The 101022-nt window shown below is 43.3% G+C and overlaps 1 protein-coding gene across 1 annotated transcript; it reads left to right on the forward strand.

The window, feature by feature from the left end:
• Nucleotides 1-5591: 5591 nt before the first annotated feature.
• Nucleotides 5592-96786, forward strand: WIPF3 (WAS/WASL interacting protein family member 3). Its single transcript, XM_087429147.1, has 9 exons — nt 5592-5813; nt 30776-30931; nt 69248-69380; nt 71611-71742; nt 76970-77731; nt 80910-81059; nt 82078-82179; nt 94435-94511; nt 96533-96786. Exons 2-9 carry the CDS (start codon nt 30833-30835, stop codon nt 96554-96556), a joined length of 1479 nt encoding a protein of 492 aa, XP_087285273.1. The 5' UTR covers nt 5592-5813; nt 30776-30832; the 3' UTR covers nt 96557-96786.
• The last annotated feature ends 4236 nt before the right edge of the window (nt 96787-101022 follow it).

The raw sequence follows: 101022 nt of genomic DNA on the forward strand, positions 1-101022 counted from the left end.
GCTGTTTAGATAGAACTGCCTGCTCTCTTTTATGCACTGTGCTCACAAAGTCGTTTCTTAACCACCCCAGGAACCTGCAGGAATCAGCCCCAGCCTGATGTTAAGTGATAGAACACCCTGCCTCTTAACACTTACTCTCAGCAAGATGGAGCCTCCTCTCTGTGCAGAAACTTGCACAGAAGGTTTGTGTCTGAACTCTACCTGACAAGCAGCACCACCCTCAGCCCACTGTGAGCTTGTGGTGCATGGGGTGGTGAGACAGCCTTTACAGAGGGTGGGAACGACTGCCCTAGACCCTCACACTCCTCGAAGGTTGTTTCTTCTCATTCTCCTTCTCCTTCCCCTTCCCCTTCACCTTCCCCACCCTCTTCCCCTTCCCCACCCTCTTCCCCTTCCCCTTCTCAGTCTTGTCGTCTCTGTCTTCGTTTTCTCTGTCTTCTCCTTCTCCTTCTTCTTTTCCCCCTCCTCCTCCTCCTCCTCCTCCCCTTCTGCCTCCCCCTACTCCTCCTCCTCCTTCTTCTTCTTGTAAATATATATAGCATAAAATTTGCTCTTTTAACCATGTTAAAATGTACAATTCAGTGGCATTAAGTGCATTCACAATGTTGTGCAATCATTACAACTACTTGATTCCAGAAAATCTTTATCCCCCAAATGGAAACCCTGTACTCATTAAGCAGTTACTCCCCATTCACCTCTCCTCAGCCCCTGGCAACCACTAATCTGCTTTCTGTCTCTATGGATTTGCCTATTCTGGAGATTTCATATAAATGGAATTACGTAATACGTAGTCTTTTGTATCTGGCTTCTTTCACTTAGCATAATGTTTTCAAGGTTCATCCATGTTGTAACATGTATCAGTATTACATTCCTTTTTATTGTCAAATAATATTCCATTATATGGATATACTACATTTTGTTTACCCATGCATCTGTTGGTGGACATTTGGGTGGTTTCTACATTTTGGCTGTGGTAAATAGTGCTGCTATGAACATTTGGGTACAAGTTTTTGTTTGAACGCCTGTGTTCAGTTCCTTTGGGTGTATACCTAGGACTGGAATTTCTTGGTCAATTTCTTAACTTTTTGAAGAAGTGCCGAACTGTTTTCAACAGCAGCTGTGCCATTTTACATTTCTACCAGCAATGTATGCGGGTTCCAACTTCTCCATATCTTCACCAACACTTGTTGTTTACCTTTTTTTTTAATTATGGTCATCCTAGTGGGTGTGAAGTGGTATTTCATTGTGGTTCCAAGGTTTTCTCTTTAAATGCTAATGATTCTTAAAACTATACTCCTAAGTATTTACCCAAAAGAAATAAAAACATTTATCTACAAAAAGACTTATACATAAATATTCAAAGCAGCTTTTTTTTAACATCTAAAAACTGGAAACAACCCAAACATCCACCAATGGGTGAATGGATAAACAAATATTGGCATATCCATACAATGAAATACTAACCAGCCACAAAAAGGAACCAACTACACATAACACACGGATGAAACTCAAATACGTTATGCCAAGGGAAAAAGCCAGACAGAAAAGAGTATATCATGTATGTTCTAGTATACAGAGCTGTAGAAAAGACAAAACTAATCAACAGTAACAGATTTGTGGCTTCCTGGGGGTAGGGACTGGCTGCAAAGGGGCACAAGGAACTTTTCTGGGTGATTGAAACAGTCTATGTGTTGGTAAAGGTGGTGATTACATCAGAGTATACACTTGTTGGCATTCAATAAGCTGTGCAATTAGAATAAGTACATTTTATCATATATAAATTACTTCTCAATGAAGTTGATATTAAAAGTTAAAAAAATATATAGACTTTCAAATATACAGCTCAGAACTCCAACCCTGATTTGTTCATTTCTTTCATAACTCAACAAATATGTATCAAATACCTACTATGTGCCAGTCGCTGTGCTGTAAGATAAGGGTATAATGGTGACAGAGATGGTTCCTGAGGTCAAGAATACCACGGTCTGGGGGATGGATGTTAATCAAATCATCAAACGGATAAGTGGCATCACTACAACTGTAATAAATGCTGCAATAGAAAGTTACATGGGATTATGAGAGTTTGTAATAGGAGAAGTTGACCTAGTCAAGATCCAGGTAAGTGATGACTGAGTTTAGTTAAGATCTGAAAAATGAAAAGAATTCATTATTGAGATGTTCTCTACAAAGATGGAAGATCACATGAAAACGGCCTATGACAAGAAAGAATATTACCTGTTCAAGGATTTGAAAGCAAGCCAACATGGCTGGAGTACAGATATTGAGGGGGAGACTCAGCAAGTTGTGCTGGAGACTGTGAGGGCCTTCAGACAAAGCTCATCAGAGCCAAGGGAAATCACTAAACTACAGATAATGGCAGTTTTAAGATCAGCTTTAGGTTTCAAGACAATCTCCCTGGCCACATTGTGGAGAATGGTTTGGAAGAGAGAAGCAGCATGTTGCAGAGCGACCAGCTAAGAGGCTACTGTGGAAGTGCTGAGAGAGGTGACGGGCTCTGGTGTCAAGTGGCATTGGTGCAGATGAGTAAACCAGATAGATCAAGAGGCAAAATCCACTGTTGGGAGGAGTGATGAGGGAAAGGGAGCTGAGGAGGTTGCTGAGTGGTCCGACTGGATGAATGGGGAGATGGGCAACTCCAAGAATGGGTCAGGTTTGGGAGAAAGACCATCAGTGTGGTTTCAGACGTGTGGAGTTTGAGGCTTCTGGACCACCAAGCTCTTTCAGACTTTCTTTTCCCTGAAATGGCCTCCCTTCCCCAGTTTCTCACAGAGGAAACTCCAGTTCATCCATGGAAGCCCAGCTCAGGTATTACTGCCTCCCTCCTTCCCCACACCAGACAGAGCTCATCATTTCTTTTCCTGTATTACCTCTCTAACCAAGACAAACTCCTTTCTTACATGGAACTGTGATACTCTGTTTACAAGTTTGTGTCCTCTACTAAGTTGTTAGCTCTCTGGAGGCAGGGCTGTGAATTCATTTTTGCACCCCCAGAACCAGTACATTATCACCAACTAATAGCTGCTCTATAAATATTTGAGGAATTGATGTGGATACACGTATAAAACATTTAAGAGTTCTATAGTGCCTTTCCCTGAAGAGCTCAATAAGCCACAGCAGATATAAATACTTGTTTACAAGTAGGTGTGAAAGGTGAGCTATTGCAGGCATTTTGTGGGCAGTGGGAGGAGAAGAGATGTTAGCCCTTTACCAGGTCACTGTATCAGTTAGGAGTATATTTGGCTGCAAGGAATAGAAAACCCAGTCTCAGTGGCTTAAACAAACAAGGGCTATTTTTCCTACATAACGAAAAGTTCAGAGGTAGGCTGTTGCTGGCTTTGGTGGAATGCCCAGGAGTACCACTTTGACTCTATCTCCCACTCTGTCATTCTGATTATATTGGCTTTTTGGCCTCATGTTCATTGTCTCTTGGTTGCAATCTGGTTGCAGCCTCACTGGGCATCTCATTCGCGTTCAAGGCATAAAGAAAGTGGGAAATAGAAGGGCAGAGCCAGGAAAAGATTTCTCAGAAGCTCTCGAGCCAGCTCCCTCTTTCAACTCATTAGCCAGAACTGGCTCAACGACTTCCTTAGCTGCAAGAAAGCCTGGGAAATCAGGAATGGGATTGTCATGGTAGTCTCACATCAATTCTGATCCTCGGTTCTATTAATAGGGAAGAAAAGGAGAATGGTTTGGCTATTGGGGAAGGCAACTCACACTATCTGCCACCAAACAAATATTGTCCAACTGTGCTGTCCTACAGTTATATATATAGGTGGGAATGAATCCTTTCTAATGTCCCTAGAAACAAGACACCAATGGCAGAGTTACTTCATATGAATGTGAGACATTGGGCCCCCGAGGCTTCCAGCCCCCAATGTCCCCAGTTTCCAAATAGTTGCCTCACTCATCATTTTCCCCATCCCTTTCAACCAGAAGCATTTTTTCACAAATTATTTGATCCAAGCCAGCACATATCTATCCCTTAAGATAAATAACAGCATTTCCATCAACTAGCTCCTGCTCTGGCCACTCAGCAGAAGACCTGATGGGATCTCTCTGGGCTCATGGAAATGTCTTCTCTACTAATTTATCTTTTCTTCCTTTTTGTATTAGAATACTAGCAGTCATATGTTTAATGAAAACAAGCATTAGGAGTCCAGAGAAGGAGAATGTCTGGGTAATGTTTCAGATTTTTTATTTTTTAGTAGCGATCAAATGCAAAATGTTTTGTGAGTTTTGGTTTGAGCACAGTTTTTCAGATTTCACGCCCATGATCATTTATTACAGTTCCAAAGGAGGAAAGGTCAGGAGGAACACAGGACAAACAGGTGGGAAGCAAGTACCTTGTTGGCTTCCACTGGCTACATGTATACCTTTCTTTGCCTAAACAAAACAGAGACACAGGAGTGGAAGACATCAGGAGTGAATTCTTTATCCTTGCTATAAATACAAGCCTACACATTGTCAGGCTATAAACATGAGTAATTAAGAAACCAGCTAAGGGCTGCTTGAGGAACATATTTTGATAGCAGCTGCTACAAAATTTGAACCTGGAGACAGGTTGCAATCCGTGTGTGAGAGCCTCCCTGCTGGCATTAACTGCTCCCTCGCCCGTGTTCCCGTGCAATTCATACAAGCGTTGGCATAGCCCTGAGCACAGGTCCCTCCTCCACTCCAGACCAGTAGCTCCTTTAGCGTTAGAGACACTGCCTCCCTCACCAGCATACGCTAAGGGCCCTGCAGAGTGCCTGGCTCATAGCAGATGCTCAAACTCGGCAGGGCTGAGTGAATGGTCCATGAGTATCCTCTTAGCTCCTCCACTAGCAGGAACACCCAGGTCATGGGAGATACGGAATCCTCACCAAACGATTACTGCGCTTAGAGGAATAAATCCGGCCTCAGACATAAACTTTCTGCATCCTCCAAGGGGCCTGAACAGGAAGTGTGACGGGGATTTGTTGGCTAAGCCAGGTTCTTCCAGCTCCTCAAACTTATTTCAGTTTTCAAACACAGTCTGCTTCCTCTCAGCTTCGCCTGCACCTGAAACAATCTACTTCCCCAAGCCATCTGGATAATTCACGCTCATCCTTCAGTTCTCCTAGACATCAGCGCCTCGAGAAGCCTTCCCTGACCTCCCCCAAGTCTGGATCAGGTGCCCCCTCTATGACCACTCCCTCTTGGTTCTGGATTGTAATTGCCCATTAGTTGGTTTCCCTTTCTAGACCGTGAACTCTGCGAGGGCAAGAGACGATCTTGTTTTCTCTTCTGTTCCCACCATTTATAACGCCGCCCAGAGCATAGGAAGGATTCAAAATATTTTGGAATAAACTGATGAAGGAGTGGAGTGTCCCCAGAGTGGCAGTGCTGGGCCCTGTGTCATCCGCACCACAGCCCCTCCTATCTGGGGAACTGCAGCCTTAGGCCCCACTCTCCCGGCAGCTCAGACTTGGGACTCTGGCCCGGAGAGGCGCGCCCCGCGGCGAGGACCCGCCTCCCGGGTGCCAGAGCGACCCCGCCCGCCCGGGCCGCGTCCCTGGGCGCCGGGCTGCGGCGGCTCCGGGGCAGGAGCCGGCGGAGCAGGTGGGGGCGGCAGCCCCGCCTCCGCGTCCCGGCAGCACCAGAGCTGGCGGCCGGGGAGCGAGCCGGGCGCACCGAGCGCAGCACAGAACAGAGCGCAGCGCGGCGCCGCTGGGACACGGGTGCTGCGGGACGGAGCCCGGAGCCGGGAGGCGGCGGCGGGGACGTCGGCCGGAGCCCCAGTCCTGTCCGCCCCCCAACACGGCCAGCGGCAGGTAGCGGCTCCGCGCGCGGGTCCGGGTCCGTGCCCGAGGGTGGGGGACGGGCTGTTGCGGCGGCCGCTCGGGCTGTCCCGGGGCGGAGTGGCCCCCGGCGGGGACGGGGGTGCTGTGCGCGTGCCCTTGTCCCGGACCCCCGCCTGGGACAGGCGTCGAGGCGCTGCGCTGCCCTAGCGCCCGCCAGCCGCTCCCCGCCGCGCCGCGCCTCCCAGGCCCGGCCTTAACGGGACCGCGGAGGGACCGAGGTCACTGCGGGGTTGCCTGGACCCGACTCTCCAGTGAGCGGCCCCGGGCGCCAAGGCCGCCCGGGCCTGTCCTTGGCGAAGCAATCCCTTCCTCCCTTCCCCGCTTCACCCCCAGAACAAAAGGCTGGGGTCTCCCTGAGGAGGGGGCTGTCGCGGGAAGGGCTGGGGCGGAGTAAAGAAGGGCTAGGAAATTGCTGAGCTGGAGGTGGCTTTGGGGATACAGAAGCAGCCTCCAAAGACGAAGCCAATTCCGGAGATGTGAAGTGACTTGCCCAAGGTCACACAGCTCGTGGTGACCGAGCAGGGGCCAGAGCGCAGGTCTCCGGACTCCCTCCCAGTGCTCATCTCCAAGCCCCTGAGGTCAGTGGTCTGACTGTGCTCCAGCGACTTAGATCTGGTCACAAACGGGCTCTGAAGTCCTTTGGAGGAGTGGAGGAGAAGATGGCAGTGTCTGTCCTCCCCCTCCCCCAATACACCCCGGCGGCGGCGTTGTCTGGGGCGGGCAGGGGGCGGAGGGAGAGCAGGGTCGGGGGAGCGAGCGCCCGAGATCTCGCCCCGTGGGCGGGCAGGCACTGGCTCGCAGGAACAGTGCCTTCTGAGCGGAGAGTGCCAGCCGCTGGGTGTGCGGCGGCGGGAGCGGGGGCGGCTTGGGGACCCAGTGTGCGCCGCTCCCTGGAAAGAAGTTCTGCAGGGAGAGGCCGGGGAGAGCTGTTCCCCGCGCGCCAGACGCACCGGCAGCATCCCTGACACTGGGGATGTTTTGGGACAGACTGCATTTGGAAGGAAAATTACTCTAAAGCAGAAGTGAGCTGTCACTTCGCCTCTCTGAGACTTGGGTCATTGGCTGCAAAATGAGGGCCTTGTTCGGCATGACCCGTGTGATTTACAAAGTTCGTACCCCTCTCCTCCTTTCCAGAATCTTTTATCTCTTCCGAGGGAGGATTGGAAGTACATTTCTTGTCAGTAGTAGTAATCACTAGGACTCCAGTTTTCCCTGAAAATTTTTTTTAACTTTAGGCAGAGCTAATCATGGCAACAGAGGTTAGAAGAGGAGTTGCCTTTGGGCCTCATAATGACCTGAACAGGGCCTGAGGGAGGCTTCGGGGGTGCTGGAAATGCTCCCCACCTTGACCTAAGTAGTGGTTACAGAGGTGTACACATTTAGAAATTTATGAAGTTATTCCCTTGAGATTTGTGCACTTGATCTATGTAAGTTGTACCTCAATAAAAAAGTAAATAAAACTTGAATGCTAAAAATCCACTTCACTGGGGTAACACGCAGATTAGTCCAGTTTTCCAGCCGGTGCATTTTAGAGATACATTCAAAAACCAAATGAGGGGGAGAAAAAGGATATGGGAGCAAAAGAAAATTGAGAAATAACTGAAAATGAAATAAATATATACTGCAGAGGGCTTTACCAAATGCTTTTATGTGCATCACCTCATGTGATTCACAATGGTTCTTTAAGGGAGATATTGTTATTGGGCCTTTTTTACAGATGAGAAAATAAAAGGTCACAGAGGTTAAATGCCTTACTCAGGGGAGCCAGAGTTAAAAACCTGGGTACACAGACTTCAAATTCTGTACACGCAACTATAAACAGGTGGTTTTTGGCTGCCTGAGTGAAGGTAGAGCCGTCAGGGTGACAGAGAATGGAGGGCTGGCTTCCTGCCGTGCCACCTTTTTGTTCCTTTCCAGGAGTCTCTGTTGTTTTCATATAATTGTGAGTGTGAGATTATGTCACAGACTGAAGTTAGCCAGCAGCAGAAGGGATGGAGGAAGTGTGTGTGTCTAAGAACACACAGTTTTAGGAACAGGAGAAAGCCAGCTGGCCCAGCCTGGTAACACTCTTTGTAGGAGGTTTATTGTTCAGAAACCATATAGTACAGGTTGTGATTTTGCAGTCACTTAAAACACACACACAAAGAATAAATCATATAACCTAGAAAAGATATGAGAAACCCAAATGTAATTAACTCTGGAGGAGAATATGTAAAATTTCCACCAGGGAGGAACAGTCAACTTTCCTCCATTCTAGAATTTATAAATATATGTTCATTAACACCTAAGTAAAAAATAAATAAATAAGTAAATAAATAAAACCTACAAAAATAACTTGGCGGAAGGAAACAAATTTGTTTTCTAGCAAATGTGTTATAAATATACGTTAAATTTGGTGCAGAAATATTTGAAACTTTAGGGTACAGTCACGTTATCTTTAGAGAGAAATCTTGAGAAGTTTGTCCTAATGTGTGATCTTCTGGTGATTTTATACTTCTGCCTCAAATTCAGAACTTAGAGAAGTAGAAACATGTTCGTTTTACCTGCCAGTTTCACATTTGCAGAGTTGAATGTTTGTCTTATTCTTGGAATGATAAAGATTTGGTTTAAAGAATGTGGGTTAAGTGGGGCAACAAAAGAGGTGTCTCCCGGTGAACCCGCTCAGCCGAGTGCCATCAAGCATGATGAAGCATCACGAAGTTATCTTTAGGCGAGTTTTGCCTTGTCACAGTAGTGTTCCTGCCATCTGGCTGCTGGAATAGTTAGAAAGGAATCGTAATGTTTGACTGACTTTGCTGATAGCATGACAAAACAAACTTTGAGAGGGAGCTGTTAAATATGAGTTAGGGTTGGTGAGAAAATGATTAATTAGTTCTTATTCAGCCACTGCGCAAAACTGAAGAGACGTTCTTTTCCCAGCTGATGCTGAGCAGGTGCAGGTGTGGCGCACGGTTTTCTCACCGGCTTCAAGCCGTGATGCACTTGAAACTACCCCTTTGCGATTCCAGTTGGCTCTTTCCTTAGACTGTTGAAGCGGGAACCCGACCTGTTGTGCAGCAGGGGAATTGTGTAGTGAACCGTGGTGTTGAAGAGCCAAAGAGATAAAGTGAAGCAGAACAAATGTGGCAGAAATGCAGGGTGGGCGTTATGGGGGCCAGGCACTGTGGAGGAATATTTTCAAGTGCATCTTGAAGGAGTATTCATCCTGAGTGGGCGATGTATTCCCGCGAGACACTGAGTCTGAGATGCTGGCATCCAGAAAAGAGTGCCAGGCCTGCCTGTGGATGGTAAGTTAGTCAGCTCTTGGGAGTAGCTGGGAGGAGGCAGCAACCTGCCTCAGTTCTTGAGCTTCTGAAGACGTGTCCATGTGAGTGCACGTGTGTGGCAGAGCAAGGTGCCCAGGCTGCCATCGACTGGCCGTTGAGAGCTAAACGCTAACACATACTGGGGTAGGCTAAGAGCTTGTGTGAAATTATCACAGTAGCCCTAGAAGGAAGCTGATTCTACTTACTCCCCTCATCAGATGAGACACAGAGGCCGAGAGCTGAACTGCTCTCAGAAGGATCATGTCATGCCCTGCTGTGGTCTGCTGTTAGCCCACTCGTAACCCAGAGTGCCCTTTACCTGTCTGACTTTCCCTCGCTGCTCCTGAGCTCCTGGAGGGCAGGTACTGTGTCCGCTTCATCTCTGTTCCTAGCACCTGCACCATGCATGCATATGACCAGTACTGAATGAGTGAGAGAGTGAATGCATGAATACCTTATGTTCCAAGGTCAAAAGTCAGTTATTTTTGGATAATCCGTCCTTTTGACTCTTACTGTCTCATTCCTCTCTGTTGATGTGGATCATCAGGCATGACTGTATGAACAAGACGTATAATGGGTATCTCCTTTAAATCCAAAGGATGCTAAGCTCAGCCTATGAAATCAGAAGACCTCTGCTTCTTTTAGAAATTAAATATTATTATTATTTCTTCTTTTGTATAACTTTTGTAATTCCGAATACTTGGGTTTGAATCTTGCATCCATTACTTATTTGTTGTATGATCTCGGACAAATTACTTAACCTCTCTGTGCCTCAGTTTTCTCATCTGTAAAATGGGCATAATAGCACTGGTCTCGTGTTTAGGGTAAATAAAGGTAGGTTCAGTGCTTAGGGCAGTGCCTCATTCATAGCAATGCTCAATAAATTAGCTTTTATTATTTCTATTATTATCTAATGCTTTTAAAAATTGTTTGCCTTAAATGTTCCCTGTTCTGTAAAGCATTTGAGGTGTTTACAAAAATAGTAAAAACATAAAATTAATAGTTAATGAAACTGGGGTAAAGAGAACACACAGATTAGAAAGCAAGGCAAAACCAGAGAACAATTTTGAGAACAAGACTGTATCATAAGGTGCAGGTAGAGTCTAGAGATGAGTTTACTATAAGATCTAGTGTAGTTTCTGGGGATGGGATTAGAAATTTGTCAGAGCTTCCCAGTAGCCAAAAGAAAGAGGAAAACACAGATAGTTATCCGATCCACAGTGACCTTGAGATAAAAACAGATCAGTTAACACAGCTTTTCCTGGTCCTGAAACCTGGAATAACTTTCTCCTGGCGGGTCTTCAGAAGAGCAGTCTCTGTTACCATAGAGATCTAAGTCTTCGACATGGTCCCTGCCATGAAGACAATGGAAGGTTTATGGTAGAAGGCAATTATAAGTGTTTCCTAGAACTTGATTGACTGCAGTTCTGGAGACATATTCCCAGAGTGCAGCCCAGTAAAACCTGTTCTGTGAAGGACCAGGACACTGGTTCAAGGACGTGCTGTTTCCTTAGCTATGTTTACTGAGTACCTGGGAGAGTAGAAAGAGTCTTTCTTCCAGAGGTGATAATTCTTGTGAGAGTGAGTTGAACAATCCCATCTTTAAGAACATTTGTTCTGGCTGAAGCCATTGAAATGAGCCAGATCAGTTCACCTGATCCAGAAAAAGTTTGAAGGGTATCATCATGCACATATACTCATTAATACATGAGTTGTGTGTTCAAGAATTTTCTTAATGCTGGTAGTCCCATAATCTCCTTTTAACTGCGAATTTTAAAGATTTTTATTTATTTATTTTTCCCCCCAAAGCCCCAGTAGATAGTTGTATGTCATAGCTGCACATCCTTCTTTAACTGCGAATTTTAGCACACTGTTTGGAAAAGGAAAAATCCAGTGCTCTCTACTACCTCATAAGCCCCTTAATGCTTTCAGTACTTCTTGGTAGTAAGAATAACTGATATTTTATTTTTAAACTTTTTTTTAGCAATTAAAATAAAGGTCATGTCTTTTTAGTCTCTCTCTCTCTCTTAGTCCAAATATGACTTGTGTCAGTTAGGATTATATTCAGCTGCCAAAACAAACAAACAAACAAAAACAACTCACACATCAGAATCTGGCTTAAACAGATACAAGTTTATTTGTCTTGTGGAACTGGACTCCCAAGAAAGGCAGTCCAGGGCTGATACAGGAGCTCAAACAGTGCTGTCAAAGAATCAGCCTCTTTCCATCTTCCTGCTTCATTGTCCTTAGCCTGTAGCACCTCATCCTAAATCTGGTTGCCTCATGGTCACAAGATGGCTGCTGTATCTCTAGTCTTACATCTATAGTACATGCAGGAAGAAAAGGAAGGTATAAGCAGCTAAAGAGTGAAGGCCTTTCTGTTAGGGAGGTTTTGCATTTTTATTCAGAAAGTGGTGCCCTCCCCAGCTGTTTCCACTTGCATCTCGTTGGCCAGGATGGTGTCACAGGGTTGCTCAAAATATAAGAGAGTCTGAGAAATCAAATATTTTTAGCTGAGTAAATTACAACTGCCACCACTCTCCCTTAAATTAGGAGTTCTGCCTTGAGGAAGAGGGAATGGTTATTGAGTAGGCAACTAGCGGTATCAGCCGCCTGACTTACTTCCATTATTAGCCATGTCCCTTACTTAATTAGAAATTACAGAAGGTGACTCAGTAATTTAAAATGTTATACTTTTCTAGTTCTTCATACAATTAGCATTAGAGAATGAAACACACCCAACGGCCTTATGTAAAGCTTCCTAAATCGCTATCACCAGCCCTGCTTCTTTTCTAAATATCAGATCTAAATTTCCATTTGCCAAAAGCACCTCATATGCTTCAAATTAAACTTGCTTATCCCTGCACATTATGTGGATCCCCAAATTGGTCTACCTATTTGCTGCTGCTTCTTGCTGTAATTCATTTCCACACATGGCCTCCGGGGTGCTGTTTTTAAAGCGTGAGAGTCTAACATCGTTCCTCTCTTTAAAAGCCTACAGGGCCGGCCCCATGGATTAGCGGTTGAGTGGGCGCGCTCTGCTGCTGGCGGCCCGGGTTCGGATCCGGCGCGCACCGACGCACCGCTTCTCCGGCCATGCTGAGGCTGCGTCCCACATACAGCAACTAGAAGGACGTGCAGCTATGACAAACGACTATCTACTGGGGCTTTGGGGGAAAAATAAATAAACAAATAAAATTATAAAAGCCTACAAAATAAAGCTCAAACTCCTTGACAGCCTGGCTCTGTGAGCGCCATGCTGGTTGCCACACACCCTGTACACGCGCACACGGCAGAGCATTCTCGCACCCTCCCCACTCCCTTCAATCGCGGAAGGCCTGCCTCAGAGGTCTCTTATGCTTTTGACTCGTGCATAACCCGTGGAAGCAATTAATTACCTTTTCATTCATGTTTCTAAAGCACTTTATATATCTATTAATATTTTTTGTCCTGATTTTTATTTGGCTTGATATTAATCATGCTGCACCAGTTTTGTTAAAATAACCACCTTATTGAAATATAATTCACATACCATAGAGTTCACTGTTTTAAAGTATACAATTCAGTGGTTTTTAGAATATTTCAGAGTCACACAACCATCACTATCATCTAATTCCAGAACATGTTTGTCACCCCAAAAAGAAACCCATTAGCAGTCACTTCCCATCCCCCCTCTCCTCAGCCCTGATAACCACTAACCTACTTTTTATTTCTATGGACTTACCTATTCTGGACATTTCATATAAATGGAATCATGCAGAATGTGGCCTTTTGTGACTGGCTTCTTTCACTTAGCATGATGGTTTTTGGGTTTATCCATGCTATGGTGTGTATCAATACTTCATTCCTTTTTATTGCTGAATAATATTTCACTGCGTGGCCATACTTTATTTTGTTTATCCACTCATAAGTTGATTGACATTTGGGTTTTTCTATATTTTGGCTATTATGAACAATGCTACTATAAACATTCACATACAATTTTTTGTGTGGGCATATGTTTTCATTTCTCTTGGCTAGATGCCTCAGAGTGGAATTGCTGGGTCTTGTGATAACTCTGTTTAACATTTTGAGGAACTTCCAAACTTTTCCGAAGTGGCTGCACTGTTTTACATTCCCACCAGCGATGTATGAGGGTTCCACACCCGTTTTTAGGGTCTACCTTGGGTATTGTTTTGATTCTTTTGTTTTCAAAGTTTTAGACATCATTTTGTTTTAGCTGTGTTTCTTTTAAAGAAGATACAGCTGATTTTTTAAAGCAATTTGAATATCTCTGTCTTTTGGTAAGGGGATTTAATAATCTGTTTACAATTATTGTAATTACTGATAAATTGGAACTTATTTGGGGCTTTTTATATACCATATGTTTTATTGTTACTTCTTTTTTTCCTCCTTTTCTGGCTTTTCCTAGAGAAGTGCCTGGCACATGGTAACTTTCAATACTTAAATATTTGAAGCTATCATTTGTGGATAGGAGCCATGTATCTATAGATTTATTTATTCATTGAATATTTATTGATTACCTGCTACTCATGTTTATAGTTTTGCTCAGTGACTAGCACAGTGCCTAACATATAGAAGCAGCCCAGGAAATATTTGCTCCCTTGCATTGACTATGCAGAGACTGATGTGCTTGTCGTAGGCCGGGTGGGGTAGTGGTAAGTGCAGGCCTGGGGTCAGCTCACTAGGGTTGGATATAGTTTTGTCACATCCCAGCTGTTTGATCTTGGGCTGATTACTTTACCTCTGAGCCTTTGTTTCCTCATCTGTGAGATGGGGATAATAACATCTGTCATGCAGAGTTGTTTTGGAGGGTAAAAGATAATTATGTAAATAACCATCAGAATGCTAGCACAGGGAAGGCACTTAGTACATGAGAACTATTGTTTCTGTTAGTGAACTGTTTAACAAAGCACTCTCCCAACAACATACATCAGTATTAAAACATCAACCAGGGAATAAACTTATAGTAAAAAATGACACTGGCCCCTTTGCTTTGTGTCTGACATAAATTATTACTGCCCTAATAGAACATGAGACATTTTTTCTCCTCATATGGTAGAACCAAGAAAAAGGACAAAAGGTGTAGTTTGTACTTTGCACAGAAATAGATTTTAGGTCTCCAGCACCCTTAAAGCTGTTGTTTATTCTAACACTTTTAAACTTTTTTTTTTTTGCTGAGGAAGATTCGCCCTGAGCTAACATCTGTTGCCAATCTTCCTCTTTTTTTTTGGTTTTTTGCTTAAGGAAGATTTGCCCTGAGCTAACATCTTTGCCAGTCTTTCTCTATTTTGTATGTGGGTCACCGCCACAGCATGGCTGATGAGTGGTGTAGGTCCGCGCCTGGGATCCAAACTCACGAACCTGAGCCGTCAAATGGAGAATGCCCAATTAACCCCTAGGCCACGGGGAAACGTTTTTGTTCAATCATTGCTGCTCTCCAGCAAATCAGAGGAAAAATAAAGTAGCTTCCAGAAATAGATAAGATAACCGCCTAACACAAGACAAGCAAGCGAACATATTTCCCAAATTTAAAATTAACTTTCCCCATATTTTAACAGCTTTTACATGACTTTTTTTTTTTCTGGTGTTCACCCAAGTGTGTAGTCCTAAGGTTTTAGAAATTCACCTGCAGACTTATAGAAGGAAGGCTAAAGAGGATCGGGGTTTATGATTGGTATTGTGCCTTCCTGGTGTTCATGGATGCTAAGTGAGTTTTAAGTGATGGTGTTTGACCTGTAGTCATTTTGACACTATCCACATAAATTACATATGCCTAAGAATGATGGGCCAGGATACCTGTCTGTGAGATCTAGGGGTGATTATTTTGTGGCTGGAGAAAGACAGCCACCAGTTATCTCAGACCTGTGCACCCCCACCCAGTGCTCTTTTGTGTTCTTGCATTTAGTGAATGACAAGGATCAGTTACAGCTGGAACCAGCTCACAAATGATTGATGCCTAATGGACAGTCATGTCTTAAAACTGTTCCTCGTTGTGTGTTAAGCATGTGTTAACAGAAGAATTAAACCTTAGGGGTTATGGATTGGTCTGAGGAGAATTATTTTATTCTACTCTTGGCTATTTTCCAAGCACACTTGGTCAGTCACCTTTGACACTTGTGGTTGGCTGTAGGGTATTTCAGCTGTCGTGGAAGTCTGCGTGCAGGGCCGGCCCAGGAAGCCCATGATTGGCTCTCAGTTCTGTTCTTTATGGATCCAGGAGTTGCTCTCTGGGACCAAATTGTCAAGACAAACTTATGTTTTTCTTTATTCATTCGTATTTGCCTTTTAGATGTAGAGAGATCTCTTAATTCAGATAGTGCAAAGTTTCTTAAAAAATGCTTCTTCACAATTGTCCCAAGAAGGCAATCCAGACCTTTTATTTTTTAAATTAGTTTTTTGAATAGGTAATAATGTACATGATACATACTTCAAAAAGGGTAAAAATGATGTACAGTGTAAAGTAAGTCTTTCTCACACCCCATTCTCAGACCACCTATTTGTTATACATTCTTCCAGAGATATTTCATTCATATACACACATAAGCATGTATGTGTATACCTATATTTGTATATATTATAGGTATATTTATAGATATGCACGTATAACACAAAGGCATACTCATTCTATATACATGTTCTGCTGCCCGCCTTTTTCATTTAGTATAACCTAGAGATCATCCCATATTGGTCCATATAGGGCTGCCACATTCTTTCTAACAGCCACCTGGTATGCTATTATAAGGTATGAGCTGCAATTTAATAACCAATTCCCAGTCCATGGGTATATGGGTTATTTCTAGTATTTTGCTATTAAAAGCAAGACGGCCGTGGGGCCGGCTGGGTGGCAAAGCGGTTGAAGCGCGCGAGCTCCGCTGCGGTGGCCCGGGGTTCGCGAGTTCGGATCCCGGGCGTGCACCGAGGCACCGCTTGTCAAACCATGCTGTGGCGGCGTTGCATATAAAGTGGAGGAAGATGGGCACGGATGTTAGCCCAGGGCCAGTCTTCCTCAGCAAAAAGAGGAGGATTGGCAACAGATGTTAGGTCAGGGCTGATCTCCTCACAAAAAAAATAAATAAATAAAAAAGCAAGGCGGCAATGAATGTCACTCTACACATCATTTCTCACAAGTGTGAGTGTATCTATAAAATAAATTCCTGGAATTGGAAAGTATTTTAAATTTTTGATACATGTGCGCATTGCCCTTTACAGAAAGTTGTACTGATTTATATTTCCACCAATAATTAAGAGAGTCTGATTGCCTACACTCTCTGCAACACACATTTATCAAACTTTTGATCTTTGCCAATCTAAGTGAAAAATGGTATCTTAGTGTGGTTCTGACTTGCACTGTCTCATTATGAGTAAGGTTGAGCATCTTCAAATGTGTTTAAATGCCATTTATATTTCTTATCTGTAAACTATCTGGCCTGTTGTCCATTTTTCTGTTGAGTTATTGATCTTTATTATGGGTTTGTAGGAACACCTTATCTAGGAAATAAAGGAAAACAGCTACTTTACTGTAATTTTTATTTTACTGTAATTTTACCCCAATTTATAGTATGACTTTTTTGTTTTAATGTCATTTTTCTCCCATTTGTAATATGACTTTTGGCTTTGTTTATTGTGGTTTTATGCATGTATGTACTTATTTTTGCAGAAACTTTTCCTTTTATAGCTTTTAGAAAGGCTTTTCAGACTTTGAGAATTTTTTTTTTAAATTCTCCTATATTTTGTTCTAGTATGATTCTGATTTCTTTTTTCAAAAATTAAAATTTTTGTCCCTTTGGAATGTATTTTAATATAAGGCATGAGATCCTTACATGGTTATCTAACCTTTTCTTTCCAGATTGCTACCCAATTTTCTCAATAATTTTTATTTAATAACTCATCTTTTCCCAACTGATATGAAGCATCTTTCTTTTTTTTTTTAATCATAGCCAAATTTTCCAAAAATTCTTGGGTCTATTTCCAGACTCTCTGTTCCATTTACCTCACTGATTCTCCGTAGACCAATACAAAATTGTTTTAATGAATGTGGCTTTATAATTTGTTATCTAATGATTTTGATTTCCTTGAGAATTACCTTGCCTCGTTCTAGAAAACAAACAACTTGGTATTTTCATTGTGATCACCTTAAATTTATAAATATACAGAAAATTAGCATTTGCATAATATTTAGTTTTCCTCCCCAAGAATAGAACATAAAAACATGTCTTCCCTGTTTCTCAGTAGTGTTTTAAAGTTTTTTTCATGTCTGTCTTTTCATATTTTATTAAATTTATGCTTAGATATCTTTTTTAAGAGTTGCTATTGCAAACACAATTGTTTCTTCATAATATTTTCTAACAGTTGTTGTTTATGTACAGGAATACTTCTGGATTTTGTTTATTGGTTTTGAAGAGCCACCTGTTTAAATTCTCTTATTGTTTTGAAATAACTTTTCTATTGATTCTCTTAGGTTTTCCAGGTATATTGATATATCATCTTGAAAAAAATGATAATTGAACCTCCTCCTTTCCAGTTATGATATATTTTATTTCTTTCTCTTATCTTATTGAATTGACTCCTACCTCTAGGATAATGATAAATAGTAGTGGCAATAGTGGACATTCTTCTCTTGTTCCTAATTGGAATTTATTTAGTCTTTCCTCATTTACCATGATGCATTTTGAGTGATGTTATAAATATTTTGGGGCAGCTTGTGGAGATGATCTTATGATTTTCTTATTTTTATGCTCCCAATATGGTGAATTAGATCAGTAGATTTTCTAGCATTGAAACATCCTTGCATTTAAACCCTACTCAGTTGATATGTATTATTGTTAGTGTGTTGCTGAATTCTGTTATATATACTTATTTTTTCCTCCATGTTCATAAATGTGATTGGTCAGTAGTTTTCTTTTTTATTGTCCTGTCTTTCTCAGGTTTGGGTCTGACTGTTGCATGGTAATTAACTGCTCCTTAGAGGTTGGATAGAATTCAGCCTGGAATCTGTCTGGGCTTCATGTTCTTGGTGGTGGATCTCTGACATCTTTGCTATTTCTTCTGTTTAGATTTCTCTCTTGTCTTGGCCAGTTTAATGATTCATATTTTCCTAGAAGATTGTCCGTTTTAATCCAGGCTTTCAGATTTCTTTGCCTAGATTTCAGCAAAATCTTTTAAGGTCTTCTATATCTGTCATTATTTTCTCATTCTCCTACCTTATTTTGTATATGTATGCTTTCTTTTTCTTCCTCACTTTTTGATTAGGTTAGATAATTACTTATTTTATTGTTTTCTGTTTTACAAAGAATAAGCTTTTGGATGTATCAGTTTTATCAATGATCTGTTTTCTAATTTCCAAATATCTGTTTTTTAATTCATAAACAAATATTAATTCCTTCCTTTCTTCTGTTTCCTATAGTTTTATGATACTGTTATTCATTCTTCTTGAGAGTTTTTAATTCTTTGTTTTATAAATGTAATTACTTACAGCTATGACTTTTGCTCTGAACTATGCTTTAGCCGTATTGCATAGGTTCTGATATGTAATAATTTTATTATCTTTATTTTCTAGATATTCTTTAATTTTGGTTTTTATATCCTCTTTGTTCCAGGAGTTGTTTAACAAAGTTTCAAACAAGTCTCTGGGTGATAGCATTTTTTAAGTTTTCTTTTTTATTTTTTTCATTTAATAGGATTGTGAACAGAGAATATTATCTGTTGTGTTGCTACTTTTTAGAATTTATTTAGATTTTCTTTGCACTATTTCCAGCTATTATATAGTCCTCTTTGTTACTATTTTATTTTACTATTTAAAAGAATGTGAATCCTCTATTTTCAGGATATATAGTCATATATATTTCTTCCTACCTTTCAATTTTTTCGTTTATGTCTTTTACAATCTTATTTTTTTTTGTTATCTGATAAATCTGACGTGGGCAGAGATAATGCAGTAAAAACTTGCGCTTAATGTGGTTTTTTGTCTGCCTTTCTTTGAATATCCTGTAGTTTTACTTTATCAATTTTGCTAGTGCTATTTCATGCATAGATATTCATGGCTGCTAACTCAAACTTTATATATTATACCCTTTACCATTATAAAGAATCTTTCTTTGTCTTGTTTAATGTACTGTTTTTGTACTGATTTCAGTTATTTCTGATTGAAATTAAGTGTATATCTTTTACACAGCATATAGTTGAATTTTTATTCAATCTGAGGTCTTTTTTTTATATGTAAGCTTAGTCTATGACAGATATATTTGTTATTATTTTAATTATGTGTTCTGTTTTCTATTTTTTTATTGCTTAATTATATTTCACTTAGTGATCTGTGTTTTTTCTTTGTTTTGCATGCAAGTGTTCCATTTGGGAGATGTGTTTTTAGTTCTTCTAGTAGTTACCTTTTTAATGATAACTTCTAGAATCCTCTAGCTTTTTTAAAGTGTTATTATTTATAGAGTATGTACTGATTTCCCACCATAAACAATATTGAACATCCACTTCCTCCCAACTCCTCTGTGTCCCTTTCCAAACCTCCTTTCCACCATCCAATTTTAGTTGATAGGATCATTTTCCTTAGTTTTTCCAATTTTTACATTTACACCTTATAATATACTTGATTTATACTTTTATACTCTTAAATATACATGATTTATTAGTCTTAACAATATTTAAAGATGTTAACTAATCTTATTGTGGTGATCATTTTGCAATATATACATATATGAAATCATTATGTTGTATACCTAAAATTCATACACCGTTGTATGTCAATTATGTCTCAATTTTAAAAAAGATTAAAAAAATGAAGATAATTTTTGACCATCCGTGTATGCAAGCTAAGGAAATCAATACACATATATTATCTCCCACTTTTTCTTCCCTTTTACTTGACAGCTTTGTTAGTTATAACTTCTTATTTTCCCACAATTAATAGTAGTTACATTCATTTCTGTTACCCTAATTCCATAGGTGCTTCAGCCTTGGTTCTGTAGTTAATTCAATACTCACTGCCTTTGGTTTTGTCCTAATTTCTCTCCTCACCTCCTGAATGTCTGAAATTTTTCCTGTAGTAGTATCTTCAATAAAAATTCAGGAAACATAAATCTTACATATTTAAAAACATTTTTCACTTGCTTTTTGACCACAGTGACAGTTGGGCCGGGTGTAAACTTTTGGGTCATGCATTAATTCTCTGGGATATTGTGGCATGGCTAATAGTCTCCAAAACTTTATCATTTTTCTTCAGATATCATGTGCCTCTTTAATCTATAGAATTAAATCTTATTTTTGAAAAGTATTTGAAATTATATATTTGAATATTTGTTCTCTCTTGTTTATTTATGTCTCTTATCAGGGAAACCAAGTATCTATTTTTGTCTGTCTTCCATATCTATCAGTTTCTCGCTAATCATTTTAAATTCTTTGTCCATTTCCATTTCATTTTGGTGGTTTTTCTCAATTCTCCATTGTACTCAGTGTGTTTTCAACAAAACCTGTTTTCTTTGTGCTCCTTCTATTGGGGTCTTCATTTTTCTCTTTCACTTCTGCCCCATTATATTTCATCTTCTGTTGCCCTGCTATATCTTCTTGGAGTCCTTATCTCTTTTCTTTGAGTCTTTATTTTAAAGGGATAATAGTTTCACTAAATTCTTTCAGTTAATAATTATATGCCTCGTCACAGTTTTCATCTGCTTCATAGCGGTATTTTTCTGCTAAGCGTTCTTCATCTATCATCTGTTCTTTGTCCTGTTTCTTTCCCCACTTTTTTCTAGTTTTTTTTGTGTGTAGCTCTTGTACTGGTTCCCTTTATTCTTCTTCTTCTTAGAGTGAGTTGAACCAACTCACTTGGACCAACTATTTGCAGAAGATTTACTTGAGGAAAAGACCAAGGCAGGTTCTAGAGGAGCAAGAATTCTCTTTGGCTCACGGAAGTGCTTGTTATGATGGAGAGAGAGAGAAAGACAGATCGGTGGTTTTAAGGCTGCTCATGATTCACTCTCTCCTTCTCCCGACCTCATTTCTAGAGTGCATCCACTGAAATGGCTTATTGTTGCCGCCTTCCCTGCACCCTGGTGAGTCTTGGGTTCAGGCCACTCCTGCACCATCCTACACACCCTTTTTCCATTATTCTAAACAAGTGTTGGTGGATCTTCCTCACTGAGGAGCCAGCACTTCCTACTTTGGAGAATGATGCTGTGTGGGCTTTGTCTGAGGTCTGCAGCCACAGCCATACTCTCGACAACATCTTACCTGTGCCTGGTATTTGATCATCCTGGGCCTTGGGTAGCGTGTCTCATTTATTAAAGTGCAGGGTTACAGAAATCTAGTTTTTACTTCCAAAAGTGAGTTTATATTTCTGTTTTGTTTTGTTTTTTACTCACTAGATCACTGGTTTATTATAAAAGGATATAACTCAGGAAGAGATTCATAGAGCAAGGTATGGGGAAAGGATGCAGAGCTTCCATGCCCTCTCCAGGTGTGCCACTCTCCCCAAATCTCCATGTGTTTACCAACCCAGAAGATCCGAGTTTATATTTTGGAGTTCCCCTTTCCTTGTTATTTTGAAATGATTTCCAAGAAAAGGAGGGAACAGAGATATTTTCACTCCACCATCTGAAAACCAGAAGACCTTTTTGAACTCAACTTTATTTTGAAAAATGTCTTCTAATTTAAAAGACTCAAGCCTCCCCTCTGCTGCCCTTTAGGATGAGCATTTCCATTTTCAGAAGCCACCCTATCCTTAATTAAGAAAACGACATTTGAAAGAACTTTGCTTTCTGGAGAGGATCATATACTATTTTTAATTTAATACTTATCTCAAAGCAGTACTCATTTGGTCCTCACATTTGTGCAAATTGGGAAAGAAGAAACTCTATCTTTTTATACATGGAGAAATAGGTGAGCATTAAAGCCAGAACTAGAGACCAGTTCTCCCAACTATCAAACTGTTCCTGTTTGATTAAGTCATTTCTAACATGCCAGGTGAAGCTTTTCTAGTGAGCACTGTAAGCTTTGAGAACCCAACAGCCAGAATATAGTTTATTCCACACTGATGATAAGGTCTGCAGTTGAACAGGAATTTCTCCTCCACGTCTCTTCCCTTCTTATTTTAGTTTGTAATATTTCTCTTTAATAATCATTAAAATTATTATTTCATCTGTGGACTCACATGGAACTTACATAATGTGCTGCTGCCAAGCTATGTCTCCATCTTTGGCTTGAGTCGTTGGCACGACCCTTGATATATATGTTTTCTGTTTCTTCCCCAAGCAATACCAAGGCAATGGTATTTGGCATGACCTTTGGCCTCGGCAATACCAAGATACCTAAGACAGTCCCTATCTTTGAACGTTTGAGCAACCCGTGATCCAGTGAAGGGAGACACACAGACATGTGAAAAGAAAATTAACAGAGTGCCTAGTACCACAATAAAATTGTGAACAAAGTACTATAGGAGCAGTAGCTCTGCCAGAGGGAGAAGAAAATCTGGGCAGAGAAGCTGGCACCTGAGTGGGTTTTAAAGGATTAGTAGGAATTTTCCAGTTGATGAAGGCTATCACATGTAGCCCGAATAGCATGGACAAAGACAGACAGATATAAAGAAAATGTTTGTAAGACAATGTCACAAGTGTGATGTGGCTACAGGATAGGATGCATAGAACAGAGTGGAGGGTGAGATGTAGAACTTGACTCCATAGTCATGAGCAGTGTATGTTAAATCGAGGAGTGATGCCCTGTGGTCCCAGCGGGGAGACCTCCAGTCAGTTTGTCAGACCTGGCCGTCAGTGAACTGTGCTTGCTGCCGTAGGAAGGAATCTGCCTGGTGACACAGAGGAGGGGGACACCCTGCAGCAGGGTGAACTTCAAACTGGACGAGAGACTGGAGGTGTCAGAATCTGCCCTGGGCCCTCTGGCCCAGGCTGGAGGAGCAGTCAGGTGAAAGTACTCAAACTAATCTAAAATCTCAGAAGGAAAACTTGAAAGGATTTGTCTTGTAGACTTGTACCCTGTGCCACCTCCAGTCTGCACATTATTTCCTCAATGATTCTCGAAACAGCATTTTTTTTTTTTTTAGGACCACTTGCAATCCTAAGAGAAAAGTTACCACCTTAGGCTTAGAAAGTAAGAAATACCCTCCTTATAAAATCTAACATCAAAAAATAAATTAAAGAGGTGGTAACTTATTTTGTAAAATAACTCTATTTTATAACATTGATTACAGGTTTCCATTGAATAATAAACTCCTTTTGTATACTTAAAGCATACCTCAATTTTCCAAAATCAGAGATGCTATTTTACAGAAGCATAGGTGTTATATAAAATGAGGCTGACTTTTAAATGTGTGATTAATATCATGTATTTTTAATAAGCCGAGTTCTTCTTTTAGCTAATTCAAAGGCAGGAAAAAAAAAACGACAGGAAATGAATATTTTCTCCTTTCTCCCTTGGGAACCACACACAGCGATTTTTATGGCATTTAGCCATAATATAAATACCTGAGTCAATGATAAATATTATCAATATCTCCATTTTTCCTTGCTAAATACTGTTCAAATATTCTTATGAATTCGATGAATGATCTGGGAACAAATTTGCGTTTCAATAAGAGTCTTATAAAAGGAAACCAATTTGTGAGCTCATTGTAGATGTGACTTACTAGGTTTCATATTAGATTGTGGACAAGTCTCCCATAGACAAGTCTGCATTCATTCTTTAGGCATTTTAGCAGATAATTCACTATAATATCTGGTTGGTGCTGAGCAGATTCAGCTTCGAGAGCTATTATCAGGGCTGGAGTTTCTCAGGTGTCAGAAATCCTTCATGTCACCTCTGTGAGTGGCGAATGGGCGCTCAGCTTGGTTTCCTTTTCACTTTCATGTGTCAATTCCAGCTCTAAGTTCAGTATGCCATTTTCATGGATCCAGCTTGCTGAAATTACAGGAGTCTACAGCAAAAGAGCCTTTTCAGTAAAGGACACAACTTCTGACTGTATGGGGCAGAGAGTTTTGTCATCCTCTAGAAGAGACCTCTTCAAACTTTAGCAGGTACAAAAATCACTTGTTGATAAGATACTCCCAAGATTCTGACTCAGTTGGTCTGGAGTGGAGACTGTGCCTTGCTTACATGCTTCCACATTCTAGAGCTACTCAAAGTGTGGTCCCCAGACCAGCAGTGTTGGCCTCACCTGGGAGCTTGTTAGAAATGCGGAATCTCAGGCCCCGCTCAGACCAACTGAATCAGAATCTACATTTTGACCAGACACCGAGTGCTTCATCCTCCATGAAAGTTTGGAAAGCATTGCTCTAGATCACTGTTCCCCAAAGCAAAAAGGCTTAGGTATCACTAAGGAAACCTGAAATGAGTTTAGATGGTACACCAATGAACATTTTTATTTTAAAAATTATTGCATTTATTTTTGTTGTTACCTTCTATTTATGGCAGATGATATTGGTTTTCCATTTACAGTAACAATTTAAAGTTTCTTTTGCAAAATAAACTTATACAACTAAAAGTAAGTTCAGGTGGTATGTGGATGTGATAAAAACTATAAAAGTCATATGTATACAAGTCACTTAAGTTAACATGGTGCTTAAGAGTGTGGACTCTGGAGCCAGACACGCCAGGTTTGAATGCCAGCTCCTCCGCTGATTCACTGTGTGACTTTGGGTCAGTTTCTTAACCTCTCTGTTCCTCAATTTCCTCATCTGAAGACAGGAGATAATAATGGTAACTATCTGATGGGGGTATTGTGGGGCTTAAATGGGTTAACATATGAAAAGCTCTAAGAACAGTGCCTGACACATAGTAAGGGCTGTGTCAAAGCTAACTTGTTTTTCTATCGTCTAGAACACAAATGTTCAAGGATTTTTTATCCTGTCCTTTTTATTTCCTCCTACCCTGTGCCCGGCTTCCCTGCTTACTCAGGCCGACATGCCCCACCTCCGCAAAAAGGCTACATATTTCCAGGACTTTTATACCATTGAGGGGAGTGAGAATAGCAACTTCTATTGGCCTGTCAGAGGATAGTCGTAACTGGGAGAGGTGACGTGTGGGGTGTGAGATCTTACAGGCGGGAAGTCCCAGGAGACGACTGTGCCCAAAGAATTCACTCATGAAACGATGAGGAAGTGACCACAGAGGGTGACCACTCATAAATCATTTTCACCATCACCTAGAGAGAAGGTTTTTTAAAAAATCCCTTTATTATTTTACTTGTAGCTTTGGCAACTTTACCACATGTTTTTTGAGAACCTTTTTATGTGTGCCTTGAATGCTCATGGGCTTCTGGGTTGCGATTTCCTGGCCGCAGGGCACCTTTGATAAATAAATGTGACTGATCTGTCAAGTGGCAGGACCCTGCCGAGACCATGCTGTGAGAAATGGGTAGCCTCCTGGGGCTCATTCACCTTTATCAGTTCAGAGGTGAGAAATCTCTGTTCTCCTCCCCAGCCCCATTTCAGAGCCAAAGAAACAAGAGACTCAGTAGGACAGCATCAAAACATAAAAAGTTCTGAGTGCACAGAGAACCTTATTTTCCAATTCCTATTGAAATGTATTTTTAGAATCAGCCAAAGACGCTTTTGTCAAATAGTAGCATTAATCCTTCTTGCTTATATTTTGTTAAATAGGCACGTTTTCTGTTTGTGAACAGCTGTAATCTGACAAACTCTTGAAAAAAAAGTGAGTTAGAGTTTTGACACGAGCAACTAGTGTGTAAAAGTGTTTACCACAAGTTATTTCTCTTTGAAATAACTCACAAAGCCCAGTTGGTATATATACATATATAACTTTTTCTATTAACGAGATAGGCAAGCCCAGTGCACATCTATTTCTGAATGGATACAGACAGACTGATCAAGTGGGGAAGGGGTGGGAGTAGGGCGGGAGGGAGAGTCCATCACCTACACCGAGGGGGCATCCGTGCTCCTCCCCACCACCCAGCGCCACTAACTCCCCGTGAAGAGGTTGCACTATGGCAGTCTCTGGGTCCTGTGTGACCTGCAGACATGTTCTCTTGGCCCACTGGTTTTTAAAAATGCCTTTTGAATCAGTTACCCACATTTCAAAACTGGATTTCACACAAAAATCTGGATTTGGGGCCTTTGGGGAAAAAATGAGAAGATCTGGCCAAAACTGGATTTGCATTCCCACTGAATATCCATCAGCCAGAGCTGAGAGGAGGCCTCCCTATCCAGACCCAGGCGGTCACTCTTGTTAGCCAGGCCCCTCCATTACTTCCTCACCTCTGAGTAGATGGTCACAAGTCGGCTCCCTGTCTGCAAGAGATGCTGGGAAAAGGAGTTCTTGGCTTCTGGCTGGGGGAGGCAGGACTCATCACGTGAGAAACTCCTCAGGCATAGGAGAAGTGTTCAAAAGATGGTGGATGGCCACAACAAGACAGATATCCCCCCCTACCCCAGGAAGGAGACACTTGCAGAACAGTGTAGCGTGTTTTAAGCCCCTTGTGCTTCCAGCCTTCTCCTCTTGTCTCCCGTGCATGCAGAGCCTCCCGGGCTGCTTACGTTCTCCCACTTCTGTATCTCTGCTCACATGCTGCTCGTTCCGATGGAGGTGGTGATGGCGTGATGATGATAAATATAGCTTTCAATTAAATGTCCGCTGTGTGTCAGGACCTATGTGATGTTCTTCAGTTACAGGATTTGATTTAATCCTGGTAACCAACTAAGAATTAAGCATTATAGCTATTTTACAAATAAAGAAAATAAGACCCACTGAGGTTAAGTGACTTGACCAAGGTCACACAGAGGGAGAAGAGGGAGAAGTAGAACCCAGGTCTGCCTGACTCTTAAGACCAGTTCTGTCCCCTGCGCTCGAGGTCTCGTGTGGAAGCACCTGTTAGTTCTGTCCCCCTCGCCACCCTCTAAGGGTGCTTGAATATCTAACCTGCATTTCCATGCTGTTTTTCAGAGTTATTTCATGAGTTGGGAGAAAATATAAAAGCCTTTGAGCATCTGGCTTTTTTTATCCTAAACAATTTTTAATAGATTCCAGAGCAAAATAACATTTTTAAATGTGTCGGGAGAGCACAAAGCATCAAAGAGCTCATGGGTACAGCCTGTGACTTCCTGGAGCTGTGCATTCTTAACTGTCAGATTTTAACAAATACTTCTCTAGATAATTGCTTAATTATTATATCTGTCAAGAAGAAGCCTTCACTGCCATCAAGTACTGCATATAAAAATATCCTTTAATCCTAGAGTTTGAAAAAGCATTCCTGTGATTTCAGCAAGACAGAAGCCCAGTGGCACCTAATCGTTCCTGGATTTATAAGGATAAAACTAGATGGAGAGCTTAGGTTAGGGAGGAGCAGGTGGAAGAATTATACTTACCTGTATGAGGTCCCTCTCACTTGAGGGTCTCAGAAATATTTTTTAAATCTTTGCAAAATGGAAGCAGAGAAGTAATACTACCTGCATTATGCCAAGTTAGTAAAACAAAGAAATCAGGTTTCGAATCAGAGAGGTCAGGGCTTTAACTCAGCTCTGATACTCTTTCTGAAATTTAATAGAAACTACATAACCTCTCTGAGACGAAATTTAGCTATTTTATGGAAATGTCAGTCTCTACCATAAAAGTTGTTGAGAGGAATAAATGAAACAATGTATTAAAAGTGCCTAATGCAGTGCTAAGCACATATGGGGGTTCAAAAAGTTATACAGTGGGGGCTGGTCCTGTGGTGTAGTGGTTGACTTTGGCATGCTTTGCTTCAGCGGCCCGGGTTCATGGGTTTGGATCCTGGGCACGGACCTACACCACTTGTCAGCCATACTGTGGCGGTGAGCCACATACAAAATAGAGGAAGATTGGCAACAGATGTTAGCTCAGGGTGAATCTTTCTCAGCAAAAAAAAAAAGTTATACATCAGTCCTCATTATTCACTGATTCCATAGTTTGTGAATCATCTACTCGCTAAACTTAGTTTGTAACCCCAAGGTCAATACTTGCAGGTGCTTTTGTGGTCATTTGCCGATATTGGCAGAGTGGCAGAAATCTTGAATGGCCTAATGCACACGTTCCCAGCTGAGGTTGAATAAGGCAACACTCTGCCTTCTCGCTTCAGCTCTTGTGCCGTAAACTAGTGTCCTTTTCCCATTCTATCTAGTGCCATGTTTTTCAAATTTTTATGCTTATCGTTGGTGATTTCGCTGTTCTAAATGGCCCCCAGGTGTAATGTTGAAGTGCTGTCTGGTATTCTTGAGCACAAGAAGGCTGCGATGTGTCTTATGGAAAAGATGTGTGTGTTAGATAAGCTTCATTCAGGCATGAGTTATAGAGCTGTTGGCCATGAGTTCAATGTTGATGAATCAATAATATATATTAAATAAATTGTCTTTAAACAGAAACACACATAAAACAAGATTAGATTTTAATGAGTTGACAAAAATCTTGTGACCAGATGTTCATAGGAACCTAACCCTGTATTTCTCCTAGGAGCAAAGGTTCAGTATTTGCTAACTCAGTATTCAGGGCAATGTTATAGAACATAACTGCTACCAATAATGGGAATTTGCTGTATTCGATTTAGTTCCTATTTTAGATAGGTTAAATATTAGTAGCTATAACAAATTAACCCATACTCTCCATGGCTTGATGGTCTTCTACAATGATGAGCTCGTGTACCTCTTGGGAACTCTTATGAAAACTATCATGAACTCTTTTCCCCCAAAATTGAACTCACAAATATATTTTATACCATTTAAATTTTTTATACAATTTTAGGGGATTCTTAACCCTGATGAAAACAGGCTAGTACCATAGATCCAGCAATTCCACTCCTAGGTACATGCCCAAAAGAATTGAAAGCAGAATCTTGAAGAGATATTTGTACACCAGTGTTCACAGTAGTAGTATTCACAATAGCTAAAAGGTAGAAGCAAGCCAAGTATCCATCAACAGGTGAATGGATAAACAAAATATGGTATATACATAGAATGGAATAATAAGGAATGAAATTCTGACACATGCTACAACATGAACGAACCTTGAAGACATTATGTTAAGTGAAATAAGCCAGATACAAAAGGACAAATAGTGTATGGTTCTACTTATTTGAGGTACCTAGAATAGGCAAATTCACAGTAACAGAAAGTAGAATAGAGGTTACCAGGGGCTGGGGGAGGGGGAATGGGAAATTATTGTTTAATGGGTACAGAGTTTTTGTTTGGGATGAAGAAAAAATTCTGGAAATGGGTAGTGGTGACGATTGCACATTATGAATGTACTTAATGCCACCAAATTGTATACTTTAAAGATGTTAAAATGATAAATTTTATGTTATGTATATTTCACCACAGTAAAAACAAAAATTACATTGAAAAGAGGCTGGACTGTAGAACCTGATAAGCCTGGGTTTCAATCCCAGGTCTACCAGTTACTAGCTGGGTGTCACTTTGAGCAAACTACTTAATGTCTCTGAATGTCATTTTCCTTAATAAAATTGGGAATAAACTACTGACCTTAGAGGTTTGTTAGGGAAATTAAGGTGATTAGCCCGTTATATAGTAGCCGCTATATAAAAATGTAAAGACAACTAACATATATTAAGTAAGCAAAATCCAGTGGACTATATTAAGAATAGAGTACCATGTTACATACTTGCTTTTTGCCACTAGGAGATAAGAATATTAACATGGAATAATACAAATTTCATAGGATTTTAAAGTTGAAGAAACAAAGACACAGACCTTATTCTGGCCTTCCAGTGACTAAAGAGACAGAAGGAACACAAAATCATCCCTAAGTCTGAGGTTAATTTCTGTTTCTGCTTAAATTGTTTTTAGATTCTCATATGGGTTTTCCTCGTTCTTGTAAACTGTGGGATGTTTTATAAGTACGGGTTTTAAGCCTTTGTAGTGTGTCTTGATATGGGTTCTAAGACAAATGTCCACATAGACACACACACACACACAAACACACACATTTATCTGGAGATTAAACATCCTACAGTAGTAACTGAAACAACTGTATTTGCAGAATTGTTCCAAAAAGCCCTCTGTGTAGCAAAAACTAGATATAAAGTCTATGCAGAGGAGAGGTGGCAGGCTCCCTGGCCAGATGATTGTATAGAACCAACAATACAGGAAGAGCGAGAAAAGTAAGAGTTGACAGTAGAGGAGGAAGCAGGAAAATGACTAATGCCCTTTGTAAGCCTCGCTCAAGGCTGGCATCATCAGTACCATTGAGCCTGTGACATTTAGAAAAGGTTAAATGTCATTCTGTTTGCTCTGCTTAGGAAAATGGGAGTATGTGCAGAATATTTTTAAATTGCATCAGAAATGATAAAACTAAAAGTTTAATGCTCAAGAGGTAGAATTCATTTTTTTTTTTTTTAAATCGTTACGGAATGAGGTGTCGCTATTTATTGAGACATAAATAGCTAAATTTTGTGAGTTTTATCACCTAATTCTCTCTAAAATCTGGGTCCTTCTCTCAGTCTCCAGCACTTGACACAACGCCTGCCTCACAGTGGGCACTCAGTATTGATTGAAAGAATAACTGGTTGAATGGAGAAGTGAAAGAAGGAAACTCTCTCTAACATGGGTATGTCTGCACGACATATATTACCTGTGCACGAATAAAGACATCCACGTTTAAAACTATCCCTTTTCTCTTTTTCAGAGCAGAAACCATTCTCTGGGGACCATTCATAAGCAAGAGACACCCACACGGTGACATATGCCAGTGCCACCTCCACCACCACCACCTCCTCCTCCTCTGCCTCCGCCTCCTCCGCCTCTGGGGGCTCCTCCCCCTCCCCCACCATCAGCGCCCCCGGTAAGACCTGTTTTTCAGTCTGGTTTACTGTCGAGCATAAGCTGCTTTGAATACACTTGAGCAGAAGGTTTTAAGTGTTCAGAACCAGCCACCACCTAGCACCTATGGCAGGTGGCATCTTAGGGAGCTGGCTCTGGTGGCTCCAAGGTCTGATTCCAAACCAGCCTGGCTAGGTATTTCTTTCTTCATTTCTTGGCAGCTCCCACCCTCTACCTTAGCGTCATTTGCAGACGTCTACATAATTTCTCTTTAAATTCCTGCTGCTCGATATAGGCTTCCCAAGTCTCTCTAATCGACTCCTCCACCTCCCTGGAAACCTCAGATGAGAGGCCATGCCCACGTGCACAGCCAGTGAGGAGTGCTGCAGAGTGAAGTTCCAGTGTGTAATCTGGATGGTAATATGGTAGCTTGGGCTTCAGTTGCCTGGTTCTGAGCCCAAGGAAGAGAAGTGTCATAGGAAACGCCACCACAAAATACAAATCTCTAAGTGAAATTTCCCTGTCTACACAAGACTGAATTCAGTCTATTTCAGTTTGTGTTACCGGATACTCTCTCTTAGTTTAATAGTTTGGTTTGGGTTTAGGAGAGGCACAGAGGGTGGTTCTTTTGCTTTAGAGCAGGAGTGCTCAACCTTTGCACCATTGACATTTGAGGCCAGAGAATTTTTGTCATGGAGGGCTGTCTTGTGCATTGTAGGATGTTTAGCAACATCCCTGGCCTCTACCCACAGATGCCAGTAGCATCCCTAATTGTGACAATCAAAAATGTCCCCAGCCATTGCCAAATGTCCCCTGGGGGACAAAATCACCCCCCACACACACACTGTTTTAGAATGTCAGTGCTTAATGCTTACAGCAAACCTTTCCTCTGAGGAAAACCTGGAGCATTTCTCACACCCGCATTCTGCACACATCACTTCAGAGAGTGAGGTCTAACACGTAACCGCAGCTCCTGTTTTCAGGGGAAGATGAAAGGTACAGATGCCATGGTGATATGGCACGCAGACGCAGGGCTGCCTAGGGATGATATGAGCCAAGTCAGCAGAAGCCAGGATTAGAGCCTCACCTGCCATCTTCCCCCGGGGCACACTCCTCTCCTCAGATGCATGGATGACATGACCATGGAGAGTATTGGTTGTGAAGGGAGGGCCTGAGGTCCTGCTACCTGGCCACAGGCCACAGTGAACGCCTGGGATGTCACTCTGTGACATTAGCTTTGTACACCAGCCATATCTGAAGTGCCAGGGACATAGACCTTTCTGAAATTTGGTCCTTGCTCTTGAAGAGAATGGAAAGAAAGCACATAATGCGAATTATATCTGAAAGCTCTCTAACAGATGTATAGAAAGAATAGGAATAAGTGTTGAAGTTCTGCTGCTGAATTTGACCCCACAAGGGATAAAGGAGATGAATAAAAGAGATCAACAGTTTATAAGTGAAGGAAACATACATGAAACTCTCATATGGCTCTTACACAGACTTGTTAGCACTGAAGAAGTACAACTTATAATAACTTCAAGTACCACAATACACCCATAAACTAAGCCGGAATAAATAAACTTATCAAAACCCATATCATTGGGAATTTGGGGAAATAAGCGCTTTTAAACATTGCTGGTGACACACAAATACCTCATTCAAAATGTTGAATGAGCCCTTCTGGAATGTTCTCTGGTAGAAGACAATAAACCTGAATGTATCCTATTTTTTCCCCTGGTAATTGAGTAGTTTTATTTTTGAGACTGACTTAAGAATTTAACCCTAAAGGAACCCAAAAGAGTTTATACAAGAATGTGCACAGAAATGCTATTCATTCTAGTGAAAAATTAGATCTTAAGTGTTTTATGAGAACTAAATGAAGTGTATTATGTCATGCTGTTAATTAAAAATTGCATTATGCCATAGTGTTAATTAAAAATTACATTTATAGGTGTGCTGATTATGGAAAGTAGATATGGAATGATGGATTAAAAACAATGCACATTTTGTGCATAATTAAATAACTATATAATACATGTAATAACTAACAAAAATCAAAAGAGAATTTTGAATGCTGATAATAAAATTTTAAATTTCATTAGGGAATTCTTTTTCTTTAAAGATGCTTGAGTTCATAACAAACAAAAATAATTCTACGTTTGGTTAATTTTTTGCATTACTTCCCCCATTCCTAATTTTTTTTTTGCATTTATCTCATGGAGGAATAGATCAATTTAGGAGGAAAATAACCATATAAATTTTAATATTTTTTAGAACACATTTCTCTACAATCTGGCAAAAATATTTACAATGCATATTAAAGGCAAAGAATTAATGTCCTTAGTGTATAAAGAGCTCTTACAGATCAATATGGAAATGATGAATAGAAAAATGGGCATGAGATATGACCAGGTAGAAGAAATATAAGTGTTTCAACCTCAATACAATTGAATAAACACAAATTAAAATAACGAGAAAACATTTTCATCTATCAATTTGGTGATGGTACTTTTTAAATGTTGGCTGGAGTGTTAGGAACCAGGCACTTATAACTCTTAATGGGAGCAAAAATTGGTATAATTCTCTAAAACAATTTGTTAATATTGATCAAAATCCTTTAAAAAATGGATATACTCTATGACCCAGTTTCACTTCAAGTAATTTACTTCAAGTAACTAATCATAGATGTACAGAAATGTTTAGCTATAAGATATTAATGAAAGCATTACTTGTAATAGCAACCAAAAAGGAAAGAAAAGAAACAATCTAAATTTTTAATACCAGGAGAGTCAATAAATAAATAATTATATAATCCACAAAATGGTATATGAGGCAGCCATTAAAAATCATATCAAGGGGCCAGCCCCGTGGCGCAGCGGTTAAGTGCGCGTGCTCCACTGCTGGTGGCCAGGGTTCGGACCCCGGGCACACACCAATGCACCGCTTGTCAGGCCATGCTGTGGTGGTGTCCCACATAAAGTGGAGGTAGATAGGCACCAATGTTCGCTCAGGGCCAGTCTTCCTCAGCAAAAAGAGTAGGATTGACACAGATGTTAGCTCAGGGCTGATCTTCCTCACAAAAAAAATCATATCAAAATTATTTTGTAACTTCCAGTGTAATGATTGACTCAGGCAAGGATCATCCATGAAAGCTAAAACCACTTAGTGAAAGGTTTTTGAGGGACAGGATGTTCACAGGATCCCGTATCACCCACAGATTACTTCTAATTACAAGGGAGAAAATGTGTCTTTAAAATGGATCAAACTTAGTGTCACCTGTAATGGAATGACGTTATATCACAAAACTTTTGCTGTGATGCAACAAGAAATACACAGCATCACCGAGCCAAAAATGGATGTACTCTGAGCAAGCACTTCGACACATCCAGCACATGAGACCGTCTACAACAGAGGCTGGCGAACTAGAGCGGAGCCCACAGTTCAGTTTTTGTACAGCCCATGAGCTCAGAATGGTTTTTACATTTTGAAATGGTTGAAAAAAATCAAAAGAAAAATAATATTTTGTGACACAATAAGTTATATGACACTGAAATTTCAGTCTGTGAATCAAGTTTTATTGAACCGCAGCCATGCTCGTTCATTTACATATTGTCTGTGGCTGCTTTTATGCTGCAGTGGCAGAACATCAATTAAACAACTTGTTATTCCCCCCAAAATCAATTCCATTCTTCTCACTGGTTAACCTGTATTTTTAAAGTTATACTCAATTATTAGTATTGTATTTTGAATTTCAGCAATAAAAATTTTGTGGAAATTTGTTTTCTTTTTTGTTATATAGTACTTACATAACATCCATGATTTTGCCTCTTGGCCCACAGTGCCTAAAATATTTACTATCTGGCCCTTTACAGAAAATGTTTGCCAACCCCTCTCCTACAAGATAGCTGGCTTCATTCAGACTTCCTTTCATTAGCAGCGGCCAATGATCTTGGTATTGTCAGGGAGAGGGGAATTTCCCCCTCCCCTTCTTGAGTTCTTTTGGCTGGTCTAATAATTAAATTGACACAAGATAGATTAACAGGAGAAAAAAAATTTAGTTTGTAGCTACAGAGGTCTCATAGAAATGGGACCTGAAGAAATGACCAAAGCAAGCAGCTTTTATACTTTTTAGACAGAAAAACAATAAATTTGTGAGAAATTGACAAGACAAAGGAACGTGGGCTTTGGGCACTTAATTAGTGAAGAATCTAAGCAGAATTTGCTTACACGGCCTTCTTGGCCCTGAATTCCCTGTCTCTAGCGATAAGGATGTCTCTCTACCTTTTGGTACAGGAAAGGTACCTTTCAGACCGGAGATTTATTTCCTGCTTTTAGGGGGACAAAGAGAGGAAGGTCAGAGTGCCCTTTTGGCACTGGCTGTTTCTCAAGTAACTTTAGTTCAAAATAGTCAATATGCCAGAGTGGCATATTTTGGGGAAGCCTTCCCTGAGCCCCAGCAGTACACTTGCATCAGATCATGTCCCTCCCCTGCATCACCTTTCAAGGACTCCCCATGCCCTCTTAACTGTAGCCCACCCCACCTGCATGATCTGGCCCCTGCCTACCTCGCAGACCTTATACTGTGCCTCTCCCCCCAGGCTTCCCACTTTAGGACTTAAGCATAACTGTTCCTTCTGCCTGGACAGCTCTTTCTGCTCATCGTAGTTCAGATGCCACTTTCTTGAGGCATCATGTCCTCACATCCCACACTGGCTTTTATAACATGCTTTTAAACCCCTCCTTCATAGCAGTTGTCAGCTTTTAATTTTGTTTTTATTTGACTGGGGTCCATATTTTATGTTTTGTGGCCTTTTGTGTCCCTAGTGCCTGGCTCAAAATAGGCACTATGCTCATTGAGTGAATGGATGGATGGATGGATGGATGGATGGATGGATGGATGGATGGATAAATGAATATCTAGGGATTCTAGATAGGGATTAAGAAATGGAGTTAAATCTCTTCATAACCAGTGTTCAGGACTTTAAATGTCTGTGCTCATGGACCAGCATGTCAGGTTTTATTATGTGTAATCTGTGCACGGAGGGGGCATTTTATGTGATATATCTGATCCTGTGTAATGAAAAGCATCCTATCAGACTTCACCTTAGCTCTGGAAGATCTTCAGATTAGACCAGGGCTAAAAGTTGTTTTTCTCCCTCCCACCTCTCACCTCTCTCCTTCCTGCTCCTCCCATCCTCGTCTCCTCTTCTTCTCTGATGTGCATCTTTTCTTTTTCTAAGAACATGAGAGTGGAACAGGGAGAAGGACCACCGGCGCCTGCCAGTGTTTTGGAGCAGGCTCTAACTGAGAGCAGACAGCTCTTGCCATCTTGTTTCCCTTCTGTTCTGGTCCCCATCCCTCTGTCTTTTGAGCTTTACTCCTTTGTTGCATCCCTTACCAGTATTAAAACTGCATACACAGTACATCGGTCCACTTAGAATCAAGTTATTATTGTTGCTCCGGTTACAGAATGTAACTTTAAAAAAAAACTAAAGAAAATACAATGAATTTGATTTTCGAAATGCAGCAGAATTTTACTGAACTTTTCTTTTCACATCTACTCTGACCCCTTGGTAATGTCCAAGATGAGAGAATAAATTCCTTGAGGGCCTGTGATTTCTGTTTTCTTGCCACAATCCCAGAATGTTGTCTACACAAGAGGAAGCAGATATGTGTGTCTCTGACCAGCTGATAAAGTCTTTGGAGTTGGGTTGCCCAGGCAAAGCCTGACAGTAGGGTCATGGCCACAGCACGTGTGTTTATTTAAAAAGTAGATTGGTAAATTTTTGTAGCATTATTTTCTAATGTGCTGTTCAAGCTTAAACATCCAAAGGGGGAAACAGTTCTCCTAGGGGAGGCCATATCCTATTATCTAAAAAGAAAGGGGAAACTGGCTTGATAATCATTTATTTACCATGAAAAGCAAACTCACAGTGCCATATATTTCTGCCTGCCTGTTCGGGGTGGGGGTGGAAGGGGGGTATGGGGAATGGGTGGGAGGGTAATGTGTAATAAAATGCTGAAGGGAAATTACAATGAGAAGCATATTGTGGCCCCTCGTCGTTCTGTCCCCTCATTACTGTTTGCCAGAGTCTTTGTTTGCAGTCAAGAGACAGTGAGATAATTTTTCTCCTTGTAGTCTAAGGATTGCATGATTCATGGGCAAGATAGACTTTCAGTGGCAGGAAATACCAGCTGTGGCTTACATTGGGAAGTTTTCCCACCATCTCTAGGATACAGGAGCTCATGTGGTATAGAAAAACATGTCAATCTGTGAAAGAAAACAGAGTGGTATCTGAAATCCCATGAGAGCCTTTTTTGGAGTTTTATGTTTGCTGTGGTAAAGAAAAAATGCAGGAGTTGGAGGCGCTAGGTGGATGGGGGCTTAGCAGAATTGCATATTACCCTATATTCTGGAAGAGTTAATTTGCATGTTTACTGGTGCATTTGGAATAATGAGAGGCTTAAAAAATCTTAAACACTGTCACTCAGATTCTCCTGACACTCTGGTGCTTTGATTAGTGTCACTAATGAAGGATTGGGGACATTTACCCAGGGTTGACAGCGGCCACTGGGACGAGGGGAAGGCTTTTGTATTAGGCCAAGCTATTAGGATAGTTTTAAATTGACACTTGGTCTCTGCTTAACAGTTCGCAAAACTACACCTTTGTCTTCAAGTAATTTAAAAAACTTGCTTCTCCCTCTCTCCTTTGCCGGTTTGCAGCTGCGAGCAGTAACACTGCTTCAGGGAAAAGACGAGGCCAGCTTTGCAGGTCTGTAGGAGAGAGAGGTGAGGCAGCACCTGCCACTCATACTTCCAAAGGGCCATTCGGGATGGTATTTAAATGTGTTTCTTTTTTCACAGCTGTGAGGTGGGAGGGGCGGCAGGAACAAAAAGGAAAAGGCTTGCAGTGGTGCCTGAGGCAGCGATTACGCACTAATAATGCCTGGGATTTGGCAAGAAAAGCCTGCGAGCGCTTGTTAAAGGCGTTTATCAAATTTCATAGGAGCCCAGGAGCGGAGCCTCAGCTACTCACAGAGTCTGAGCCCAGGGCTGTGGCAGGAAGGTGCCCTGGGGTAGGAGGCCAAAGGACAATCCTCAAAAGCTGCAGCCACCTGTGTAGCGATGATCACCAACCAGAGCTTTGTTTTACACCGAATCTGCTGGCTCTTGGCCTCTGAAATCTCTTAATTACAGTGTAACTAATTATTCCTAGGAAACTGCCAGGGAACGGTTCCCCCCACCCCAGGGCTATCTTTTCATGTATACGCTGTTGTACTTAGGAGGGCCACCAAGGTTTGGAGCCTGGGATCTTTGGGGCCATGTCACCTGTCTCCTTAAATTCTCTTTCCTTTCTTGCCATAAAAGGAAAAGAACTACCAATGTCAGGTTGCTGCTGGCAATCAGACATCCAGCCCTGACCGAGCAGAGAACGCTGCAAGCAAGTGGGGAGGGGTGCCAGCACCCTCGGAGCATGAGCGCATCTCTGCAGTGGGTGTTGGCAGCCATAAAAGTTGTTTCCTAGAATGTTTAATGAAAAGGTAACATGAAGTGAAAAAAGCAGGCTACACGTAGGTAGTGTGGTCCCACCTCTATGAAACAGAACAAAACTGTGTGTGCGTGTCGCTCCTGCGCCCTCAGATACTAAGACTGTAAGGAGATAGAACACATTAGCATCACTGGTTATCTGGGGGCCCAATGGGTGATTTCTGTTTCTTTTTTGTGTGCTTCTGTGTTTTCTCAAATATCTGCACAGAGCGTTTATTACTTTTATAATGAGAAGAAAAGGTTTTGAAAAAGAAAATGGAATGAATGATGGTTTACCAACTGGCTGAGTTGGATCGTATAACAATAATGTACAATAATAATAGCAGGCATCTACCGATGTACCAGGTACTGCGCTAAGCACTTAAGGTGGATTATCTAAATTCATATTTACAACAATCCAGTGAGGTGGGCACTGATAGTGCCATTTTACAGATGAGGAAACTGAGGCCCAGAGAGATTACTAAGGCCCAGTGTCACACAGCCAGTAAGTGGTGGAGGCTGGATTCCTCCCTAGGCTCTCTGAGAGCCTGACTGCTCTGTGATCTACTACTTCCAAATGTGTGTAGAGGGGGAATAAGCTGATGACTATAGCATGAAAAGCTTATGTAGTGCTTACTATATGCTTTGTGTTGTTCTAAGTGCTTAGCACATTATTGAGTTACTCTTCATAGTAACCCTTTGAGGCAGGTACTGTTGTTATTCTTGTTTTGTGGATAGTTAACTGAGGCACAGAGGGGGAAGTGACTTACCCTGGATCACATAGCTAGCAAGCGGCAGAGCCATGGTTTGAATGTTGGCAGAATGGTGCCAGAGTCCCTGCTCTGAACCACTAAACCAACTGCCCTCTGATATAGACCACCTCAGAGATTGCCCCTACTGCTTGAAACTACAAGCCAAGAGTCCATGGTTTCCTCTGCCCACACCTAGGACACAGCTCCCAGATTTCTTCCTGTATCCCCAAGCCTCCTCCTTAGATTGCTCTGTTCTTTTTTTCTTTATGGTTCCATCATTTCCTCCCACTTGTTTGTTGGTTTTTTCTCCTTTTTAATAGGAAAACCTTTGCAAGTTACCCTCTGAATAAAACCCATGGTTTAACAGCAGAGAATCGGCATTAAGGAAGCAGATACAATGCAAAGGAACTCAGTTTTGCCTTGTCTTTTGTTTACAGCTGGGCTGTTGATGGGCTCGGAAAAGACAGGGTCTCTGCTGCTAGCGATGCTGGGTACACAGTGGGGACAGTAAAGCCACCATGCAGATTTACTGAGCTTTTGCTGCACAGAATTACCCAGTCTCTGCCTCTGAAGAGTTTAGAACCTGAGTCCAGAGAAGGCTGGGCTTGTCATCGATCACTGCTCTGTCGTAGAAGTGCTGAGACAACAACTGGTTATTCCCAGACCGGAACTTTGTACCTTGTGTTGCTTCTTCATTACATGTTTCCCACATGTGGGATCCTTGGAGTCTCATCTTTAAAGAGCCCTCATGTCCTCTGCATTAGTCCCCTTTCATCTTCCTAAGCTTGCTTCTCTGAGCATCAGGCACTGGATGTGTCTTGCTAATGCTTTGAGCTCTCTCCTGAACAGACGAGTCAAGGGATGAAAGGACCTTGGGGCCAGCAAGCAGTTAGTGAGTGACTCCGAGACGGAGTCTGTGCCTAGGTCAGTACTAGGCACACAGTGGGCACTCAGTACCTAGCATTACTTCCTGAACTAGTGAGTTGAGCGAAGATGTAATTCACAAGGCAAACCCACTGTGAGCTAACCAGCCACGACTTTACATCTTCCACCTGCTTAAGCTTGGAAAGCCAGACACATTCTATGTTGTGTCCTGTCAGAACACCATCAACACATTCACATTTTACTAAGAATGCTTTATAAAGCAAATGCAGTTATATCAGAAGTAACAAATTTAGGGATAGCAGAAGTTAACACCCAGGTATTATTTTAAAAGCCATTAAATGTCCTTTGGCACAACCCTCCCCATTCCAGTTTGTTATTGTTTCCAACGAGAACAGATCATGTACTTTTGCTTTACATAAAGACATTTAAAAACCGAGGGAAAGCAACAGTGTACCCATTTTGTACACGGTAGCAATTGATTTCCATTTTAATAAGGTCTGTTCACAATAGAGGAGTCTGAATGTGTTTTCAAGCTGGTGGAAGCAGGATTCCACCTGTACCACATTCAGGATTTAAATCACAAGAGTGTAAAAGCATGTTTGTGTCCAATATCATCCGCTCAGCCATGCCAAGCTGTCAGTTTCAGCAGGGAGCACGTAATGATGCAATGTGGTGTGTTAAAAGACAAAAACAAAAACATGTGGGCTTTAGAGTCATACACATTGGAAACTGCATCCCTGCTGTGCCGTTTACTTCCTATGTGATGTCAAGCAAATCAGTAGTAACTCTGAGTCTCAGTGTTCTCGTCTATAAGTGGCAATAATAATGGCTGCTTCCTGGGGCACACTGCCTGTAGCATGGAAGCTCCATGAAGGGAGGGGGTTTTGTCTGTTTTGCTCACAGTGCATCCTCAACACCTGAGCAGGGCCTAGCATGTAGTAGTCGTTGGGCAAATATGCATTGAATGCACGAATCACAGATTGTTGTGAGGATCTAATAAGATAGCGATAGAAGCTGCATCCTCAACACCTGAGCAGGGCCTGGCATGTAGTAGTCGTTTGGCAAATATGCATTGAATGCACGAATCACAGGTTGTTGTGAGGATCTAATAAGATAGCGACAGAAGCTGTATTTACGCAGTGCCTGCTCAGTCAGTGGTGGCTGCTGTTATTCCAGGGACTAGGAAACAATGGGGCGAGTACCAGATCCAGGACTGATAAATTGAGGGCAAAGGCCCCTGTGGTCAGTGCAGGGCAGGAGGTCAGACCCCAGAGGTCAAGATCAAGGTTAAGAGCCTGAGTATTCAAAGAGGGGTGTCAGGCCAGCAGTCTGAAAATAGTCCAAAAACAGGTGGGCAGCAGTTATGACCTGTAGGTTGTCAGGGCTTCCAAATCCACTGTGCCGGTCCCTGATCCCATAGCATGATGCTGAGGAGCCGCGTGGTTTGCCTTCTCTCCTCTTTCATGCCTTGTACTGAGTTGAGTGGCCTAAGTCCACGGGTGTAGCGCTAGGTACCCGGAATCAGCCACAGATTGGAGCGAGGAGCCCTCAGCTGTGGGACCAAGACTGTGAGCAAGGAGGGACGGGAGATCTGGGGGTGACCTTTAGGATCCACTCCAGTGGAATGGCAGCCAGGTTCAAATATTTAAAACATTTAAAGGAGGCTTTGTTTTCTCAGCTGCTGTTTGGTCATTTTACAGGCAGCTTCGGCAGTAGCAGACCAAGAGGCTGCAGAGGGGAGGGGCACACGTTCCCTGAAAGGTTTAATGGTGATGCTTGTGAAAGAATTCTAGATTGCCCGGCTCTGAGCTCCTATCTAAAGCAAAGAAAGATGTTCTTTGAGCCTTGTGGCAACTCCAGGATGCTGAGATTCAAATACTATGGCTTGGTCTTTCTCTGCCTGGCTGAAACTTTCGTTTAAACATCTACTGACCAAGAGAATTTGAACACTGATAGGATATTGGTTTAATAAAAAGAAATTATAGTTAATTTTATATAATCATACTGCTGTTACATTTTAAAGAGCTCTTTCCTTTTATACCATACAATGTTGGATGTATATATATATTTCTCTTGTGTGTGTGTGTGTGAGGAAGATTTGCCCTTAGCTAACGTCTGTTGCCAATCCTCCTCTTTTTACTGAGGAAGATTGGCCCTGGGCTAATATCCGTGCCCATCTTCCTTGCTTTATATGTGGGACGCCTGCCACAGCATGGCTTGATAAGCGGTGTGTAGGTCCACACCCGGGATCCGAACCTGCAAACCCTGGGCCACCGAAGCAGAGTGCATGAAACCAACCACTATTCCACCGGGCTGGCCCCATGGATATATATTTTTAATAAGCAGGGATTTGGAGAGGAAAAGCAGGTCCGGGTAAAGATGGAACAAGATTGGCTGTGAGTTGATAATTGTTGAAGCTGGATGATGGTACATGGGGGCTCATTATACTACCCAGCTTTTGTGTATGTTAATTTTCCATAATAAAAAATTTTTAATGGACATCAACAACCTCAAAATATGCAAAATAGAAATAATTTAGCATAACCAAGGAGGGAGTTATGTAGCATGCTTTCATTAATTCAGATGGATGTTTGAGAGCAAATATTACATGTATTTTAATTTTAAAAAATAAGACCCATGTAGGCACAGAACGTCTGCTTGAAATTCTCTGTTACCTCCTCCGCCCATGTAATCTGCCTCCTGTTTTTCTAGGGATTAATGTTAAGATTTTTAGCACCACTTCCCTACAACAGAGGTGTCATCTCTGAGCATTGAGCTGATTTATGGAATGGTTTGGGTTTTTTCACAAAAAATCTGAGAATTGATACAAGTGACTTTGAATGAGAATGTCAGAGAAGCTGTGAGGCCGGCCATCACAGTCTCCCTCGCTACTTTTTATTTAAATAAACCTTGAGACCTAGTGCCAACACCAGATAACAGTGGTTTGTGAAACTGTTGCATTTACTGTTCTCTTCCCCCGGTACAAGGACACCTAGCACGAGCTGGTGTTTTCTCTTCTGACAAAGCACAGAGGACTGTGGGAATTATTAAAGCAAAACTTTCCCAGCTGGCAATGCATGTCAACACCAAGGTCACCCAGACATGGAAGAATTGTCACCTTCGACATTCTCTCCTCTCTGATTAAATGCCTCTTGTGATTATATTGCTGAAGGATTTCAGAGAGTGGTGAGGGGAAAGGAGCTTTAAAACCAACTCTGAAGCAAAATCTTTGGACGTGGAGATAGCTTGGAAGCATTATGGCTTTGAAAAAACCTTATGGGTTCATGAGCAGGTGAACAGTGATTCTCAAGAAGCCAGATCACAGGACTTCTTTAAACCTCACAACTGTGAAATAGACTTTTACCCTTTTGGCATCGCAGACTGTCAGATTTTTCTGGAAACTATTATTGGTTTGACTAGAAGAAAAAATAGTACAACCATGCTGGGGGTCAGACCTATGAAAGGAGGGGAGCACAGCTGCCCCTCTAGGCTCTGTACACAGGGCACTGGCCCAGCAAAACCCATTCCTTTAGCTCCAGGGCCCCTTGTGCAAACACAGCTGAGGGCTGGTCCTTGAGTTACTTTTTTTGCCATTAATTCACAACTATTGCTAAAAAGTATGCCCCAAAAGCACATTGTTGTATCCAACAGAAAGGATTTTTAAAAAAAAAAGCCAGTTGCTAAGGGAAAGAGACTTACTGGAAATGTGGCGTGCCTTGGCTCACTTCTCCAAAGGCCACGTGGAGATCTGGACCCACCCAGGGGAGCATGCCACCCTTTTTTCCCCCTTAAGAATCGCTGCAGAAAGCTAGGATTGGGATGGGGAAAAGTAGAGAGTCACCACCAATAATAACAGCGATTCGAGGGGGGAGGAGCACTGTGCCTACTGGGCATACCTGTATGGCCTCGGTGTGTGGGAGCACACCTGAGCTGGGAAGGGAAGGCTCCAGGCTTCCATGTCAGATAGAACCTGACTACTAGAACTTGGCAAATCACTTTAGAACTCGTTTCCTCACCTGTGAAATGGAAATAATAGTACTCTATGGGATGGTAAAGGAATTAATTGAAGTGATGCTTTGAAAACATCGGCCCAGTGCCCGACACAGACTAGTGCGCCATTCTGTTAGCAGCAGCCCCTCCACCCCATCCCCCACGCCTGGCTCAGAGCGCAGCCTCACTGGGTGTCACACTGTTCTCTCCAGGAGTACGGTAAACCCTTCTGCGTCACATTCAACTATTGCCAAGCCCTCCCTAGCTGTCAGTTCCACTCATCTTAGTGGGGTTTGATAAGGAGCCTTCTGTTTCTGTGCCAGGAAAGGCTGCCCTCGGGAGGACACTGAGACTAGGGTGGGGAAACAGAGGTCGGCGATTTCCCTTTTCCCTGGGGCTCTCCAGGGCAAGAGGTGAGGGTCATTTCCTGGTGTCCAAGATTTTCTCCTTGGCGCACTGGTTTTCCAATTTCCATTCCAGTAATTTCTCAGCAGGCTGCAAACTCATACATCAGCTCCTCTTTGCCTTCTTGGGGCCATCACTTTAGTCCAACCTCCTCTTCCTTTTTTGACCAAATATTTCATTGAATCATCAATTCCTGACCCTCATCTGGGAAAAACCGTGGCTGCTGCTTCTACCGGGGCCATTCAAAACCACTCGCTCCCTCCATTAACTTATGTTAACATGAATAATACAGTTTTCTGGTTGAGGCAGATATGTTTTCCATTAGTAACGGGGCCAGACTTGGTCTCTTTGGCTTGGATAAGAGCAGTAATCAAGTGATTGGCCTGGAACGCTCAGTGAACTTCATGAAGTTCAGTGGCGTTCCTTCCTGCTGCACTCTGGCACATGGAGGTGAAGTCTGTTGGCGAGACCAGCCACATGCCTGTGCCTCACCTGTGCCCTCTGTGTGACCTTGGACTTCTCTGTCCTTCACTTCTCAGGCTGCATCGTGGGGGACAGTCCTATAGGGAGAGAGATGGAGCTGCTGTTGATTTCCTTTTTATTTCATTTTGCTTTTGTTCTGTTTCAATTTAATTGTTGTTAGAAAAGCTGTTCTAAAGCTTTAAACATGTTCTTCAAAGTCTGGATTCTAGGGTGCAAGATGGGTGGGGGGGGCAGGGTAAGGGGAGAAGAGAGGACGTGACCACACCACACCAGCTTCCTTGGGCAGGTATGAGGAACCAGCGAGATTCTTTATGCAAACTCTCCACTCACACACAACACACGCATCCTTGGTTTAGCTCTGAGGTGAAATGAATGGATATATGGCAGCTGTAACAGGACACGTTATTCTGGAACGTGTTACTTGAAGGCCCAGACCCCAGGAGAACCAAGACCAGCAAGAATCACCCAAGTGCCAAGTTTTCTTGTTCTCTGCTTTGACGTCCAGAGCACTAACCCTCAGGGCCCCCTGACCCACCGTAACTTCTCGAATGTTGTCCCCTTCAGGTGACAGCCCCTTACCCTCTCTACTTGAGGAGTCAGTGCATTTCACCAAACCTCTGGTTCTATGCTGCTAAATATAGCTGCTCCCTACCCTGAACTCGGGGTTTCTGCCATAGACCCGAGACTAAGGCTGAGTTTCACGTTGGGAGGACAACGCTGGAAAAAGGAGAGGTGCATCCAAAGTCGCTTGTTGGCATGGAAACGTCTCCATGGCAATTATAATAGTACCTTTGTATTATTACTCAAAATAGTGATCCTTTAACATACTACTGTAGACAGTTTAACACACACCTTCCCATAGAGTCTCATTGGATCTTTCCTCACTTCTGTGAGATAGATAAAATCATTGTCTAACTTGGGGTTCCCCGAAAAGTAGACTTTGAGACAGGTGTTCGGGTGCAAGTAGTTTATTCGGGAGGTGATTCCCAGAAGCCCTGGCAAGGGAGTGAGGAAGTGAGATAGAGGAGGAAGGAAAACAAGTGAAAGGTGTGTGGGAACTGGAGCTCCATCCTGCAGGGGGCCCCGAGAGACTGTAGAGCCTGCGTGGAGTTGTGCCATTGCAGAGCGCGGGGCTGGGGTTCTTATCCACCAGCTCCTGTCACTGTCCCGCACTGGCACAGTCCTGCAGGCGCTGCATTCACCTCTAGGGAATTCCCTCTGCAGAGACCAACCAGCGGTTAGCACACGGGAACTGTCTGGTCAGCCTCTGGGATGATGGGCTGAGCAGATAATGCATGGGGCACCAGCAGCATCTGCTGTGGTCATCGCAGATTCATAGAGGAAGAAGCCGAGGCCCAGTGAGGTTAAGTACGTGCTCAGAGTCACACAGCTGGTAGAGTCTTTGTACTCCTTCGCCTGCATTCTGTCCCTTGCACCACATCACCTCCAGGGCTGTGGTTATGGCAGAGATGCCTGGGACATCCCCTAAAACCCCAAGGCAGCCAGTGTTAGGAGGCCTGAGAGCAGGACTGGCAGAATGGCCTTCTCTGATAGTACTGCTCACATTTTGATTTCCACAGGGCCCTTTGCATGACTGATGGGGCCCCTTTTTTTAGAGGTAATGTAGCGTGGTGGTTAAGACTTCTGAGCGAGACTCCCTGTGTTCCTATCCTGCAAATGTGTGGCTTTGGGCAAATTACTTAAAACTTTCTGTGCCTTAGTTTTGTTCTCTATTAAAACACTATCTACTTCATTACGGTTGATGTAAAGACTAAATGAATTAATACATGCAAATTGCTTAGCAGGAGATAACCGTAAAAGTGTTAGTCGGTGTTGTTATTGTGCATATGGATGCTCTTTTTCCTTTTACTAACACTGTCCTGGCTTTAGAATTCATATGAACTCGTTATAAAACAAAAGCTCACATTTCATTGCTGCATTCATGTCTGGGAAGCATCTCGCCAAGTTTAAACACCATTACACTTCACGTGATTTGTTTATCACCTGTCTTCACTGCATGTGGATGAACTCCCTAAGGATGGAGATTGGAGATCCATCATGCCAGCCTCGCCCTTCACGGAATGAGCACTGCCAAGTGTCGTGCCTGGCCTTGGGAGCTGCTCAGGAAATTCGTGTTCAGTGAATGAGACTGCACCCTCCCTGGGCTTCACTGGTGACGCCAAAGCTCATGTTACACAGCCAAGCCACCTGCTGATGGTGACATCAGCATAAAAAGAACTTAAAAGGTTGCACCAGATATGCACTCCTCCCAGAATTTTCTCTATATTTATAGAACACTATTCTGAGGCCCTCAAAAGAATTTTCAGCTGTGGCTCAGTTTTTTAATCCTCAGTGAGATGAAATTGGAAGCTAAAATATGGAGTGTGGCATTTTGATATGCGATATTAACATCTACCAGTAATTATTGGTATTATTGTTTTATTACGGATAACACTATGTGGCAACATGTAGACTAACTTTAACATCCGTTTGACCTTGAGACACTGTTAAAATGGGTCAGGGTAAAATTGGATGTCCTGTTTTACATATGAGGAACTCAGACCCTCTGAGGTGTGCGGAGGACCCTGAGGCAGAACTGACCTGAGCCAGGTGGCTTGTTCACAATTACCAAGTTCCATTTGGTAAATGTTGGAGGTACCCAGTAATGGGAGGAGGGTTATGGCTATACAGCCTTGACACCAAGTCGCAGACCCAACATGTTATGGGCTGAATTGTATCTCCACCCGCCCCAAATTCATATGTTGAAGTCCTAACCCCCAGTACCTCAGAATGTGACTGACAGGATCTTTAAAGAGGAAAGTAAGGTTAAATGAGGTCGTTAGGGTGGGCCCTAATTGAACATGACTGGTGTCTGTATAAGAGGAGGTTAGGACACAGACACACACACAGGGAAGACCACGTGGAGACAGGGAGCTTGATCTTGAACTTCTAGCCTCTAGGACTGTGAGAAAATAAATTTCTGTTGTTTAAACCACCCAGGCTGTGGTACTTTGTTATGGCCACCCTAGCAAATGAATACATAATGCCTTTATTAGTAGGCCAGTGTAGAAACCACTAACCAGCTCCATCAGCTCAGTGACGTCCCAGCTTCTGTTCTCTCGGCTACTCCTTTACGTCTTGAGGAAAGAGCACTCGGGGCAAATCTAGTTCCGGCGTTAGGCATCCCCCGACAGAATCTGCACCTTGTATCTTCACTCTCCTGCTGCATATGCACATCCTTCCCTCCAAGTTTTTGTGCTTTTTTTGGTCTTATTCTTACTTCTTCTGTTTTGTCTTATTTTGTTTGCTGTTTAGAAAAACACAAGATCTCTGATTAGAAAGGGCCTTCTGTCTGTAGGACCTTGTTTAAAGGCCTTTGAGGCCTTTGCTTCTAATGACATAAACTGCTGAGTGTGCTGCAGGAATAATGCATTTCAGAATCAATGGACAGATGACTTCTATTTCTAGAAGCTTATATGGAGAGTTGTGTCTATTCCTTGCAATCTTAGATCATTAGCGTCTGTTATAGGATGATCTTTCAGCCATCACAAAGCAAATTGCTCTGCTCCCATGCCACACTGCAGCTCTTGACGCCCTTCTCGGGGCCTCCCTGTTACTAAACGATGCTTGCTGGAATGATGGGGCTCAGTTCTGCCTCAAGGGGATGCATAGACCCAGGCTAAGCCTCCGGAGGTCCCAGTGTAGACCTGTACTTACAAAAGTACACAGGCTTTAAAGCCTTTAATGGTACCAGGGAAACCACAAGAAGGGAATGTTAATCCATTTTTTAACAAATCATCTTACTCCTTCCCTTTTTTTATCTCTTTCACTTTTTCTCACTCTACTTTCCCTTTATTATTTCTCTCTGTTGCCAGTTAGGGAATAAAAATATAAGATGCCCAGTTAAACTTGAATTTCCGTTAAACTACTAAACAAACTAAATTATTTAAACAACTAAAACAAATAAATGTTTTAGTGTAAGTAGGTAGCAAATATGGATATACTTATACTAAAAAATTATTTCTTGTTTATGTGAAAATCAAATTTAACTGGGCATCCTGTATTTTATCTAGCGACTCTGTCTCTCAATATGCCTTCTTTTGTGTGTTTCTCATATGTATGTAAAAATGGATGTAGATATAGATATAGATCTCTCCCTCACAGACTTTACTTATCTGTCTCCCCCTGTAAACACACACTCCCCCCTTCACTCATATGTATAGTGGTGGTTAGACATGTTTCTCCTTCCTTTGTTCGTTCTTCCGCTTCCCTCTCCCTATTGTCTGGCTCCCTTATCTATCCTTAAAAACTGTTGTCCCCCTCCAAATATTGGTCATACTTAATAAATAACTTTAAGTTTCCTTCTTACTTTAAAATTCTGAGAAATAAAACACTTGATGATTCTCTCTTTAAAAACCAGTAAAATAGGGCCGGCCCTGTGGCTTGGTGGTTAAGTGCGCACGCTGCGATGCTGGCGGCCCGGGTTCGGATCCCGGGTGCGCATTGAGGCACCACTTCTCCGTTCATCCTGAGGCCGAGTCCCACATGCAGCAACTAGAAGGATGTGCAGCTACGACACACAACTATCCACTGGGGCTTTGGGGGGAAAAAATAAAATAAATAAAATCTTTAAAAACCAGTAAAATAAAGTCATTATCAGTTTAGATATTCTATTTGCTTTTTTGTGATTCTTATTTACTTTGCCTTGTCGGATCACTGGTTCTTAATAGAAAATGGGATCATTCCTTTTGGCAGAAGGTTGATGGGATAGGATACATATCATGTAAGAACCTCATGGGCAGCAGCAGAAGTTTGAGGAGTAATTCTTTTTTTTTACTTTCATCACATTTCGTTAATTAATCTTAAAATCTACTGGTCAGTAGACATAAATTACTCTAATGGCTGATTTTTTTGCAAATCATTATGCTAGCTGTGGGATTCCCAAATCAGTGAAGAACATTGGTCTCAACCCTCAGATATGACAATGAAAAGATAAGAATACAAAGTAATATGCATGCATTGCAGCAAAGAATAAAGAGTATAGTTTGAGCCAGAACTAAGTGATAACAGACCTTAGTCATTAAGGGATCAGGCTAAAACGGCTGCCTGCATCACCTGAGTGGAGACAGAGCAGGAGGCGCCGAGGGCATTCACTCTGGGCACTTACACATTTCCTCATTCTGCACCCTAGGTGCCTCTCTCACCTTACCCTTGTCCTGGCTCTGTAATAGTGCAATTAAACTTTGCTCCCTCATAAGCCAGCATTTCAGAAACTAAACCAAGTTGTTTCTCTTTCAAAAAGAATTGTGGTACCATTTTTTCCAATTATTTGAGAAAAATATAAATACATGAATTTATTTTTCTTCATTTTTATTTCATTATGCTCCACAACATTCTACAAAAAGCTGACACAGCCATTGCTTAAAATTCTGCTTCCACAAACTTTTCCTAAATCCTTTCCACAGTACTTGGCTTCTACAGATGTTTTTTCTGGGTTACCAGCTGTCTAATTCATTTGCTAACAAATCAAAAAGCGCTATGCAGGCATCCACCGATTCAATGATAAAACACGCTTTCCAGATCGCCAGCTCCTGGGGACCAGCTGTTTGCCATTGGTGTTATCTGGGGCTTCCATCCTCCCTTCACCCCCTACCCCGTGACTTCGATGACTGGAGTGTTTTAATATTATGATTTTCTTTAAAATATTTCCACATAAACACTGGAATATATCTGTGTATGTGTATGTGATTTGATTTTTTAAAATGGACTTTATTTTTTAAAGCAGTTTTAGGTTCACAGCAAAACTGAGTGGAAAGTACAGCGAATTCCCTTATACCTCCTGCCCCCGCACATGTACAGCCTCTCCCACTATCAACATCAGATTTTTCATCAAGACTTAAACTCTGTGTTTTGTTAAAGATTCATCATCTTTAAAACCATTCCTTTGATGGCATTGTTAGTCAAAATGAACAGAATAAGTACAAGATTAGTGGAATTTTTAAAATGTGATTTAAAAAAATGTTTATTAATTTTTTACAGTGTCTTACATTCATATAATGTAGTCATATTTTCTGCCAGTACAAGTATTATTGGTTCTTAAGATGAAATTAAATATACTAGAAGCAGATTAGTAGCTGGAGCATCAAAGGCCGTTGATGTTTGTTGCCTATATTGATATTCTATTCCTTAAAGAGTACTGTGACTTCCAGATGCTTCATCATCTGAACAGTCTTCAGCCTCAGAGAAGAACAGTTGCCAGTAGCCTGATGGTCTTTAAATGTCCTTTCTCTGAGCAGGGCTGGAGCCCCTTCCTTAGCGTGTGGGATTGGCTTAACCGAGATGCCAAGGAGGCAGAGATCCATCAGTGCAAAGGACGAACAGTGGATGGGGATATATATCACTTTGCAGAAGCAGTGGTTGCCTACACCACTCTGATTACGTATAGCCTCCGTCAGCAGGCCTAATTTTGGGAGGTGTAATACAAAAATACAGTTGAGAGGAGTGAACTAAAAATAGCCCCTTTATTCTGTTACAGTTCACTTCCTCAGATGATCGATCTGTTCCATTTAAGCAAAATTCTTTCCCTGTCATGACTGTCATAAAGACATTTGGATGGTTATTAAGAACAATGAAAGCCTACGTTTCATTTTGATTCGTTGCAGCTGTCATGACCTTCAATTTATTTCTGCTCTCCTCTAGAATTGCTAACATTCAGTTAAACAGATGCTACTGTATTTTAAGGGAGGGTTTGAGGTGGCCCCATTTTATTAAAAATATACAAGGAGTGTCATTAGTAAGAGTATGTTGAATGAGTCACACTTCGGGTATTCCAGTGGGCCCCTTCTGTGATTCTTAAGACAGAAATACTGGTTTTTATTTTTAATTCACACTGTACTTTCACATTGAAGAGGTAATTTTATTTTAGTGCACTTTTTGGAGTGTTTATTATATATAAGACATTGTGCTGAGCACTGGAAGGGTTGATTGAGACAATTTCTACCTCAAGGAACTTACTTGGGGAAGACAGAGGCACACCAAGATGTGAAACTTGTGGCCTCAGCAGCTGGCACCAGAATTCTTCTTAAGGAGGGACTTGTCTTTGCGAACATGTCTTGGTAAACCAGGGAGGCGGGGAGTGGAGGGTGGGAACTTGAGGGCAGGAATGAGGCCACAATAAAAATGGCTAAACTGCGCCACACGAAGCAAGGGGCAGAATTTGCTTCATTCGTAAGAGGTTGGGCAGAGGGAAAGGATAGTTAAGAAGGGAGATGAGAGAAAGGAGCCAGAACACTGGTTTGAGGAGGTGACTAAGGGGATGCTGAGCCAGATGAAGTCCTCCTGTGTTGTGATGATCAAAAGCCATTTGAGGGCCAAGGACGCCCAGTGCTCAATGTGAGGCTGTTGATGATGCTTGGAATGGAAAGCCCTCCTGTTCTCCACCTGCCTTTCAGTAAAGTCTGCTGTGCTCATGAATGCTTTATGTGAATGTTTTGAATTTTGGGGGTTCTTTTTTGAGGGGGTGGGGGAAGAAGGGGAAGGATCACAGAAGGCTTTGAGCTGTGTTGCTGAGACCATAAGGAGTAGAGCAGAGACAGGATGTCTGAAGGTAGGAAGCTGGAAGCAAATGTGCCCCTGAGACATAAACACCCCTGAAACTGCAGAAATCTTTGGGAGGCTTTGGGCTTCCCAAGGGCACCGAGTAGAGCTCTGAGCCGGTCTCCTCTAGATCTCAAGGGTGCAGGAAACCCCAGCTAGTATCTGCTTATCTGGGTTAAACTTCTAAAATGTGAGACTATTATATAAAGGTGGATAGGAGTTGAAATGCAAAGAATGCAAAGAATTAATTCTGACTCCTGAATTAATTTAGGTTCCTCTGAGAGAGGCCTCATATCTAGGCCTTGGAAGATGAGTATGATTTTAATTAGCATAGTTGGAGGAGAAGGGCATATCACACAGAGGGAATGCATGAGTATTGGCTTTGAGATACTAAGTGTGTGACCAATACAGGGAATGGAGAACTAGGCAAGCGTGGGTGGTATATAAAATGTGAGGGGTGGGAGATGGAAACATGGGCTGTGGTCAGATTCTGGAAGGTCTTAAACAGTATGCCAAGTGAGTTTTGTCCCAATTCTGTGAATGTATCATCTAGATATAAAGAAGAAAACTAGAGAAACAACATGAAAGTTTATCTGGAGAGTGAAGATTTGGAGAGCAAGAGTCCTGTTAGGAGACCATTTAAATTCGTGACTCGCAGACTTCCCACCTCCACCTACACACCTGAAGGTTGACCTACTCCCATTGCTAAGAATGGAGCTGTGGTTTAGGTGGTGTGGGTGGGAAGTGAAGAGTGAACACAGAAAGTGGTGGCGAAACTAGAAAGGGCGGTAGGAATGAGAGAGACATTTTGGAAGTAAAGTTGATAGTAGGTAGATTTGACAAATTATAGAATGTCAAGTGTGTGATATAGGGAGTTCTTGGTTTTGAGCCTGGTTGGCTCGAAAGGTATTCCTGAGATCCATATCGCAAAAGGAGTCACAGACATGCAGGTGTGTGTGTATGTGTGTGTGTATGTTTAGGGGGTGATGTGGGAGAGAGAATGAATTTGTTTTGAATGTGTTGAGTTTTAAGGTGTTAGTGGGACACTTACTTGCAGATGCTCATCAGCCAATTGGAAACATAAGCCTGCAAACTCTGCTCATAAGTGACCTGTCTATGTTGCATACATACCAGCAAGGCCCAAAGGTAGAGTGAGTAGATCCCAGGTGTTTCTGCTCTGCTGGTACATTCCTGAGTCTTACCCAGCAAGAAATATGTGGAAGGGTCTGGCTTCCTCCCTGCTCTGTCCCTGCCCATAGAGATGCTCAACCAATATTTGTTGTTGAATGAGGGAGAGCAATAGCCTCGGTTTGGCAATGCTAGAAGGACTAGGAGAAGAGTTTGTACTTTTCTTGCAAATTATGGCATGGGAGTAATTTTCTATATTTACTTATAATTGACCTTTTGTTCATATGCATATAGATGTAACAAATATTTTCCTAATAAAGGAAATATAACTTTACAAAAGAGGTTTAAAAAACACATAAGGAAGAAGGTGGAGGGTGGAGACCGAATAGGCTTAATTCTGCCTTCCCGCCTTATTTCCTTTTTTTTCTTTGTTTTGATCTGTTAGCATAATATTTTATACAGCTTTCTGTTTGTCCCTTATTTATTTTAGATATTGCTTGTTTATTGTTTATGCATTTTAGATATTGCCCCCTTAAAGAGCAGCAACCTGAGGCTGTCTTTGTAGAGAACTTTAGACCAAAATGGTGTGCTTTATAGATCAAGAAACTCAAACAAATACGAATTGAATTCCTGGTGTACAGCAGTTACTGGGAACTAAATTTACACCCCGCGGTTGCTGTGAGACCCACATGTCGTAATGTATATGGAAAGACTTGTAAGCTGTAACTGTTTGCAATCGTAAGACTGTATTGTTGTTGTTGTTATCATTTGGCAGAGATTAGGTAGATGAGAGAAAGACCCACTAGAGTTTTCAGAAAGTGCTTCCTGGAGAAGGTGTATTTATGCCAGCAGAGCCATTGTACATTCTTAACCAGAGGAGGGACTGGTGAAAATGGTGTTTGGGGAAGTTATGTCTGGTTGCGGGGGGGACAGTGCGGGGGGAGTGGAGAGAGAATGCCTGAAGGTATTTTGCAGCGATGCAGCCAGGCAGTGGTGGGCAGAGCCCGGCGTGGCTGCTGAAGTGGAAGGGGATGTCATTCTGGCACTCCATGGTATCCACAGGTGCCCTGGAGGTTGTAATTCAGAGTGGTTTATTCTTCCCAAAACATGTTAATATTAGCTTCTTTGCCAGCAGTACCTCCTGGCCCACTAACCTTGTTCCATGACGGCCTCACACACAGGCAAACTAGCCATTTCAGCAGCTAAACTCGAGTTCAGGATGAGGCCGGGGGAAGTGTCAGCCTTTCTTCTTAGGGAAAATGTCAGACCTGGTTGCTTCTGAGTGTTCAAATTTTTTCATATTGTAAAAGACTCTCTCTAGGGCCACGAAGTGATAAAGGGTCAGAGAGACCGTGAGGCGTTAGACGAGGACGGTTACTTGAGCTGGAAAGGACCTGGTCACTTCTTGCCCTCAGGGTATGTTATCATCTCTGTTCTGCAAATGAACAGTGATCAGAACTTAGTGAGCAGCCCAGTGGGCATACCAGATAAACGCACGCCCATGGTTGAAAAATGAACTGGTGCCGGAAGTCTGTCTGAAAGAGGAGCAACAGCGTGAGTCCCAGTGTAGTTTGAGCATTTTGATGGTGTTCACTTTTTTGGTGGGGGGAGTAGGAGAGATGGTAAGTTTATTGGGACGTGTTTGAGTTGCAGTCTCTAAATAATATGCCAACAATTCTTTCTTTCTTTATTACCTAGAGAAATCATCGATTGACTTACTGCTGTGAGAGATGAGAATTGAGCTCCCTTGTAACACCTCTCACCTCCTCCTTCCCACTCTTTATTTTTGATGCTTATGGTATTATTTTGACTTCCTTTTGGTTACCTTTGTGTATTGGTCAGGGTTCTCCGGAGAAACAGAACTCATAGCGTATATTTTTGAGGAGATTTATTATAGAAATTGGCTCACATAATTATGGAGGCTGCAAGTCACAATTTGCCATCTGCAAGCTGGAAAACCAAGGAAGCTGGTGGTATAATTTATCTGAGTCCAAAGGCCTGAGAACCAGGAGCGCTGATGTCCAAGGGCAGGAGAAGATGGATATTTCAGGTCAAGCAGAGAGCAAATGCCCCCTTCCTCTTCCTTTTTGTTTTATTCAGGCCCTCAACAGATTGGACAATGTCCACCTCCATTAGTAAGGGCAATCTTCTTTACTCAGTCTACCGATTCAAATGCTAATCTCTCCCGGAAACACCCTCACAAACATATCCAGAAATAATGTTTTACCAGCTACTTGGGCATCCCTTAGCCCAGTCAAGTAGACATGTAAAGTTAACCACCACACTTTATAACTTTGAAGAGTACACTTAAACTCCTGTTGTTTTTGGTCAGCATTTGACATTGTCCTTGGACCCTGTATTTTGTGAAATGAGGTCATTGGCGCCCATAACCTTTGCTCCATTTCTTTTCTATCTTCCACTTCCCAAATTTTCTTAGCTATATTTTTTTTTTTTGGTATTTTTTAAATTAACATATAGTATAAAATTGACTTTTCCAGGGGAGGGTAACAGCTCTATAAATTACAACACATATAGAGATTTGTGTAACCACCACCACAATCAGGATACAATATGGTTCCATCACCCAAAAAACTCCGTTTGTAGTCACACCTTCCCCATCCCTAACTCCTGGCAGCCACTGATCTATTCTCTGTCACTATAGTTTTGCCTTTTCCAGAATGTCTTATAAATGTAATCCTACAGTAGTATGCAATTTTATGAGCCTCGCTTCTTCACTTAGCGTATGGCATTTGAGATTCATCCATGATGTGTCCGGCAAGGGTTCTTTCTTTTTCTTTTCTTATTATTCCATTGCTGGATAGTATTTTATAGTTTGCTAACCCATTCACCCACTGAAGGACATTTGGGTTGTTTCCAGTTCTTGGTGACTATGAATAAAGCTGATATAAACATTGGTGTACAAGTTTTTGTGTGATCATAAGTCTTTATTTCTCTAGGGTAAATACCCAGGAGTAAGATTACTAGGTCATATGTTAAGTGTTATGTTCAACTTTATATGAAACTGCCAAACTCTTTGCTAGAGTGGCTGTACCATTGCACAATCCCATCAACAATGTATGAGAGTTCCATTTGCTTCTTGTTCTCACTAGCACATAGTACTGTCAGGTTTTTGTTTTGTTTTGTTCGGTTTAGCCATTCTAATAGGTGTGAGGTAATATCTCATCATAGTGTTAATTTGCATTTCCCTAATGGCTAATAATATTGAACATCTTTTCATGTTTTTATTTGCCTTCTATATATCCCCTTTCATGAAAAAATCTGTTGAAGTCTTTTCCCTTTTTTTTAACTAGAGTTTTTGTTTTCTTACTGTTGAATTTTGAAAGTTCTTTATATATTCTGGATATAAGTCCTTTGTTACAATTTGAAAATATTTTCTCCCAGTCTGTAGCTTGTCTTTTCATCCTCTTAACAGTGTTTTTCCTAAAACAAAAGTTTTAAATTTTTGATAAAGTCCAATTTAGTAATTTTTCATTTTATGAGTTGTACTTACGGTGTCTTGCCTAAAAACTCATTGTCTAACTCCAGGTCTCAAAGATTTCTCCTATGTTTTCTTCTAAAAATGTTATAGTTTTACATTTTACATTTAGATCTAATTTTGAACTAATTTATATATAAGGCTTAGGTTTATTTTAATTTTTTTGCATAAGATATCCAATCGTTCCAACACCATTTGTTAAAAGACTATCCTTTCTCCATTAAATTGCCTTTGCACCTTTGTCAAAAATCAATTGACCATATTTGTGTGGATCTATTTCTGAATTCTCTATTCCATTTCATTGATCTGTGTACTGTCCCTTTGCCTGTTCCATGCCATCTTTGAACGTGGAAGCTTATGCTAAGTCTTAAAATCAGATGGTATCAGTCCTCCAACGTTTCTTTTGCAAAACTGTTTTGGCTATTCTAGTTCTTTTGCTTTTCCATATAAATTTTAAAATCAGCATGTCTATGTCTATTTAAAAATCTTATTGGGATTTTGATTGGCATGGCATTAAATTGATGGGTCAACTTGAGGAGAATTGACATCTTTACTATGTGGAGGCCTCTGATTCATGAGCACAGTGTCTCTCTTCGCTTACTGAGATCTTCTTTATATCATCAGTATTTTGTGGTTTTTAGAATCCATATCCTGTGACTATTTTGTTTGATTTATGCATAAGTATTTCATTTGTACTTGGAGCTATTTTAAGGTATTATGGGTTTTTGAAAAATTCTGGTTTCCAGTTATTTATTGCTAGTGTATAGAAATGTGATTGATTTTTGTGTCTTGACTTTGTATCCTATGACCTTGCTAAACTCACTTATTAGCTCTAGGAGTTTTTGTATATTGAGATTTTCTACGTAGAAAATCATGTCATCTGCGAATAGGGACAATCTTATTTCTTCTTTACAATCTGCATTTATGTCTTTATCTTACCTTATTGCACTTGGTAGGACTTTCATTTATGATGTTGAATAAGAATGAGAGGGAACATCTCTGCTTTGTTCCTGATCTTAGGGGGAAAATATTTTGTCATTAAGTACAATGTTAGCTATAGTTTTTTTGTTGATGCCCTTTATCAAGTTGATAAAGTTCCCTTTCATTCCTACTTTGATGAGAGTTTTTATGAATGGATAAATTTCAGATTTTTTTTCTGCTTCACTTGATGTGATCATGTGATTTTTCTTCTTCAGACTGTTAATGTGTTGGACTTTATTGATTAATTTTCCTATATTGAGCCTTGCATTCTCAGAATAAACCACACTTAGTTGTAGCTTATTATTCTTTTTATATATTGTTTGATTGTTCAACTTCTTCATAGTTAAGGATAATAACATTTGTCTTCTGTTATGTAACCATAGTTAAGTGTTTCCTATTTTGTCTCTGAAAGAAGTCTCTAAAAGTTGAGGCCTATAGGGGTAAGGTAACTTGCCTAAGTTATGCCACTAGTAAATGGCGGATCCAGGATCCCATTCAAGGTGAGGGGACTCTGGAACCCTCATTTTTAACTGCAAAGACGAGCTGTCTCCCACTGATGGAGGGCGGATGGGCCCCTCCATGGATGACTCACTCTCCCAAGACCACTTAGCCACTGGCAAGCTGGACCCAGATGCTTCCTTAAATGGTAACTCAGCAAGAACAGAATAGTAAATTGTAGAACTGACCCTGGAGCCCAGCTCTTTCCACTATAGTATACTGCCTTCTTAACAACTGGCCAGTGAAGATGCTTTTGGCAGCCCAACAGCACCAAAAGAAGTGGCCCAGAACAAAGGATGTCAGGAGCACGGACCACAGAACATCAGGCAGGGTATGGAAGATCATCTACAGGCCAAAGAAGGACTCTTTGGGTGCCAGACAGGGAAGGAAGGGCCTGCCACTCTTCATCGATGGGGTGCAGAACTAGAGTGAGGTCCAAGGATGATGATGGAGTTACAGAGCACATAGGCTGAGCCCAGGTCTGGTGACTTAGGGTCCCAACCCAGAGAGGTTTGGAATCAGGTTCTGAAATGGATGAGAATACCATTAGATCCAGCAGGGAGACCCTTCAGTGCTATCTTTGAGCTCAGCTGTGAGTCGTTGTTTCTCTAGGATCCAATCCAAGTCAGGACCCTGAAGCTTCTGTTGGACTCTCCATACAAAGGACCTAGAACAGTGACTGTGAGAAAAGAAAGTCTAGATCCTTTTATATTATCATCTTTAATAGATACAATACTTTGGAAACATCTTGAACTTTCTAGAAATTTTGGAATTTCCCCCCTCCATTGTTTTTGTTACCTTTGTCTCCTTTCCTATTTGAGCAACGTTCATAATCCTTATCTATTTCAGAGTCGTCAAAGGGAGGCCATGTGTTGAAAACTCCCCATTTTGCTGTGCAGCCAACAAGGAGATGTGAAAGGAGAGTGGGGGGCCGGGACTCAGAAAGAAAGAGGTGGACCAGCAGGATTGGGCCAAGGAGGTTCTGTGTTACCTGACGAGGGAGTTTCAGGTAGAGGCTATTTACAATTGAGGGTATCAGCCTCAGAGCGTAGGGTTACTCTGCGCAGTTTCCATTTTAAGTGCGCTCAGTTCTCCCCCTGCCAAGGCGGCTGCTGGCTCACGTTTAATGCACTAATCAGACAGTTCTCAGAGGCCATCACTCAGCCTTGGCGGTCGTTTCTGGCCCTGGCAAAGGCCTAGCACTTAGCTCCTCGCGCCCAGCCTTCGTAGAAGCAACCCCCGCTCTCTCTCTCTCTCCCCACCCTTCCTTTTCCTTCTGATACCCTTCCCTGCCCCCTCCTTCCTGCTCTGGCTGTCCCACTCCTTGTGAAGCAGCATCTATCTTGGTCCGGGGCCAGAGGGCAACTGGACCACTCCCCACCGAGCTGCAGGCTTGCTGTATATTTCCTGAGTGTTTCACCTTCACTGTTTTCTGGGGTAATGTTGTTACTGAGAAGCTATACAGCATGGTGGTTTAGAGACCCTGACTTGCCTGGGCACCTCTCAGCTCTCTGCTTACTAGCAGTAGATAGCCTGCTTCCTCTCTGTTCCTCATCAGTAAACTAGACATAATCCTCATAACTACTACCTACATCATGGGTTTGTTCAATTGCCCTTTAAATGAATTAATACACTTAAAAGTACTTGGAACAGAGCCTGGCACATACAAATACCTTCCCATTTCTTTTTGTTATTGCTGCTGTTGTCATTGTCACCCTTTGCATGTTGCAGCCTCCTTACCCAGACTCCAAAATCACCTCTGTGTGCATAGTAGAGTAAAGAGAAGGAACCAGGTCTTAGTGAAAGCTAGTTATTTCAAATGAAAGAGGAAGGAGTCATAGGTTTCTTTAATAGAAAGAGTAATGCTGGCGTGTGAGCTGGAATTGACAAAAGTAGTGTTATTTCATTAGTTTTGCCAGTTAATCTGCTGGGAAGGGGACATGTTTCTTTTCAGTAGTACTTTTTGTCTAAAAGAAATAGAAGATATGAAACCTCAACCAGTTTTTGAGACACTGTTTAAACTGTGTATTATTTATTAGCAATTCCCAGTACCGGGCCCTTGACTCCCAATGCTGGTCTTTTTTTTGAGTTTACAAGGCTGTTCTTTCCAGGTTCAGTGTAGGTTTTAAAATCAGGTTTTCTGATAATTTAAATTTTAGTCTTAAAAGCCTGGAAATAATGGTATCATCGAAAAAGAGAGAATGGTGCTGAGTTAATTCTCATTTCTAGGGACAGAGTAACCAAAGGATAAAGAGTGTGAAGGCAGTTTGCAGAATAACCGTAAGGCGGCAGCTTCTCTTCCCACACCTGCGTGTTTTCTCGGAGCGGACAGATGTCAGAGATCCAGGGGCTGAGGTTTATGTGGAGTTCATTTCAACAAAATACTGCTGGATTGCTCACATGGTTAAAAAAAAAACAGCTGGATATACTGGTACTAAAAGGGGAATGGCTTCATTTTTGCATGCTAAGAGTTGCCACTCAAAAATAAGGGGAAAGAACTGTATATAAAAACTATAATATTTGGCAAGCTATGAGTAGTGCTATAGAGAATGACAGTGCTTTTAGAGGGGGATGTGGATCATACAAGGAAAAGATTAGTTGAAGAAGTTAAAAAAAAATCAAAGGATTTTGTAAAGTGAATTTTTTGATGTAGAGCTTAAAAGAGAAGTAAAAGTTCTGGCAGGTATGGCAGGGCTGGGGCGGGGGGAGCATTCACAGAAGAGGCAGAAGCATGAGTGCAGGCTTGGAAGGAGAGAAGCAACACGGGAGAGATCCAGAGCAGTTTTAACTTATCGAGAAATAGAAAATAAGGTTGAAGGATTCCTTGGGGCAGTACAGCTGGATTCATTGATTTGGTAGAGAGTGGAGGGTCACCAAAGCATTTTGAGAAGGAGAGTCAGACAGTGAGTGCTTTAAATACAATCATCTGAGGGCAGTCTCGAAGATGGATTAGGATCGTAGTTGTGGAGACCAGCTTAGAGGTTCAGGTCCAGAAAATAAATAGTGAGGAAGATATACACACACACACACACACACACACACACACACACACAACATACATACATAGACATACTCCCTGAGAACAGGATGCAGGCAGTCTTACCCATACTGTATCCCCCACTCCTAACCCAATGCCTGGCACAGAGTCAGCCCTCAAATCTTAAATGTTATTGGGTTACATTAGTAACCAAGGAGTTTGCTCTACTGATTTCTTTTCACCATCTTTTTAGGCCTCCTCCCTCCAGCAGTTTCTGTAAACTACTTACAAATTCATTTTGCTCTGGTGCAGATAAAATGACCATCACATGCATTTAAAGGTGTGTTTTTGTCCAATGTCCTATCCACCATCCATATGTTGATTGCCATTTTCAATTTATGGCTCTGGAGTAGTTGAATTTCTAATCCCTGCCTCTGAAACCTGTCCTGTGGGCCTGTTTATACACATCTCAGATACCTCTTTCCATATTTCTATTCTTTGCATTCCCAACCTGTATTCTCCTCTTTTTCTGATTATTTCCTACTGAAGGGACTTGAAATTCATGTTGGAATCAAAATTCTCATGGTTGCTAAAAATGAGTACCAGAAGTAGAACTTCTAGTTATGGAGGGATTGCTTTATAACACTTGTGTGGGTAGAAAAATGCTGCCATTTATAGGTAAACTCAGGATAGGACACAGAAATGCAGCCAAGCCTAGCAGACGATATCAATGAGGACTTTGAAATTTTTATCCCAAATGAGATGGAAAACCATTGCAGGTTTTGAGCAGAGTGACATGATCTGGGTGGCAGGTGCTCTGCTAAGGGTAAGCACGTTGCTCTAGGAACAAAAAAGTACTCTTCTTCTGGCCTTCCAGGATCAGGAAGCCTCCTTGAAAATAGCCAGGAGGCAAGTGTAAAAAGAGCAGAGAGATCAGCTCAAGCTAAGGTCCACAGGTGAGCTTAGAATGGAATGCTCAGAGTGGAAGGCCTGGGCTGGTCACTAAGGGCCTTGCCCAACATGAAGGGATTTGAACTTGATCCTGAAGGCAGTGGGGAGCCAGCAAAGAGTTTTATGGAGGGGAGGGACATGGTAAGTGACATGTCTCTTATACAGATCACTCGGGTGGCTCTGTGGAGGAGGGCAAGACAGAGGTATGAAGACCAGGTGATGGAATCCAGAGGTGATGGGGGCCTGCATTAATTTAGCATCACAGGGATGGAGAAAAGGAGCCAGATTCCAAAGATATCACTTGGGAAACATCAACAGGAGTTTGTGATTGAGTGGCTGTTGGGAATGAGGAAGAGGGAGGGATCTGAGATGGCCTCCAGGTCCTTGGGCAGGGAGGTAGCTGCCAGCATATGGTAAGCAAAGTCAGGCCAGTAGATGAGATGACTCCGATGGATGGACTTCTTTGTGGGTGTAGAGAATAGGACCAGACTCTCCTATAGCCTAGAGCTCCAAAGAAAGGGTCCTAATTCTGTTTTACCTCCTGATAAGAGGAGTGGCACTGTGTGGGGCAGCTCTGCACTCTGAGTCACAGTCACGGGTCTGTATACAGTTGTTTAAGAAACCAGGCTTTAGAAAAGGAGCTTAGAGGGTCCATTCGTTTTGCTTGTGGATTTTAATTGCATATTTGGACTTCTGAAAATGAGACATAAAACTATTATATCTCCATATGCCTCCTTCTGGAACAGCCTGACTTATGCACATGTGGGGTACAGGGAACATTGTGTGAGGCCTGACAGGGGAGAGTTAGTTTTTTCTGAAAATATTCCATGTCTCTCTCTTGGATCGCTGGCTCTCTGTGTTCTCCTACATAAAGACAGTGGCGGCAGGAGGGAGGCAGTGCCATTCTGGCTGTCCTTGGGATTCAGATCTGGTAATGAAATGCAGGTGCCCTGACTGCTGATAACCTGTCTGCCCCCAAGTTTGGAGAAGGCAGGAGTAGGCTGAGGGCTGGGATAATGAGCAGGCTGTGTGCCTAGAAACCTGAGTACTGATGTTAGGTTTAGCAGCCGCATTGGAGAAGGTACCTTTAGGAAGCTGTAAGGCTGAAATTGTACGAAAATGATAGGGCTTAGATCATCCTTGAGACAACCTGCTAGATTTGGATTAGCTGGCTAGATTTTTATTAGTGTTTCTCACAGAAACCAGTATCAATCAGACAGCTGCAGTAATGGTATATGGTGGCAGGGTGACAAATAGCACAAGGACATGCATTTCAAAGTTTTGATCTGGGCTGCACTGCCATTCCCCTCCCCCAAACTACACTGAAACCTGATAGACTCATTTGTTGGAACAACAAATGGATATGCAAAAAAGCTTTCATAATTTATCAAGAGAGGAGGACAGATGCCTCACCACCCTTGGCTCCCTTAGTACTGTCGTTCAGTTTTTGTATTTCTAATCTCATTGACTCATTTCAGTTTTTCAGCCTTTGCAACTGCGAATGGGCTAATTTCTGTTACTGTTCTGCTTCTTTGCATCTTTTTAGGATCAGGTCTATTTCATTTGAAGCTTGCTGTAGGAGAACTGAGTCAACAAAAACTTTGTGTGGAACCCAGTAAATTGTCACGCTCCATAACAATGTTAACAAGAAAGAACAAGAGCAAAACTTGGAAATAATGTTTTGGTTTCTTGGTTTTTTTGTGGGGGGGGGGGTTGGGGGGGCATGTTTGGTGGATATATTTGCCATGAGAGAAATGTCCAGGAATGACTTTCTCTCCATTGACTATTTTTAGTAAGGTTACAAATAATCGGGATTTGCATAGAATAAAAGATCCAGTGAATATCTGGAAATCTTCTCTTTCCTGTTTCTGCATCCTGTAACCACAGTAACAAGACTTCTTAGGGTTGTAGATTTTTAAGAAAGCAAGTTAGGATTGAATTGTTAATAAATATTGCAGACGGAGTAGAAACGACTGTCACTATGTAATGTAGTCTTCAATGTGCAAAGGAATATGTCCTTAGATGTCCTTTTGTACAAAACCCATTAAGCCTAAATATATATGGTCGCCTTAGCCAGGAAGTTCTTCATTCTTCTACCTCACAGGAGAGGATTGAAGGATACCATATTAATATCAGGGGAGGGAGAGCCCTCTAGTGGAGAATCATCAGGGCCCACAGTGGAGCAGGAAGGAAAGCTAGAAGTCAAAGAAGGAATGTTAAATTTAGACCTGCGAGTTGAACTGTATTATGTAAACATGATGTGACTTGCCATATTCTCCTGCTGATTTGGAAGATGTTTATCACATATCTGTCATGCAGAACTGTCAAGAACATATTGAAGCCTGTGCTAAGTAGTTACTAAAATTAAAATCATTATTCCAAGGACATACAGCATTCTCCCTAGTCCTCACCTGAAAAGCCTGGGATGGGCAAGATCAGGGAGTAGGTAATATTTTGTATAGTATTTTGTATGGTATTTTGGTAATAAATAAAAATTTGAGTCTAAATTAGATGAGATGACCCCCCACCCCGGGAGGGGGAGTAGTTAGGGATAGGATTTGCTGTTCATTCCAATTGCTTCTTTTAATTATTTTATTGAGGTCAGATTGGCTTATAACATTGTGTAAATTTCAAATGTACATTATTATATATCAGTTTCTGTATAGACTGCCTCGTGTTCACCACCAATAATTTAGTTTTTATCTGTCACCGTACGTATGTGCCCCTTTATCCCTTTGGTCCTCCCGCTATCCTCTTCCCCTATGGTAACCACTAATCTGTTCTCTTTATCTATGTGTCTGTTTATCTTCCACATATGAGTGAAATCATACAGTATTTGTCTTTCTCTGCCTGACTTATTTCGCTTAACATATTCATGGACTGGAAGAGTAAACATAGTTAAAATGTCCATATCACCTAAAGCAATCTACAGATTCAATGCAATCCCAATGAGAAGCCCAGTGACATTCTTCACAGAAATAGAACAAAGAATCCTAAAATTTATATGGAACAACGCAAGACCCTGAATAGCCAAAGCAATCCTGAGAAAAAAGAACAAAGTTGGAGGTATCACACTCCCTGACTTCAAAATATACTACAAAGCTATAATAATCAAAACAGCATGGTACTGGCAAAAAAACAGACACACAGATCAATGGAACAGAATTGAGAACACAGAAATAAAACCATATTATCTATGGACACCTAATCTTTGACAAAGGAGACAAGAACATACAATGGAGAAAGGAAAGTCTCTTGAATAAATGGTGTTGGGAAAACTGGACAGCTACGTGCAAAAGAATGAAAGTAGACCATTATATTATACCATACACAAAAATTAACTCAAAACGTATTAAACACTTGTATGTAAGACTTGAAACCATAAAACTCCTAGAAGAAAACATAGGCAGTACACTCTTCGACATCAGTCTTAGCAGCATCCTTTTGAATACCATGTCTACTCAGGCAAGGGAAACAAAAGAAAAAATAAACAAATGGATTACATCATACTAAAAGCTGCTGTACAGCAAAGGAAACCATCAACAAAATGAAAAGGCAGGGCTGGCCCGGTGCCTTAGCGGTTAAGTGCGCGAGCTCCAATACTGGTGGCCCAAGTTCGGATCCCGGGCGCGCACCGACGCACTGCTTCTCCGGCCGTGCTGAGGCCGTGTCCCACATACGGCAACTAGAAGGATGTGCAACTATGACGTACAACTATCTACTGGGGGGCTTTGGGGAAAAAAAAAGGAGGAGGATTGGTAATAGATGTTAGCTCAGAGCCGGTCTTCCTCAGCAAAAAAAGAAGAGGATTAGCACGGATGTTAGCTCAGGGCTGATCTCCCTCACACACAAAAAAAAATGAAAAGACAACCCACCAACTGGGAGAAAATATTTGCAAATCATATATCTGATAAGGGGTTAATTTCCAAAATATATAAAGATCTCATACAACTCAACAACCAAAAAACAAACAACCCAATCAAAAAACGGGCAGAGGATATGAATAGAAATTTTTCCATAAAAGATATACAGATGGCCAACAGGCACATGAAAAGATGTTCAACATCACTAATTATTAGGGAAATCAAGTTGCTTCTTTAAACAGAAGAATGCACGGTTCTAACCCTCGCCTTCCCTGAGGCTATCACCTGAGTTGGGCCATAATTATCGTTATAATTCTCTGTGTTGTTTATCTTATAACTGGGAAGAAAATTACAAAGCACTTTCTCCCCCAAATCCCTGACCATAATACATTCCTGAGATTGTAATGCCAGCTTTTTACAGAAATTTTCATACCCTCTTGGTGTTAGGGTCATGATATTTCTATTGGTCCCTTATTCCTGTCATTAATTATTTATAAATAAAATGGGAGGAGACTTTAAAAGTCTTAAAACTTTTGCAGTTTAAAATGACTTATTGATATTAATGTTTTATATAGAGAGACTTTTTAAAGCACGTTGTATGGGAAATACCCTGCTGTACGTGTGCATTCATACATGCATTTCTAAAAAAATTATAACATTAGGGTTGCGGCCCTTTGCACATACCTGTATTATTGACCATCATCCACGAGCCCCTCTAAGGGTTCAAACAACATGTTTCCAGGCAATAAGAACATGACTTTGAAGCTTGTGCCTTTCAAAGCCTGCGTAAGATGCATCACCAGTGCAGTGGAGTCAGCCAGTGAAAATGCAGACTCAGCACATTTGAGCTAACACCACAATTGCCTTTGTTTCTAGGCTGTGACACAGGAGAGTCTGTGACTGTCTAGTCAGGAAACCTGGTTTGTCCTTTTCTGAACATAAAGTGGCTATAGCAAGGATTTGTAAATCCTATGTACACTTCAAGGACCATCTAAGGTGTCATATGTCCTTGTAGCCTGCTCGGCCTGATAGATATGGCCATTTGTGAACTCTGGGGGTCTTCCTCTCCGTGGGACTCACGTGGATGCTCAGTTACATGCTGCATTATGTATTGGCTTAACTCCTTGCATGTATGTCTTGTCTGCCTGGCACACGTGTATGCCCTTGAGGGCAAAGCCAGTGTATTATACATCCTAGGTCTAGTTCGTTCATTTACTCATTCACTCACTCACTCATTCATGTGTCCGGTAAATGGTTATTGAGCTTATCTGGGGCCAGGTCCTGTTCTACTCTCTGGAGATATATTGGTGAACAGAATGAACAAGATCTTTTTCCTGACAGAGAGTCCTGTGGGTGTGATGAACCTTAAACCCATAACCACAAATGAAAAATTTCCACAAGGAAAGATAAACATAAATTTATACACTGTGATAAAAGTTACAGAGGAAAAAGGAATGTTGTACCCTAAGAGAAATCACTGGGTAGCCTTATTTAGATTGGGGGTCAGAAAAGCCCTCAGAAGTGGTAATATGTAAGCTGAATACCCAAGACACATGGTATTCCCTGTACAGCAGGTGCTAAGAAGTACTTCTTGCTTTGAGAAATGTTTAACCAGCTCTGAGGTCACGTGGTATAAACTTCTGACCGCAGAGGATCCTCCTGGCTGTCTTCCAGTACATCCCCACTACTCCCCTTATTTGCCACCAGCCTGCATATGTTCTTTCTTGTGCTCCCTGGTTCTGATAGCCCATGGAAACCCCTGCCATGTCAGCTCAAGCTACAGCGGAAGTGAAACAGTTAGACTTCAGTGCTGCTTGCAGAGTTAGAACAAAGGTTATTCTCGCAAATATATTTGTGAAGCATTTTAGCAGTCTCTAGGATACTTACCCTAACCATAGCACTGCCCTTGATGGCTACAATGTTGCAAAGTGAAAAGCGCATTGCCTTTGGAATTCAGCAAATCTGGGTTTGACCTAGCCCTGTGACCTTGAAGGGATATTTCATAGTCTCACTTTCCTTATTTGTAAAATGAGGGCAGGCTCACTTGAAACTCACAAGGTTTTTTGAGGGTTACTGTAAGGCACCCAGGCACAGAAGAGTAGGCAGTCACTAAACCTTCATTGTAATCCCCTGGCCTCTGTTTCTTCTCAATTTTATGACCCCTCTGGGCCCCAGTTTCTCTTGAGCTCCCCAGTTCTCCTCTTTGCTCCTTGATCACATGAAGTCCACCATCCTTCCCTCAAAACCAGCTGCTCGAGGCTGAATCTGCTTCAGTTATGAGACATAATGGGCCACCCAACAGTAGGGAGAACGTGAGTACTCGGGACTGAGCCCAACTTAGTACCACTCAGGAGAATAGCCCAGGGCGAGACAGGGCAACGGGACCAACTCCCATCATCAAGCTGGGGGTTAGCAAAGCATTTGGTTCAGGAGGGAACCTGGGGACACCAGGCAGGGTGATCATTCAGAACCTGGGAGCAGGGATCAGAAACACACAGACAGAAGCCCAGGTGTGTGGGTGGGGCTTACCTAGGAGGCAGGAAGAGGGGCTGTGATTAGGGCTCCATAAGACTTAGGGCAGTTTGAGCACAAGCAAGAGTCTATTCTAGGTCCCCTGGGAGAGGAGTGTCTCCACCGAGACTTGTTGGTAACTGCATTAGTGAGATCTGCCCTGGAAATGGTGCAGGGTAGGGCAGACAGGGAAGCAGAGAACTAAGGGAGGAAAACCTTCCAGCAGACAGGACATGTGGCTTATCTGCAAATGTTATATGCAATTATAATTAAATCCCTCTTATTCCCTTACAGGTAAGTACAGACACTTCCAGCTTGAGAAAGGCAGATCCCAAAGGTCGGAGTGCACTGTTGGCTGACATCCAGCAAGGAACTTGCCTACGAAAAGTCACGCAGATCAATGACCGCAGTGCGCCGCAAATCGAGAGTAAGTGGGCATCTGGGCCAGACATGCTGTGAGCCAAGAGCAGGCCATGCAATTGAGGCTCAGCCAGACACCCCTGGCTTGCTCAAGGCAGGGGCCACATTTATTACTCTGGGCACTCATTGGACCATCTCAGACCAGCTCAATGTACAGGCCACATAGGTGAGAGAATCAGAGCTTCCCTTCCAGGTCTGCAAATGCTTTCTAGCATATCTTCCATCACTCCTCAAATGTTGAAAAAACAAAAACAAAAACAGTCATGGTGAGATAACTTTTTTTAATTGTGATAAAATACACATAATATAAAATTCACCATTTTAACCATTTCAAGTGCCCAATTCAGTGACATTTATACATTAACATTATGGTTGCAACCATCACCTCTGTCAAGTTCCAGAATATTTTCATCATCCCAAACGGAAACCCCATACCCATTAGCAGTCATCTCCAGTCCCCTCTCCCCTAGTCCCTGGCAACCACTAAATCTATTTTCTGTCTCTATGGATTTGCCTATTTTGGATATTTCATATAAATGGGGTCACACAATATGTGGCCTTTTGTGACTGGCTCCTTTCACTTAGCATAATGTTTTCAGAGTTCATCCATGTTGTAGCATGTACCAGTACTTTACTCATTTTTATTGTCGAATAATACTTCAGTATATGGCTATACCACTTTGTGTTTATCCATTGTGAGGTAACATTTAAAAATCACTTACCCTGTGTCAACATAGTCCTCAAACTCAAAGAGAGAAAAATTAAAGTCTCAACATTAAAAAATGCAAAGTTTTTGTTTTTCACAAGGAAAATATTTTTCCAGAATTCTCTCACAGGATCACATGACTGCAACTGTCTCTGTCTTCTAGAGTATGAGAGAGTAAAAGGAGCTGTGTGCTTGGGTCACATGACCCATGCTGAGTTCTGATTCTGCTACCAGGCAAATCAGGGAACCTCCTGAGACTCAGTTTACTCATCTGCAAAATGGGGGAGATGATAATATCTGCTCTTTTTTTGTCAAGATGGTTGAAGACTGAAATAATATATGCAAAACTATTTATCAGTGTAAGGTATTATTATGTCTTCCTATATTTTTCAATAATGTGCATGATAGTAATTCTCAAAGATAGTCCTAAAAATATAATTGTAGCTAGTATCTGTAATTATGTATGTTAATACATAAGGATAGACAAATTATTTTAAGAAATATTTTCAACAATTACAATAAAAATTAGTTTCTGGGGCCAGCCGGTGGTGTAGTGGTTAAGTTCACGCGCTCCACTTCAGCAGCCTGGGGTTCGCAGGCTCGGATCCCAGGCGTGGACCTACGAACCGCTCATCAAGCCATGCTGTGGTGGCGACCCACTATCTAATTGGTTAAGCTCAATTGACAGATAAATCCATTTTATTGGAACACTCACTTCCTAATCATTCCAATGAGTAGGTAATGTGTAATATTAATACTCAGAATAATCTGGCCACATTCACCCACCAGTGGGCACTGTGCCTTAATTTCTCTGTGCATACTAGCTTCAGGTTGTGAACATTTTTTGCCAGGAGTTCTTATCTAAGCTGAATGTCTCCTCATTTTATGTGGTTGGTAATCACACACATCTGGAAGGTGGAATTAGTAACACCTCTCCTCAAGGGCTCATGACCTTTCTCTTCCATGGAATGAAAGGTGCAGGGAAGCGTGCGGGGCCTGGGGAGTGAGAGCTGGGAGAGAGAGAAGGAAAATGCCGAAGCACAAATCACTCCAGACCTTCACTTCCCTCTTAGAGTTCTGGGCCAGGCTTTGTGGACAAGAAGTTACAATTACTGACTGAGTTACATCTGTGGATTTTCTCTGTCTATTCCTCCCATGATTGACAGTGAAGTCGAAAATAGGGCCAGCTGTGTACCTACAGTGTTTGGATTTTCTAATTTGAAAAGTGCTGCCAGTTCCCCCATTGGCATCTATTAAATGGCAGTACATAGGTCCCTTTGTTTTGGTCACATTTCAGAGTGGTCAGCTACCAATGGTGCTCTGAGAGGCCTGGAGAGGATAGCAGACAGGCCTGGGCACATGAGTCTGCAGGGTTCAAGGTGGAGGGTGTTTGGGAAAGACGCTGACTAGCAGGGTAACGTTGCAGGTGGGAGATGGGAAGGCTGCCATGTGGTGGGCAGTGTTAGACCACGGCCCGGGATGAGAATTGGCTGCTCAGCTCTGCTCGTCTACTTGCCTCTTCTCTCTAAAGGTTCTAAAGGAACCAGCAAAGAAGGAGGAGGTTCTGCAAACTCTCGAGGCGGGAGCACGCCCCCAGCCCTGGGAGATCTGTTTGCTGGTGGCTTTCCTGTGTTGCGACCAGCAGGCCAGAGGGATGCAGCAGGTAAGGAAGAATTCAGACTGGCTACCTTGTGATCCTTATCTCCTTAACTTACAGGACCAATGGGGCAATCCTCACATGCCAGTAAGTGACCTGTTTTTAGTGAACAGTCACGTAGTAAGAGCATGTATTGGGAGCCCAAGCACCAGAAGTTTGCAAAGCACCGAACTGTTCTCAAGGGATCTTTTAAATCATCATCCTGTTTAAATCATCCCATTGTAATAATTGAAGAATGAAGTGCCGTAGTGTGTAGTGTTCAGCAATGGTGTGATCATAGCCCAGACTGCAAAGTATAGAAGATGTAAATCACAACAGAAGGTCTTAGTGACATTGCTGTGGACTCACTGGCCATGTGTGATTGTAATGGTTCTCAGTCATCATAGCAGTTAGGTATTGCTGTGTAACAAAACGCCCTAAAACTTAGAAGCTTTAAATAGCCATTTATTTAGCTTACAGTTCTGTGGGTTGTCAATTTAAGGTGGTCACAGCTGGGCTCCCTCTAGTATCTAGAGGTCGGGTAGATGGCTCTGTTGATCTATTTCTTATGTCTCTGGTGGCTCAGCTGGGATGACTGGTCTGATGCGTATGGTCTCTCAATATCTAGCACACTATTCAGGGTTTGTTTTCATGGCGGTGACAGAGTTCCACCAGACAGGACAGAAGTATATAAAGTCTCTTGAGGCTTAGTCTTAGAATTGGCACAGCCTTACTTCCTGCCACATCCTCTTGTCCAAAGCAAGTCACAGGGCCAGCCCAGAGACGGGGGCGGGGGGAAGAGACTCCATCTCTTGGTGAGGGGAGCTGCAAAATCACATTTCAAAGATTATGAAATGAGAAATGAGTGGATGATTGAGGCCATTTTTGCAGCTAATCTACTACAAGCATTTGTGTTTTAGTGGGTATCAGATATTTTGAAAGGATTGCATTAAAATTGGGCAAATATATATTTATCGTGTGCAAAAGAAGCGTTTTCCCTATTACTGTTCTCTTTAGCCAGCAAGTGAATAAACTCCAAGAATTTCATTAATCCAGGAAATATCAAGCCCCAAACATTCCTGGTATAGAATCTTCTACCATGTGACCTTGCTAACCTTTTCAGTGGCCTCTGTGGCCATTTGACGTCATGGGGTGCATTTGCTGCCGTCACCTACTGATAAAGTCTAGCAAAGATACAAGTTCCAGGATGTTTTGAGATCCAACTTGAACTTTCTCAGAGGCCATTTTCATTTCCTTGTTTTTGCCAAGGGTTTGGCGGGCAAGAAAGTGCTGAGATCTTCCTGAATAAAGAAAGCTGGCATTCCTCAGTGCCTTCTTTCAAAATTCCTGAGTGGTATCAAACAAACATCCTTTGGGGTATAAAGCTTCCACTAGTTTTTTTTTTCACAGTAATAAAGATAGCAGAAATAACCCGCAGTCCAGTTTTAACAGAGACCAGCCAAAAGAAGCCAGCAATCTTCCTACGTGTCTCTAATAAGACACAGGTGTCAGTTGTTTGAGCCACTGTCTGAAGACAAGAACTGATCTCTTTAGAGGAGATCGAAATCCATAATGACGTGACTAATGATGCCTGTTACAGAATGGAAACTCAGGAGCCAACAGGTAGATGCGTGGACTGGGTGCTGGGTCAGAGTAAGTCAGACCATGACTCTCCTCTCTCAGAACTCTCCCATCGGCCCTCCTGTCTTTTAGAGAAAAGGACTTTGGCCTTGCTGCCTCTATGTTACTGCCTGTAACTCTTGCTGGCTCACACCCTGCACTCCAGCCACACTGCCCTCCTTGCTGTTCTTGCACACACCAGGCATGTTGCTGCCACAGGGCCCTTGCACTGACTGCTCGCTTGGCCTGAAACACTCTTCCTCAGGTGTCCATGTGGCTCACTCTCCCCCTTCCTTCAGGTCTCTGCTCAAGTGGCACCTGATCAACTATCAGTGAGGCTTTACTCATCATCCCATATAAGATACGCGTCCCACCCCCTCACCCCGTATCCCGTCTACCTTGATTTATTTTTCTTGTATTACCTATTGCCATCTGACATATTACATATTTACTGGTTTGTTTTCTATTTTCTGTCTTCTTTAATTTATTTATTTATTTATTTATTTTTCCCCCAAAGCCCCAGTAGATAGTTGTATGTCATAGCTGCACATCCTTCTAGTTGCTGTAAGTGGGACACGGCCTCAGCATGGCGGGAGAAGCGGTGCGTCGGTGCGCACCCGGGATCTGAACCCGGGCCACTAGGAGCAGAGCGCACGCACTTAACCGCTAAGCCACAGGGCCGGCCCTCTATTTTCTGTCTTCTCCCTCTAAATGTAAGCTCCATGAAGGCAGGAACTGTGTTTGGTTGACCACCTTAAAAAATACCTGGCACGTGATAGGTGCTCAGTGAAGACATGTTGAATGGGATGTGTGAGTGGGTAGGGTGGTTGCTTAGAGCCATCAGGTCCAGAAAGCATAGTGTTAGTGCTCAGAATACTTTTAGAGGCCCATGAAAATGTTCGAATTCCTTTTAAAATCAGGAAAAAAAATTTCAGGGTCAAAGATTATATTTGTCTTTATACCAATGCAGTCATAAAATATAATTTTAAATTTTTTTTAAAGGAGGAAGAGGCCCACAAAGGCAAAAGTGCCCAGGGTCTTGGAAAGTCAAAATGTGGCCTTGGCTTAGAGCTCTGAAGGAGTGATCATTAAAGTAAGAAATGATGAGTAAACATCACTGGGTTGTACAGAATGTGTAATGAGATTTCCATGCAATCCCAGGTCTTCTGGAAACAAACACACATTGAAGGAAGAAGACGTATTTCATCTTTTGATAACCCCCGCGCTCTAAAAGCTGATTCCTTTCGTATCGGCAAAGCCTCCTTGATGCACTGGAGCTGGCCTTTCCCCACCTGCTTCCTGGTCTCCTTTCGGGTTTCTATTTGGATTTCTAGGGCCAGCATTCACGTCATGAAGGAAAGCCTCCTCCTTTCCTTCCCTTGGCACTCACTCTCCAAGCTCTCCCCGCTGGCCCCGCGCTGCCTGGTTTTCTTGCCTGCACTCACGCTGTGAGCTCCTCTCTCTCCTGTGGGTCTCACCTTACATGCGTGCTGCCAGCTGTCCGCTTCATCCTGGAGCGAGCATGAACATAAGCCGAACGAGGATTTGTGCCGTCCTTGCTTCGGCTGCTCATGTTATGATAAAAATGGGTTTGCCCATTTCTCATGTGCTTGGCCACTTAGTAAGCACAGACTCCTGCACTTTCAACTGACTCCCTTTAAGGATCTGTGAATCTTGGAGACATGGTGTCCTCAGTCACATAAACAGTTTGGATTGGTTATTCAGGGGCTGATTCTGACCCTCAAATTTGTTATGCGTTTAAAGTCCACCCAGCAGCTGAGCATATAGGTGGGCCTCCCCTTGTGTAGGGAGCTGCCTGGGTCTTCCATCTTCATCTCCGTGTACTCTGGAAACAGGTTTGAGAACTTGAAGGCAGGAATCCCTGAGCCTCACACCTATGCTCATGTAAATGTCTAATGTTGGAATTGCAGGTGGTAGATCCTGACCCTGGAAAGCCGGGTTGGGGCCTTCCACTCCTGATCATGGTCAGCCAGCTGTTCTGGCAATGCCTGCCCTTGACTTGACCCCCAGGGGGATCACGTGAGCCAGGGTGGATGCATCAGTGCAAAGGCATCATCTCTTCTGGTCCCACCCTGAAGAAAATCCTCAACAGGAATACTGACATCACTGCCCTGCCTCAAGAACAGCCATTCCAGGACTGAGACCTACAATGAGTAGTGTTGTCCAGGTGACTGTCACATCATAGCCAGAGCAGGGCCATCCATTTGAAAGCCAAATACTGCCGTCCTGCCCGCTTAGCTCAGCCCCAGAGTCTCCTCTGCCACACCTTGCTTTGACTGGCCTGGCTTCTGGCATCAGTCCTTTGGGGTATGATTTAGCACCTGCCAGGGTAAACACACTGGAGACTCACAGGCTGACGAGCTCAGAACTGCCACCAAATGCTAGGGTTTATAATCTGATTTGAAAGCTGTGTTTGCTATTCTGCGGCACTCAGGAAGTTGAGGGTGTGAGAAGCAACCATTTTTTCAAGTGTTTTCCACGTGTTTTCATGGTGATTATAAAATAGCGGGATGCTGGCATAGGCGAAAATGTATTCCCCAGAATTCCTTTTAGGGAGATTTAGGACTGGATTTATTTGGAAGAAATATTTTGATATGCCTCCTGAGGGGACATTGATACTCCAAGGACATATTTAAGCAGCAACTGCAGAACTTCTGTGCAGTAAACAGGGAGAGGAACCTTTTTCTCTACTTAGAGAGAGACAGAGGGGAAAAAGGATAAGAACCAGCAGTATGGTGAAGGTGTGCCAGGAGTGACGAGGCCCCTCTCAGGCAACACTCTCTACCCCAGTCTTCCGTGAAGGCCACCAAACACCAGTTACTGTGAGCAATTGTTGTTGTTGTTGAATTCAAAAGAGGCACTGGATTTCAAGTTCAGGTTGATGTGGTGAGGGATCTATGGGGTGAGGAAGCCAGGAGACAGTGAGCCCCTTGGAAATGGGCATAAGTCTTTGGGAAAGGGAACTCTGAACTTCCAGAGGCTGTGGACCTGTGAGGTTCAAGATCATTGGACCTGGATCCCCAAGCCAGGGTGTCTCCCATTGACTTCTGAGTCACCTTATATATTCAGGGACTCATGAATCTTCTGCTCTTGATGCAAAACAAAGTCCTTGTTCACAAATTGCTGGGAATGAGGAAAACCTCCCTAGCCAGGAGCTTCTGGTTCATACTGCTGAGGAACCAAGCTAGGGGTAAGAGCTGATTGACCTAGTGCATGAATGTGAATGAGTGTGAGGGTGGCCTTGAGATGAGGAAGGGTGGAGGAGGCTGGGGCAGTCCTGTGCCCTGGGCTGGGAACCTGGAGCCTTGGCAGATGAGGGTGGAGGCAGAACGGGATAGAAAGACTGCACTGCAGACAGCCTGGTGGCCTGAGCTGGGCTTGTCTTGGAAGAGGACAGCATGCTTATGCTGGCAAGAACCTTGGGGCTGGTCCAGCTGGCCCTCTTGTGTGACAGCTGCTGCACCTGAGGCCTCTCAGTGGACATGCAGGAAGAGAGCAGCCACCAGGCAGTTGACTGAGGTCATGCTGGAGAGCCTCTGTGATGGCCGCCCACACGCTTGGAGTTTCTCCTTCCCTGATTGCTGAGCTAACTCAGAAATTGTTTCACTTCCAGGTGGCAAGACAGGGCAGGGCCCTGGCTCCCGAGCGCCTTCTCCCCGGCTTCCCACTAAAACTATCAGCGGCCCACTTAATGCTCCTGCATCTCCCAGGCTAGGCAACGCCTCCGAGGCGCATGGCGCGGCCAGGACCGTCCCTCCTCGCCCCAGCATGCCCGCCCCACCCCCTCCCACCCCGCCCCCACCTCCTCCGCCCTTACCCCCACCCCTGCCCCCCGCTTCCCCCATCAAAGCGCCGCCGCTGGCGTCCCCACCTGGCCCGCCGATCAAAGGGAACCACCCGCTGGTTGCACCCCCTCTGCCGTCCGCACCTCCTCCTCCGCCACCTCCCCCAACCGCTCCCCCGCCTCCCCCGGCCTCCATTCTCAGTGACAAGGCAGTGAAGCCTCAGCTAGCCCCCCTGCACCTACCGCCCATCCCACCCCCGCTCCCTCTCCTCCCACCTTGTGGGTATCCCGGGCTGAATGCGGATGCTGTCAGCCCCGCCCAAGATGTTCGAGAACCCCCCGCCCCTCCGCCCCCGCCGCCCCCGCCGCCCCCTCTCCCCCTTTACGCCTCCTGTACCCCGAGGTCCTCTATGCCTGCGCCCCCTGTGCCAGGCGCTAACAACGGCACTGAAGCCCCGCCTCCGCTGCCCCCCAAGTCCCCCAGCTTCCAGGCCCAGCCGCCGAAGCCCAGCGTGCAGGCCTTGCCCGCGCTGCCCGCCGCGCCGGGCTCTCAGCCCTTCCGGCAGAAGAGGAGGCCCGGCCGAGGCCCAGGTAAGCGCTGCGCTTCTGGCCCAGGCTGGCCGTGTCAGGGGATCACCTGACTGTTGCTAGGGACGCGGCCAGAGGCCTGCTCCTTTGAGCCACTTGGGAACACCTTGGGATATCTTAACTCTCGGGATTTTGTTTTAAAGATTTTATTTATTTATTTATTTTTTTCCCCCCAAAGCCCCAGTAGATAGTTGTGTGTCATAGCTGCCCATTCTTCTAGTTGCTGTATGTGGGACGCGGCCTCAGCATGGCCGGAGAAGCGGCGCGTGGGTGCGAGCCCGGGATCCGAGCAGCGGAGCGCGCTCACTTAACCACTAAGCCACGGGGCCGGCCCTTTGTTTTAGAACAGAGCTCTTCAGGGCCTGCGTGGAGCACAGTAAAAGCGTGTTTATGGGACTTTATGTTGAAGGTATTCATGTTAGAGACAGGAAACCAAGGGTGAGGGAGGTGGGAAGACGTGTCCGAGATCATGCAGACCACAAACCAGGGATTCTGGCCTTGATCACCTTGCCATTACTAGCTGTGTGACCCTGGAGACTCAGTTAGCCTCTCTGTGCTTCCTTTTCCTCATCTGTAAAATGGGGATAGCAGTAGTTCCCTCCTCACGCTGTTGTTAGGACAGGGCCTGGCAACGGTGAGCTCTAGAGAAGGGTTATTTATTCTAACTGCAACATTCGGACTCCACATCTACTCCCTGCAGTGGATGGGGCTGTGGGTGCAGTTTGTTTCCAGAACCGGGTCTCCTGTTTAATTTCTACCTGAGTTATTACAGTCTGCCTCCCAGCCAGCACCCTCACTGGACTGGGTAGATGGGATTAGCATTCTGCCTTAGTTTTGGCAGGTTCTCCACCTAACTCAAGAAAACTGAGGGTCTGTATTTTGAGCCAAATATTAAAAATAATTGCTTCACATATCCAGCAGAGAGGACTTTGGACTGAGTATTCACACCCCGTGACTGTGATTTCTGGATAGTGGTGAGGCTTCATTCCCCTTTGGTGTCTTTCTCAATGGAAAGCACACCCACACATTCATGCACACACACCCCCAAAGGAGTGCAAACATACTCATAAACACTCACATCCACACATACACCCCAACACACATCCACACGTACACACACATATCCCTTGTTCTTTCAGAAAAAATCTTTGGATGTAGAAAGTTTCTTAAATGTATTTCCTTGAATTAAAAATAATACAAGCTCCTCATAGAGCAAACAAAGAAATTGAAATCACCCATAATAACATCACCCAGAAATAAAAACTGTCATATTCGGATGTGTTTCCTTTCATTTTTTTCCTGAATATATCTATGTATTTACATAGTTAATACTATTTTGTGTATACAATTTTCTATTCTGTTTTTATTTAATATGATATTAAAAGCAGTTTTGTCAAATCGTTAAAATTTACTTATAAGCATATTAAAATGCTAATCAGTGTATACCATAATTCTAGTGTTAGATATTTAAGTTGATTCCATTTTTATTATTATGAATAATATTGTAGGAAATACTTTCATAGCAATTGTAGTCTACATTTTGGGTATTTTTTCTAAAAGATAGGTTCCTAAAAGGGAATTCCTGGTACAAAGAGCAAGAATATTTTTAAGGCTTTTGGTCACAAGAGATAAGGTTTTAATCTTTCTCTTTTCAACTGGCTGGTCACCACAAGGGCCAGCATTAGTACTGGTGCCTCTGTGACACGTGTGATTCTTACATGTTCATGGGGTGGTGAAAAAAACAATGCTTTAGATTCAGAGATCTGAGTTCAAATCCTGCCTCCCCCACCCACTTCAGTGTAACCTCATGCCGTTTTTTGTTTTTCAGTGTTCTTGAACCTTGCTTTTTTTTATTTGACAAATGGAAATAATAATAACAACACCTTTCACATAGGATCGTTATGAATATTAAGTGAGAAATGTGCCTGAAGTGCTTTGATGTAGCTGGGGCTCAGCAGCGTTATTTCTCTTCCTTCTCTTGCCATGTAGAGGGGGCAGCTTTTCATCCAGAAGAGGGGTTAGCAGCCCCTGTAGCTGCTTAGCGCCCTTAGTCTGCTTGTGGGAGCAGGTAAATCCTAGTGGGTCCTGGTACCGAGAAAGGGAAGACCAGAAAGGGGGAGGCAGGAGGCTGGGAAAGGAGAAAGGGAGATGGGGGCTGAAGGGAGGGAAGGAGCGCTGATGGCGGGTGATGGCCTCAGCTGCTGCAGCCAGGCCTGCTCACCTGCTGCAGCGGGACACACACAAACACACACACACACGGACTTCGCCTGCTCCAGAGCAGTAAACTCGAGGCCAGGAATGGATGCTTGTCTGGCCTCTTTCGTTGTGTCTTTGGATGTGAAACTTAGTTTTCCATGAACAAAATGAGGGTAATTTCTGCCTCAGGCCAACTAGGGGGAAGAGAAGGAGGTTGTAATTGTGAACATCTTGGCACAGACAGTAGTGGTGCGGTTGTCGACGTTTCAAGAAGCAGAGTGAAGAGTGGAACACCTGCACTGATGTGCCAAGACAGCGGGTCATTAATTGCCAAATGAGTCTTACAAGAAAGTATTCACAAAGGAGAGTGAGCCTCCTGCAGAGCTCATCAGGGAAGGTCTGATGAAGTAGGTGGGATTTGAGTTGGGCCCTGGTGGGTTCCGTGGATTTAGATTGACTGGAAGGAGAAATGAGCGTCTGCAATACAGGGGACCAGTGTGAGCAGAAACATGGGGGCAAAAGCATGCCCCCGACAGCTAGTTCATCTAGCCTCCCTCTGAGCCAGCACCTACGGACAGTCCTTCCCTTTCATAGGACTCGGCAGTGGCTCCCCTTCCTTGGGCTGTACCATCTGCTGATGAGGGTTGTCATCATCATTAATATTATCACAGCAGCTAACATTTATTGAGCCCTTACTGCGTGCCACTTAAATCAACTCGTTTAACCCTCTCAACAATCCTAGGAGGTATGTGTACTATTATGATTCCCATTTTACAGATGAGGAAACTGAGGCACAAATAGGTTGTGTTATTATCCCAGGGGGAGAACTAGGATTCAGTCCCAAGCAGCTTGGCTCCAGTGGCTGCCCTTTTACTCACCATATCACATGACATCAGAAGATCTCAATACCTCACCTCTCACAGAAGGTTATAGCATCTGCTGTCCCCATTCCTGTATCTGAACACACCGTCATCTTCTCTGTAAGGGACCAGTGGGGGAAAGCTAAATCCACCCCCGGCACCCCCTGCGAGATCACCCACCACGGAGCTTTCCAGCAAGAGCCAGCAGGCCCCAGCCTGGACCCCAACACAGCAGCCTGGAGGTCAGCTGCGGAACGGAAGCCTGCACATCATCGGTAAGCAGGGCCTGCCATCTGCCATGCTGGCTGCCAGTGAGGAGGTTGTTTCCCTTGGCGCCTGGAGGGAGTTTGCCAGCCCACCAGGGAGTGCTGTCATCTCAGGGTGCACGTTTTGCAAGAACAGGGGGATCACTGTAGCACAGAACACCCTGCGGGTTGTGTTCGAGTTTCTCTTGAGGCTTTCTGGGGGGTACCAGAACCCACTATCCAACCTTCTGATTGAGATTAGAGAGGGGGAAGAAAACCAACATTTCAACTGTGTGTGTCTGTCTGTCTCCATGGAGAAATCCATGTACAAGCCTGAAAGAACAGAGTGATTTGGACAAGGTGAAAGGGTGGATGGAAGGCCCACCAGGCAAGGGGACAATTAGGGCAAAAATGAGATAGAAAGAAAGTTACCTGGGGTCAAATGTGACCAAAAATCTTTGGATCTGTTCGTGGGCTGAGCTACTGTCAGACCTAAAGCCTAGATCACAAAGATGGGACTCAACCCATGAAAGGGCCACAAGACCCCTCTCCTCTTGCCATCAGGAGCTCAGGGCAGAACCCATTTGCTTTGGGGAGCCCAGGTCCCCAACAGGACACAGGTCGAGCTCCTTACCACCAGCCAAGCTGAGGAGTCCTGTTCTGCCCAGCCCTCCCCACTGAAGCCTTTCCCAGGAGCTCAGGAGGGGCTTCAGGCCACAGGGACTTTGCTGGTCTCTTGTTGTTGCCGGGTTCCCCACCTCTGACTCTGGACCCTGGATAGCCCTGGGGCACTTCTGCTCCCATTAGAAGCTTCCTTAAGATGTTGGTTGAAGTAAGTTGGGTGGGTGATGGGGAGAGTCTGTTGATTTCACTTCTCCTGATTCCCCTTGTCCCAGCTAAACAGTAAAAACTGAGAAGTAGAGGGATGTCTTAGGGAGGACTAGCCCTGCCATTAAAACCCCTGCACTGGGCAGGCAAACCTGTGTGCTCCTGGAAATTGCCAAAACTTGGGTCACCACAGTAACTTTGCCATTTTCTATGTGTGCAGATGACTTTGAGTCTAAGTTCACGTTCCATTCTGTGGAAGACTTTCCTCCTCCAGATGAATATAAACCGTGCCAGAAGATTTACCCCAGCAAGATCCCCAGAAGTAAGTACCACCTTGGTAAGACTGCTAGTTTTCCCTGACCCTCCAGAATTAGGTGCTTGGGGTGCACTGACTAGCCACAGGCTCTCTAAAGGATGGTGTCATGATTTCACTGTGCTACTGCAAGGATACAGTGCTCTTAATGCTTCTGGAAGTTTCAGAATATTTATCTGTCCCAATCCCCAAGGATTCATTTAGAGGCTTTTTATAGAACACCAGGGTTAATTGTTTGGCATCAGATTTGGGTGCCTGAATTTACCACTGTCCCTCCCCTTCCTGGGGCTTTTGACTAGGGGGCTAAACACCCCAAGACACAGCACAATGGGATACAGGAGCTTTGCATTAAGAGTTGGGGAAGAACCTGAAAACCCCCAATTCAGAACTCTGGCAGAGTGTGAAATGGAGAATGTCCTTAGGTCAGTGGTTCTCAACTTTGGCTACACATTAGAATGATCTAGAGAGCTTTTAAAAATCCTAAAGGCCAGGCTGCCCCTAGACCAACTAAATCAGAATATCTGGGTGGGACCAAGGTGTCGATAGTGTTTTTTCTCTTTTTGAGGAGGATCGGCCCTGAGCTAACATCTGTTGCCAATCTTCCTCTTTTTCTTTTTACTCCCCAAAGCCCCAGCGCACAGTTGTATATCCTAGTTGTAGGTCCTTCTAGTTCTTCTGTGTGGCACACTGCCTCAGCATGGCTTGATGAGTGGTGAGTACGTCCATGCCCAGGATCCGAACCAGCGGACCTCAGGCCGCAGAAGCGGAGAACTTAAGCATGAACTTAACCACTACGCCACCAGGCTGGCCCCCGTGTCGATATTTTTGAAAGTTGCCAGGTGATTTCCAGTGTCCAGTGAAGGCTGAAAGTCTCAGCCCAGTGAGAGCCTGCCTCCCCCTGATTTCCTCGTGTGGCCAGGCTCCAAGAGAGGCCCTCGCTCGGCTTACCTGTTCAGCCCTAAGGGTGAAAGAGGAAGAGGCTGGCTGGCCTGCCCCTCAGGGCCAAAAGGGCAGGGAGGCAAGTACTTTAGGGACACCAGAAGCAGAGAAAAGCAAGGTGGGGTGTTGAGCGCACAGTGATGCTGCCTGTTAGTTAACATGAGCTGGTTCTTGTCCGGTGCTGGGCCAGTCCAGTTGGGCAGGAGCTGGTAAGAGGGGGACAGAGTCACAAGATGGGGTGAGGGTCAGATGTGTTCCCCCACCTCACAAGCTTAGTAAGGCCCCGAATCCCAGACATCTGTGGACCAGCATGGAAAATCATCAGTGTCCAGGGTTAGCCCAAGAGCAGGAACCAGGCTCTTTGACCCTCTCCTTTCAGAGGGACCTTAGCAAAGTCCCTTCTCCAGGGTTCAGGTCCCTGCAGAGCAGACCATGGAGTGCAAGCCTGCTGTCTGCCCAGATCAGAGGTCCTCTCAGGATCAGCCTGGACGGATCTTTCTCTGCTGGCCTGTGGGATTGCACCTTTAGAGAAATGACCTCGTGTGCTTTTTAAATAATATGTAAATACTACTACTCTGAATTAAGAGAGAGCGAGAAAGGAGCAGGATAAAGATGGATGGAGGGAATTCACCCCCACCTGTGATTTAAATGGGTGGTGAAGACATGGTGGTGGAGGAGGCAGGTGCTGTGTCAGGTTCACGTTCCTGCTCAGTTCAGCAGACTCACATGAACTGCACCAGAGACCACTGAGTGTAAGAAACGAGGTCCCTAGCATCAAGCGCCTACAGCACACACTCCTGAGACAGAAGGGTGAGAAATTAGCTACGTCACAATAGAGTGTCTTAATCACTAATTGTTTAAAGAGCTAAGGGCACCACGGTGGGCATGAGGGTGAAGTTGGAGGGTGGGGACCTGAAGGAGTAGAGAGAGGTAACATATCCACAGGGGCGGAAGGGCATTCCAGGCTGAGCACAGCACCCACCTAGAGAGAGGCACGACAGTGCTTGGGGCACTTAGGAACTTCGAGCATGTCCCACGTGGTGTGTAAGGGCACAAGGGGCCTGGCTGGGGATAAGACTGCACAGGCTGCCAGAGATGTTAGGTTTGCTGGGGCAGCATAAATAAATAACACTAAATAACATTCAATAAGTGACAGCCGTTTTCCCATCCTGTGAAATGTTCACAGGAATCAGACAGATGAAGACCTAAGTGTCACTGTTTTCATTAGAGGACACGGCTTAGGTGTGCAGTAACAGCAAACTCCCTAATACTGTGACCCGAATAAGGCTCACTGACTCACACAGGCAGGGTGACTTACAGATGAGGAGGCTGAGGCTGGCCGCCTCCTGCAGCACAGAGCCTGCCTCACAGAACTTTCTGCTGGGCCAAGAGACCAGAGCAGAATACTCCTCCATAAACAAGCAGCTGGATTTCAAAGAGAGGACCCAGAAGGGGTCAGGCTGCTCATGGCTAGTTCCCTCTCCTCAACTCACCAGAAAAGAGGGCAGAGAGAGGGCAGGAGTGTTACCCTGCAGGAGGTGCTGACACAGGAAAAGAAGAGGACAAGGAGATGTGTTTCCTCCTAACACATCCCTTCTAAGGCACTGGAACTTGACCCTATAAGCAGAGAAGAACTGTCAGTAAAATACTAAGTGCCACCACCAGTACAGTAAGTGACACTGTTGTGGACCATCTCGGATGCACCTGGCGCTGTTCTAGGTGCTTTGCATACCTTATCTTAAGTCCTTAACATAGAAAGTTTACACGTAGGAAAAAGGAGGTCCAGAGAGGCCAAGTGACTTGCCTAAGGCCTCACAGCAAGTTAGAGGCAGAGCTAGGAATTTCCAACCCAATTGTGTCTGAGCCAGAGCCCTGCTGCTTCCATTCGGCCATGGTGAACTCTGAGCAGGGATGTGAACAGATCTAGGTTGAGATAGACAACCGATCAGAGGAGGTAGAGACCAAGGGCAGGGAGCCTGTTGGAAGGCTTTTATAAGGGTCGATGGGAGTGAGAGTGGCCAGTGCTTAGGGATGCAGGCCATGAGAGGAACAAGGGGAGTGGAGGAGCCAAGGACCCCTGAGGATTTGCCTGGGCCTGCATGGATGACGTGGCGCCAAGAAAAAGGAGCAGGAGGGGAGCTGGTTTCAGGAGGAGGCGGTGAGATTTCTTTCAGTCATGGCAAGTTGAGGTGCCTGAGGGCTGCAAAGGGGAGATGTCCTGGGGCAGGTGGGGCAGGGGTAGATAGGTCTGAGGCTGAAGGGTAAGGTCAGGAGTAGGGACTAGATTCGCTGGTCATTAGTTTGGAGATGGAAATAGAGACCAGGGAAGGGCTTAATGTTAGTCAGGGTGAGTGAAAGCCATCTGTCCGATGTGTTCAGGAGGATATAAACAGGGTCAGCATGGTACCTCCCAGAGATCCAGGACAGTGGAGGCATTTAATAAATAGGATTTGACCCCGGTGACCCAGACAGACAGCTGGGCTGGTGGGGGGAGGTGGAGTAAGGAATTCCTTTTACTGTACTGTCACCAAGTTATAAATCAAGAGTTCGTAGTCTTGATTCATTAGACTTGTTTGTGGTGTTGAAAAAACTATGCTCTTGGAAAACACACACTTCGAGAATCACAGTTACTGGCTCATTTCCTTTCCCTAAGCTGGGGTTTGCTAACTGGCCGCCTTCGTGCGCAGTCCCCACTGCTCTCTGTTACACCCAGACTGCAACATGTGAACGTGACCACCTGGCCCCTGGAGGCTTTTCAGTTGGTGACCCCTACCCAAACCAGAGGTCAGTAAACGTTTTCTCTAAAGGGGCAGAGATGACACATTTGAGGCTCTGCAGCCCATATGGTCTCTGTCACAGCTACTCAGTTTTGTTTTTAACATGAAAGCAGCCATAGATGGTACATAAATGAGTGGACATGGCTGTCTTCCAGTAAAACTTTATTTACAAAAACAGGTGCTGGCTGAATTTGGCCTGCTGGCCATATTTTTCTGATCTCGACCCTAAACCATTCCAGAGAAGCAGATTCTTAAAACTCTCTCTCTGTTATACAGCCTTTCTGAGTCATGTGCTGGGAGTCCTTCAACCTTCAGACTCAGTAAATTCTAATCTAGAGTTAGCTGCGTTTTGAGCCCATGGTGCCCAGTCTCGTCCTTGAGAATAGAAGAAAAGCTATGCCCCACACAGCTCGCCAGGAGGGTGCAGTTGGCAGTCTGTGCTATGTTCCTCTCGTCTCAGAGGAATGTTCAAATCAGTGCCCACACCAAAAAAATAATCTCGAGCTGCTCAGGAAGATACAGTTAGAAAAAAAAGAAAGAAAACCTACTAAATGAACTGACATCCTCAGACCAGAAAGGGCATTTGCAGTTTCAAAAATAAGGTCTAGTTTTAGATTGACATGGCATTGGCAGACACGAAATGCTTCAGTAGCCTCAGCACAATGAAATTAGCACATTCCTGCCATCCATGTGAGCCATAGGGTAGAACCTTGCTAATTACATTAGTGTGAGTCAGGTACGGGTCATGCCTGTCAGATTACATTCTCCTTAGAGTTTTCCTCCTGCTCACCATTGACCTGGTTCCCCGAGATTAGAGTTCTTCGTGGTCTGGCAGACAATGTTGCTTCTGTCAGATGAGCATGTTTTCACACTCTTGTGTAGCAGTTCTGGCTCTCGGTCTCCTCCTGCTTGCCTGCTCGCTCTCTCTTCCTCTACACACAGCACATAAATTCCCTAATGCTTAGCTGCTCTCGTTGCTGTCTTCACTGTCTCCACTCTGCAGGTATTAGCTATTTTCTTTCTTTGTTAGGATAATTTTGCATAGTTTTTAAAATGTTTAAAAAATTTATTAGGTTCCTCAGTAAGTTAAACATAGAGTTACTATATGACTCATCAGTTCCACTCCTGGGTATATACGCAAAAGAATTGAAAATAGGTTTTTAAACAGGAGCTCATACACAAATATTCACAGCAGCACTATTTATAGTAGCCAAAAGGTAGAAACAACCCAATGTGCATCAACTGGTGAATGGATAAACAAAATGTAGTATAGCCATGCAATGGGATATTATTAGACAATGAAAGGAATGAAGTGCTGATACATGCTACAACATGGATGAACCTAGAAAACATGATAAGTGAAAGAAGCCAGTCACAAAAGGCCACATACTGTATGATTCCATTTATATGAAATATCCAGAATAGGTAAATCCATAGAGACAGAAAGTAATTTAGCAGTCCCCAGGGGCTTAGGTATGGAGAATGGGGAGTGACTACTGATGGGTACCAGTTTCCTTGATGGATGATGAACTTGTTCTGAAACTAGCTAGAGGTGATGGTTGCACAACACTTTGAATGTACTAAATGTTATTAATGGCAAATTTTATGTTATGTGTATTTTACCTCAATAGGAAGAAAGTCGAGGAAAAAAAGCCTTTCAGTAGGAATCTTTGGGGAAAAATGCATAGGTCACAAATATTTATTAACATAACGATGGTAGAAAGAGTGAAAGGGCCTACCACTGAGGCCCTTGCCCACTGGAAAGATTTAGATAGATGAGTCCCCTGACATGTCCTCAAAAAAAGCACATTTTGGTGGAGGAAGGGAGGGGAGACAGACACCCAAACATAACATTTCAGTCTGGTGTTCCCAGCAAAACCATCCTAATCACAGTCAGTTCAGGGGAAAGTGGCTGATTAGAAATTTGACTGGGTTTACATCCCGACTCCTATTTTTTTTTTTCACTTTTAATAGTGGTTTAAAAATATATAATATGGGCCGGCCCCGTGGCTTAGCAGTTAAGTGCGCACGCTCCGCTGCTGGCGGCCTGGGTTCGGATCCCGGGCGCACACCGACGCACTCCTTCTCCGGCCATGCTGAGGCCGCGTCCCGCATACAGCAACTAGAAGGATGTGCAGCCATGACATACAACTATCTACTGGGGCTTTGGGGGGAAAATAAATAAATAAATAAAACCTTAAAAAAAAAATATATATATATATATATAACATGAGGGGGCCGGCCCCGTGGCTTAGCGGTTAAGTGCGCACACTCCGCTGCTGGTGGCCAGGGTTCGGATCCCGGGCACGCACCGATGCACCGCTTGTCCGGCCATGCTGAGGTGGCATCCCACATACAGCTACTAGAAGGATGTGCAACTATGACATACAACTATCTATTGGGGCTTTGGGGAGAAAAAGGGAAAAAAAAGGAGAATTAGCAATAGATGTTAGCTCAGGGCCGGTCTTCCTCAGCAAAAAGAGGAGGATTGGCATAGATGTTAGCTCAGGGCTGATCTTCCTCACACACACACAAAAAAAATACATAATATGAAATTTGCCATCTTAACCATTTTTAAGTGTACAGTTCAGCAGTGTTAAGTACATTCACATTGTGTGCAACCAATCTCCAGAACTTTTATCTTGCAAAACTGAAACTCTATACCTATTAAACAACAATCCCGATTCTCCCCTCACACTAACCCCTGGCAACCACCGTTCTACTTTCTGGCTCTACTTTCTTGACTACTCTTGGTACCTCATATAAGTGGAATCACACAATATTTGACTTTTTGAGACCGGCTTTTTTCACTTAGCATAATGTCCTCAAGGTTCATCCATGTTGTAGCATGTGTCAGAATTTCTTCCTTTTTAAGGCTGTCATATTCCATTATTTGTATATACCACATTTTGTTTATTTATTCATCTGTCGATGGACACTTGAGTTGCTTCCACCTTTTGGCCATTGTGAATAAGCTATGAACGTGAGTGTACAAATATCTCTTTGAGATCTTGCTTTCAATTCTTTTGTTTATATACCCAGAAGTGGAATTGCTGGATCATATGGTAATTCTATTTTTAATTTTTTGAGGAACTACTCCCACCATTTTACATTCCCATCAGTAGTACACAATCCTCACCAACATTTAGTATTTTCTGGGTTTTGTTTTGTTCTGTTTATAGTAGCCGTCTTGGGGCCGGCCCTCTGGCATAGTGGTTAAGTTCAAGTGTTCCACTTCAGCGGCCTGGGGATCACAGGTTCAGATCCCAGGTGTGGACCTACACACTGCTCATCAGGACATGCTGTGCCAGCATCTCACGTACAAAATAGAGGAAGACTGGCACAGATGTTAGCTCAGCAGCAATCTTCCTCAAGCAAAAAGAGGAAGATTGGCAACAGATGTTAGCTCAGCAACAATCTTCCTCACCAAAAAAAAATTAAAATATAGTCCCCATCTTGATGAGTGTGAAGTGGTATCTCATTGTGGTCTGACTCCTATTTTAAAATAGTGTTACTCTACACTTATAGCACAACTATCCACCATTATTTTCATTAGCAGAGAAACTTCTCCACCAGGGACTGCAGTGACTTTAACACTACTGGGTGGTCCATGTCATAAAATCAAAGGATTAGCTGTCCCAAGACTGAGAGAATCAGTAGACACTGCCAGTGGCAGAGTATTTTATTTCCACCCGTGTGGAGGGCAGTTGGACCTAAGGACCTCTGCCCTGTGCTTACTCTAGCCATGCCTGATTATTACTATTGACTGCATCCCTTCCAGCATCCCACTCTCTTACCACGATTCCTGTCTTTCCAGGTTACTCTTTTATTCCTCTGAACCTGCAAAGGTGCTGTAATGTCTATAAAATCTCTCTTGACCTGCTCTGGCCCCTGGACCGTTTCTCTGCTCCTCTTAAGCCAGCACGGTCTCCACTTCCTCTCTGCCTGTCCTCTCAGGCATCTCCCCACGGCGCCATAGGAAGAGCCCTTAGCAAGGCCACCAGTGGACCTCCACGTTGCCCAATCCAGTGGTCAGAGGCATTCGCCACGGTCCATCACTGCCTCCTCTGGAACGCTTCTTCACTTAGATTTCTGGACAGCCCTCTCGCTCCTCTCTCCTTCCCCTTCTCGCTCACTGCTCCTTCACTTTTTGTTACACCAAAAACTTTGGCTTCTTTCTTTCTCTTCTCCCACATCCGAGTTAAGGGTCATTTCTGGGGCCTCCTCCTTTGAAATGCACCCCACTCTGATCTCTTCACCTCCTCTGCCACTCGCACCCTGGCCTAAGCCACCGTCATGTCTCTGGATGCTGCAGGAACCTGCTAATGGGCGTCCCTGCTTCACACTGCAGCCCGAGTGATTCCTCTAAAGCCCAAGTCTAGTCATGCCACCCTCTGCTCAGAATCCCCTAGTGAATTCCCATCTCACTCCAAGTCAATTAGAAATTTCTATCATGGCTCCACCGTCACCACTCTCCCTCACCTCATTTTGCTCCAACACCACAGACCACCTGCACTTTGTAGAACATTCCAAGCGCACACCCACCTCTGGACTTTGCACTTGCTGTTCCTTCCATGGGACACTTTCCCTGGGTATCCATGAGACTCACTCCCTGCCTCCTTTGGGTCTTTGATCAAATGGGACCTTATCAGAGAGGTCTTCCCTGACCACTCGCTATAAAATAGCAGCCCTTCCTGCCCCATCATTTTTGTTCTCTTCATGCTGCTTTATCATTTTCTTCAAAGCATTTATCACCTCCTGACATATCATATATTGACCTGTCTCCTGTCTGTCTCCCCCCGCACAGTGTAAGGTCCTGGAGGGCAGGGACGGCATCAGTTTTTATTCACTGGTCTATCTCCAGCTCCCAGAATGGGGCCAGGCAGACAGACACTCAATAAATACTTGTTGAATTAATAAATTAAAATTCCACACACATATACAATGCTAAGCCATTTACAGAATAAGGAATTTGAAAACAGCACAAATCTCCAACAATGGGGTTAAATAAATTAAGGCAGAACCATAGGATGGAATGCTTTGTGACCATTAAAATAGTGTTGTTGAGTATTTAGTGACACGGGAAAATGTAACACTACCTTGAAAAGTAAAAACAAAATAAGAAAAAAACTCAGTATACTAAAAGTACGTAATATAGAACCTAATTTGAATTATAAAAGAAATGATTCTGTGAATCTATATGGAGAGGGAGAAAGAGAAGCAGTAGACCAAATAAAGAGGAGAGAGAAGAGACTAGAAATACATACAGGTTATGTATGGGTTAAAAGTGGTTATCATTCAGGGGTGGAGAGCTGGGTGATTTTTATTTTCTTTATGCTTCACTATTTTGTCCAAGTTTTCCATAATAAATATATATTACTTTTAATAATCATTAAAACTAATTTTAAAATTCCAAATTATTGGGAGAGAGAATATACTTAGCCCACTCCTGGTCTGAGCACCTGTGGAGGGGGAAGCGAGGCCCCGTGGTGTATAGGGTGACCCCTCTAAGTTCTCTACAAGGGGGATGTGGTCAAGGAAGAAATGATGGGTCTCTCATACTGACCTCAGCTGTGACAGTGACATTGGGGAAGGAGAGGAAAGGCCAGCTATGCAATTTCTAGGGTTTAGATCTGGCAGATACTAGAATCATCATTTCCAGTGAAACCTGTCATTTCCTTTAGTTAGAGACTATGAGAGGCCTCCGGTGTTAGAACAGGAAAGGCCCTTTAAGGTCATCCAGCCCAACTCCTTCAACCGAGGCAGAAGTAGAATGATCTGCCCCTGGTCACAGCTGGTGGCAAAGCTGGGGCCCGAGTTGAGGTTCTTTGCTCTGTGCTGGTGTTCTCTACACCACACCTTGCTACCTCTCCACCTTATGCCATGTGGACCATACCTTGGAAAGACCATGTTGGTTAGATCTGCTTCTCTGAGGAGTCTACCTTTCTCCTAACCCATCTTCCCAGGCCCAGGAATTGCACTCCAAGGCTGGTAGGCATCTAGGAGGCTCTACCCAGCTTTAATGGCCGGCCAAGTTTGTAATTCCTTTCTGGACATTCTCCAAATCCTGCAGTATTCATCCTCTTGTTGGTTGGCTACAAAATGGAATTTTTTTCCTGACATGAAAATACCTCTGTGCCTGGGAAAAGGTACAAGGCTGGCTTGGTTTACAAATGACAGAAAGTTGGAAGCCAGCTTGGCCCTCAGGCTTCTGTTGTTTCAGCCCAAGCACAGACTTTCTTCTTTAAGCCCCGCAGTTCAGAGAAGTCTTTCACATCAGGGCTGCTCTGTAGCGAGCAGCTCCTGCAACACAGCTGTGTCAATAAACGGGGGACGAGGAGCCGTCTGTCTTCCTAGAGGTGCCAGCAGTGGCCACTCAGGCTGCTCCGAGTGCAGGACATGCACGGGATTGGGTAAAAGTGTAAAAAATATTTCTTACTGTGAGTTGTAGTACCAAAAGTTTGAAACCCACAGTTTTAGTGAACCTGAAATACTCTTCTGTGAAAATGGCCCATGTGAAGGACTCTTTCAGTAGAATGGCTCCACTTTTTGAATTCTAACAGATTCTAGTGGCATCTCATAAGGGAAAATCCTCTAAGGAGATATTTGGATTAAAAGCTCCCTGAGTAACTCCTTGCCACCCACCCCTGGGAGCAGTGAAATTTCTTTTACAACAAGATGCAGGGTTTTCCTTGCTGTTTTATGAAGAAATTGATTCTCCTTTAGCTCTGCTGTTGTGTCTGGTCATATTTATGAAAACTAGTGGGTACTGCTTCCCTATGGAGAAACGTGTTGTATTGGCCAGTGGTTCCCCAGTGGGGAGATTTCGTCCCCCAGGGGACATTTGGCAGTGTCTGGAGACATTTTTTGTTGTTACAAATGGTCTGGGGCATGGGAGATGTGCTATTGGCATCTAGTGGGTAGAGACCAGGGATGCTGCTAAACAGCCCACAGCACACAGGCAGCCGCCACAGCGAAGAGTTGTCCAGCTGAAAATGTCAATAGAGCCAGGTTAAGAAACCCTGGCCTACAGGAAGCCTTTTCTGTAGTAGACTAGAGTTTCTTAAATCTAAGAACAATAATTTCAGGACCATACTGCCACATGGAATTAGGTCAGGGGCTATATAGATCAGTGTCTTTTTACTTAGTTAATAAACTGGCTAAAAATATAGTACTATGTCACTTGCCCAAAAATATCTTTATCCTTGAACAAATGCACTCATTAATTTAAAAATATTTTAATGACAATTACAGTGCTTATTGGATTCATGTTTGATAAGTTGTCGAGACCCTTCTATGTGATAGTTCATTTAAAATGCTGTTTCTTAACCTTAACAGATTCTTAAGACGACTTATATGTTCATTGTAGAAAACGTGAAAAGTATTTTTTAAGAGATTTAAAAGAATAGTAATTCCAGGAGGAATCAATTCAGTATATTATTTACATTTTTTTATGTATTTTAAAAATAGTTGAAGTCATCGTATTTATATAGTTTCTAGGCTGCTTTTTTCTTCTTACATTTCAAACATCACCCCAAATTATTTGAGCCTTGGTAAACATTCAAATGGCTGCTTAGTACTCTATTATATGAGAATGAACCTCAGATTCCTAAACACTTTTGTTGAACACAGATTATCATCAGTTTTTCACTATTATAAATAATTTGTGATGAACATTTCTGCTTTTCCTGTTGCTTTGTATGTAAGTAGCGCAGCAGCCTGAGTTGTTCGAAGGGCTTTGGGACATGGCTGTTTAATTCCCAGTCCATGACAGAAGCAGGACAGAAAAGTCTTGTGTCAAATGCAGCAGAGCAGAAACACCAGGGACACCATTCAGAACACTGACTCATAAGAAAAGTTCTAGAACACCTGGAAATGTGGATTTAAAACTTGGCTAGACCAACCAAACCATATATCTGCATATATACACATACAGGTAAGTAAATGCCAAAGAGGAAAAAAAAGTCTGGAGGGTAAACACCAGACTTTTAGCAGTGGTGACTCTGTGATAGAAATTGGGATTAGAGAGGGGGGCAGGCAGAGAAGAGACACTTTAGGGTTTTTTTTAATATTATCTTGTAGTCTTTGAATTCTTAATTATGATAATATATTTATATATAACTTGTGTAATGTTTAAACGTATTTTAGAGAATGAGTTGGATCTTCATGGAACAGAGCCTGGTTTATGTCAGCTATACTTATCTTTTACGGTGCTTGGCACACTTGGGGTACTCGACAGATGAGTGAGTCTGGAGATGGTGGTTTATTTGGAGCAAAGAAGTTCTCATGTGCATTTAGATGACAGGCCTTCATAGCGTGTTCCCTCCTCCAGTGTATTGGACGTGACACCTCTGTATCCACAGTCTGTGACTTAGAAGCAGTGGGTGGCAACACACTGTCCAGGGCCAGGAGCCTGAAGGTTTCAGGTTGACGAGCTCATGTTTCCCTTGGTTCCTCTAAGTGCCGGTTGGGGTAGCCAGAGCTTCTCTGAGAAGCGCACAGCGGTCCCTGGGCCAATAGATGGTGAGATGGTTCCCGTTTCTTTCAGGCCGTACACCTGGTCCCTGGCTCCACGCTGAGGTGGCCGGGCAGAGCTCCGATGACATCAAAGGCAGAAATGCTCAGGTAACACGTCCCTCAGGTCTCTGAATATAAACCAGGAATTCTCCTCAGGGAGCACAGAAATGTTGAGAGTGTGCTTTCTCCTTAACAGCATCACATTTTTCCTCAGATGTTTTTCCCTCAGGGAGAGCCATTTGGTGTCCCTGTGTTTCCTGCTGGAATGAAACACTTACAATTTCAAAATCTGAAGAGTGGAAGGGGGCTTCTATGGACTCACCACCATGACATATAGAGAAGTTGGACAACCAGAACCCCTTTGGAATCACTCTGCAACAATCGCTCTGTTTGCTCCCCATTCATTCTTCCCTCATCGTGATGGCTTGAGAAACCTGAGAGAAAAACTCTATAACGTGTATAAAACATAATTCAGTGTTCTCTCTCATCTATAGAATACGTGGTTGCTTACAGCACCTTTGGGTTTTTTACACCCCCATCAACATTATAATTAATTTTGGTCAAATTTAGTTACAATTCAAGTCCTGGTGGCTAGAGGAAAGCTGGGGGGAACCAGACAGGTGGTTCTGTGATAAGACAGTCTTTGAAGAAATGCTCTCATTCTCATGCAAGGCAGCTTGGGCAGAGTGTTTCCCATCCTGGGCGGAGACGACGTCTCCCACTGCACACTATCCGTCTCATCATTAAAGGCCCTTTGTTTCTTTGAAAACACGCATTCAGGCAGACCCTGGCCTCCCCCGTTTCAGAATTCTGGGTGACAAAGAGGGTGGCCTGCTGTTAAATTGGGTCTTTCTGCAGCTGTATGGAACATCAAGGGAAGGGACGTGAGAAGGAAGGGACTAGGTTCCTGGAAGCTGGCGTGAGTTCCCTGACGGAGGACAGCACCTCCTCCCTTTTCTAACCACAGCCAATCCAAGAATTGCAGAAACCATTCTCAGATGATCACCGCCTCAAAACTGGGTGTATGATTGCAGTTAAGGATGAAGTATATATGCAGAGTTGTTAACAGGTGTTTGGTCTGGGAGGTTATGGCTGATTTTTACTTTCTTCCTAGTGCATTTCTGCAATTTCTGAATTTTCTACCATGAATACATTACTCCTGTGATCAGAAAAACATAGTAATAATCAAAATAATAGTCCCTACATTATATAGCTCTTTACATTTTTCGGGTAACTTGCATATGTTATCTCATTTGATCCTTTTAGTAATCCTGGGATATAAGCTGAAGAGATTCCTTTAATGCCATTTTTTCAGATGAGAAAACCAAGCTCCAAGGGGTTAAGGAGCTTGCCCAAGGTCATGTGCCCAACCTCTGACTCCTTGTCCAGTGCTCTGTCCACTATACCTCACTGCTTTTCCTGGCGTGGTTGAACTGCCAGAACAGGGGTCACCCTCACCTTCAAATGTGGCAAGCACGCTTGAGCATTGTGCGGTGTCAGTTCCCTGGCCTCATGGCAACACACGTAAATCACCCAAGCCCATAGAAGTCTAGTCAAGGATGGATTGTAAAGTCTCTCCTGGGCAGCCCATAGTCAAGAAGATCTTCTTTATGTCTAGCTAGACACCATCTTAATTCATTTTCACATCAGTGAGACAAAGAGCAATTGCCCAGAGAAATCACGGGGTTCCAGACATAGCAAACAATGCCCCAGGGGTGCTCTTCTTTTATGGATACAGGCTCAAGTGACCCGGGCATGGGTGGGAGCCCTGGGCTGGAAATCTGAACACCTGGGAGCCTTTCTCTCTTTTCCATTGCCTTGTCTTGGGATCTCCAGCACATTCTTTGCTTTTCCTGAGCTTCCTGTCAAGTGAATTTACTAGTGCTTGGTCCTATAAATGTTTATAAGACGGCATTAGGTCTCCACATGCCATGACCTACACATCCCATTTCATCCCTTTTCCACTGACCACACTATGGGTAAAAATCAGCTCCTTGCATGTGATGGGACCATCAGACTCTGGCAGCCTTGCATGAATGAGGGTGATGTGGCGCCCAGCCCTAGGGATGGGCCACCTGTGTGGAATGAGTCTTCTGACCTCACCTGGTAATGCTGTCGTGTTTCCACAGTTCTCTCTAAAGACACTCCGGTGAGAAGACAGATGAAGCCAACGTCCTGTGAGCCACTTGGGGTTCCATGTCGCGGGATGGGCCTCCCCCGGAGAACATGTCTGACCTCACCATACTCAAGTTGTAATTCAGTTGACATACAGGCTCTGAATGGAGCATTTATTTATTGTAAATACGTGGTTTTCACAGGCTTTAAATCAATATTGTAGCTGACTTTTATTTGAGTCATTTAAAAAAAAAACCCATGCACACCATTTCAACATTTTTTAAAATGCATCTTGACATTCGTCTGTCAGTACAGATAGGAGAGCCCTGTCCCCACCCCATAGTGTCCATTCCATGACTGTAAATATGCGTGCGGGCTGGCCCTTCCTAGACTCTGAATGGTTTTTGAAAGAGCCCTTAGTTTGCAGGTAGTTCTCAAGTCATAGTATCCACGACAGCTTCTTATTGGCATGATTTTATATTCTCATCACACCAGTTGCAAAATCAAACCAAACAATGCCTTATAAATGACGCAGCTCAGAGAGAGTAGTGTGTCCCCACACCTAGACAATGCCACGCAGCCTCCAGTGAACGAGATGCCATGTCTCGCTTCCAGTTTGCAGTACAGGGATTTCTTTTGCTGCCTAATGTAAATATAACACAAAATACAGGCAAGAGCGGGCTTGGCCCCTCCAGTGCCGATCACAGGGCCCCTTTTGTAACTGAACGATCCTACAAGTAGTCAATACTGTGACTACTTACAGTGCCCCTTGTGCCCAAGTGTCCGTGACTTTTCTCCTGTCCCCTCCAAGCTCCCAGCCCCACCTGATAGCCAGGGTGAGGTGATGTGAGCTGTATGAGATTTCGGTATTTTCCCTACAAGTTAAAAACATACATAACTCATTATTATAGGAAATTACTAATTCTATCTCAGAGGTCTTTTTTCCCCCCCTAGTGCAGAATTTTTATGGAAAATATGACACAAAAAAGTGTAGACCTAAATGTATTATGAAATATCTGCTTCAAATACCTGGTGCCCAACCCCCACCGTTAGGAAACCTTAGCTCCCTTCTGAGAAGTGGTCCGACAGCTCCCCTTGCCTGTGGCGGGCACCTCCGTCCTGATCGGTCCCACCCCTGTGTATGGACCGGTCAGGACGGGCTCTGACTGCAGATCTCACCCTCTTCTTGAGCTGGCAAGGGGATAGAAGTGTGTTTTTGCTTGCTGCCTGATCCCAGATGCCCCCGTCCTTGGAGAGGAAGGCCGTGACAGAGGAAGGAGAGAAAATAGAAGGAAACAGACTGATCTCTGGTCTGTGCTCAAAATAGCTGCAGATTAAAGGAAATCGGGGAGGGAGAGGCAGGAGGAGCAATGAAAAGTAAGTTTCCTTTGAAACAACCCACTTGTGTGCTCACGTCTCAAGGGTATCATGCCCAGACCCAGCCATCCAAAAAAGGTGGATGGTTAGGACGGTTTTTGCAAATGTGACTGCAGACACCCAGCTGTCATCTGGAGTAAAGACTAAGGTAGTGGGTGGGTCTCCCACGTCACTGCTGTGCTTTCTCATTCCAGATGTCCCCTACTCTGGGGAATAAATCATGCCAAATCCTAACAGCTAAATCAGTGGAAAGAAGCTTTTGCAGGTCATCAGCTCTGGGCATAGCTGATTTGTTTTATTCATTCTAGAAGGTTTCAGAAAGGTCACAGTTTCTTTATTATAACAGTATCCACTCCACCTCCCTCCCAGTTGTATAAAATAATTATAGAGTTTTTAATTATCCTGATTAAGAAGGCCCTAGACAAAGGCAATTCCACCTTCAGAGTAGACTCCCTGCCCTGATGAGGTGTTTATACCTTCATGTTCTGTACCGCTGGGATAGAAATTAAAAATAAAACTATCCAAGGACAGAGAGAAGGAATGAGCAGAAACCAAAAATTACAATTAGGGAGAAATCTCAGGAATCTGGCATCACATCCCTCCTAGACCTATCACTGAATTCACGCCCTCTGAACTCCCGCTGGTGCACCGAGTTCCCTCTGGCAGGACAAAGGCTTAGCCCCTTGACCATGAACTCATGTGTAGAGCCATGTGAGTCACTGCGCCCCACATCCTGGCATATTCTCACTGACACTGCTGTCTGTGAGTTGCCCAGTGTGTCCCATGTATTTTATATTTATTGGTGTTCCCTCTGCAGATTCATTTCTTTGTACCTAATAAACTTTAATAAGTGGAAATGCTCTGGTCGTTTCCTTGTTCATGCCCATCAGTGTCCCCAGTACAGCCCACCATTTTTAAGGATTAGGAGGGGTTCTAAGATGACAGAGCAAAAAGTATATTGACACAGGACCCAGCACTTGCTGTTAGAATCGGGACCTTTCTTTTTGAGCTGACATTCCTGACTAAACAACCAAGTCATAGTTTAATCGTATGTTTCCTGGTTTTCATAGTTAACTAAACTAATGTGTATTTGGAAAGACTTTCTAAGTGCATTAAAAAAAAGTAGATAACACTATGTTTATTCAGTTTTATTAATATAAAATGGGCAGAGATTATTGCTTATAAATTCCTCTAACGTGTGTTAAAATGGAACAACTTTCAACCTAACGTGCGCTTAGCACTCCCCTCAACTTGGCAAACCCCTCAAAAAATCTCCACTATGGAGCAGTATCATCTCAGTCTCCATCACAGTCTTTTCAGGTGTACTCTTTGAAACATGGTACAAGGGAGATGAGGTTTACCTGCTGGGTAAACTGGCTCAGGGGCAAACATGGATCTGAATCTCTGTTTTGCCTGTTACAAGTTTGGGGAAATAAATTATTTAACCAGTCTGTGTCTCAGTTTCCTCATCTGTAAAAAGGAGACATAAATATGTCCCTAAGCCTATAGTGGAGAAGATTCAGTGACATAACACCTGGGCAAGCCCTTAACCCTCGGGTCACAACAGACCCAGGTATCAGCACGCCCCACCCTCTAGGATACCAGTTTGCCCATTACATGGTTAGTCACAAACAGAGCTCTTACTGGCTGCATCCCATTTAGACATTTCCTGGGCTGCTAAGACCACACTCCACTGGCTCTGCTGTTGGGTAACAAGGAGAGAGCGGTAATTAAAATTCATAGATGTTCCAGAAATAAATCTCATCTAGAAACTAATTTCAAAGTTAGCTGCTACACACTTTGCATCGAAATTAACAATCAATCAGTTAAGGCCCTGACTTGTTTTATTTGCTCTCTCCTTAAGGGAGGTACAGATAAACCCGTTAATGACCAACGGGGCCATTCTGATTGGAGAAGAAAAGCAGTGGCCCGGGATAATTGACAAAGTGGATGATGAACTTCAGAGCCATTGACTGTGGAGGGTGGTGAAGTAGCCATAATTTTGGGCACCTCGTATGGAGTTAAGGGTGGGAGAGGTGGTGCCTAGAGGGGTGAGGGGAGCAACTTAATGGGAAGGGCTCTGTACTCCAGAGGCGAGTTCCATGCCATAGGAGGCTTTCGCATCCTTCATGAACCTGTCCTGTTAGAAGCTGAGTTGTGTCCTCCAAAGATTCTTATGTTGAAGTCCTAACCCCAGTACCTCAGAATGTGACCTTATTTAGAAATAGGGTTGTTGTAGATGTAATTAGTTAGGATGAGGTCATACTGAAGTAGGGTGGACCCTCTAATCCAATATGACTGGTGTCCTTATAAAAGGGGGAAATTTGGACACAGACACACACACAGGGAAAAACGCCACGTGAAGATGAAGGCAGAGATTGGGGTGATGCTTCTACAGGCCAAGAAATGCCAAAGATTGCCAGCAAACCACCAGAAGCTAAGTGAGAGGCATGGAACAGATTCTTCCTCACAGCCCTCAGAAGGAACCAACCCTGTCAACACTTTGATCTTGGACTTCTAGCGTCCAGAACTCTGAGACAATAAATTTCTATTTAAGCCCCCCAGTTTGTGGTACTTTGTTGCAGCAGCCCTAGCAAACTCATACAGGCTCTGTCACCTTGGAGCTTTGCAAGACTGTATTATGCTGATGAAAAAAAGAGCTGGGAATAAACTGTAAAGAGTTAGCAGTTCCTTGTCATAGAAATGGGGCAGTCAGGTACTCTGACCTTGACATAGGTTGCTCGTTGCCAGTGACTAAGCCCTATTTTCATGAATAAGATATTCAGTTGCATTTTGCCTGTCATGGTGGAGACAGAATCATGGAAGCAGTCTGGCACTTCTAGGTCATAAGAGTGGAGAGAGCTGGCTTTTTTCTTAAGGGGCATCCTTTCCTCTCGTGGCGCTGCTATGGCTTTAAAATAAAGATGCTTGGCATAGATGCCGCCAGCCATTCCAGTGATCTAGACTTGGGTTTCTAGTATGGTTTTTGTTTTTGTTTATTGTGGTAAAATACACATAACACACATTTACCATCTTAACCATTTTTACATTTCAGTAGTGTTAAGTATATTCACATTGTTGTGCAACCAGTCTCCAGAACTCTTTTATCATCTTGCAAAACTTAAAC

This window comes from Ceratotherium simum, chromosome 1 (genome assembly GCF_057802395.1).
Source record: "Ceratotherium simum simum isolate JZ-2026a chromosome 1, ASM5780239v1, whole genome shotgun sequence".
Lineage (NCBI taxonomy): Eukaryota > Metazoa > Chordata > Mammalia > Perissodactyla > Rhinocerotidae > Ceratotherium > Ceratotherium simum.

Coding starts and splice junctions, on each gene's coding strand:
- WIPF3 (XM_087429147.1), top strand. CDS start 30,833: ATGCCAGTGCCACCTCCACCACCACCACCTCCTCCTCCTCTGCCTCCG. Junction 71,743..76,969: donor AGGCCAGAGGGATGCAGCAG/GTAAGGAAGAAT, acceptor TTTCACTTCCAG/GTGGCAAGACAGGGCAGGGC. Junction 81,060..82,077: donor CGGAAGCCTGCACATCATCG/GTAAGCAGGGCC, acceptor CTATGTGTGCAG/ATGACTTTGAGTCTAAGTTC.